Genomic DNA, 139,643 nt, shown 5'->3' with positions numbered 1-139,643 from the left:
AGACCCCGAGCACAAGACCCGGCGCCCAGCCGCACGTGCCGGAGCCCGGATTTTCCTGTGGCACTTCCCAGTTTCCTCCCGCTTCAGATCTGGATTCCCACGGGGCGGTAAGCAATCAACCCCGGGAAGCTCTGGATCCCACTGACCTGCTCCGGGACCTCGTTTGGCACCGGCCCTACTCCATCCTCCGTCCCCAGAGGTGCTCCAGAGCCCGATCTCATGGCCCCACCAGCCCCTGAGTGGGACAGAGCCCGGATTTTGGCACAGCACAGGCTGAAAAAAAACCCAATCTGAATGGGTTTGGCAGGCAGAGCCGCGGGTCTGCCCACGGGGAGGGTGCCTTGCCTCAGAGGAGGAGGAGAAAGAGGGGAAGAAGGAAGGTGCTGCAGGATTTCACGAGAATCCTATAAGACGTGCAACCAATTAATCCATAAGTTGATGTTTTCAGCAAATTTTTCTTTACCTCATCGGCTGAGGAACCGCACGAGCCGCCCGTGTGCATCTCTGGGGGGTGCATATCCTGGAAAAAGCAGCGACTCCCCCTTAATAGCCGAGACAAAAGCTTGGCCGCGGTAAGAGAGAATAAAAGACTGTATTATTCTAACGGGAAAAAAAATAATAATAATAAAAAAAGGCTTGAATAGGCTGGGAGCTTTGTATTTGGGCTCCGTCATTAATCAAGCTAATTCACAGGAGTGAGCCACTGGAGTGATATTAAGCACAGCGAGAACGGCCCGGGCGAAATAATCGAGGAGTTAGAAGAATGAAGGAGTCGCTTGAAAATACAAACCAGATTTCTGTGCGCACCCGTACGGAGCCACAAAAAGAAAGGGGCCGCGGGGCTGGGAAGCCCAGGACGTGTTTTTGGGTTGGAACGTGGAGAATTTGGTGGCCAAAGCGGGCGAGGAAGACCCCTCAGTGCCCGGAACTGGGGGAGGTTTGGCACGGTGGTGCGTGCCCTGTCCTGCAGGGGGATGCCGCCTCCGTTTTAAGGTTAACTCAAAGGGAAAAGGGGAAAAAAAATAGGATATTTGTAATTAGGTTGGTTTGCGGTGATGTTCTGCTGCTCCTGCGTGCAGGGTGAGGTCAGCGCACCGGGCTGAAAAACATGAGGAATGGGCCAAAGGGAAAATTTGGGCTTCCTCATCCAGAAGCGACTCCCCCGCAGCACTTTTGCAATGCGAAGAAGCCCAGCGAAGCTTTTGTCTTGTGCCCAAACCACAGCAGAAAAGCTGAGCATCAAAAAGGGAGCTGAGCGAAGCCTTCAAAAAAACCTCGAGCTGCTCCGAAAATCGGCTCGGCGGGCGCAGCAGCTTTGTGCGCCCCAGCACCTCCACCCTTTGTGCTTCCAATTTGCAAACCCAAGGGTGTTTTGCTGTGTTTTTTTTGACACTCGGAGCTGAAAAGCCCTGTTAGGGGCTGGAAAAGCATGGGGCTTTCCGGCTTTCCCTTCCGACTGCTGCTGCAGCTGCCTGGAGCTCTCTAGCAAGCAGGCTGCGTTGCGCAGAGCACCTCTCCTCTGCTCTCCATTTTCCAGGGGAGCGAGGTTAATAAATAACACGGACAGAGGGCCGAAAAACACCAGACGGAGCAAATCTGAAGTGCAGGGAATGATTTGGGGGTGGGAAGCTCCAAGGACCTCGGAGAAAGCGGGCCCGTTTTCTCCTTCACGGGGCTTTAAAGGACCAACGAAATCGCTGCCGCTCTGCCTAATTACCCACCTCATTACCGGCCGGGGGGAGAGACACCGAGCAGCCTCCAGGAATTTCCCAATTCCCCAGTTGCCGGAGAGGGGAAGAACGGAGACGGGGAGCCCCAACCCCACGAGAAGCCACTGCGGCGACTCGTCCCATTGCAGCACTTCCACCGGTGGGGCCCTGGGACCATCCCCAGTGGACGGCGACCCCGAGCATCCTCCTTCCATGAGCAACTGAGCAAAGCAAACACTGCTGCAAAGGAGAAAGGCAAAAATAACCGTATTTCCAGCTTGCAAATAAGCACGTTATTTAATTAAAAAGCCCTTATTAAGATGGCTGTGATTTCCCAGCAGGCTAAAAATACCGAAGTCACTCCAGCGGCTGATGGTGGCTGCAGCTAGAAAACTCTACGTCTCATTCTGATTTGAGCTGGACGTGATACTACACAACGTGAGAGCTTTAGAAGAAATCCACTCGTTTTTATACCTGGTTATCCCGTTTTATGTGCTGGTTAAATTTCCCCTCTGCACGCAGCTGTTACAAGCTGTCGAGGACGGGTGGGTGGCGAAGCAGAGAGTTTTCAACCAGCTGCCAACACGTGGAAATGGCAGAAATCTGCGTTTAGAAACCTAATTTGGAGGAAAAAAACCCCCTCTGGGCCTCTCCTCCTTCCCTACCTGCCCTGATGCACACGGGCCACGCGCGCCGAGATGCCACGCGTCAGGGTTTGCCTGAAAACCCGTGATAAATTGTAGCTGGGGAGGCGATGAGGGCCTTCACCACCTTGGCCGCAAGAGCTCCGAGAGCTCGGCTCCAAGAGCTTGGCCGCAAACACCGAGACCTCGGGCACCCGCAACTCCCTACCTCTGCTCAGAGCTGAAACGTCGGTTCCGGAGAACCCCAAGGGCTGTCATCAGAGGACGCGGATCTTGGGGAAAAAAAAATACTATTTAGAAATTTAAATCTCACGTGGAAGCGGCAGAGAACTCGGGAACGAAGGGTCCCGTCAGTATCGTCGCTGAATTCGTCGCCTTACCTTTGAGACGGTGCAGGACGAGGCCACCGGAGCCTCCCTCGAGGCTGCCAAGACTGCTGCCGTAACCACGCCGTTTCCAGATGGAACCAGATAAGAGACGAGCGATAAAAGCACCCTTAATTAAACATTTGTCTCGCAATTACATACTTCTGAGTAATTATCGCCATCAAGACAAACACCAACTGGATTACACAGAAAAGAGACAGACGGTAAAGGTTAATGGGGCTGCTTCTGCAGCTATTCCCAAGCTCTTGCTGCAGGAAGGGCGGGATGCCCAGAGCTCTGGATGGACACGGCCGACTTGTGGAAGGGCTGAGCTGGCAGATTTTTGAAGTTACAGGACTGAAAAGACAATCTCAGCGGCGCCGTCTCCCCTCGAATCCTCATTTGTTTTACATTCAGTAACCCCAATTCCTTTCTTTTCCCTTGCAAACCTTTCTGGCTGTCCTCGCCCTTCTGGTTTCTCTTCGCTTTGGCCTGGCTTAGATGTAGCCAGGACCCCAAAAAGGGTCTGAGCCCGATCCCCAGCTGTAGTTCGTGCCTGACTGACTGCTTTCCAGGGGTAGCAGAGTTCCCATTTGGTAAACCCAGACTTTTTTAATATATATATGTACTTTATTGGCTTCCTTTTAATAGCCCCATGTGACCGATTCCCATTTTAAGCCGTGCTCCTCTCACCACCGGCTCACTCCCGCCACATCTCCGTGGACCAGCTCATCCCCAGCCTGCCTCGGATTTCTCCTCCCTGCAGATATCACGAAAAAAAAAAAAAATAAAAATAATAGACTGCTAAAACAACGAGGAAAACAGGGACTAGTAGAAACACATTTGAATAGTTTGCCGCCCTTGCTCACGGCTGTTTCCCCCAAACAAACCGCCTCGGAAGAAGCACGGCCTGCGAGCTGCTGCGAACGAATGAATCATCCCTCTGCTTTGAAAACGAAGGCCGCACAGAAGAGGAACCTCGGCGCGTTCCCAAAGGTTAAGCTGATTTTGCCGAGCCACAGCTGAATTATTGATGATCAGCGCTGCGGGTTTCTCTTCAGGAGCTAGCAGCCAGGTAGCAGAGCCATTTACGCCAGCACATCTTTTAAGCCCCCGTCTGCGAAGCTCGTCCGACTCCTGGCCTGCTCGGGCCACGGGGAAATTTAATTATTTAGGCTTCTCAGCAGAGCAAACGTAAAATATTAGCTCATAATCGAGACGCTGCTGCTTGGCGCACAGCCAGAAAAGCTGCATCAGCAGCCGGGAGCGAGGTGCCGCTGGCCACACAGATGCGTGGGGATGGGGCTGAGCTCCTCTCGGGAGCGAATTCCCCGATAAATCGAAAAATAAAATGAAAAAAAAAAAAAAGGCAAACTTCAGCATGGATCAGCCTCTTCTGCGGGTCTTTCTCCATTCCTGTTTCCACTCTTCGTCTGGTTTATTTGCATTCAGCAAACCCGTAAAGATCCCTGAAGAATCGGGGAAATGGGACAACCAATTTTCAACCAAATCCGAGGGAATTCTCCCTGCGAGGAAGCAGAGGCTACGCCCTAATACATCAAAGTAGAAACAGGCTTAATTGGTTCTGATCACGGTTTCTCCGACCTCTTGGTTTTTATTCAGCCTTTGTTCGGCTTTGAAAGCAGCGTGCGTAGTAATAAACTTGTTCCGTGCTCCTGCCTAGCCATAAAAATCAGCGCGTTTAAAGCGGTTCCATTTTACAAAGCCTTTCTCCGTTTTAATTGCATCCCAATTCCCAGGAAAATGCGAGATGACAAGTTAGAGACTTTTTTTATTAAAAAAAAAGTCAGCTGCTTAATAAGAAAGCCTCGTTTAGTTTTTGTGCTTTACTGTGGAAAACGGTAAGCCTCATTACCAGGGTATTAAGCTCCGTAGCCGCTTATATATTCTCCTGGTTATCGCGCACAAGCCCCAAATTTAGCACAGCTCTTGTTTTTGGTTGCAGCTAACGCCCCTTAACGGGTCCGCTCTGGTAAGAATCAAGTGCTCAAGGAAAACTCCTATAAAAGCAAAACCGGATTACGAATGATCGTGTAAATACGGCAGGGACCAAAATGAAGTCCCAGCGCTGAGCTCCCACCGAAATCGTACAAGATAGGAGGAACATAGATGAGAAGGTTTTAATTTTAATTACTAAAATAAGCTTTTTTTTGTTTGTTTGCTTGTTTTTCAGGGCTCACAGCTCCACCAGTTGTTCTCCCGGGATGCCTAACGCCGGTTTTATTTCGTGGTGCGGATATTTGGGTGCCGGGAAACAATCACCACCCAGGTGACATCCGCATTACCAGCGCTGGTCTCAGAAGGACGTGGACCAAGCGGCTGAAGCCAGGTGAGCACCCTGGCACTATCAGCGCGCCCCTTAAAGCTGCAAGAAACCCTTCTGAGAGTCACTTGAAGGTGCGCGCGCACACAGGAGACCTTTCCTAACTCAGAAAGCGAAAGCTGTTCTCTCCAAGTCCTTCCTATCGACGACGTTATTTTCACAGTCTTCCTTTACACCGTTACCGGCGGGTTTTGCTCCACGTTAACTCGCTGTAAGCCGAGCTCCAGCGTGAGTGACGTGAAGTGCTTGTTTTCTGTTCCTCCTCAGGGGCAGCGCGAAGGGGAACATGTGCTTTCACAGATGGAAGTTGCTGCCTCCTGAAGTAACAAGTAGCACCACACAAACTACGGCTGAGAGCTTTGAGCATTTTATTTCCACTGGTAATTATTTCCACCGGTGCCTCTTCAGAAGACGAGTTAAGGAGAACAAAAAGCTTTTGCTGTTGTTGTTTTTAGAAGAACAAAACAGCGAAACAACAGGAATAGAGAGCGTTTTAAAAACCAGCTTGGGTTTGTCTCAGCTTTTTAGGTGCAGGCTTTGGTCCTGCACACTCATCATCCGCTCCCCCTGCTCCTTACAGGGTGTGAGGGAAGGAACTGAGTCATGCCCCGCAGAGAGCAGGATTAAGGCTGCGAGGAGAACACACGATTCCTTTCTCGCCCATCAGGTAATTAAATTCGCGGCGCCTCAGCTTTATTTCCTTGTTTGCAGGAGATGAAGCATCGGAGAAAAAGCTGGCATTCGGAGGAGTGCAAGTTCGCACTGGAAAGCTGCGCGGTCGCTAAATTCTGGAGGAGTATTATTACGCGAAGCTACCTGGCAGGATCGTCGCGATACGTAACGCCAGCGCCGGTTGTGTGCTGATGAAAGATTAAGGGGAACTGCAGCCAAAGAGAAATAAGTGAGCGTACACCGGCGGGAGCCGGATAGCCACGTTTTGAGGTGACTCACGGAGACGAACGCTTTGTCTCGAAAACATTTTGGAAACACCAACGCGCCATCCGAGGAAGGAGACGGGAGCTTGTCGAGCACCTGAGACGCCACGGCTTTGCTCTTTTCCAGCTCACAAGTCTTTAACTTTTGGAGGAAGAGAAGCAGAAGGGTATAACAAGCGTCTGCGATCCCAACTGCTCAGCTTCCTCGTGAGAAGCAAAAGAAAGAACGAAAACACGACGTTAAGGATACGGGCTTAAAATATAACGAGCCCGTTTGCGAGAACCCGCCCGAGGGAAAATAGCTTAGAAAATTAAAAATTCCGTAGTAACAGACTGAAAGCTGTTAACCGACATCTAATTAATCACAAACTGCAAATCCCCACAACAAAACATTAAAAGTAATTACAAAGGCAGAGGAAAAAAAAAATAATAATCTGGTAGCAACTAAGCTTACCCAGACCAAAACAAGTACAAAAAACCCCAGCGATGGTGCCCAAGCAGAAAAAAAGCTGACAAAACCATCGGGACTTGACCTTGCTTTTGGTTGTTCATGGTGATGCTGTGTAACGTCAGTTTTTTGGGTTTTAATATTTAGCAGGAAGCGATTTGTAAGACCACAGCCTCAGCCTAAGAATCAAACAAACCCGTTGACAACAAGCAGCCGCGGAGGAGCGGCGAACGCAATCCAACTGCGAGCTGGCACGAGCAACACCCATTACCAAAAAGTTCTTCCGGGGCTACCTGGGGCTCTTTTTACTTCTTCCCCACACTTTTAAAGTTAAAGCCACGCAATCACAGCATAAATCACCCAGGAAGGCAGGTCAACACGCTGTAAATTACCGCAATAGTCCCACGTCCACCAGACCAACGTCCCTCTGGTGGCACCTGTGCCACAGGACCTCCCGGAGAGCTGAGGAGTCAGATGGGAGCAGAAGAAAACCAGAATTTAGGCCGTTCGGTAGTCTGGGGCAAGTCGCCTGGAGATTTCAAAAACCAAACACGAAATAAAGGCAAGGAAGCACAACTTTTAAATGAAGAAATTTATTTTTTTATTAAGAAAAAGGTTACAAGTCCGGAATTTTGAAAGACTGTTAAGAGTACCTAAAGCTGAGAGCAGGGAGGGAAGGGACCCCGGTGATCCACGGACCCAAATCTCTCTTAGTGTAAACTAAGCTTTGTAAAAACGGATCTAACAGACCCAACTGACAGCTGTGGAAACACAAATGACAGAAATTCTCATTTTGCACGTCTTCCCATACCGAAGATGAAATCCATTCCAACACTACGTGGAGACATCAGCTCGGAGCTTGACATCCCAGAGGAAAAGGCTCAGCAGAAAAGGTTATTTAGGACTCGCCAGGATCTTTTTACTGAGAAGGTTCCAAGTTCATTCAGGGGCTTTTGCTCATTAAATTGTCATCTGACAGGGTAAAACAGGAGGTATTTTCAAATAGTTGTTGGGATAACAGCAGATACAGGCTTATGGAGGAAAAAAGACTACAAGTCTTCTTATCAAAGCAATTTTTATCACTCACAGAGCTGAGATCTATCACAATTCTACTCCGGAATTTACTACACTAACAGATCCTTTGAAAGCAATCTTCTATAATAAAAACAATGCAGAGTTTGACCAGTATTTTTAACGAGTAACTCAACATTTTCACTACAACAGAAAAAAAATTATCCCTGCTCTGCTCTTTCGACCTACTGTGTCGGTCTGAGCAAAAAAAAAAAAATCTGGCTGCGTGATGAAGTATGAAAACCACACGGCCAGCAGAACTGGAAATGTTGAAAGCACCTCAGATCTTCCCGTTAAAACGACGCAAGGAACTCCAAAACGCACAATTAGGATACGAAGGAAGAAAAAAAGATGAAGAAAATGAAGTGGAAATTGGTTGGCGGCACTAAAAAAAGAATCCAATGCTTCCTTTGGGTAGCTACGGGGTAGTAACTACAGTCTCCACCTCGTAAACACGAGAGGAACATTAATTTCACTGTTGAGTGCTGACCTAAAAACGTGATTAGAGCTTCCTACGACCACAGTGTGCCAACTTCACCTGGTTTGCGTTTGCATCTGTACCTGGTTTGCGTTTGTAATTTACCAAAAGGCATCAGCCCCTCCCAAGTTCTCAGAAATAAAGCTCAAATACTTCAAGGCCCTTTGATATTGCTACTCCAAAGGTAGAATAGATGCTTGGAAAAACACTCTTTGGTCCTCGCTACTGCCTTTTAGAAATTAAGAGAGCCTAACAGGAATGCCCACACGCAGAATCTCCCTGCGGACGACAAAACCTCTTCACGTCTCTGCCCTCCACGCATCTTGGGCAAGCGGAATCCAGGAGGCTCCTTAGCAGATGACGTAGCGGACGAGGCGCGAGCCGCGGACTTCTCTCACTCGCTGGCAGTGGCGCAGGATGTTGAGGATCCTGTGGAAGCGCTTATCCGCTTTCAGCTGGGTGAACTCTTTGATGTCGGCCTCCACGACAAAAAACTCTCCTGGAAAACAAGGAAAAGCCATCGGAAACCAGGAGCATGCTAATTCAAGGGAAAAAAAAAAACACCCAGTTGTCTTTCAGACAACTAAGTAGGGGGAAATAATGTGTTGTTCCATAGCGTCACACTTCCAAGTCTTACGAGCAAGAGGTCTGCACGGCTACAGGTGATCTAGGTCGGAAAAAAAAGGAGGAGAGCATTCTCCCTCCGTTTACCCTTAGAGTAAGGCAGCAGCATCTTAAATAAATAGAGGGCAGAGATGCCTCACCTAAGTTAGGAGAGACCATTTTCAGTTTAACCAAGGAGGAAGAAGCCGCTGATGCTGGGAAAAGTTTTATTAAACAAGTGCAAGGTAGTTTTACACAAGAAAATCCGTGTTTTTATGAAAACATCTCTAAATCTGTCTTACGAGCGATTGAGCAGGACGCGACTCCACTCTGAAGAAGCGTCCAAGGGTGATGTGCTGGCCTTTGGGACCGAGGTCCTAGAGTGCCACTTAAAATTTCCATTTTCTGTTCCATCTCGGGGAGCGTAACGATATCCTGAGCCTGGGCAGAACACAAATTCTTCCTTTATTCGCCCAGAATTCAGGGCAGCAGCCTTCAGCACAGCAGGAGCTTATTTACCAAGAAACCAGAGCTGGCTGAAGGCTGGCGGCGGCGGTTTGGTCAGAAACAGGAGCCCCGTGCACTCAATAACGAACCTGAATCGCCCCGCTGGGTGGGAAGGCGCCCTGACAAACCAGGCGGCATCTTTGGTCGTCTCGAAACCAGCTGGCAAGCAGCCCAGGCTGGGGAACTGCGGGAATCCCAAGCACGGGCGCGCTCACGGCAGAAATTTAAGGGAACGAATCAACGAACGTGCAACCTCACGCTGAAAAATGCACCGGATGAAGCCGTTGAATCATTTTGGGGCTGGTCAGATAAGCACCGGCTGTCAGACCTTTCTTAGACTTCCTAGACGATCACAAAACAAACCACTCAACGCACCCTCTCGGACGCTGCACGTCCTAGTTCTGTAAGTGAGCTTTCCGAAAACAAACAGGAAAATGCAGACCGGCCCCAAGGTACTCGAAGAAATTAAAAGCCTCGAGTTTGCACGATTAGGAAAAACCTTGGCATTGCAGCTTCTGCTCTTACGTTCACACGAGATTTCAACACTCGCTTCCATAGAGGAATCCCTTCTGTGGCTTCAGCCCATTTTTTCCTTCTCTGTGGACCTGAATTTAATGCCATTACTGAACCCAAACTTCAAGAACCTTTGAAGATGAGCAAGTGTTTCAAGAAATCCCAGATTCACAGTGTACGAGCTGTTGCTAGACTGAAGCAGAGCTTATCTGCACAAAAATCTACCCAAGCCCAAATCAGAGGCGAGTCATAAGACCGTTCCCATGTTATATCACTACCTGCCCGAGCAAAAACCTGCTCCCCATCTTTTTTTATAAGCCCCCTTTAATCCTGAAAGGCTGCGGTGAGGTCTCCCCAGAGCCTTCTCGTCTTCAGGCTGAACACCCCCAGCTCTCTCAACCATTTTTCGGAGCGCACAGCGAACATTTAAGGGGAGAGTGTTCTTGCATTCTGCCGAGGGCAAGAATCGAGAGGGAGACACCGTGGCGTTGTTCTCAACAGGAAAGGAACGTCAAGAAGTAGATTTTAAGATGAGAGATCTACTGTGCCACGTATATTTGGAAAAACTAGCTTGTAAGCTGCACGGCAAAGACATTTCAGGGCATTTTTGCTCATCTGTGCTTTAAAGACGAGAAGAATTCCTAAGGTTATCAGACAGCCCTGTCTCTTCCACAAAGCCACCGCAACGTGACTGATTACCTCGATTTCCCTGCCTCGCAACAAATTTTTAGTAGGTCGTGTCCGTTCTAGCTTAAGAAGCTGAACCCACGGTGCATGCGGTTTGGTTCTCGAGTCTATTCGGAGCGACTCCGAATTAAATCGTTTTGCTCTCTGAGTTTTTGGGACAACGTGCCGAGAAAATCACGTGCATTGAGCGAAAACACACAAAATAAAACCAAAGATAGTTATGGGGAAACTACTCAGTCGAAAGACAAATCCTTTTTTGCTAAACTGCAGCTGAGGAGGAGCGGTCAACGGATTTTATACGGACTGTTCTCTGATCTCCTCCCCTTACAGCAAGGGAGGACCAGAACCTCCACGGCAAGGTGTTGTCGGTGCCGCCATAGGGGAGAGGGATTCTAAATATCTGATTCAGACTGTCACAACACGCTGGGGATGGAGGGAAAACCCCGCTAAGTCTACAGTTGTTGGGTTTTGCTCCGTTTTACCTTCTTTTTTTTGTTGTTTTGTTTTGAGAAGAAGTCATAGCAGGTGTTCTAAAGCTTTTCTAAATGATGTTTTTAAACACTCCCTTACTATAGGTCACTCCACCAACTACCAGAGTGCCTGGACAGACTATTTCCTGAAAATGAGATGCTACAGCACGAAAACCATCTGCTGTCACAAGCCATTTAACCTCTGGTCCGGTTATTTTATACTTACCTACACCGCCAGATCCACCTGCTATGGATTTGGCACTAATAAACGCAAAAAAAAAAAAAATACCTTTTGTATCCTTAGTTTCCTCTTCCAGGAATCGGTGGTAGAGACTCCTGACCGATGCATTCATGGATTTCAAAGGCTGATGCAGGATCTTGTACTTGCTCACCACGGCCTTGTTGATATCTTGAACGACGGCGTTGATTTGATCGTACGTCAAGCGACCTTTCATATACCTGCAAATAAAAAAAAAAAAAATCAAAGTCAGTAGCCAGAGAGTCACGAACGTGAAGTTCTCTGTTTATTTTCCTCTTTATTCAGCCTGAACGTGCTGCTCCTAGTTAGAGGCGGTTTCTTCTGCTTCGTGTTAATGAATAAACCTGATAGTTCATTAGATCGCTTAATAACGCTGCAGGAAAAAAAAAGCCATAATAAATCTTAAAGCAGAAAGAAGGACATTAGAAAGCCGAATCAAGAGGTAAAAAAAAATATCCTGCCCTTAAACTTCCAGGAGCATTTCAAAAATGGAATGAAGGTTGCATTTATAGCCTAACACTTAAACTACAAACAGAAAAAAAAAATCAACCTGCTTGGCAGAAAACATGGCAAAGGCCAAAAGTAAAATTAAATGTTTCTGCCTAGGAGCGAAATTTGGTTCATATTAAAGAGAAAAGATAATGTAGGATTATAATCTTGTAGGCATTCCTTTGTTTTTTTAAGAAATATCGGTTTTGTTTTCTGTATTTCCTCGTGTAGCCTACTGGACTACACGCAGCACCAGCATCCTTTTTTTGAGCTTTCAGAGCATTTCGTAAAGCTAGTACCAAAATAATAAAGGCTGCTGATGACAGCCCAGAGCTACAGGAAGCACAGCAGATAAAAAAAAAAAGCGACGTGGAAATATCAAAACATTGGAATATTTGCGAGTAAGGCTATGCAGCGTTTAGAGACGTAGAGGCCTGCGTTCAAGGAAAAGGAAAATGGAAATCAGCCGCAGAGCTGCAAACTGAGAAGCCATTAAATGGAAATGAAATCTGAAATTCGTGTGACAAGCAGCGAACTGAACACAAGACCAAGCCCCAGGAAGCACTGCAACAAAAGCCGGGGCAACCTTGCAACTTGACTTCGCCTTCGATCGCCCTTCAGTCACGGCAACAAACCAGATTTGGCCGTCTCCGTTTGGTCCCGTATCAGCAGGCGGTCGTGTGGAATTAAAATACCTCGAGGAAAGCGTTACAATTCATTTTAAGAACGAACGGGGTTCTTCAGGCCGGTACGTCATCTGACTGAAAGCTGTAGGACGTTGGAAGAGATAGATGAAGGAAGAAATCCTCTCCTCGTTTCATTTCATCTGAACGGCAAACCTCAGTCTTCGGCAAACATACGAAGAATTTAAAGCAGTTAATCAATTACAAACTCAATAGTCCAGGAATCACCTCCAGTTTCAAACTGAATCGCCACGAAGTTATTTGTCGCCGGTTTTCAGCTTCACGGATCGTTGGATTAACCCAAAGTTGGAGATGCAACCGTTTGGATAAAAATACTCCACTCTGCACGCATCTTCTTGAGTAAAAGCAGCCCTACTGCCTCTGAAACGCGTGTAATTGGAGTAATACAGCCTGCCAGCACAGAACTGCTTGGCCTATAGACATTAATTGCTATTTATTGCTCTTTGTGCACCCCTCAGCCTTTTTACATAGTCACAGGGGTATTTGTAGGCTACGAAGACCAAGGTATTAAGTCTAAAACACCTACAGTCGAGGTCCTACGCTCCCACAATCAATAAAATACCCTTAAAAAGGCCAGCAGACCTCAGCTCACCCTGAAGCAGAGCCAGGAAGGCGCGGTTTGTTTCCCTAAACCTATTTCTCCCTTGAATCCATAGGTACAAAACCCAAAGCACAGGGCTGCGTTCTTCAAAGAACAGCCTAACAGCGGTCTGCCACGTAGATACAGCTGGAAAAGAGATGAAGCTCCTAACGGCCAGCTCCCTAAAAAAATATTTAGGCTAAAAGAAACGTATATTCCCCCAAGTTACTGTCGGAGAATTATAATGAAAGCGCGCGTTCTAAAAATACCTTAAGTGGTGAGAATTTTGAGAAAGAATAAAGCCAACATTTTCCTTTGCCTCGAACTGAACGCTGAGACATCCACTGCGCGGATTCTTTTTTGTTCTTCAAAAAAAAAAGAGGCGTCTTTTCTGGAACAGATTTGAAGGCTGAGATAATTTGCAGGTTTCCTACTGCGCGAGACTATTGTTTGATCAAGATCCTCCGTAGCTGTGCCTAAACACAGCACGTACCTTTGTTAAATACCTGCTGCAGAGCTCAAAAAAAAACCACGAAGCCACCGAAGACTGCACATTTGGCGCCCTAATAACGTCAGGGTAAGGTTCTCCTTCGCGTTCAGCACCAAGAGGGTGAAAAGAACTCGATTTTTTCGGTTAAATCCTCACGCGGCTGCAGGAGGAGGGAGAGGAACTTGGTTTGCAGAACTGCAAACCTTCCGCTTTGGAAGGATAACGAAACACTTCGAGAGCTGATTAGGGATGATAACAGCTTTTACTGGGGGTTAAAGCAACGTCTGGCTGCGCCTACTTCTCTTGCCTTAGGTGAAGGCCAAAAATTGTCGCCTTCCAGCTCTGCTTTTCCCAAATTCTACCAGAGATGCACCTAATGAACAAATCCACCAAACGTTAGAGATGACCCACAGAATAGAAACGCCCTTTTAAGAACCAACCCCCACCCCAAATCCCTTCTTATTCACTCAGAGTTCAGGCTCCTTCGTTTCCGGATTCGGTTGGAGAAAATTTGGTAGACGTGGTTTACCTGAAAGTTCTGAAAGCTACAGCAAAGATGATATGAAAGCCCCAAATAAAACAGACTCACAAACAAAAATCATTAAAAAAAATCAGAAAAGCCATTAAAACATTTCTTATTGAAGCAACTCTTGTCAGGGAACACATCGAACCCGGAGTCTCGATAACAAATTAAACTTGGGCATCGACAGAATCTTGATTTGTTGCTTTTTTTTTTCCCCCCCCAGAAATATTTGCAATTGTTCCCCAAAATCCTATTTAAGAAAAGGTCTCACGGTCTTTGAACAAGGATATTTCTTAATCAGGTGCAGGTGGTAGGGAAAAGAACAAGTTTCTATTCCAGAAACTCAGGAGATTTCAGTGGGAGGTGGCTTTTGCTTTAAAAAGTTCAATTTCTTCACCCCCTCTCATAACAGACCGGTAAGTCAAACAAAAATCACTATTTTCAGAAACCAGTCGTCACGGTCCGTTAAAAACCGCGTTTCTCATCATTTTTGCTTTTTGCATAGCCGCACCTTTCATCTGAGGAGCTGACATCTCGTCTTAAACGCCGGTTCTCAGAACAAGCAGAGAACCCACTGGTGAGCCACTACGTTCCTGCTCATCCAATTAAAGTGATCTTTGAGGTAAATGGCTCGGGCTTTCCCAGATTACTTCCAGTCTTCCCAACAAATGCGTGAAAAAGAACCTGGTTAGCTCTGTTCATTTCATTTTGAGGTTTGCATAGAATCGTGTCTGGAGCTACTGCTACGTTGCTTCACTCTGGAACATTTCCAATTTCAAAACAGCTGTCAGCTGGAGCCCTGCAAGAGCTCACTTTCCCCAAAACCTCGGTTTCCTGGCCAAATTGGCGTGCGAGGGTTTAAGAAGAAACCACGCTTACTTACGCGGGAACGCTTTCGAATTCTTCCGCCGTTATTAAGGACGCTTCCTTAATAAATCGCGGCTCCTTGGCAGGTTTCTTCGCGTGTTCAGGTTCCGCAGCTTTCGTTTGCTCCTCGCTTTTCGCAGCCGGCCCAGCGACGCTGGAAAATGAACGGATATCACGCGTATAAATAGCGGCTAAGCAGTAAGGGGGACACCGTTACGTTTTCAAGGCTGCTTATTCACAGCCTTACGTTCCAACCCGTCTGAGAGGCCGGGTGAATACAAATCCCGGTCTCTCCCGCAAGAGAAAGAAAGAAATAAAGCACACGCTCCCTTTTCAAAGAGCGTGCTTCGGCTGACTTCGTTACAGCTCCTCGTCTCGCTGCCGGGGAAGCCGCCAGCAGGTGAATTGGAAGCAGCCCCAAGGCGGCGCAGAGCAGTTAAGAATTCAACGTCCCGTTACGTTTCGCGGAACGGGAGGCCTCGGTTTTTAAACGGAGGAACCGGAGCACCGAGCTCCGGTCTACCAGGCAGCTTTAAAACACTTCACAGCTCTTCGAGACGAGGTCAGATCTTGGGAAGCCTGACTCAGCCGTTAACTTTTTGAAGCAAAGAAATTCGACGGTATCCATCACCTTGTGATTTTTTTTTTTTTAGGCAAGACAAGGACGTGACCGGGCTGCGAAGCACAAGAGCAATAATTACAGCGTGGCAGAGCCGACTCGTGACAAATAACTGATTCTCTGCTTTGGCTGAACCTTCCTGCAAGACGAAATCTGTTTGACAAGGGGCCGACAGCCGGCGAGCAGCACGGCAGCGTGCCATCTGCTCTTCCCAGGGCCCGGGCCTGATGTGGCACTTGGTGTGACAGCCCCCAGCCCCGTGCCCTATTTATTTCCCCCCCCCAAACAGCTCTGCAGTGTCGAGGGTGGTGAGTGCCACCTGCTGGACTCCCAAAATGTCTGGTACACGAAATTGTGACAACTGAAGCTCTGCTCTGTGCCACGCCACAGCGCGAATCCGTTCTGAAATCCAGGAGCTAATTCAGGCGTCAGCGTCTGAAAAGGAAGGCGAGGCCCTGCACGAGGCTAATCCTCGGAGCTAGCCGCGAGGAATGTGTGCAAGGAAAAGGGAAGCGTGGGGATTTTGGTGGCGGTGGGTTTGGAAGAGAAGGATAAACGCAAGGACCAAGGAAGGTGAGAGTTCACAAACTGTGCTCCTTCTGTGCTTTCCAGCCTCCTGCCATCCTCTTCACTGAAGCAAACGCCTGATCTTTTCCAGAAGGTTTGGGGGAAGAGGACCGAAGACCACTTTTACACCAGCACAGATGGATTCTGACCAGTTACATCCTGTCTTGCACTTACCTGATCCTCCACAGTAAGCACTAAGAAGCGGTAACATGGGGACGAAGGAGAAAGGGTGCTTAGACAACTGACATTTCAGTACGGGGAAGAGTTGTGTCAACCTCATCCTAGCGCCCCAGCATTTGGATCGCCAACTCACCCTTCAGTCCTGAAAGTCCTGGTACGGCGCTAGCACAAGCCCAGTAACATAAGAAAAATAAAAAAAAAAAAAATCGGGAGCAAACTCCAGAATCAATACATGTAAGAACCTCGGGTCCCAAAAGTTCACAGTTAGCTCCTGGTGAAAGGATGGGAGCCATAGGATGCAACACTTCCACGCTCACACACCACGTACCAGCTCTGAGTCGGTTTAGGCAGGTGGAGGGGAATGTTTTCGCGGAGGTGCTGTGCTTCGCTTTGATCTCTCTCAGCGGACTTCTGGAGCTCCTGAAATTAACGTTGGAAACCATCAGAAATCTGTAACATCAATAATGTCGTGCAATTAGAATTAGCTTACTGTTAGGATGATGTTAAAGTAATTCTTAAGGGGTGTTTTTGGGTCTCTTCCCATTGTTTTATATCTTTACTGCCTCATTTCCCAAGAGCAGCAAATAAAGCTCAGCAAAACAAAGCTAAAGAAAACGTGAATCTTCCTGTCCTTGCCCTCAAAGTGTCAGAGAAATTTGAGTGGGAAGGAGTAATATTTAACAACGTACCGTGGCAGGTTTGGGTAGGGGAAAGGTGGTGGTGACTATAGGAAGCGACACTACAAGAAAGTCATCTATATTCCTCAAAGAAGACCTTCCGAAAAAAACACACAGCAAACGAAGGCACTGAAAATGCACACTAAAACGACAGATAAATATCTTCTAATCAATTCATTTGGGTATCTGTTGCATGGATGTAAAAACAAAACTACCCTTTCAACCACTCAAACCACCCTTGCAATGCACAAAGCTTGAAAAATAGCGTTTTTAATGTTCTGTGACATAATAAACCAGCAGGAAATCTGCTTCAACTGCTGGTTTTATAAAAGATTCTTACTTATAAATTTGATGGAAAATTACGACTTCTTTTTGCCTTTAATCCTCTAACACCAGCTACATTGATATCAACGGGTTCTACAGGAGTATTGTGCAAAGAATCCCATTCTCATCTGGGAAAAAGATTTTGATCAAGAAGAAAAAGCAATGGCTTGACGATGCATTTTCTGATTCTCTCAAGCCTTCTGAATTAATCATAAGGAACAGAAACAACAGAAGAAATGTTTCTCTAAGCAAAGAAAAGAGAAAGGTATTACAAAGGAAGATGTCCAAACTACGTACATGCACAAATTAGATGTCTGATCGATTCTGTTCGTGGCACAAGAATTCATTCTTCTTGAGGATTCCACTAAGCACTCCCTCTGCAACACCCACAACAGCCTGTAAGGCATTAACCCCCACTCAACCCCAACAGGAGACAGGGAAGAGTTTCGAGAACAGTAGCTAACACTTCGCATTGCTTCACAAGTTTTTAAAAGTATTTGATTGTTGCTGCCCAGTTAAATAAAAAAGCATTTACATACTTCGCCTTACCAAACAGATGAGCAAGCTCTCAATTACCTATTCCCTACCAAGCTCCCCAATCTTTTGCAATTGCTTTAAGAGCTGTACGCAAGATAAATACAGTTTGATACCAGTGACTTAAATTTCCACAAAGCATGACACCATCAAGACTCAGTTTTCCATGGCACACCTCAATCTTGGATCATGACATCACTGCTGCAAACAAGACGCCCCTTCATTTAGAAGTAGCCTCATGCATCTAAAAATATCACTGAGGATCTAGAAAGTAACAACTAGGCACAAAGATTCCTCTGAATCTTTCAGTATTTTACAAACGGAAAAATGATTACTTTGAGCAAATTCTTCAGTTTTTCTTGCTGCTGAACTTCCATTTCCATTTTATTCAGGAGATCATGCAAGAGGACCATCTCATGTCCTATTTTACAGAGCATAGATTTGAAGGACGGTTCTTGACCTGTCCAAGAGAGAATGTGAGAACGTTACGCCAGGAAACCAAAACATCTCCGACACAAAAACAAAATTCCATTTCCCTCCCCTCCGCAAGCAGTGATTATCTTCTATGCTCCCCAGCCAGCATCTCCTCCCCAGAGAAGCAGCAACATTAACTCCTTCGCAATCTCCCTCTGCTCTTCAAACACAAAGTTAGCCCAGATGACCCCTCCAAACACCATTTCTACGATTCTTTGTAACATCTGTGTCTAAGAAAGGATAAGAGATGAGCCTAAAACATTTATACCAGCTTCACCATGGCAGATTAAATAAGCTTATTACCCACAGCATGTTTACACCACAGAGAGGCACTCCTGGAACGCTCGGACAGGACACCTGTATTAGCCTCCAGCTATTCCTTTGCACATTTTTGTAATTAGGCTTCACTTCTTTTGTAATTAGGCCTAACTTGACAAGGTATTTTTTCCTTCTCCCATCTGGGGGATTTCCCACCAGGTGTACAGAATATACGGTGCATTAACCACCAGCCTACAAGTCTCTCAGAGGAGCATCCTCCCGCTTGCTGGTACCCAGCTCGCTGATTTTCTGCAAGGAGATATGAACCAAAACCGAGACAAAACCCAGCCTTAATTTTTTCTTACCTATGCTTCTTAATTGCAGAGTCTTTTTAATAGTTGAAATCTTCATGTTGATGTGAAAGCACAAGTCTTCCAGATCTGAAGAAGCCATTTTCCTCCGCCGTCACACTGAGGGAGAAAAGGAAAAAAAAGCATTAAAAAAAAAAGACTAAGCAAACTTTAAGCGCACAAACCGAATTTTGAAAAGGATGTTAATCTGTCAGAGAAGCAAAAGGAACTTAAACAAGGCAGTAAGCGTAGCAACCGCTTCTTATTCCACCAAATGGAGAACGGGGCAGGAAGCACGAAGTAAATGACACTAAACAGGGCAATCTCCTGACCTTTAAAAATAAAAGCAGAGCAATATTAGTGCAGCGATTCCTCGGGAAATTGGGTTACTTACACAGCGGAGCAGGGACCGGCGCGGTGGGAGCACCCTGACGAGACGGAGCCGCCGCCGCCGCCCCTCAGCCCCGTTCAAACCCGCCGCGCCCGCCCACGGCGCATGCGCGGCAGCCATTTTGTAACGCCCCTCAGCCCCGTTGCCACCAGGGAAAAATGAAGTTAAACAATAGAAATTGGGACAAATTGGGACAAATAAAGGGTTCATAAACACAGGAGGGGGCGTGGTGGAAGGGATCTTAAAGCCCACCTAGCCCTAAAGCCCTTCCACCGACCAGGTTCCCCTCACAGGGATGGGGCAGCCGTAGTTTCTCCAGGCAACCTGTCCTGGTGCTTCACTGCCTTCATAGTGCAGGATTTCTTTCTAATATCTAAATCTGCCCTTTTTTAGCTTAAAGCTGTTATCCCTTAGTATATACGCGTCTGCTCGCTGCCTGCCTCTTATGTTTTTTTCAGGATTTCAGCCCAACCACCTCCCTTGGTGACACAAAGCCCCGCTCTGCATCTGGCCTCGCAGCCAGCCTTCCCTCACGGCGCTTCCTTTCCTCCCTTGCGGGTTGGCCCGAATTATTCCGGTGTTGCCTCCTTTTGCTGTTTGTTTCTTAGACCGTGAAGCTGGAGGTGAAGCCTCCAAGTGTGCCAGGCGGAGCACGATGTTCCTGGTGCCTTCTGCCTTGCTCAATACACCCAAGGTGGGCAATAACCCCGCAGCGAGGGCACGCTGCTTCTCCTGCCAAGCTGCTGTGGTTATGTCTTGTATGTCACATGCAACAACTGGGATTCCACCAAAAAAATAAATAAATAAAAACCCAGCACTAATTAATTACTTAAAGAAATTTGATTTATTTTGGCATTAAACAGAAGACAAAGCCCTCATAAACATTAAATCACCTTCAACATATACATTCTTAGGCTGGTACATCTACACAACATCAATTTCTTTCAGGAAAAAAAAAAAAGATAAATAAACAGCTTACACTTACCCCAAACTCCTTCTTTTTTCTAAATAGCTACAGATACAAAGGTTTGCTGCTCAGAATAGACTGCTTATCTCTCCCAAGAGAAAATATGCTAATATGCTGTTCCTTTTCTGCAATTCTCTAACCAAGAATAGCTGAGTTTTCTCCCTCCCCACATCACAGCTCTAAGACCCCTAAAGCACCGAGACAAGGATTAGCACACAGACATGTTATAGAAGGACCATTTCTGAAGAAGTGGTGCAATCCAAGAAATGACCATATTCACCAGACATTTAAAGAGAAAGAAACCTATCAGTCACAAGACATTGACAAAAAACAGGTTAACAACATTGCTTGGCCAACTAACAGGGTACAAGAAAGTATTATATTAACATTTTTAGCTGTGAAAAGCAGCCAGATGTGTTCAGTGACACAGAGAACTCTGCACTAGCCCTTCCAGTCGTCCTTCCTGCATAACCACGCTGAGCCAACGTTTCCTCCAACTCCTGTATTCATCTGCATCACTCTCGCAAACAGACACAGTCTGTCTTTGGGTAGACAAAGCGTAAATGCATCAGCAAAAGCACAAAAGAAAACAAAAACTGCTTCATAAGCAAATTTTAATGTCAAATTAAAAACAAAAAGACAAAATGAACCAAAAGAAGACATGCATGTCCCAAACACACATCCCCTCCTGGCCTGGGGTTGTTCACATTTGCTAGCTGCTTCAACAGACAACTCAGATTTCTCTTCCAGACTTCACAGGGTTTGTCTTATCTAACGACCCCTGCAGTAAACTGAATTTCGACATATGACCATGACAAGGAGAAAAAATTGAACCACCGTCAGATACAGAGAAAACATATTCCATCCCCCCATGCTTACGAAGAATATTTGAACCTTGCATTCAGGAGTTTCTTACGCCGTTTAAGCACATCGTGGGAACGATCTGATGTTTGTGCAGGCAACTGAATCCGCTCCTGCAGCCTCAGTCAGTTTAGGGATTAAAAATAACGTTTCTCCTGCTTGTTTTGAGGGTACAGGAAAGAACTGCAGAAGTAGGCTTCTTTCTGGAGCCTATTACGCCATCTGTTGCTACCTAGAAAAAGTCACAAATCCAAATCCACAATAACCTTACAGAAAGCCGTGGTACGTACGACCAGGGTTAAGTTACTGCAGGGTAACGAATATCGGAATTGCCATTTCAAGTCCACCCACAAGAAAACTTTTCCTAATCAGTACGAAGCGTTCTTTCCGTTTCACGTAAATAAAGTAAAACGTTTAACAAGGTCATGAATTGTCCGTTAGCGTTCATCTTTACAAATCTATTTTACCATCAGGAAGCAAAAGAAGAGTGATCTGTGCATTTTATTAAGCGAACACCCCTGAGTAAAGAGGCTGGTATCCGCTGTCTTCTCGCTTGCAAGTAAGCACGCAGACACTCAGCATGGCAAAGAACTGAAAAAGAGAGAGAACAAGAGATTGAGTTTTGCTGTATTTTGTTTCAGTCTTTGGATCCAGCATTTATGTTAATTTTTCATCACAGCAAGGTCATTCCTTTCATATTAAAAAACAATTTGAAAACAAATCTGTGGAAAACGATTTTTTGCCTATCACTTTTCAATAATAGTTTCAGTTCAACTTTTTCCTCCGTTTTCTTTTCCCCATTAATTTATACGTCCACATTAATTCTTAGTTATGTTAATCCAGGAAAAAATTCAGTGAAAACAGGAGATTTTTCTGGACTTAGAAGTTCTATAAATTTTTTAAGCATATGATATACGGAAATAAAAGATTCATCACAGATAAATTAAAATGGGACCTGTAATAGAGTGCACAGCTGATCATTGAGGAGGGGGAAACGATGGCAAATTCCTTCCTGAGCAATTTAAGGATGTTGTAAGGAGTTTTATATCAGTGCTTTTCAAATCTAGTTTTCACCCACTACATGATCTGGTTTCACATTTAATTTAATTCGATGTTATTATTCCATCAGTAGCCTAGCTGGTTTCGTTCCTTGTCATGTTTCTAGCCCCTTTTGATGCCAGGCCTCCTAGCCTAGGACTATTCATTGACTTGTACCTAAAACAAACTTCAGTGAGCGATTCACAAAGCCCGGTTAGATACAGAAAAGCTATTTTTTCATAGCAAATTCCAGATCGAGGCCTTTTAGCGCACCTAATTTTTGGTACTTGCTACTAAAGGACCACGACAGATTATTCATTTACTTGCCATTTCAACCCCTCTGCTACTTTTTGGATCTCTCCCCTTTTTGTCACGCGAATGAAATGCAGAAGAGTTGGCAGAAAACCAGCGAGGAACATAAAACTGGGTCTCTTTTAGGAAGACACACTGTGGAAGAAAAAGCTCTGGGATCAAAGAGGAAATTATTATTTTCCACGGGGAAAGAGATAGAAACGTTTACCTTTACGATGGCAAAGCCCAGGATTACCAGCATAGCATAGCTGATGACGCTCTGCAGCCCAGACTCCAGCTCCCCTGAACAGCCCTGGCATGAAAGGGAAAAACGAAAACAAATCAAAGGCAATTCAGCTGGACGGGGTTTTTCTCCCTGACCCTTAAAAGGCAGCAGGACGTTGGATGACCTGCTTAAGCAACCGCCGTTGCTTAAACACAGGGAAGGTTTGGGTGCCAGTGGGACATGGAAATGAGCGACTACGCCCTTCATCCTCACCTGCGTGTTGAGTTCCTGCGGCTGATCCAGGCTCCCCGTGCAGTTCTTCAGATTTTGCTTGCAGCAGCTCAGGGGGACGCTGTTATTCCCAGTGGAATTAAACCACCGCGTGCTTGTCCAGTCGCTGTAGTTCTTCACCCCACAGCAATGGAGCTGCCAAACGCAAGACAGGTAAAGGGGGTGTGATCGCACCCCTTAGATCTAACGCTTGGAGATCTGATCTGATGAGTTCCTCGATATCATGGCCCTTGCCCTCTTCCCCAGCCCCAATTCCTCTCTTAGCGCCAAATCGTTCTTTTCTAAATAGCTCTCGGGAGAATTTAAAGGCTTCCTTACGTTCTCTTGCAGGTAATCCACCACAGCAGACTGTGAGTTTCTCCCGTCATACTTCTCAAAGACTGAACGCATTGTGCCTTGGACGTCAGTTTTTACCTATTTAGAAAAGGAAAAAAAACAGATTTAACATGAGAACTTGGAATTGTATCGAGTGGAAACTGCAGAAGATCTGTCTCCCTCAAAGTCAGAAAAAAAAGTAAAAAATAAAAAGTCAAGCGAGAAAACCGGATATACCGGAAGAGCTGCAAGTTCTTTGCTTACCTTTTCCCTGTAAACAAATGCCAGGACAAAAGCGGACACTTCTGCGATGAAGATGATGAGGATAATGGCCAAGAACTGAAATTAAAAGAGAGACTGGAATAAGGAAGAGGTCCACAGCGTCTGAATTCGTTTGCACGTTACCCACCACGTTGCTTTAGAGCGTGAAGATACCCTTGCCTGCCAGAAAATAATTGGGAATGGGAGATTATTGCGTACGGACAGGGTGATGGCTGCAGTTCCACAAGGTCTCGAAGACTCGTGAGAAGAGTCACAGGACGCCTGGCTCGCCGCACGGGGCTTCAGCAGGCGGCAGCCCGCTGTTCTTAACTGCTGAGAAAGGGGTGGCGCGAGCCAGGGGGGGGTCCAAATTTACTCAGCTCGAACCTTTCTGGCTTTTTTGACCCCCGGGAGGACGCTCCCGCGACACTCACCAGCCCCAGGCCAACCCGAGACTCCCGGAAGGTGGCGCAGCAGCCGAGCAGCCCGATGATGAACATCACCGCAGCGACGCAAAGGATGATCACGGCTGGCAGCAGGGCGTGCTTGTCCTGCACGAAGTTGTCGTAGCTCCTGTAGGTGTTCATGACGTAGCCCCCGACGTAGCTGAGGCCAGCCGCCGCCGCCTGGAAGGCAACCCGAGAGATTATTAGGGGCCATTTGCCACGCTCTCAGCTTCGGAAGCTGAAGCGACTGCTGCAGAACCTTATCGCCCCAGGGCTGCTTCGTTTGGTTTGAGGCTTTTAGCCGCGGAACTGGGCACAGGCGTGGGCGCGGCACCGAAAGGCTCAGCGACACCCCGCCGGATGCCTCGACGCTGGCCTAAAAAAAATTCCCTCGGGGGTTTACAAGCGTCCTCCTTCAGCCCTTTGCAATCCTGCTCCCGAGCCTACGCCTGCTGCAAGCGAAGCCCTGCCGGTACTCACGTCCTGCAAACCCGAGGGAAACCAGCCTGTTTGGAGGAGGCTGCAGCCAGATTTCATCACGCGGCTGACGAGCAGTTCATTTATTGCACATTTTAATTAAATCGAGACTCCTCTGCTCCTGGAGGAAAACCCTTTTTCCCAGTTCCCTGCCTGCAGACGTACAGTGACCAGGCCTTCTCCCTTTTAGGGCCACAGGGACGAGACCCCTGTGGCTCGTGGGGCGCCATTTTCTCCTCCTTCACCGCCACGAGCGACTTCACCTCTTCGTCCTGCAGCACATCGTGGCTCCCGGCCACCAGGCTTCCAACCCCGGTCACCTCGTCCTCGCTCTGCCAGCACCCCAAACCTTAACGCAGAGCGGAGTTAGGGCTTCGCAAATCCCATCAGCACGGGCTGGGACGTCCCTACAGACCCCCCCCGGTGGGTTTTACAGCAGCTCTCAGGATCGCGCAGGTTCTGGTCGGAGATGAAACGCGGCCGGCCAGCGGCGCGGTATAACTGGCGACCTTGCGCTTCCGAGTGGGGAAAAAAAGGAAGTGAAATGAGGCAAAACCAAAAGATTTGGGGTAAAGATCGGTCTTAAAGGAAGCTCAGGCTCGCGCACGCCCCACGCCGAGACAAAGCCAGGACATCATCCGGGGTTTAGAAACCAACGCTGGGAGTTCTGTGGGTGTTTTTGGAGGCTCCTCCCAGCATCCTTCGGCTCGGCAACCTCGACCCACCTCGCGCGGACTCTTGCCCTGCCGTGCTTTTCACACTCCGCCAGCTGGGAGACACACTTACAGTATCCATTTTCCTGACCAACGGATCGGTCGCTGCCACACCTGAGGGACTCAGCGCCTCCCGGGACGGCCGGTGGCCCTGCCAACGTGCCCACCGAGCGGCCACGCGGGCGACGAGCGCTCCGGGGGGGGACGCTGGAACAGGCTGGACCCCACGGAACAGGCTGGCGTAGCATGAGGTCATAGAAGCACGCCACGCTGGGGCCGGCGCGCTGCTAAGCAGTCACAGCGCATCGGGAGGACGTTTTTATCTTTGGAAAAGGAAAATCCCAGGGTTTCGGTTGCTTCTCCCCTCATTTCAGGGCAGCTGGAGGTGAGATCAGTGCTCCTATTTCCCCGTCCGAGGGGCTGGCGGCAGCAGCAGCCTCACGGCTGAGGACAACGGGACCGCCGCCGGGAGGAAGCACCACCACCTTTGCTGCTCTTATCCCCAGCATTTTTCTTCTCGTGCAGGAAAAAAAACACAGGGTGAAGGGCGAGAGCTTGCTGCAAGTGTAATTTAGCCGAGCACGGATGGATCAGCAGCCACTGCCAAGGCGGTTTTGTCAGGAGCGGCTGATTTAGGTACAGAACACCCTCTAGTTCAATATTTGCCTGCAGAACCGCCCTGTTTTCCTCACGAAGCCGCTCCTGGCTCCTGCTGCTTTCACCTCCCGAGCTGCAAACCGAGTGGCAAAGAATTGGCGCGGCGAAGCTAATCCCGAAGCCTGGGGAAACCTCTTGTAACAGGGCAGATCCCGCTGATCTGTGCCGAAAACGCAGCTTTAATTAACGCCGGAGCCGCGGACGCGGAGCCGCCGCCTGGCTGAGACCCAGCTGCGTTTCGGAGCTGCTCCATAACCCCGCCGTGGGGATCCGTCGCAGGCTCGGGGACCGTCGGACCGAGGCCGTTCCCCAAAAGCACGCAGGATCCCGAGGGTGAAGGAGGGGGGGTCACACCACGCGTACGTAAGCATCCGAACACTTCTCCCTTCCCCACAGCATTCGGTCTGCGTGGGTCCCACGCACGCAGAGCGAAGTGCGTTTTCCTGGAAGTCCCTTCAACTCCGCTTCCTGATTTTGAGCACGGGAACTTAAAATAAGCTCACTTACACCAGGAGTTCGTGGCACGCCCAGGTGCCTCACCACAAAGAATCCAAGCCTGGCATTAGGTCCCCCAGTGACCCCGATGCCCCGAGCGCCCCCCAGGAGGGGAGGAACGACCACAGCCTGCGCGCTGGACGTGTAAAACAAAAGCCAGGCTCCCAGCCGAGCGGCTTTTTCCGCCAGTAATGCTGCTGAGTCAGAGCCCGGCAGCCGAAAGACCAAAAACCGCCCCGCGTTTATCAGCGACGACCTTCAGCCCTGGCGGTGTCGGGGCCACCGCTACCCGCACGGGAAATCTGGCCTCTGGGAGCACGAACGCTGCGTTGTTTTCCTACGACAAGCCTCGTGGGACGGAACCTGAAATTATCCCAACCTCACCTCCTGCTCCGGAGGGACGTTAGCGGGGGAAAAGGGGGGCTTTAGTGGGGGAAATGGGGCCTCGGGGCTCACAGGGGGTGCGAGCCCCACCTGGGGATGGTGCTGCTGCTTCTCCTCCTTGGGCAGTCGCAGCGCTGCCAGTGGATCGAGCTCTGCTCTCTCAAATCCACCGGTCCTGCTAAAACCGCCCGGCAATAACTTATCTGCGTCCTCCTCTCTGCTGCTGGCAGAACTGGAGCGGAGCGGATCTCAGGCAGCTCGACGCACCGCACTTGGTAACCGTTTCGTTAAAACAGCCTCGATCCGTAGCCTGATTTTGGAGGTTAAACATCCACAGCCCACCGACCTCACCCTCTTCGGGACTACTAACCAAATTTTAGGCCATTTCTAAGCAACGACTTTTGGCAAAGCACCACAGCCGCACCGACTGCTGAATACGCAGAAGGCGAACCATTTTCCATCATCATCTCCAAGGTGGACAAGATTTGCAGCCTGCAATGCCCGAGCATGAAAGAGAAGAACTCGAAATGCTCTTTGCAGCTCTTGTGTTTTGATAAGGATCCGGAGCCTCGTAGAGACCCAGCTGTTCCAAATAAATACATTCGGAAAGGGCACCGAAGTCGGTTCCTCCTTCTTCCCCACCCTCTTAAAAACCTGAACTCCAGGTTCTGCAATTCTGCCGCAGGAATGTAATTACCACGCGTAATGGTTGCTGCAGTGTCTAAACGCCACGGGCTTTGGGGCTGCATTGCTCTTCCTAGGAAAAAAAACAAAAAACAAACAAAAGGCTGGCCAGGGTCACCCCAAATTCAGAGGCTGTGGACATGCACGAGGCAGAAGAGTAATTACGGATGGTCTGCGGAGCCAAATGACCTAATGGCTTCAATCGTGATCAAAGGGTTCCCCTAGAGCGGAAGGAAAGGTAGAGAGACACTTGGAGAAGGACAAAAGGCTGTTGTTTGGTGAGAAAACACCGAGTCCGAGCAATGAGGTAAACCCGAGGTGTACGTGAGCCACACGAGCTGAAGCCTGGGGAATTTCCACGTCCACACAGCGAGGTGTCCCCGTGTTTCTCTGCGGGTATTTCAGAAAACCACCACCCGACGAACATGCGCCGTGACACCACAGCAGTAAACACGGCTCAGCGCGGCGGTGGGAGGTATTTACAAACCGGGGTGAGAACTCGGGGGTTTAACTCAGTGTTTCCATTTCCCCTTTTTTTTTTTTTTTTTTAACCTCTGCCACACAGCATCTCTCTTTGTGAGACTTCTTGATCTTCTCTGTAATTCCTCCTTGCTGCCCGAGCCTGAAAACCCCTGGCTGGTGACCGGGTGTCACGGGCAGATGCCTGACGTGTCCCGGGACCCACGGGGCCAGGGAGCGTGTTCCCCTGTGGGCTGGTGGGGCTGTCCTACAGGAGGTGACTGGAAAGGGGTGACTGTAACCAGGTTCCCAGCTGGGATTTTCTATAATAACCCCCGGCGAAGCCATTTAGCTCCCCGAAGGAAAGCTTTCCTCACCAGACACTTGGCAGCAGCCCCCGGATGATCCCCCACAAACACCTCCACGTCTGCAATCACTAAATTAACTTAAAGCGTGCTTTTTTTTTAAAAAAAAAAAATAACGTGCGGTTGAGAACGCCGCTCCCCCTGAAGAAGACACACGACTCCAACGCCGCTTTTTTTTCCCCCCTCATAAACTTAAAACTCCCGGGGGCAGCTAACCAGAACCGCCAGGCGTGAGCGCTGAGGGCTCCGGCCCCGTCCCGCCGCCCCCAACCCGGGTCGCCCCCCACAAGCTTGGGGTCGGAGCCCTCCCGCTTCCCCCCTTCTCACCCAGAAGGCGAGGCTGAGCAGCAGCAACACGGTCTTGGAGGTGATCACGCCGCAGTCCATGCCTCCGGCCGGTCGGGGAGTCTCTGGGACCGGGCAGCACCGAGCCTCTGGGGCCGGGCCCGCCCCGAGCCCGCCCCGAGCCCGCCCCGGGCTCGCTGAGGCGGCGGAGCCCGGCCGTGAGGGGCCGGGCGGGGTGGGCCCGGGGCCGGGCTTTTCCTCCTGTCACGCACCCCAAAAAGTTTGGACGCGGCCGCGGCGTGGGCTTTGGACAGCCACCAGCGTCCGAAATGCCAGGCTGGGCAGGCAAACGGGGGCGAGTTTGAGTTTGGTGGCCGCAGAGGGCTGAGAACTTTCTGCTTCCGTCATCCGAGCCTCGTGGTTTCGAAAAGGAAAGTTTAAGGTGTAGGCTGGGGAGGCAGGAGTTTGTTTTGGAGAGGACGTGTGGCAGCCTGAAGCTGACCCACTGCTTGACTGCGGCACACAGTGGTGGCAAACTCCTTGGCCTTGGCAAAACAGTCATTCTTCTTTCCCTCAAAACAGTCATTAACCACTTTCCTTCACGAATACCGATTTTATAGGGGTTGTGCCGGACTGGTTATTGAGCAGGGCATCACAGTCTGCTCTCGGCCCACAAGTTTACACAGACAAACCATCGGCGGAAGGACCCGTGCCTGCCTCGCACGGCTCTGTGGTGGCACTGACAGACCCCAGGGGTGCCGCCGCACCCATCGCTGCCACACGGAGAGCGGGCACGGCTTCCGGCTTAGCCCTGGCTTCCAAATCCATTTTTAAGCTGTTACTTGGGAGAGGAGTTGGCCTGCAGCGAGGGCTGGTGTTATTGCTGTGACACGTGCCTTTGAGACTGTCGAGAGGTTGCTGGGCGCGCGAGCAGATCTCCATCCGGCCCTGCACGAGCTGATCCCCTTGCTGTGCCGTGCCTTGCCTCAAGATCTGCGGAAGAGACAACGGCTCCAAAAAAGTGAGGCAAAACCAATCTGCAAAACACAGCTCCTTTCCGAGCGGAGATCCGAGCAGAGACAAAAGTCAGACCCCGATTCAGGAAGCCTCAGACTCTGTCTCCGCTCTGATAATTTCCATTAGAATTTCTGTTAGAGCACGAAGTATTAACAGAGTCTGTAACTGTGGATTATTTCTTCCTCAAAAACAAACTAACAAAAAAATCATCCGCCTCTCTCGTCCTTGTAGTGCGGCCAGCTGAGGTCTTAATAAAGAAAAGAAATCGCCCGGAAAACATTTAGCTTGCTAATGATCTGTGGTAATGACCGGTAATCTGGGGAAAATATTTCAAATTAGAACAAAAGGGCAAATTTTGAGGGAAAAGGGCAAAATTCATTTGAACTTAAATGTAGAGGAATAAAGAAACTACCAAAGAAACAACCCCGCCAGCCAGCCAAAACCTTTGTTTAATATCAAAACACCGTTTCCTTTTTTTGTTGCTTGTTAAGTCTTCTATTTTATTAAAAAAATAAAAAATTAAACTAAAGCTAATTTGACAATGAGAAATTAAATAGCGTTAATCAAAATGTTATGGCACGTATGCTGTTTCTTTCGGAGCAAAATGTTATTAAAATCAAACACAGCTGATTTTCTATTAAAGGTGGCCTGGAAAGTAATTTGTCGTAACAAGGATGTGCCTTCTCAGATAACCATCTCGGACAGATTCCGGACCATTCTCCACCAAATTAGTCCGAAAATCACCAGATTACTTTTGAATGTTGGATTTTAAAAGATCACTAAGCTGGAAATTCCGCAGCCAACTCCAGAAATGACAGAAACAAAAGCAAATTAAAGATAATTAACACTACGAAGATAGCTTATAAGGCCGAGTCTTAAACCAGAGCAGAAGAGATGGAAACGTGCATACGAAGGCCCCGTAGTCAGGCAGAGCATCTTTGTGCAGAGTGAATCAGCGCCCGGCATTCGGTCTGTATCTGTACTCAGCCAAATCCTGGCTCTTCAGCTCCGAGGATTTCAAGATCTGGTGATATCCTTCGGGCTGCTACCTTACAGCTGATGTAAATGGTAGCTGAGATGTCGTAAGCATTGCTGTTGCGAACGGCTTTTGTGGAGCTGCTCGCAGTTCCTCAAATACCAGCATTCAGTCGGGGTTAAGTCCAAAATTGGTTTAGGAAACGTGTTGGGAAACCAAGATTATATTATTGAATGAAGGAGAAATAAGCTTTACTAAAATGTCTGACAGTTAAAAATTGAAAACAGGCTAAAATATGTAACTGTTAAACGATGCGCTTGCTACCCTCACAAAGCTCGCTGGCTGCCCATCAGCGTTTCGATGCCTAGAAACTTTTCCTTAATTTGAATTTTCCTTACACACCTCGCTGCTTTTTGCTCTGTCTACCAGCTGTCAAGGATGTGAAGGCAAAAATTCTCTTCTGCCCACCAGACCACGTGCCTGCAAACAGCTCCTCTGGGTTATCTTCCCACTAGAGCAAGCAACTTGATAGCTCAGGTATTTCCCAGATCTGGTTCTCTCCCACTGAGCCCCTTTTTTTGACGGGGTCGCAGGGGGAAGGCGCCTTTCAGCCACCTCCTGGCGCGGCGTTGGCTTCTCCTGCAGCGCTGCAGCGCCGTTGACTCACTTCCAGCTTGTGATCTTCTACCGCTCCAGCTCTATTTCTGCCAACCCACTTCCGAGCCAGCTGCTTCCCAGCCGCTAGGGCCGATTATTGCTGCTCCGGGACTGTGCCTTGTCCGTCTTGCACCACACCCCGGTTTTCAGACCTCCCCTCCGAATTGTCACGGTCATTTGGAAACTTCGCTGCCCCAGTCCTAGCCCTCGCCACCTTTCCAGATTTAATACTAACATCCGTTTTGTTACAGAAGTGGCTGAAACCAGCCCACGGGAGGTTGGTGCCAAAGCCCAGGTGACAGCCCCAGGGGCCAGGGATCACCCGCAGCGGGCGGTGGGGATGAAGCTCCCTGCCACAGGTACCTGCAGCTGGCCTCGTCTCCCAGCAAACCTCTGAGACTGTCACACGAGACAGCGTTAAAAGCTTTACCCGACGATATTTATTGCTTCTTTCCTCACAGGGCCTGTTCCCCATCGCAGAAGGAAATTAGATTAGAGTGAAACCGTTTGTCCTTGACAAAGCTACGTTGCCTGTTACTCCTCTCCCTATTTCCTTCTAGATGCTTACAAATGATTTTCCCATTACTTATTCCGTGGCCTCTTTGATGTTGTTTTTCAGGAGCTGAAGGTAACTGACATGTAACTTCCAAGCCCTTACCCTTTTCTCTTCTTTTCTCTTTTCTTTTTTCTTCTCTTCTCTTTTTCTTTTCCTTTTTTCTTCTCTTTTTTCTTTTTTTTCCTTTTTTCTTTTCTCTTTTTTTCTCTTTTCCTTTTCTCTTTTCTTTTCTTCTTTTCCTTTTATTCTCTTTTCTTTTTTCCTTTTTCCTTTTTTCTCTTTTCCTTTTTTTCTCTTTCTTCTTTTCCTTTTCTTTCTTTTTTCCTTTTTTCTTCTCTTCTCTTTTCTTTTCCTTTTTCTTCTCTTCTTTTTCTCTTTTTTTTCTTTTTTCTTTTCCTTTTTTCTTCTCTTTTCTTTTCTTTTCCTTTTTTCTTCTTTTTTCTTTTTCCTTTTTTCTTCTCTTCTTTTTTCTTCTCTTTCTTTTCTTCTTTTTCTCTTCTTTTCCTTTTCTTCTTTCTTTTCTTTTCTTCTCTTCTCTTCTCTTTTCTTCTCTTTTCCTTCTTTTCTTCTTTTCCTTTTTTTTCTTTTCCTTTTTTCTTCTCTTGTTTATCTCTTTTTTCTCTTTTCTTTTCTCTTTTCTCTTTTTTTTTCTCCTTTCCTTTTTTTTCTTTTCTTCAAACGGATCCTGTCTGCCCCTTTTCAGCCCAATCTCCCTCCCGAAAGCCCTCAACAAACAGCCCTGCCACCACTGGCAACAGTTTTGAAGTGATCTAGGATAAAGCCCATCAAACTTCACAGGAAAATCATGAGCTTAAATAATCTCTGTGGAACCCGCCCTTTCCTCGGTCTCCACTCGGATCTAACCTTTCACCAGCGCTTCTCGTGCCAGCCACCAGATTACGACCGACATTTTGGTGACCGGCGGTGCAAAAGTCACGCTGCCCGTCGCGACGTGGGCGGCTGGGGGCAGTTTCCTGCGACTGGCATGTGAGGATGACGCAAAAAGCACCTCTAGCGCCGTGCGATCTTATTTCTCAAAACCGTTTAAAAAACTCAAATCTCTGGAAAATGTAGAAATATCGAGAAGGAAAATGTAGAGAGAGCTTTTTAGCTACAGCGAAGTAACCTCCGAATGATCAATGAATTAGCAAAAAGTCTCAAAACTCAAATTTATTTTCAGTTCCTCTTTAAATATTCCGGCTGGGTTAAAGGCTCAAGTCTTGTCCCAGTAGTAAAAAAAAAAAAGAATAGTATTTTTTTCAGCAACAAAAATTCACATTTTCTTCTTTTTACAGTAGAGAAATTGTTCCGACGTGGAGTTTTTCAGAGCTGGCTGCAGCTTTGTGGCCAGATCCACTGAAATTTGTAAATGAGCTCCTGGGGCAGCCCTAAAATAAACCCTACATGTCTGTGATAATCATTTCGTGCTGGGATCATTCACCCCTCTTTTGTGCTGTGCTCCCTTTCTGCGGTTACTCTTTGCTCTTTAAAGCCTGAGAGACAGAAAGGAGAGGAACAGAGCAGCTGACCTCTGCCACAACCTTCTGATGTGGGGGGTCAGGGGTGAAGAATTTTGTCTCATGGCGCCAGTCTCAGAAGTGTTGGAACCTAGACCTGTCCTAGCTTCCATCCTCCTTCCCCGCGATTCCAGGGGGAGGCACATCTGTGAAAGAAACAAGCGTTTTAGTGAAGATATCCCTGAAGAACGATGAGAGCCAACACTACTTACAGCTGCACGATTGAACTCTTAGGCTGCAGGACTTATTACCGTAAAAACTTCAAAGTTTGGTAGTTTGGGAGTGAAGGAAAGGCTTGATTTTGAGCTCATGCCTGAAAACACATGCTAGTAAAAGTTCTGATCTCCGCTGCTCGTGCTCAGCGTGGCTGTGTCTCCTGTCTCTGACTCAGACGATCATGTGAATGCGAGCGATCAGCAAATCCCTCCAGAAAAAATGAATAAAGGTACCCGACGGACCTTAAAAAAAATAAAAAAAGCCGGGAGTTAGGATTTTCTTAAGCGTGTATTTTGAAGATTGCCTGGAAGCTCTGGCAGGAGGGATTAAAAGGAAGCACGACCGGAGGAACTGGAGACGGTCTGGAGTGTGATCAGTGAGGAAACCCCGGGGGAATTCAGAACCGGGGAGGAATTGTGGGCTTCTTGAGTCCCTGCCTGGGAAACCCAAAGCATCTGCAGGGCTTTTGATCGTGTAAAAGGAAGGGAACTGGTGTGCTCAAGTGCTGGCCCACGCGGCTGCCACAGTACCACACAAAAGGAATAAGAAACCACTGCAAGAAAGGTTTCATCTTTTATGAGGGGCGGGGATGGCTTTGGTTGACTTAAAAATCATTAATTTTTTCTCTTGGAGAAAGAAGTGAAAGGTTTCTTTTGTACGACGAGGCAATTATTCATCAGCCGATATCAATCAACCTCTTGTACTTCCTCTAAGAGCAAAAAAAAAAAAAAAAAAAAAGGCGCCCTACTGTCCTCGCCTGGGTTTTCCCTCCTGGCACAAAAAGGCGCCGCTTAAAACCCCCCCCGGAATCCACGCGAGAAAATCCCGTTCGCCGAGTTTGCCACGTGGTGCTGCCCTACCCGCCCCTCGCTGAGCATAAAATGTGTTTTGCTTTTTTTTTTCTTGTAAAGTTCTCAGGCTGCTCCTTAGCGAGAGGTTTCAGAAAGGAGAATTACTCTTCAGCGCCTTTGACGGAGTTCGTGCTTTCCTACAGGCTCTGGATTAAAAGCTGGCAGGGGATAGAAAGGACCAGAATGTCTCCCGGGATCTACTCTTTACAGAACTTACAACATTTTTTTGGCTGCGTTGCTGCCCAATGGGAACTTGGCCGCCCAAAAAGTCCCCACAACATCCCCTGTTGCTTCAGGGCTTGTACAGATAGTTACAAGGGATTTTTACCGTTTTGTTAGGACAAATCTATTAAAGTGACTGCCCTGACCCGATAAAGGCACTGACAATGCCAGTCACATTACAAAAGGGGGTGGCTCCTGCTAGAACAGAGAAAACCCCCCAAACTGTTTACATGACCTAGGAGCAGGCAGTTACAACACTCCCTCAGGGATCCAAGCCAGCAAATAAAGGACAGAATATATGCCATATATATCCTATATACGTTCCCCCCACGGGGAAACCCTGGAGAATGCAGTGACCAGGACCCCCTTTGGCACGGCAGCTAAGGACAATCTGATTTCTCATCAAATGTTAATGTAAAATAAGAATAAAATCACAATCTATCCGTGCCTTAACGCTAAAATTAGGAATAAATCTTTTTTCACAAGCGGTGGAGGGACTTAAAGAAAGAATTAATAGTGGGATTGGCGGATCCACAGCTCCATTGTTTAATTCATATTTTAAACATGTGAAATACTGCACATTTCTTTACTGTATTATACATAAAATTGGCTCATGTTGTGGTGTAAATGACGACTAAGGCAACATCTCCCATTAACTTTTCCCACAGATATTAATCAAAACTACAGCCTGCCAAGAAACTCAGCCCTCTCAGCACGTAAATAGGGGTTTTCACCTCAGGGAAAAAAAAAATACCACTGTTCACTGAAGTTGTTTCTCTTTCCCAAACACCTCCAGGAGTCAGTCAGAATAGGATGACAGAGTAAATCTCTACTAAAACAAACTCTGAAGATTCCAGTTGTTTGAGCACTGCAGCAGTGGTATGACATATACTGGAGTGTGCGAGTGCTCCCTATCATACAGCTGTGTTTGACAGTGCAGAATTAACATCACTAAGACCTGAAATGCGCACAGCACACATATTTCAGTAGGATAAAAACACGCTTTAAACCCTTCTGCCTTCGGATCACGTTTTCCAACTCGTTATCAGCCCAGTCCTGATTATCCGAAGGGAAACGAAGCTCTTGGCGCTGTCTCTGCCCCGCGGCTTCCAAGCGAACTCACTGTGGGCAACGAACCTGAAGCGACCGCAGCTCCTGAGGCGCTGCTGGGAGCCGCGCACCAGCCCCAACCCCTCTCAGGAGCCGCGGGAGGGCACGGGGAGCCGCATTCCCGCGCAGCAGCCCCAACCCGCGACGCGTTATGGCGATATCTCGACGTGACGACAGGACAACGCCCCCACCCCCGGCCGCCATTTTGTGCCCCCTCAGGCGGCGCGAAGCATTGCGCATGCGCGGCCCCCTCCCCCCGGCCGGGCTCCCGCCCTCTCTGAGCGTCCCTTGCGTCGTGAGGTCACTTCCGCTTCGCCATGGCAACGGCAGAGGCTGCGGCCGCCATGACGGCGCGGAGGGGCCCGGGGTGGCGGCGGGAGGTGCTGGGGCCCGGCCCGCACTCCGTGGCGCTGGTGAGCGGCCGGGAGCCGCCACCGGGGGCTGGAGACCCCAAGGGGGCCCCTCTTGGCGTGGGGCTGGCCGCGGGGCCAGCAGGCGGCGAGGCCAAGCCCGGGCTGAGGGCGTGTGGCCGGGTCGGGGCTGGGGGTAAGGCCGTCAGGGTGGTCCCGCTGAGGTGGACAGGTTGAGATTTAAGGTATGAGGTGGATAAACAGGCAAGTTGTAGCTCCTCCAGGCCTTTCGTGCTGCTCTTGTGGCGGTTTTCAGCTGAATGTGAGCCAGCAGTGTGCTCAGGTGGCCTAGAAGGCCAACAGCATCCTGGCTTGTATCAGAAACAGTGCGGCCAGCAGGTCTAGGGGAGTGATTGTCCCCCTGTACTCGGCTCTGGTGAGGCCGCACCTCGAGTACTGTGTTCAGTTTTGGGCCCCTCGCTACAAGAAGGACATGGAGGTGCTTGAGAGAGTCCAGAGAAGGGCGACAAAGCTGGTGAGGGGTCTGGAGAACAAGTCTTAAGAGGAGCGGCTGAGGGAGCTGGGATTGTTCAGCCTGGAGAAGAGGAGGCTCAGGGGCGACCTTATCGCTCTCCATAGGTACCTTAAAGGAGGCTGTAGCGAGGTAGGGGTTGGTCTATTCTCCCACGTGCCTGGTGACAGGACGAGGGGGAATGGGCTAAAGCTGCACCAGGGGAGGTTTAGGTTGGATGTTAGGAAGAACTTCTTTACCGAAAGGGTTGTTAGGCGTTGGAATGGGCTGCCCAGGGAAGTGGTTGAGTCACCATCCCTGGAGGTCTTTAAGAGATGTTTAGATGTTGATATGGTTTAGTGGAGGACTTGTTAGTGTTAGGTCAGAGGTTGGACTGGGTGATCTTGGAGGTCTCTTCCAACCTAGACAATTCTGTGATTCTGTGTTTTGGGCTCTGTGTTACCCCTGGTTACCATAAACCCTTATGGACTCGGTCCCCAACTCGATTAAAAAAAAGAATAATTGTAATTTCGGTCCCCAACTCGATTAAAAAAAAGAATAATTGTAATTTCATCAGACGTTCTTTCTGTTGCAGAGAGCCAAGCCCCCTAAAGAACGAAGACGTGAAAATTTTGCCTTGGCCCGCAGAGAGAAAGAACAGGAGCTCCTGGAATACGCCGCTCTCCTAAAGCTCTACAGGCAGTGTCGCAGCATCCATGAGTGGCAGCAACGCAACGAGCAGAAATGGCTGCACGGAGCTGTGCGGAGAAAGGTTGAGGCGGCGATGCAGGAGTATCAGGCAGGGACTGATGACAGAAGAGAGAGGTAGCAAGCAAGGAGCTAAAATCAATGTCTGCCCTGCTATTTTCCACTTCACCGCGTGCTTAGAGGAGCGATTGTGGGGGAAAAACACTCAGTAGAGCTCGGCTCTGTGCCTCCCCCCCGGCATTACGGCATGGCCTTCGTTATTCCTTGGACTGGAAAGCGTGGGCGTGCTTATTTGTCAGGCAGGCAGCAACGCAGAGCAAAGAGGAGCTTTTGGGCCCTTGTTACCAGTACAATTCACAACAACAAAAAGCTAAAAACCGGAACCACAACAGAATCGGGCTGTGCTGACCTTAGAAAAAAAAAAAAAACAAACGTTTTCTCAGTTGTTCTTTTTATAGTAAGCGGCTTTGCGGCTGTGAACTGGAAGGAACTCGCTGAGATCTTGTGGCCCTGCTCAGCAGGGCCACCTAGCGCAGGCTGCTCAGCGCCGCGTCCTGTCGGGTTTTGGGTATCTCCAGACACGGAGCGTCCACAGAATTTCTGGGCAGCCTGGTCTGCGTGTGGCCACCCTCACGAGAAAAACCTGTTCCTTTGTGGACAGGTGGAATTTCACGTTTTGTTTTCTCTTGTCCTGCCACTGGGCACTCCGAAGAGCCTCCCTCTTTTTTGTGGGAGACTCGTACGCACTTGATGAGCTCCCCCTGGGGCCTTCTCCTCTCCGGGCTGAATGCTCCCAGCTCCCTCAGCCTCCCCTCAAACAAAAACCCCTCCGTTCCCTTCATCATCTCTGTGTTCGCTGGCTTCTGTTCAGCTCGTTCATCGCCCCCAGTCAGCCCCAGCGTGCCCTCAGGTGCAGGACTTTGCCTTCCCAGTGTTAAATTTCACCAGGCTTGGTGCCGAGCTGCCAAAGATCCCCCTGCCACCTTTACAGGGACGCATAAATTGTGAGGGGAAGAGTGCAGTCCGTTACTTAATCATTCAACAGATAAGTCGTTCTGGTTTTTATTGAAGCGTTTCCTTCGTTTCAGGCTTCGCGAGCTTCTGGAGGCAGAGGAAAATAAGTACTTCGCTGAGATGGAATCGTCTGAAGAAACTCTGCTGGAGAAGCAAGCGAAAATGAGGGAGCGAGCAAAATTATTGAGAGAGGAGAGGGAGAAAGAAAGGCAGCAGCTGGTGGCTGAAAAACGGGAGCAGCAGTTCAGGTAGGTCCGGAACAATATAAAATAGAGTTTGGGGGAGGAAATACTAAACAGCAACGTAACAAGAAGGTGACGAAGTGCAGAAATCCTTGTCCTGTGTGGGCATCCCCACGCTCCCGCCCCCCGCCAAATCATGGAGGGTTTATTTGGCCTAAATCACGCTTATTAAGCTCACGTATGGAAAGTCCTTGAGCAGATGGGATTGCCCAAGGTGGCTGTTTTTATTTATTGCCCCCTTCTCAAGGACACCGGCAAGCTGAAGTTGTAGCGCAACCTGAAATCCCCTGCCCAGCCTTCCTGGATGCCAAGTTTGGCAGCGACCTTGGAAGCCGTTAAGGTTTGCAGGTGCTCCTCAGGTCCCGAGGCCTTGGCATCACACCTGGCTCGTTCAGCTCTTGGCAATCTGGTTCCCTGAGGAAGGGATGAAAATGATGTTAATGCAATCCTGCCCTTTCCCTCTGCGAAACCGAACGTTGAACCCGGTGGGAAAGGCTTGGAGTGTTTCACCGGGGGCTTGAGCAGTCTTTTGTCTGCCACTCATCGGTGTCTTTAAGAAAAAAACAACCTGCAACGTCTTAAAACTGGCATAAAACCTCAATCGCCTCCTTTTTCTTGCGGTAACATCAGGAGTGTTCGCGCAGAGGACGTTGCTATCGCAGCGACTGGACGCGGCGGCCGTAAAACGAAGAAATAGCCGGGAGGGGCGGGGAATAAACGCGCTTTCCGTCTTTGGGAAGCGGCTCCGCGCAGGCACAATTTGAACGTTAAGAAGCTTAGGGTAGCAAAGCGAGGAAGAAAAGCAGCCATCTGGGAGAGCAGATGTTTATACGTCGCTCGAAAAGCCGCTCAGAAGGAATTTATTTTGATGAAATCAAGCAAAAATGAATTTATATTAAAATTCGAACCGTGCCAAGCTTTTATTGAACTTCTCCTCTTCTCCGAGAACTCAGTTAAATTCAGATTAGTTCATAAACGTGGAGAAGAAGAAGTAATAAACATGGAGAAAAAGAAGTAATTCTTTATTCTTTCACTGCTGGGAGAACTTTGAAGCCGTTGCGTTAAGGTAACACAGGTCTTTCAAACGGCGTAAGATTCCCAATCTTAATTACGGTACGTTTTTCTCAGAACATTTGAGAAACGTGTTTTTCGTGAGTACCGATTAGTCCAGTAGTCCGTAATCACCATTAACGTCTACCTGGGAGTCGGAAGAACGATCCCAGGGTTAAAAACGTAAGAAAAATGCTGACTGTGGGAGGTTTCATTTTAGAGATTAGACGCTGGTGAAGGGGGACTTGACAGATTACAGCCGTCTCTTCTAGGTCAAGGTTAAAAGGTCAGAAATGCCTCCTGAATATCAAGCCAAGTGAGAATTTTGCAGTTTATAAGCCACAAGTAATTGTTATCGGGCTGGCTTACCACGGAGCGTTATTGGCAAAGCTTTTGGAAGATCTTGGTAGCCACCGTGTAATTATTACACCTTGGTGGTTGCCTCAAGCACGTGTCCGTGAGCCTAGGAGCCGTGCTCGTTAGCACGAGGTGAGTGGGAGGTGGTGGAGGAGCTGTGTCGAGTAAAGAAGAAATTATTCCTTTCCAATTTCCCTGTCGAAATAATCCCGCTGAGGCCGGGGAATATAAAGCAAACGAGCAAAGGTCGGATTTAGAAATAAAGAAGACGTAACAGCTGACCTCAGGGGAGGTCAGATTTGTTTCTGTAGCCTCCGTGTAGGTGCGAACCCCCGGTATTTGGCCCCCTCCCGGTGCAGTCACAGATTTCTTGCGATGTCTGCTGTGAATTTGGAAAATAGCGTTGCGGTGATCTGCAGAAGGTGGTTTCATTCAGCAGGAAATCGTGAGCTATCCTCCAGCTTTACAGCACGGCCGCATGTCTGTCACACACCCTTAGGGCTCAGAGACCTTTACTGCTTGTAGACCTCTACCATTTTCAGCTCGTTTCACATTCTGAGCGTGTGAAAGTCCACGTCCTGGTTTTAAAACAGGTTTAAAATGTTTGTTCGGGTTCAATTTTGTTTGGTTGTTTAGAAATTTTAAAAGAAATTTTAAAAGAAATTTTGAAAGAAATTTTGAAAGAAATTTTGAAAGAAATTTTGAAAGAAATTTTGAAAGAAATTTTGAAAGAAATTTTGAAAGAAATTTTGAAAGAAATTTTGAAAGAAATTTTGAAAGAAATTTTGAAAGAAATTTTGAAAGAAATTTTGAAAGAAATTTTGAAAGAAATTTTGAAAGAAATTTTGAAAGAAATTTTGAAAGAAATTTTGAAAGAAATTTTGAAAGAAATTTTGAAAGAAATTTTGAAAGAAATTTTGAAAGAAATTTTGAAAGAAATTTTGAAAGAAATTTTGAAAGAAATTTTGAAAGAAATTTTGAAAGAAATTTTGAAAGAAATTTTGAAAGAAATTTTGAAAGAAATTTTGAAAGAAATTTTGAAAGAAATTTTGAAAGAAATTTTGAAAGAAATTTTGAAAGAAATTTTGAAAGAAATTTTGAAAGAAATTTTGAAAGAAATTTTGAAAGAAATTTTGAAAGAAATTTTGAAAGAAATTTTGAAAGAAATTTTGAAAGAAATTTTGAAAGAAATTTTGAAAGAAATTTTGAAAGAAATTTTGAAAGAAGGAAAACAAAGAAATATCAAAAAGAAAACATAAAAGAACATCAAAGAAATCTTGCAACTTCTATGAAATATGCCACAAAACTTCAAATCTCATAAAATTCTAGTGGTTCTTGTTTAGCAGTGTAACCTAAATTTCTGCTGTTAAATGGTTTTCAGATTGGGACTTGAGCTTTTAAGCGACTAGTAAACCTAGTCTAGGTCTTCATTTGCATGACGAGCAACCTGAGTGTTTGAACAAGGGTGTTTTATAGGTTAAAAATATGCGTGTGTATATAAAAAAAATCCCACATAATTCATGTTCTGACTGTATACGCACATGCATCGTATATATAAAGGAATAGACGGTGAGTATATGCATATATATTGTGCGTGTGTGGGTTTTTTTAGACAAATGCCAATACAGGACCTGCTTTTCAAGTCATTAACGTCAAAATCTCCATGAAATCAGGTTTTCAGTCGTTCCTTATGACTCAGAAGGAATCGGTGCCAGACCAGGTGCAGGAATCAGCATCCTGAGCTGCAGTCTTCCATGTAGTCATGAGCCGGAGCCCTCCATCCGTCATGGATCGCCAAATTTGCTTGTTAATTTGATCCCCCCGACCCACCTTTTCCTTTTTTAACCTTTATTTTGCCGTTCAGAGAACAATGCGATGAGCTCCGCGTGCGGTGGCTGAAGGAGCATCAGAAGGAATTGTGTGCGGACCGGCTGGCCCAGCTAACTCTGAAGGAGGAACTGAAAAAACAGCAGGAGGAGGAGGAGCAGATGTTTGCGGAGCTTTGGAAGGAGGACAGGCTGGCTAAGGAAAGGCGAGAGGCGGCGGATATGCAGAAATTGTCCGAACGGAATCGGGAAATCCTGGACGTCCTCGGCGCCCAGGTAGCAGTGCTCAGTGCTCACAAAGAGGAGGCGAAGCGGCTGAAGGAAGAAGAGGCTCGACTGCTGGTAATTTCCGCATCATCCTCAATTATGTTCTTTGAAAGTCCCTTCTAATGTTAGGCTTACTAGACGCGTGGATGAATCCGTACCTCATTTGTATCTTTGCTGATTCCGTTAGGATCCGAGACTCTCCTATTATGCTAAGCCTCTTTTCCAGAGCCGTGGCAAACGGGTTCCTGTTTACAGAGGGAAAAACGTCCTTTGAAACTTAGCACGTAATGGATTTTAGCATTCAAAGCTTCCAAAAGCCTTTGTGGGAAACGGAAACGGTGGTAAGCTTTTTTTTTTTTGCCAGACGCATTCCGAATCCTGGTTTCCTGGGGGATGGATTCTGGCATCCCAGCTGTAACGCACGGTACGGGAGCCCGGTGCCTGAACACGGGGAGCGGAGCAGGCCGGCTGCCAGTTTGCAGGGTCGTCCAACAGCCCAAATTGCAGATCGGGCACCGGGAGTGAGCGCGAAGCCTACCTGCAGCTCCCGGGTGACTGTTCTCAGCCCCTTCTCTCACTGCTCCTCCCCAGCGCTCTGATCCGACAGAGCTGTGAGCGCTGCGAGCCAAACCCCTGCGGGGGGGAGGTTGCAGAGCCTGGTGGTGCGCTCGGGGCCCTGACACGTACACGAGGAGACGTGCGTATGAAACACCCCTGCCGCTTGCTCCCCAGCCGACTCGATTTTGGAATCTACGTCCTGTCTTTCCACCCTTCCATCTTTTTTTTTTAATTTTATTTTGAAAGTCCACTCTTTAACAGATAGAACTCGGCAAGCGGCGTCTAAAAGCTGTCTCCTATTTAGGGGTGCCACATCGTGGGAGGAATTTGGCTCACTCGGTCCAACTGTTCTGGTGTTTTGTCCTCTTTTGTCCTTGTCTCTTCCCGTTCTGGACCTGATATAGTTGAGCTGACTTCAGTGGAGCATTATTCAGCGTTGGTTTTGTGATTTGGTTCAAACTTCGTCTTCATTTTGCAGCTCTGTATGTGTAGCAATTGGATGGTCGTGCAGGGCACTGAAAGCTGATACGGGCAAGATAAATATTCCACTGCTTTTTAAAATATAATGACAAGATTTTTTAAAAATAATTACAATAATGAATCCGAAGCTCTAAAAATCCTGGCTGTAAGCCGAGTCTTATTCCAAGTCGAGTTCTTATTCCAAGCTAGACTGCAATGTTGCACTCGTTTAAAACGATGCAGAAGAAAAATTCTTTTCCTGTAACGATTTTTAAGGCGCTGCCAGCCCTCCCAAAATAAAAAACACTTCTACTTAACTGGCCTTTTCAGAAAAAAAAATAATAAAAATAGAGGAAATAGAAATAGGAAAAGAAATTCGAATAGGAGGCTTCGTAGCTTCCCCTGAAGACAGCTGTTCTGAGCTCCATCAAGAACAGAAATTTGTGGTGAAGCGGTTTAATTTCTGGAAAAAAAACCAAAAAGGGTCAAAAAGGACCCTTCAGAGGGTCTCACCCTTAGCTACTTTCCTACAGCTTCCCCGTTGGGTTCCTTATTCAGTGCCTCAGATAATATATACTGAGTTTCAAAGCTGTTTTTCCGGCTTCTGAAAGTAAATTGGGCTGGTCGGGCAGATAGCAGCGTAGCTTTGGCTTCGAAACGCTTCGAGAGTCAGAGCGGGTGCTTTGTGATAACATAAACAGATAACACACGCAGAAACGGGGAGGAACACGCGGTTCTGTTACTGGTTAGTGGCTGTGGCTGTGTTTAAAGAGTTGGATGGAGATCATACGTGCTGCAAAGACACCGGTTTCTCTGAAGAGGTGTCTGTCTGTCTGCCTGAAGTATTTGGAGTCTGGATGTCAGGCATTCCTGTGATAATTAAAGAGAAAATCCTGAATTCTAAGGAAGGGTATGGTAAAACGTTTGTACTTGAACGACTTTAATGGATAACACTCACTCCAAAATTCTCTATTTTTAGAAACAATAACGTTTTTTAATATTTATCTTTGCTCTTCGGTGGTCCAAATAAACTAATCCTAGCCGTCGCTTTGTTTGAAGTTACGGAACGATTTTGCAAGCGGGCTGTTTTTCCTTTCGTAGGAAGAGCAACAGCAGCTGCTTAAACTAGAAAACGAAAAACTTCAAATGGAGAAATTACAGAAGCAGAAGGAATGCAGGGATATGTTGCTCGGCGCAGCAGAGGACAAGAGGAAGCGGCTTAATGAAGAAAAAGAAGGCGAGCTTGCCCTTGAGATGAAAACCTTAGAAAAATCTCCTTGGAAACCTGAGGAAGACCCTGGGGAGAAAATGAAAAGAAAAGTAAGGGCTGCAGGTTTTAATTCGGAAGTTTTGGGACAACACCTCACCTGGACTAATTCTGTTGCTCTTTGTGGAGCTGCACAGTATAAATGAGATCAGACGCGAGACCTTTTTCTGTGATCAAGTCGATTCTTTTGTCGCGTAGCCTGGTGCCTCTCTTCCTGCCAGCACTCTGCTTCTCTAAAGAAACCCATTATCTGTTAAAATCGCAGCAGGGACTTTGAATCCTGTCTTGCGATCAGCAAAGCTACCAGTCTAGATGAAAACTGGGGGTTTATAGAAAACCCTGGATTCCCGCCCCTCCAAGCTGATTTCTTTCGGTATAAACCACGTGAGGTTTTTAGTCCTTACACTGCATGGACGCAGTGGAGATTAGGGAAGCTTTTTTGTTTGTCTGTCTCACGGACCTGATTTATTAAATATTTGTAATTGCAGAGGAGAGTAAATATTTGACGTGTTCTGGTTTATTAGACTACTAAGAAACAGTTTTAAATGTTTTATTACTAGCTAGATGTGTAGGTGCAATGTTTCCCGTGGAATATCTCGGAGAGGCTATGAAACCGTGGATGTATCTGTCAGTTTTTGAATTTAGAACAAGTCAATTGTCCAACTTCAAGGCGAAAACGGATCCCAAGGTAGCTTGATAACAGAGCAGGGAGCTGTGTTCTTCACTCTGCTCAAGGTGTTTGGAAGACAGTGTGGGTTGGGAAAGTTTTATAAACATTCTCTGTAATCTTCAGCCAGTTAGACCTTGGCACAAAGTTAGAAGAGACGGTGTTTATTTGTTACTGCGTTTACGTGGCTCCTAATGGCGGTGAGTGTCAGCCGTGGAAAATATTTGCGAAATTTCTGTGGTGCGGGCAGCTGAGCTGTTAAGAGGGATCGCTCTGTTTTTCTTCTTCCCTTACGCTCTTGTCCAGGCTTTGTCGATTGCCTGGGAAACGCGTTCTGCGCAGCTCGTCTGGTGACAGGGCTTGGAACGCAGCTCGAGGCTCCTGCTTGCCACACTGGCCACAAACCCCCACTTCTCTTCGCCTTTTTTGAAACACATCTTTGAACCCTTTTACTCAAACCTGCAAATGTTTGTGTGCTTGCAGCAGGAGCTGTTCAAGGAGCAACAGGCTTACCGGGCACACCTGGCTCAACAGCTGGAGGAGGAAAAACAGCGAGAAAAAGAAGCGGACAAGTTCCTCGAGGAAGAGAGGGCGAAGGTTTGGGCCAAGAAGGCCGAGCAAATGCGGTTAGAAAAGGAGGCCAGAGAGCAGCTGCTGAAAGAGGTCTTGCATACGAGACAGCTACAGATTGAGGAGAAGAGTAAGTAATAATAGCTGTCTGTGCACCAAACCTACTGCGGGAACGTGAGGCTTGGCAAAGGCACGCTGCTTTTGGGAAGACCGTCTAGCCCGGTATGCACGGGCTGCATGGATGAGTGGACAACAGCGCTGCTGTCCCTGAATCTCCTTCTGAAACTTTCCTCCTCCAGGCAGTCCTTACGCTCGTTTCCCATTGCTGTCACCAGAACGAAGCAAGGATTGCGTGAGGAAGCAGTTCTTATTACTATTATTATCTCGAAGTTGTGTTAAATCTTTGCTATCAAGACGGGACAAAAGCAAATAAGCTGAGAATACGCTTCCCGTTGTTTGGGTGCCTCCTCAGAAACAACAAAGCTCAGGCTTGCTATTTAGGCTGCTTGGCTCGCATGCAGTCTCCTTTTCCCCTCGAGCTCAGCAGTGCCTTTATCTTCTAAAAGTATTTGTGTGTTTTTCCAGTGCAGAGGAACGCAAAGGAGCAGGAAGAACTTGCTCAAGAGAAGAAGTTACTAGCCGAAGCCATCGCAGAACTCAAACGCGTAGAGGAAGAAAAATGGGCAAGGTATTTTTCTTTATGCCGTTGGTTCGTTGCATTGCAGATCAACCTTTTTAAGTCTGTGAGCTGGAGAATTCTCGTTTTTAAGTAGCCGTGTAGGAGCACCGGGTAGGCTTTTTTCCCTTCACAGAGGCTCTGCCGTGGTGCAGCCCGTCGGTTCCAAACTGCGTTGTTAATTGTGTTTATCAAACGCCTCCCCTCGTATTCCGAGCTGTCGTTAGGAGTGGCTGAGGTGCGGGGAGGAAGGCTTAATGAAAGGTTAGGTCGTTACTTACCGAGGAGAACGAGTGTCTTCAAGTTATTGCTAAACCCCACCCACGCACCTCCCTTGAACAGTCGCGGCGTCAGCCACCGAAACACCGGACCCCGTAACCCAGCTGCACGGGGTTCCCCTTACCTTGCAGTTCCTCGGGGTGAGAGAATATTTTTTAATCGCAGTAGCCGAAACGCTCCTCTGGGTGTCGTGCGAAACCTGGGACAAAGGGCCTTATTTCTCTCACCCCGTTTCCCTTTTGTGCTTCTGCCCTTTCTCCACACCCGTTCGTGGGACGTGACTGAGTAACTCCTTCCGGAGCTAGCGTCGCTTGCGTTCCCTGATAAATTTATTGATAACCGTCTCCTGGATGTGGCAGATATCTCGCCCTCTGCGAGCAAACGTTCGGGTCTTCGCTTTGAATCTGCTTCGCTTAGCAAAGAGGGCACTGAGTGGTTCCGCTGTGTCGCACGTACTTTGATTAAACTATCGGGTTTTCAAGAGTCCGGGCGAGTCTTTTTGACTCCCGAGCAGGTAGGTGGGCTTCCAGTGCTGCTCCGGAGGACGGTGAAAGTGACATGTGAATCTCAAGGTAGGGTGGAACAACGATTTCTTGGATTCAACGATTTTTAGGACGGCCGTTTCCTACAGCGTTAGCACAACGCCGGACAAGAGCCTGCGCCCTGCCTCGCCCGCTGGCAGGAACCCGTTGTTACCTGCGCAACGAGGGAGTGGAAACTGGGCGTGAGGCCGCTTCAGCGGTGAGCCCGAGCTAGGGGAGGACTGAAACCCGACGCGTTCTCCGGCCTCTTGCTGCCGCTGCGAGGGGCAGGGGAGGCGTGCTGATGGCAAGGGGGGGTTCTCGCTCTTGTGGTTTTTTTTGGTAAGCACTAATTTTGTGGTCTGCTCTGTAATACGCAACAGAATTCGTGCTCTGAACAACGTATGGTTTGCTCGTAGTAGCACAAGTCACTCTCGACTCCTAAGAAGGATTTTGAACCTTCCTTTGGTCTGAGGTTGAATGATAACAGATTTAAAAAGTTACGCTTTTATTTTTTTTTTTTAACCCACGCTTCGTAAACAAGCTATTTACGTGTCGTTTCCAGAAAAGCGAAGGAAGCAAAAGAATACCAAGGGCAACTCAGGGCTCAAATTGCCTATCAGCAACAGGCCCGTGATGCTGAGGAGGAAGAGAAAAAGCAAGAATACGAATTGGGTCTAGCAGAAGAGCGAGCCTACCGAGAAAGGATACGGGACGTTCTGTCAAGGCCTTACGAGAAACTAGCAAAAATTCACCCTTTGAGAAGAAAACTGATGTCTAACTCCCAAGAAGATCGCTTAACTATGCCATTTTAGCTCACTCTCGGTTGCCTTTAAAAGCCTTTTCCAGGCGTGTTTGTAACTGATTCGAGTTTGACCCTTTCTCCCCTGTGACGCTCAAAATATTTAACTGAATGCAAGAAATATATTTTTTAATTTCTTTTCCCCGCTCTGCTTTCTTTGACAAGATCTGAATCAGAGCGTTTGACGCTTTAATACAAAAACACTCTATGCTCTCTGCAGCGTAATTATTATGACGACGTGAACGACGTGCAGGCGTTATTTAAAATCAAAAAAAAAAAAAAAGAAAACTTTGTAGAAGAGTTTCGGCAAACTTTTATTAAAACACCTTTCAAGCTGCAAATATTTGCGAAACCTTTTTTTTGTGTGTGTTTAGACAAAAGGCGCTCGGTGACTTACCTTCCTTTTCCCTCTTAAATCCATGAATCTGTTTTACTCTGGCTGGAGAGCGAAGAGTTCATAGTGCCTCGTGTGTATTCTGACAGCTGTTGGATGACTTGCGGAACACCGGAGTCCCAAAGCTAGTCCGCGAGACCTCTTCTTGCACAGATTTAATTGTGCACGTCTGAAGTCATCCTTTTCTTGGGAAAAAAAATGTAATTATTTATCCTTTTGGTGGCAACTCTGCCTCTTCGGGCTGTCTTGGGTTGCCTCCGGTGCCGTAGTGTGAACGTACGGAGTGGGGGACCAGAGCACCAGTAATATTTTCAGACAAAGCGGCCCCCAGATTAACGGCCAGGTTGTTTTTTGTGCAGGAGGAGCAGCGGGTGATGCAAGGAGGCCAGGTGGGAGTAAGCCAGCCCTGTGACATTCCTCTCGGCCAGCTTCTCCGGTCTGCGTTTCGTTATTTTCTCCTCTTTGCTTTTAAGAGGAGGGAAGAATCCGTTTATGTCCTCGTGCCCTTTCTTGCTCGTGGGCTTTGTGATTCAGAAATGTTTTTATCTTTCACATTTTTCTGGTTGAGCCTTTGTTGCTGCTTATCTGCGGATGTTTCTCCTCCCTTTCGCCTCCTGCTATCTCTCCTCCGGCTCCTGTCTTTTTCACCCCTTTCTTCAACTTCCATCCCTCCCTAAGTGTTTCTTCCACCTTCTATTTCCTCCTCACCTTCTCTTTTCAGTATTTAGCTCCTGTTTGGTCCAGTACCAGGACTTCTGGGTGCTCGTTTTGTGGGAATGTGAATGGAGGAGCTGATAATTTGCTGGGATTAGAGCACAGGTACCCCAGCTCCCCCGCCGAGGTAGTTTCATCGGTCCAGAGAGCCCAGGCAGCCACAGGTCTCTGCTCTCACCGCTAGATAAAATTGGCAGGATGATTAAGAGATTAATTTCCTGGACTGCCGCAGACTCCTGGTACGGCCCTGCATAAGCGATGTGGATTTTATTTACTACCATGACCCGTGTTTGGGGGGAAAAAAAAAAAAGAAAAGGCACATAATAGCGCATTTGCGATTCCAGGATTAATTAAAGTACGTTATTAAAGGCCGTCATGGGGTACACGCAGCGCGTGAGAGACACAGAATACCGCACTCGTGAGCGTGCCGAATTGGAGCCATCCAGAACGCTAAGAAATCTTTTTTTTTTTTCGTAAAATAAGAGCTCCGAAGAGGTGGTCGGAGCTATCGAGCATTTATTCATCGAGCATTGCTTCAAAGCAGCCTCTCGATGCCCGAAACGCTCAGGTGAGCGGCGCAGCGAGAACGATTTTGCGCCTCGGGACCGAAGCGTTTCCTTAATTCTACCGCCAAGCGTCCTGCTCCGCTCCCTTCGATGTCCTTGTAGTGGGCTGGGCTGCCAAACCTGCCCCCAAATTGGGGCTCGCGGGGCCCGAGGGCCTCCCGAGCGTCAGCTGCTACTCATGTGCGTGGTATTTCCCCCCCGAGCGGCCGGGGAAGCCGTCGATTAACCGCGGGGGACGCCGCGGATCGGCGAAGCCACCCGGCACGTGCCAGGTGACCTCTCCCCGCTCCAGGGCTGCCAGTGATGCGCAGGCGCTGTATTTAAAAACCACGGGGGTCCTATTTTACCTCGCTGCGTGCTCTCCTGCTGCCAAACACCCCAAATTTTTGGGGGGGGGGTTTGGTTTTGGGGCCGAATAGCCCCAGCAGGTGCCTTCGGAAAGGCGTCGTGCACGCGTAGGGGCGACGAGGTGAAAAGGAAATGATTTTTCTTCTCGCTTCCTCTAGTTTTCCCAGGCTGCCCAGGATTTCAAAGGGTAGGTCTTGAGTTAGGGCTCCCGTTTTGCAGGTGCGCCACCGGCAGAAATTCGTCTCGAAAGCGTGCGACGAGGGCAAGAGCCTTCCCACGCCTCCCAGGGATACAGGGGCGTAATATGAACGGGAAATCTCGCCCGTTCACCCCCAGCTCTTCCTTTAACGTCCCCTGATAACGGCGAAGAAACGGATTCTGGCTCTGGGGTGAGGGAGGAGGAGCTGCTCTCCGCCATCGCGGGGAGGACGCACAGCTCCCAACACCTGCCCGTGCTTCCGAGGAAGCTGCTGGCTCTGTTTTGAGGGGAAAAATAAGAATATCTGGCTCGTTTTCACCTCCGGGCACCTTTGATGTGAATGGGAGAGGTGGTACCACCAAATGCAATTTTAGGGTCGCTTCTCCTTAAGTATTAGGATCAGCGCAAGGCGTTTCTGTCCCCCGAGGAGATAACCTCCGGCAGCTCAGCACCTCGGGGGTTTCGGAGCTGTTTCGGTGTCCTTATTTTCTCTCTTTAATCGAAGTTTGAAGTTTCCGAGGAAACGGAGCCAAGGGCGGGTGGCTTCTTCCCCAAGGGGCCAGCCCCCGAAACCACCGCGGGAGGGATCCCCGTGGTTGCTTACGGTCGCTCGCCCCAGGCACCCCGATAAAGCCACCCCAAAATCCGTGGGGTGCCCAGCAGCGACGGGGAGCCTGGGGACCCGCCTGGGCACCGCTCTGCTCCCGTGGGAAGGGCTTTTGGGGCAGAAATTGGGGGGGGGGGGGGGGGGAAGAGGCACAGCCCCTTTCGCATGGAGGGCGAGCTTGGGGGAAAAAAGCTTGGGAAGGGGAAAAGGGGGACGGGAGTAAAAGGGGGTGGGAGTAAAAGGGGGGTGGGAGTAAAAGGGGGGGAGTAAAAGGGGGGGAAGTAAAAGGGGGGGGAGTAAAAGGGGGGTGGGGGTAAAAGGGGGTGGGAGTAAAAGGGGGGGAGTAAAAGGGGGGGGAAGTAAAAGGGGGGGGGAGTAAAAGGGGGGTGGGGGTAAAAGGGGGTGGGGGTAAAAGGGGGTGGGGGTAAAAGGGGGTGGGGGTAAAAGGGGGTGGGGGTAAAAGGGGGGTGGGAGTAAAAGGGGGGGAAGTAAAAGGGGGTGGGAGTAAAAGGGGGATGGGAGTAAAAGGGGGACGATGGTAAAAGGGGGTGGGAGTAAAAGGGGGGTGGGAGTAAAAGGGGGGGAAGTAAAAGGGGGGTGGGAGTAAAAGGGGGTGGGAGTAAAAGGGGGTGGGAGTAAAAGGGGGTGGAAGTAAAAGGGGGCTGGAAGTAAAAGGGGGCTGATAATAAAGCGGGGATGATAGTGAAAGGGGGATGATGGTAAAAGGGGGACGATGGTAAAAAGGTGGTAATAATAAATGAACAAATAAGCAACGAAACCAATAAGCAGTGAAACAAATAAGGGTAACGAACGAAGAAAAATCAGCAAATGGTGTCAAACAATACGGAGCGAGGGGGGAGGACCCGGCGCCCGGCGGGTCCCGCGGGGCGGCCGAGCCGTGCCACCCCCTTACCTGAGCGGGGCGCGGCGGAGGCGGCGCTGCCTTCGCCTCCTCCTCCTCTTCCTCCTCCTCCTCCTCCTCCTCCTCCACCCGCTCCGGCGGCGGGTGTAAAGGTCGCCCTCTCTGTCGCCTTGTCGCCCTGTCGGGCCGGCGCCCCCCCCCCCCCACCCCATCCCCGTAACCTGCCGGCCCCATGCCCCTCGCCTAGCGCTGCCCATGCCCGGCCATGTCCGCAGCCCAGCTCTACACCAAGGTGAGCCGAGGGGGGGGGTTTGGGGGGAAGATTTATGGGGTTTGGGGTCGTTTCGTTCTGGGAAAAGCGGGGCAGCAACTTGCCTGCCCCCAGGACACCCCCCCCACCCCCCCTTACCTTGCCCCTCTCCATCCCTCCCCTGCGCCGCATCCGCGCCCCGACGCGCGGCTCCCCAACCACCCCCCCCCCCCTCCCCGCGGGGGTTTTGGGGCAAAAAAAGCCGAATTTCGCCCGGTGAACCTCATGAGGGGCTCGAAAGGTGCGGCTCCGAGCCGCTCCTCTTCCCGGACGGGAACTTTTTGACGAATTATTCCCCGTGGTCCCGAAACACCGGGCTGGAGAGGGAAGGAGAAAAACCTGCCGGGAGCGGAGCGCTCCCGGGCGCCTTGGTGGATTTCCCTCTTGGTTTTGCAAATCCCAAATCGTTTATTTTTATTTGTTTGTTATTTTATTTATTTTTTTTCTCAGCAGCAGGCGAGGCCAAGCCGCTCCCTCCTGGCAGCAGGGAGGGGAACATGGCCGATGGGCGAGAGAGGAGCCCAGATTTGTTCCCCAGCGAGCCGCGCTTGTGCCAACGGGGGGGCTGCCAGCCAGCCCGGGGGCTGCCTTTTAGGGCTGGGAGAGGTGGCATTTGATTATTTTCTTTTTTTTCCCCTTGCTCTCCTGCTCTTTTTCTTCTCCTTTTCTCGGTTCTTTTCGTTCCGCTCCGTGCGGCTGCTTCCCAGCGGATCAGTTCCCGCTCTGCCCAGCCGGCCGGCCCCGGATAAGCAAATGGCATTTGCATGCCAGGGTGGAGGTGAGGTGCAGGGGAAAAAAAAGAAAAAAAGAAAATAAAAAAAAGGGGAAAGCGCCCTTGGGCAGGACCCTTCGACCTGCAAAGGGTTTGGGATGACGCCCGGTACCGTGGAGCCACCGCTGTGGGGTCCCCAGCCGAGGTGGGGACGTGCGAGGCAGAGGCTCAGCGAGAAAAGTTCTCGGCTTTGAAACCTTTTTCTGCTGGCAGACCGAGAGACGCCGGCGTCGCCTGCCGTAATAACGAGGATTTTCGGGTTTTAATGAGGCTTTTTGAGGGTTTTCTCCCTGCGAGCGTGGTCAGGGTGGACGGGGGGGACCGATGCTGGGCTGGCACCAGCCCTTTCAAGGAATGGCTTTCTGTCTCCGTGCCAGTCTCCCAGCTCCAACTTCGCTGCGGATTCCTGCTTCTGTACCCAGCTCAGGCGGCCCTTATGTAATAGTGGCGGGGGGGGGGGGCCCGTCGCTTATTTTCGGGGCTGTCCGTATCGCACGGGCGCGGGATGAGTCGCGAATTTGGCAGCTCGTCCTTCGAACCTCTGCGAACGTGAGAATCCCTGCTGGACGCGGCAGGTCTGCCCGTGATTTGGCTGATCTCCTCCTTTTTTTGGGGGGGGGAGCCCTTGTGAACCAAAACCGCGGGTTTTCCACGGCAAAAATCTCCGCGGGAGCCCAGGCGGAGACGCGGTTGGATGCAGACCTCAGCATCTCCGTCGGCCGAGCGCAGGGACGCCACGGCAAGTGGCCCCGGGCAGGAGGCTCGCCGCGAGCGCCGCGCTGTCCCTATCTGTGGGCTGGTTGTAACGGTGGGGTTAGCTGATTCTTAACTTGATGATCGGGTTAATTAGCCCGGGTTGCGCGTTTTTATGCTAGCTTGATTAGGTTTGCGCTCCCGTCCGTCTGCCGAACGGGCGTAAGATGCCTGCGGGTTATCCCGTGGCACCTGGGACGCCACGGGGATGCAGTAGCCGTCCGCGTGCCCTGTTTTCGATTTGTTTTTCATAATGATGAGATTCCTGATGAGCGCCGGTGCTTCAGCGCCGATCCTGCTGCTGGCACCCACCTGCCTCAAGGGGACATTTTGGGGATGCAGCGAAAGCGGGCAAGGTTTGGCCGTGCCGCCGCCCATCACCGGGGCAGGTTGGAGCCGTGCGTGGTTCGCAGATGTCCCCGGGCTGTCCTCTCCAGGCTGCTTTGGGAAAATACCAGGATGGATCACGGTGCTCACCCGTGCATCACCCTTTGCGCGTCCAGCCCCGTGGCCTGAAGCTCCGTTGAGCACCTACGGCTCATCCAGCCCCCAAAAATACCGGGGGGAGAAGACACCCGCTGCCTGCCCTGGGTTTTGTGGCACCCTCTTGCGTTTTCTGGCCCCCTGCACAACCTTACGCACGGAATTGAGGCAAGGAAAAGATGCCGGATGCAGGAGCGCTTCCGTGATGGATTAGGAGAGGACTTTTGGAGCGCAGGATGGCGGCGCCTCCTGGATCACCTTGCCGGCAGGACGGGAACGACGCTTTTTGAGCGAAGATGCGGACGAAGATGCGGATAACCCGGCTGCCTGGAGTCGATACTCCCAGCTAAGTGCCCATCGATCCGCTGCGGGGTGTTGCATTAACCCAGCCACAACATTATCCCCCTCTGAGCCCTTCCTCTGGCTGTGTAAACCAGAAGGAAAGGAACTGCTGAAGGGCCTTTTGTGTCCTCCTGCCGGCTGCAGGAGCTGCGACATGGTTCAGAGACCTCTAACCTCCACTTGCAGCGGGTCTCCTGGGCCCTCAAGGGACACGCAGCACTTTCTTAGCACTTATTTAGTGCTCTTTAGGCCACGCTGATAAACATATTACTCTGAGGAGCTTATCAGGCAGGAGAGGAACCTGCCCTGGAAACATCAGCAGCTGCGAACTCCCGGGGAAGGCCCTTTTTTGCATCACGGCTCACCTGTGACCCTTCAGAAGGCATGACTGGTGTTTAATAGCCCCCCCCCCGTCAAGCGAGATAATTAGCAGCCGTGCCTAATTAGGAGCAGGTGAGTGGCTCCCGAGCAGCTGGTGTGCATCAAGCTTCAGGCACGTGGGACTCTGCGTGGGTAAATAGTTCTGGGGAGACCCCGAGCACGGTTTTCTTGCTCCCCGGTCCTGTGCCCAACAGGAATTCAGTGCCCCTGGGTCCTAGGGGAAGAGGAAGGTGAGTAGAGGAGGCGTGGTGCTATTGAGGGATCCTGTTTGCATAAAAACACTAAAATCGGAAATAGAATAAAGCCCGTTTCAGATGGAGAATGGCTGGAGCTTTGTGGGACCCCGTGCAAAGGTTTTGCTGGGGCTGCTCGCGCGCTCCCGCCACGTCCCCAGGTTCCTCTTGCCCTGTCGCTGACGCTGCTAAAATGCAGCCGAGGCAACCGCAGCTCAATCCCTCTAAGCCCGGGCAGATGCCGGCGTTGTCCCGTAATGGGATAAGAGGGGAAGCTCCCCCGCCACGCGTCCCTCCCTCTGCGAGCTTTGCCTCCGGAGACGCTTGGATTTGCAGCGTGGGGCTCGCTTACGCGCCTGGCCTTCCTCCTTGGCACTCTTCGTGTTGCTAAATCGAACACAAGGACTTTTGCTTCTGGATATCCTGCTCTTAAAGGTGCCTCCTGACCCGTGCTAATTAGAAGTTTAAAGTTTAGCCTCGAAACCTCACGCCCAGCAGCGCTCTGCCTGCCCCGAGCATCGGCTCTGCCTTCTCCTCCAGGGCTGGCGTGCAGCTCGGGAGATGCTCTTCCGAAGTTTTGCAAGCCTTAACGAGTTAGAAACCAGGCTATTGATTTATTTATTTTTTTTCCCCTCCCGTTGTGCAAAGTGACTCTTACTTGCCAAGGATTATTATTATTTTTTTTAATAGGCACCAGACCTTAACGCATGGAAAAAAAAAAATCCTTTCCTAACGTCTAAACTCTGACTTTCGTTTAAAGTTGCCTCGCGAAGTGCTGTAGCGGGAATGGATCGACGGTTTCTGACGCTGGGGAGAAACTTTTCAAAAGCCCAGCTGCCCGGCGTGATCCCCCGCTGGTTGAATGAACCGCTCGGCGTAAACCCTCTGATTTCTGAACGCCTTTCTGGAAACGTTTTGTCCTTCAAGGCTTCCTTAGCGAGTGCCTGTGTGTTGGTTTGAGGCTGAGGAGCAGCTGGGAAGGAGCAGAGAGGATTTTCTGCGTGTTACGCTGGAAAAAAATATTGGGAATAAGTGTGCCAAGAGCTGCCTGGCACCCTGGGGCGGCGTGGAGAGGAGTTAGTCCCATGCAAAGCCTCGGAGCAGGCAGAGCTGCTTTCTTTGCAGCTTTTCTGCCCTTCACGTGACAAATACGTCTTGGAAGCTGGTCTCGGTGACCGTAGTGCTGAGCACGTCAAAGCTTTTAGGACTTTTAATTTCCGTGTGGATGAGTTTGTAGCTTTGTCCTAAAAAAAGAGCGGAGAGCTGGGCTTGGCCTGGGGTGGTTGTGGGAAGCACGGCCCTACAACAGCCCAGTTTCAGCTCAGGGGTGGACTTTGGACCCTCCGAGTTACCGGCGGCGCAATAAACGGCCGATAGCGTGGGTTATCCTCTGCTCTTCGACCTCTTCTGCAAACAGCAGCGTTTCGGGGCGGTTAAAGGGATATCAGCACGAAGCACAGCTGGGATCAGGAAAAGGACTGCAGCGAAACTCAGAGCCCTGGCAGGCGCCCGAAATGTCTGCTCTTCTCCGAGGACAAGTCTTCTTGCTTCGGGTTGCCCAGCTTTGTCTTCTCGTGACCGTTTCCCATCCTGCCAATCCCCAACCGGCCCCTGCGGGGATGGGCACGTCTTCCACCCAGGCGTGGAGCCAGAGAGCCCCGTGTCCTCGCCCTGCCCTGTGACACCCTTACGGAGGTGTGGATACCCTTACGGAGGGGTGACGTGCTCCTGGGATGTGTTAAACACCATTTAGAGGGTTGTCTCGTGGCTGAATCACGGCCATTATTTATCAGAATGACATGTTGCATCCCAGGAATGCGCCCTAGCGGGTTGCGCCTCTTCAAAGCCCAAAGACCCGTAATATATTTTAAGGTCCCTCTTATAAATCTCGAAGGACGGCTCTGGGAAGGTCCAGCTTCGTGCAGAAACCCCACGAGGATGACTTCTTGTGGCCGAGGCGAACCTCCAGGTGCTCTTTTGTCACCCGCTGTACCACATCCCCGGGCGCGTGAGCGGGCAGCTGGAGCGCCGACGTGCTCCTGGGCAAATCGGTGTCAAAAAAAAAAAAAAAAGGGTGAAAAATAAATAAATAAATGCGTGGGATGGCACTTGGGGCGTACAGGCAGGCACAAGGCGAGGTTGCTTTGCCTTTTCTTTACTGCTTAACCTGGGGATGTGGTTTGGACGTGGGGGTGGGTTTGCCCACCTGCTGAACTCTGCAGTTGATGTCCACGGCGAGTGAAAGGTACCGCAAGGCAGCGAGGGGATGCTGAGATACCGAGCTGATAGGAGCGGTTACTTTCAATCTAATTAGGCTGAGTACCTCCCTGGTGGATTTCTGCTTCTTAATTAAACCCCGAGCTCTGATAACGCGGGCGCTGCGCTGGTTTTGGGGTAGGGAGCGTGATGCCCACCCGGGCGGAGGAGCGGTACCCACCGAGAGCTCTCCTGCGGTGTTTTTATGGCCCTTGGCATTATAAACGCCCTGGCCAGAGGGATAGGAAGGCTGAAATACCAGGTTTGAAATGTGCTCGTTTTCTTTTTCCTTTTTAAGCCTTTTGTCATTTGGACCCACCCCAGGTGGGGTGACGACTTGTTCCTCCCTGTGCAGTGGTGAGACGAGCGCTTACATTTCCCCTGCTCTGCTTTATTTTAAAAAAAAGGAAATAAATAAATAAAAAAAAAGGGTGTTTTAAGCATGTAAATCCAAGTTCTAGAAAATATCGACGTGTTTAAAGTGAAATTAAAGCTCTGATGCTTTCCAGAGCTCAACAGCAGCCACCCTCCAGCCCCTCTGTGCTCGGATATTTTAGGGAAATCCTTGCCCGTTGTGGGCATGGTCCCTCGATGCTGGGTGGAGGCGAGTGGAACCTTTGCTCAGGGGAGATCCATTTGCTGAGGGGAAATCCGTTTGATTTTCGAGGTTCTCCACGCTTTCACGGTTGTATTTTTATTTCTTAATCGAAAAAAAGTGCTGTCTGCTCGCAGCCCGGTACAAAGTTTCGGGTCACGTGGAGCGAATTAGCAGAATGCAAGCTCTGCTGGTGTTGGCTAAACTTTGCCCGGGTCTCATCTAATCGCTCGGTCAGGCTGTAACTAATCGCCAGGGTGACCCATTTTTTGCTCTCCCTGTGCTAGGAAAAGACTGGATGTTGTAGCTGACGGAGGAAAGATAGAAAATCCCCGAGACTTCAGTGTGCAAGCGGGGTTTTAACTATTGAATCTTTCCATTCATAAGTTGGTGAGGTTTCAGCCTCTGGAGGTGGTTTCTCATCATTATGCGTTCACAGAATAAAGTTTGAACATTTTTAAAGGAGAAACCTCCTAAAACAGTAAAAAAAAAAAAAAAAAAAAGATTTCATTTTCTCCAGTAATATTTTGGGGGCAATCCGTTGGCAACTCTTTTATCCAGCCTGTCATCTCTCGCCTTATAAACCTCTTTGATGTGGCTCATTCAGGGGAAAAATGGCATTACACGCTGCCTCAATCACTCAGATGTCAGCGAGGATATTGCCTTTGACTAATCAGGGGAAATTTGGGAAGGTTTAGTGATGCCAGGAGACATGACCCACTTTCGGATAAACGCTTTTTCAGACAACGGAGGTTGTGCTACGCAACGGGGGAGGGAGAAGCATTCGCGGGGTAGGAATGAGTATTTACGTCTCTTAATTGTGCTGGCCCTTTTCCAGATTTAGGATGGGTTTCACAAAGCCCGCTCTTTCGACGGCCACATTAAAAGCTTCGAGCATTTTTACCAAGCAGACCAGCGCTTTCCCCAGGTTCAAGTCTTGCTTCTTCTGCCTTTTAAGCCTTGAAGCCAGAAGGCTGTTGGTTCTCTGGGTCCGACCGTGTCGGTGTACACCATTAAATTCTCTGTGAAGGTGCTGTTTTAGCAGGACCTGGCTCCACTCCTCCTGCAGGCACACCGCCTGTGTAATGGAGCAGTAAGGGCAGAGCAAAATCCAGCGGTCGAGGCCGAAAAGAGCCAGCGCGCCCGCTGGGCGTGCTGGAGATAAGAGCAAATCTCAATCACGGTTCATAATTTTAAGCCTTGAATAGCTTTGGAGCTGCCCCAAGTGTTGGAAGAGCGCTGAATTGTATTTGCCTTACGTACTTGAGCCCGAGAAGCAGTCCTGACCCTCGTCTCTTGTGGGTTTTGTACCTAATTTATAACTGCTTTCAACGTTGGCTGCTACAGCGACCCGGTGGGGCAGTCTCGTGGAAGCTGCGGGGCCTACTCGTGCGATTCACCTTAGATGGCTGAATTAGTGTTGTATTGAGGGTGTTTATGGTGTTTTATAGGAGCAAGCTGGTTAAAAGCGGAGGCTTGTTGTTTTCAGGCAGAGCTTGAGAAAGGCCGACGCCACCAGAGGAGCACCTGCAGGTCTTGTGCTCCGGTAAGCAGGCTGCAGCGAGGAGGGGCTGGGGTCTCCCACGGGGCCTCCTCCGTCCCAGAAACGTTTGATTGATCCCACTGAATGTGGGCAGCTGTGGTGGTTTTACTCGGGTGGGCAGCCGAGCTCCACCACGGCCGCTCTCTCACTCCTCCTCCTCAAAGGAAAAGGGGGAGAAAATACGATGCCAAGGGCTCAAGGGTCGAGATAAGGACGGGGAGGTCGCTCAACAATTGTCGTGACGGGCAAAACAGACTCGGAGGAGGGAGACAGTAAGATTTATTGCCTATTACTAACAAGCTAGAGGGGTGAGAAACAAAGGAAAGAAACCAAAAACGCCTTCCTCCCATCTGCCCTCTTCCCCTGCGCTGTGGGGTCCCTCCCACGGGATGCCGTCCTTCCCGAACTGCTCCTGTGTGGGTTTCCCACAGGCAGCAGCTCTCCAAGAACTGCTCCCACACGGCTCCGTACCGCGGGGTCCATCCATCCCCCAGGAGCAAACTGCTCCAGCACGGGTCCCCCACGGGCGGCAGCTCCCCCCAGCCCCCCTGCTCCTGCGTGGGCTCCTCTCCGCGGGCTGCAGCTCCGGCCCGGGGCCTGCTCCTGCGGGGGCTCTCCATGGGCCGCAGCCTCCATCAGTGCAGGTCCCCCTGCCCCACCGGGGGCTCCTCCCCGGGCTGCAGCGTGGAGATCTGCTCCGTGTGGGACCCATGGGTGGCAGGGGGCCAGCCTGCTCCACCATGGTCCTCACCGCAGGCCGCAGGGGACTTCTGCTCCGGCGTCTGGAGCACCTCCTCCCCCTCCTTCTTCGCTGACCTTGGCACCTGCAAGGCCATTTCTCACTCCCAGCTGCTGTTCCCCAGCAGTTTGTTTTTTTTCCCCCCTTTCTTAAATCTGCTCTCACAGAGGCGCAAACAACATCGCTTATTGGCTCGGCTCTGCTCAGCAGCGGGGCCCTTATCTAACATGGGGCAGCTTCTAGATCCTTCTCACAGAAGCCACCCCTATGGCCCCCTGCCACCAAAACCTTGCCCCGTAAACCCACTACAGCAGCCGAGGCAGGTACAAAAATGTGTTTGTGGCAATGAAATCGAAGTGCAGCACTCCGTCTAGCCGAAGGAGCGGCCCGTATCCTCTTGTGTGCCTGGTGGCAGGGAGGGATTTACAGCTCGGTGTCCCCGGTGGTGGTGCGCAACGAAAACCTCCGAGAACGGGCTGAAGCGTCCTGCGAACAGGTTAAGCTGCTTCCCTAAGAAAAAGAGCCCTTGTGAAAAGCCGTACCTTGGGGATTCTCCCCGGGACGGCAGCGCTGGCAGTCGAAAAGTGTTTTGGCAGGCTGTTGTGTGATGGAGGTGAAAAGGCTGGGCACGGGCTTAAATTTGGAGAGCCCCGAGGCGCTGCTCGTCTCAATATCCCGTGAGGAAAAGAGGCAAGGGTACGCATTATTCATCAAAACTGAATCTCAGTGGCTATTCCGATTATTGAGTCGTTGGTTTGAGGTTATTTTATTCTTCAAACAGCCCGCGCTTTAGTTTGCTACGCGTTGCTTTCGTTGATTACATTCTAATAACGATGGGTTGCATCTGATATTCTGAAATTGCTGGGAAAAACGGCTATTGGTGTAGTTTCTGTGGGATATAGAGAGTCAACCCAAGCAGGGAAGTTTGGGATGTGATGGAAAGCCCTTCCACCTGCTAGGCTGAGCTTTGGGTAACTGCAGCTGTCCTGGGTCCCTGGTGCTGCCTTAGGGAAGTCACCGTCCCCCGGGAGCGTCCCCGAGCTTGTCCCCAGCCCAGTGGGGGCTTCAGAAACCTGAAGCACGGCTCTTCTTACTTTGTAAGCCGATAGAAAGTGCATTCCACGTCCTGATTCCTCCCCTTGCAGCTTAATATTACATATATTTTATATATATATATGTATATGAAGTGTATATATATGTGGTAGGCTTTTCTCTGAATTTCTGCAGAAGGACTGCCCCGAGTTTCTCTCTCATCCTACGAGGAACACCTATTGCTTGAGTAAAGTCATGTAATTGTCCCCAAAGCCCAATAATGGCTGGGTTATCCCTGATGTCACCTAGAAAAGCACAACTTCCGTGTGATGTAAGCCCTAGAAAAGAATTGACTCTTGTCTCGCCCGCCCCACCCAGCCGGGTGGGGAAAAAAAAAAAACCCTCCTCCCCTCTTACAGGTGGTTTTGGCTGGTGTGGCGAATGACTGCAGTCCACGTCGGGAATTTGACTTTAATCCCATCGTTGTTCTTGGTGCTTGTTCGTGATGCTGCCCTATAACGTTCAGAAGGCTGCCCCAGGTGGAGGGGCTGCAGCGCGATGCTGGGTTTGGGTGCTATGGGTGCCGCCCCGTGCTGGTGCTCAGCCAGCTCTCACCCTTCAATTCACGGCAACGGGTAAAACGGATTTCATTTGGGGCAGCGAGTTGGAAACACCTTCACCTAAGCTGAAGGTTAAAATTCCTCTAAGCCGTGCAGTCTCCGCGTGAAGCGGAGTTAAAGCTGCTCTGGGTGTTTCCACTCTGCATTTCTGGGGATTCAGCTCTGTGGGTCGTGTTTGGCTTCACACACTGGGGAAAGAAGCATGATATGGAGTCGAGTGCCCCGAACAGCGCTCGTAGGGTGGTTTTTTTTGGTATTCATCTGTTGGTTTGTTGGTCCTCCTGCTGGCTTTCGCTTCCATCCTCCCGTCGGACACGAAGGTGCCGGTGGGTGCCCTCCCGGCTGTGTCTTAGCAAGAAAATCCCGTGATTGCCAGGGTATAAAGGTGGCTCCTGCACGTGTAACGCTGCTGTAGAGGAGGAGGTGGACGAGCGTGCTCATCTTTTCTTGCAGCCTGGTGAGATGACTCTGGCTTGGCTTGCGGCAGCCTGTTTTCCCACTCGCTGCTGGGAGGGAGCTGGCAGGGAGGCGGCGTGCTGTGAAAAGCAATCGCGGTTCGGAGACTAATTGCTGTGGAACTCGAAGCACGGCTTATTGAGCGGCTATTGTCAAGGAGGGTGACGCAATCTTGACGCTGAAGGCTCGGGAAGCGGTTCCTGAAACACAAATTCAGGCTTGTTGCATGCCAGCTACGAGGCGGACAAGTCTCTGCAGATCCGCACGCGAGGCTTGGGGCAGGCTCCGGGCCGGGCAGACGCGTGCCTTGTCCCAAGAAAACACCCAGAAATATTTTTCTGAAAGCTCCCAGCCCGTGGCAGGACGCTTGCCATCGTGGGGAGGATGAGAAAGGTGGGTGGCCGGATGAAAGCGCACTGATGAAGGGACGGCGCTTCAAGGGAGAGCTCTTGGAGGCACCTTACGTGAATTTAAGTTAAAAATAGTTTTAATGTGATTTTTCGTTGTTTTAATTTCATTTTTAAGGCTCGTGCTTTCTTCTCCCCTACGTTCAGCAGAGGAAGCCACCTGTGGGATTAAGGGGATTGCGAGGGGATGGAAACCAAACCCCGTCCTTCCCTCCCGCAGAGCCCTTCTCTGCCCCCCAAGCAAGGGAAGCATTTGAATGATTTTTCTACCCCTTCAGCTATTTTAACTGAAATTATTTATCCTGGTTTTGCTGCCTCTTGACCACTGGTGCCGTTCCCCAGGTATTAAAGGTCTCCCTGCCAGCAAACCTTATTGCTGGAATTTTTTAATTATCGCTACTCAAACGCCGCTTGCTTGAATCCTCAGCGATCAATGCGTTTTCCATCAGTTGTTTAGCAACGAAAAAGCCTCAGAGGTGGCCGCTGGGCCTTTCCAGCCCTGGTTAGCCAGGGCTGAAGAAAAGCTTCATAAATTCATTTACTTTTCAAACCTCCTTTGGGCTAAGCACGTGCAAAGTGATGCTCCGAGAGGGTTTGAAAAGCGTCAGTGCCGGCGAGGCGAGGCGTAAGCGTGCGGGTTTAATTCATCCTATTGGTGCTTTCTAATGAAAGTTGTCGGGTGGAAAGATTGCTCCATCCTGTGAAAATTAAACCTGGATTTTGGTAATGCTGCTTGGCAGGAGCGTGCCGGGCAGGGAGGGCGTTTGCACGGGACGATGCTGTGCTGCTTGCACCTGCACCAGCAACGGGAGGGCACAAGATGCTCGTGGTGTTACTGCAATTAAATGCTGCATCTCCTCCATTTAAAAACAGTATTTTATAATGATACCTTTATTAAAAATCAGGTGCACGCGGTGTATATTGAGCGTTTTTTGGATCCGGGCTACGTCCGTCAAGGAGGTTACGTGGAATTCAGATGGGGAATGGCACCGCGAGGGCAGGATTATGGCACGGCACTGCTGCTCGAGGCTTTGATTAATCGAGAATTAAGGGAGAGCAGGGTAATTAGCGCCAGTCAACGGGGATTTGCAGAAAGCAGCCAGGAAGGATTTAACTTTTGCGATTTTGGGGGGAGTAAAAGCAGCGACGCTTTATGCAAATCGCCGTCCGTGTTAATTTGTGCGGGGTAATAAATTTCAGGGAGGAGGAAGAGAGCCGAGCTGGCGCTGGGGGGGGGACGTGGGGACATCCATCAGCCTGGCAGCCCCCCGGGGAAGGAAACAGCTCCGACCCCGTATGTGCTGTGCCCGTCCCAGTGCAGCAGCTCCGCATCAGGCCGCTGCCTTTCCCCCTTAGTTTAGTGCTTTGAGAAAGTTAACACTTCCATTTTATAGCTGTTTCTAGGGTTTTCGAGTAAGGAAAATGCCATTTATTTACTTTTCCTTTTTCCCCTGCCCTAAAGGAGTGCATGCCCCTCGCTGTGTGCCGAAGCACTGATTTGCACGACCTCTCCTTTCTGCCTTTTGGGGTTTTATGGTGAGCAAGAAGTCGGGGTCCAGGGGGTCCCCGCTGCAGGCGGGTGCCCTACGGCCAGCCTGGGGACACCGCGGTCTCCTGGGGTGGCACAGGCAGGTGGTGGCCATGACCTCAGCTGGCCCCGTGGGGCAGAAACCACCCCCAGGGTGAAAATCTCCTTCTGAGAGGCTGCCACTGTTGGAAGTAAAAATAATAATTAAAAGGCAATGATCCACAGGTCGCCGAACAGATTTTCTTTTGGTGTGTCTTCTTCGAGACCGTTTGGAAATAGTGGACCATCCTATTTCTTCCATCCTATTTCTTCCTCGTGTAACGAGGCTGGCACTAAGCCCAGTGCAGAGAGGGGAAAAATAGAAGCGTGCTTTTCCTTTTCGAAGCAAAACGCCCAGATATTTGTCCCGGTGTCGTTGGCCAACGCTTGTGTCCAACGGCTTGAGCCTTTCTAGCTGCTCGGGAGGCTGCGTTAGTGCTCAGCAGCCGAACAAATCCCATCCCTTCCCGTGTAATCCTGCTCCTAATCTGCCTCCGCAGCGGCAGCCTGCTAAAATCTAAATCAAATCATGAGGCGGGGATTGAGTTTATTCACCAAAACCTCTGCTTAATTTGGGTCGAATAGCGCGAAAGGCTCCGAGGGCGCTGGGTTGTTCCAGTTGGGTGCGGGTTGGGTGTAAATGTTGATTTTCTCCCTTGAGTCTTGAGCCAGGATCTGGAGCCAGCCACCCAGCTGAGCACAGATAATGCAAAAAACACGTTTGAAAAGTGTCCCCGAGGGTGGGACAGTCGTGCCGGAGGTGAGGTTGTAGAAGTAGAGGCTCTCCAGCCTGGATGGGGACTTCCTTTTGGCTTGGTTTTGGTCACCCGGTGGCTTTGAGCTCATCCATCTTCCCCGAGGGCTCCTCGTCCTGGCCAGGGCTGGCTTAGAAAAGAGGTTTTTTGGGAAAAAAAATGGATGCTTGAGGAAATGCTTTCAGATCGGGTCATAACAGCCTCTTCTCCCAGGCAGCCTGCGGCTATCCGTTAGGGTGGGAAGGCCTCGGTTCGGGGGCGCAGGTGCCGGAGCAGCGATGGCTTTGGGGTTTCCCAGCTTGGGAACGAGCTTGCAAAGACGTCGCAAACGCGGCCATCTGATTGCTTTCCCCGCTGCACGATCCCTTGGACGTGTGTACGCACGAGGAAAATCACTTTTATTATTGAAACTCCGTAGTTTTGCAGCCGGGATGGACGAAGGGATACAAAACCCAGAAAGGTTTTGATTTTGTGGCTGCCTTGAGGCGGGTACGTCCTGATCCCCGACTATTTCGGGCATTTCTGGAACGCGTTTGATCTCCGGGCGCCGGGAGGAGAGATCAGCCCGGGGAAACTGGGGCGAGGAGCAGGGGGTGAGGAAAGGCTGTGCCCAGCTTGACCTGCTCCTTTCTCCATAGCAAGGTGAAAACCAGGGCTCCTGGCCATACCAGCCAGGGGTATTTGCTATATTTACGTATTATTTAGCCTTATAAGACAGGGACCAAACCCCTCTGTTTTGCAACACTGTCGGCATCGCCTGGATTTGCCCCAAACTCTCCTGTTCTGAGCAAATATTTGAGGTCTCAGCCCCCCACTGGTTATTTCTTTGGCACAGGGGGAATCTTTTAGGCTGCCAGGGCAGAGTATTTATTGAAGTTGGAATTGCAGTGTTTCATAAAAAGCTTCTAAAAGGTGCTTGGAAATTAAATTCCCTGCTTACCTTGAGTTTGTACCCTGCTTTGTTTGATTGGTAGCAAGCCAGTTGTATACCTTGCCCGGGAGAAACCTGATTGAAAGTCTGCTTGGAAATCAGACTGCTGGCTTATAATTTACCCCCAAACCTAAAATTAGGACTTTTATTTTCAGGCTGACACAACGTTTTAGCAGCTCTGACTTTACAATGAATGGTGGATTGTGTCCACGGGGAATTAATTTATTTCTGACTTAATTTCTTGATGTTTCGAGCTTTTATTACTATTTTTTTTCCCGTGTTTGAGCTTTTCTTTCTTTCTCCCCCTCTGCAGTACACCAGGGTTTGGATTCCTGACCCTGACGAAGTTTGGAAATCGGCCGAAATTATCAAGGATTACAAAGAGGGAGATAAAAGCCTCCAGCTGAAACTTGAAGATGAAACTGTAAGCTTTTGAACATTGTTATTCTTTTCGGTAATTTAAACCCTCAAATTAATGTGTGGGAAAAAAAAGGCCTGAGCCATCTCACATTTTTCAGAAAACATTTTTAAATGCCTCAGCTCTTGCAGCTTTCCCCTGCCTGCTCCCTCTCCGGGTGCTTGTGTTAGAGGAGGCTGCGAGAAAAGCCTTTGACCTCCCTCAACGCCTTTCATCCTCCGGCAAAGTTGCGATAGCAGAACAATTTTATTTTTATGTAGCAGCGGAGTGTTAGAAATATCAGACTATGGGTTTTTGCTGCTGAGCAAATTGGAAGGAGCATGGCTGGTAACATCTACTTGAGACTGGACACCGATGGAAAATCAAATAGGACATGATCCTATGGTAAAAGATACTTTTTTTTCTGGGCTATATTTATTCTTTGTGCATTAAAAAAAAAAAAAAAAAGCAGGATGGAGGCTGGGGTAGAGTGGCTACTCTCTGTCCTCAGCCCAGAGCTCGTGGTCTGGGACATCCTATAACTATAGGGGCTGCAAGTGGAGTTAACCATGGGGATTTGGGTGTTTTTTGGGAAGGGAGCAGCCGTGCCATGCACCTGCCACGAGGTGCATCCCACCTGCATGAAGAAGAATGTGGTTTTTTCAAGAAGAACTTCACCTAAACCAGCTTTCCTCGCTGAGCAAGCAGGGTTCCCGTGATCACGTAGCAGGTGATCTGCTCTGTAGCTAAAACATTTAAGAGAGGCCGCTTTCTCCAAATTGGAAATCCTCCGAGGATGGTGAGTAATTCACGTCCCTTGCCAGCCGCCCGTTTCCACGCGGGGAATACTTTTTACCGAATGACTTAATGGCAAGATGGAGAGGAGGAATGAGGCACGCTTGATTAGGCTGCTCTTCAAAACAATTTTGCTTTCAGAGCAGCAAATGCGGGCCAGTTGCAGGACGTCAGCGTGCTGGGCTTGAAAAGGAAGGGATTTGCGTTGAAATGTGTGCCTGGCGTGCTTTGGCTTGTGGAGCTTTTTCTTGCACCGGCTTTGTTGGGGTCAGTCCCTGCCGTGCTCGTTGTCCTCCCCATTTTCTCTTCCCTGGGGGAAATGCTGATGTTTTGCAGGGCTGCGTGACCTGTGCCAGCAGGAAGCACGCCGGTGGGTTGTCTGCAACCAAAAAGCAGCGTAAAAGCCCAGCATCCGCACGTGCCAGTTCAGCCCCCTGTCCCCATCAGCTCTTTTAGAGTTGAAGTTGAGTTTAGATTGTTAAATTGAAGTCTTTCCTCCAAGTTATTTGCGCCTTTTACTGTAATACATAGGGGGTTTTTTGTTTTAAACCTTGTAACTGTCATTCAGCGTTGTGTTGTACCTTGAGTCAGAGCAGGTTTTTTTGTTGGATCCCACCTGTTTCTGTCAAACACGACACAAAGGGATACAGAAGTTTTTTCCTTTAATAATTCTTGCAAAACCTTTTTAATGCTCTTCCCCACAAAGCCCTGCCTGGACCCCACGTCATGTTGGGCTGAAGAGCATCACCAAAGGGGAACCGTGCAGGTGTGCATCAGATAAAAAAAAAAATCAGAGTATAAATAACTTCAGGGGAGTCAAAGCTGTTGAAAGCAAGCCTTTAGTTCCTGACAGCCAACATGCATTACCCAACGGGTTAATGCTTCCCTTTTGTCCTTGCACTTTAAGTGAATTTTCACGCGTTTTGTGGTTGCTGGCTGCATACAGCGTGCTCCTTCCCAACGATGAGCTAAGTTTTAAATATCACGGGGGATCCCTGGTGTGCTTGCCATTAAGATGTGAGGCTGAGTGCAAACTCTTGAAAATTGGCATCGGCTACGTGGGATTAGAGTATAAAACCAGCCTGAGATCTCCAAACGCGTCGTGTGAGCCTGTCCTTGTGCACATGGGTTGATCCTTGTGCAGTTCACGTAGGCAGTGATCCGGCGGTGGCTTCCTTCTGCTTGCAAACTGGATTCCTCCCTTTGGCTGGGAGCTGAGCGTTGGGGCCCCTTCCTGAGACACTTATTTATTTACTCCACTGCAAAGGGAGAAAAAAAAAAAAACGCTTTTTCTTTAGTTGGTGGCTCTGCTGCTCGTCTGGGGATGAGCCAGGAGCACTTGGCGTATGGGCAGCCGTATGCTTCAATGTTATAACCTGGCTCTTCAGAGATTGAAGCAGCAGGGACTCTGCTTCTCCGTGTCCTTCTCTGCCTGAAGGGGTGTAAGGATTTGAGTATTAAAGTAGCCTGAATTAAAGATGTTCTGAAAAGTCATTCTGCTGGGAAGAATGTGGTTTATTCTGAAATGAGGCTGTCCTTCAAAGAGCGTCAAGATGCTTAGATCAGCTGAAGCTGGGGTTTTCTGTAGGCTACCTCTTACTGCCCAGAGCTGGCCAAAGGCTTTTTGCCCCAAGGCTGGCCTGAAAACAACTCAGGTGTGCTCACGTTGGAGTTTCTGGACCATCCCTGTCCCCTAGGACCATCTGTTGGCCATGGCCATCTCCAAGCTCTTTAGCAAGGGGGTTTCCTGTCTGGATCATCCAAGTCCCTGTAGTATTTAGCATCAAAAGTATGTAATTACAGTTAAAGCAGAAGGTACAGGTATTGCATTGTATCAAGCTGGAGTTATTCTTGAGTAAGTTACAAGATATTAAAGGAGCCGTTGGTTTTTGTGTTCTTACATTCCTCGTGTGTGTCTCTTCAGCTCTACGAGTTTGACCTCCAAGGCAATGAGCTGCCCTTCCTCCGCAACCCAGATATCCTGGTGGGAGAGAATGACCTGACGGCCCTGAGCTACCTGCACGAGCCTGCAGTCCTCCACAACCTCAAAGTCAGGTTCCTCGAGTCCAACCACATCTACACGTACTGTGGTGAGTGTCGCGGTGGGGCCGTGTCCAGGTCTTGTGGGCTAAAGGCTCCTTTCTAAACTCTTCTTCCTCGGATCAGTTGGTCATATACTATCTGACCCTATGCTGGGGTGAAGACTACTCTCTGAAAATTTATGTTTGAGTATGTCCAAGTGTCCAGACCATGTATTTATCTCCTGGAGAGCGTCAGGTCAGAGCACATCTACGCAGAAACTTCTTACCACCACGAGCAAGAGGCTGTGCCATGAGTAAGGTCCAGGACTGTGAATTTGGGGTGGGTGGGAAGCACGTGTGTGGCCAACAAGTTTTGGGTTATATATATCTGGGGGCAGGGGACATAGTACACGATTCTTGGTGGAAAAGCCTTATCAGATGACTTTGAGGCCAACTTGGTGGTCTGTGGAGAAAAAGTAGGACCTAGGAAACCACGGGAGAACAGCAGCATGCCAGGAAGATGTCATCCAACTCCGTGTCCATGGTGTGTTTTCCTCCCAAAAGAGAGTTTCCTGCTGTCACGGGTTTATAACGGGGACCAGATCTATGGGATTTGATGTCCCAGAAAATTGCACAATTTATCCAGTCACGAGAAGAATTACAGAACATAATTCTGTAATTACGCTACGGAAGAGTAGACAATAATGATGTTCGGTTAGCATTGTTGCCAAGCATTATTTTTTTTTTTTTTTAATTTTCTGCAAGAGAAGCTCCTTTCTGGAGACGTTTCCATCCAGCATTTGTGATGTCCAAAGAAAATGAGTGTTGATGGCAGAGGTTAGCAGTGTGTGGGTGGAAAAGACTGCGAAACAAACCTCGCTGCCCTGCCTTTTCTTGATGATTTTTGGGGTCATCGGGCTCTTAAATTCAAAGCTCAAGAAGGCTAGCTGTGAACTTGGGTTTGTCATCCCCGGAGAGAGGGGCCTGCCAAAATCATTCAAGGCAGCAGTTACCTGTGGGTGGATGGCAACAGATCGCAACCTTTATAATAAAAATAAAATTAGAAAAAAAGCTGACTCAGCCAGTTTTCTGCAGTTAAGCGGGAGAATATTGAATATTGAACCCTCTTGCTGGCACTCGAGGTGATCTTGCTAGCAGAGTAAAACCCAAGGAGGTTTTACTCAGAAGTTTAAGCCAGGGGAAAGTCCGCCTTTGCACAACGGAGATTATTTTCTATTCGTTTTTCTCACCAGTTTCATGTGCCTCCTCTGTAGCTATCCTGCAGCTTATTCCCTTGCTATCAAAGCACAGCACTTTGAAGGAGATGCCGAGATAAGAACTAGGAGTCTTTCCCATTCCTTTTTCATTTCTTTTCCCCAAGCTTTGTATTTAAAAAAAATCAATTCAGGCAAGCCCTGTAAAGCCTGAAGCCTTAACTCCAGGCTTGCTTTGTAATGTATCTGTGTATTTATCTCTTCTAAGGCATTGTCCTTGTGGCCATCAATCCCTACGAGCAGCTGCCGATCTACGAACAAGATGTCATCTACGCGTACAGCGGCCAGAACATGGGGGACATGGATCCCCACATCTTTGCGGTGGCGGAGGAAGCCTATAAGCAGATGGCCAGGTGAGTACTGCTCAGTTGCATCAAATTGTCGGATCAAAAGCAGGAAAATAGGGAATTAAACGTGGCAAATGCACGCTTTTGAGTTAGGAGGCACCTCTGGTGGGTACCTGGAGATATTTACGGGTCTGCAGAAGCAGCGTCTTCCCCAGATGAATGCAGTGTGTTTTACTTTATTTCTGTATTTATCGTGGTGCTGCGGACAGATGTGGGATTTTGCTCTTATCAGATAAGCCACGGTCTAAAAGAGGATATAAGAGGAAGCCAGAAGTTGTAGTGCCGGGGATCATTTTGCTGTAGCTGGACTCGCACCGTACATTTAGATTTCTTGTGATTTGGCTATGATTTTTTAAAAATTATTCTGAATTACTGACCGTGCAGGATGCTTTGTATCCCCAGCTCTGCTTTCGGCAGCTGGGGTGCACGTGAGCATGGCGGGACCTGGGCAGGACTGAGGCTTCTGAGTGTGTTAAATTGGCGTGAAACCATCACTTCTTTGGGTTAATTTTCACATGATTACATTATGTCCACCAGCCGATGGGGCCAGAAACACAATTTTTGGAATAAAATAAGTGCAATGAGCTGATTTTACAGAGAAAAAGGTCTCGGGTAATAAAGGACTTGCAGGAGCCTCTGAAGAAGTGTGTAGACTGGTGGCAGGAGAAGTGCCGGGCTCCTTATTTGCGTGCGCATGCATCAGCTGATGGGGTAAGGGATGCACAAACATACCGTGATCTGATCCAGGTGTAAATCTGCCAAAATGGGACTGCAAAACATTGAATGTTCTCCTGCCAAAAGCCTGCCAGGGCTTGGCAGACCTTAGCTGAGCCTTGCGATGTCGGGGGGCAAACAATTGTGCAGGTAGCGCCTTGGTTAAGCGGGAATTTTCTTCTCTCCCAGCATTAGGATCTCTGAGCAGTGCTGTTTACATTTGCTGGAGAAGAAATAAAGTAAGAAATGCAAGAATGAAGGTGGGGATGAGCTCAGATTTTACAAATCTGGGCCATAGAATAATAGCATGGAATTTAGGAAACGGAGAAGCCAAGGGGGATGTATGCTGTTTGGGGTTAGAGATGGGATGGGGAGGAGAGGGTGAGGCTTTGGGAGTTATCCCACAAGCACAGCAGTTGTGTAGGACCGCAGGATTTGCAGAAAAAGCTGGACGTTCTCCAGGGAGGGTATAAGGAAGGAAACAGGAGAGACTGCAGGTAACGCTTCCTAGGGGCTAAAGGAGAGATCCGCTGGTCTCACTTGCCCTGCTGTGGCAGGGAACAGAGATGCCACACTGCTGGGATGGCACTGGGCGAGCCTGGGCAGCGGAAAACCCCAGGAAATCCTTCCTGGGAGGCTGCAGAACAAAGCCTCCTCCTGAGCCAGCTCCGCAGGGGCCAGCTGCTGGCTTGGGCTGCAGCCAGCGATGCTCCGCGTCGCGATCCCAACGCAGAAAAAGAGCATCTGGGTGTCAGGTAGCTGATAAAAGTGGCCAGGTGAGTGTTTGGCAACTCTCTCGAGACTGCACACTGAGGAACCCCTGACCTTGTTCGCTGTGGACGAAGAAGAGCTGTGTTCTTCACCCCAACACCTTTTGCAAAGCATAAATCCCAGGAGGAGGTCATCTTCCTTGTGTGCCCCCAGGAATTCATGGAAAGAGTGGAGACAGGTCAGCGTTTTGCAGCAAATTCCTATGCGTCAAGCTGGAGTAAGCAGGATTTTCCTTGCTGCGTTTCCAGCTGCCTGGGGAGAAGGTGCTGAAACGAGCCACGAGGGACTTCGGAGCCTGTGTGGGTGTAGGTTGTCGGTGGAAGAAATTCTTTTTTCTCCCCCATCTGCAAAAAAGCACTGTATAAAAGGGTTCTCTACCCCTCAAAAAATAAAAAAATAAAAAATTGTGTAGGTAACCCATACTATTTATCGAAGATACAGCATAAAAAAAGACCCAGGTGAATACATAGCATTTGAAAAAAACATCCTCATGTTGATGCTGGCTTTTCCAGCTGCAGCATAAAATGAAATTAGAGATGAGAACGATCTGGGTCTCTGGGGGCTGTTTATCTCAAAAATGTGCACTTCTGTCCCTTTGTTTGAAGGTAGGGTTGACGATCTCAGTTTATTTCATTGCTGTTATTTGGGGGAGTGCAATGCAATTGTATTAAATCCTTACATATTTATATACTGCTACCAATGCAATGTAACACCGACACGTACTTTTAGTCCCCACTTTGGGACTTTAAGGGTGTTCTTGTTACGGTCAGGCTCAATTTGAACTACGGTGCTTAAAACATTTTTAATCTTCCTGCTGCTTTATGGCCACTAATCCTCAGAGCATCCAGCAAGACGGAGGTTAAACATCACTTCCACGGCGGAGATGCGGCGAGTCATTGACTCATGCCTCAACACGGAGAATTAGTGTCGGGCAGGGATTAGAGCTGGAGTGACCCCTGATAATTGCTCCTGGGATCTGGCTCTGCCCTCATTTGCTTCGGATATTCTTTTTTTTTTCCCCTCTTTAAGGTTTTTAGTGTGAGTGCCTTTGCTCTCTCTGCTGAGATCGAGATGAAGTTGTTCAGCAGTTTGCTTAAAGCTCTAGCGATGGCTTCCGAAAAAGAAAACAATGAAAACAACAATGAAAGAGTTGTTATATGACTTAAGTCTGGAGAATACTCAGGGTATATTTGTTTTCAGATACTCCAGCTTTCCAGAACTATTTCCAAAGGCTTAAGTTCTTGGCTGCATCCATGTGCACCAAGATATCCTCCATCTCTTCTCGCCAGTCAAAGGGCAGTCAGGAGCTGCTGGTGGTGGAAACCGTCGCTGTCCTGGGGCTCAAACCCTTGTACAATGCCCCGGCCGTGGTTTTTATCACCAGGTTTGGTGTCTTTTGGGGAATGATGGTGTTTTGACAAAGGCAAGCCAGGGGGAGGAAGGAACCACTCAGCTGAATGAGCTCCCCAGGTGGAAATGATCTTTGCCTCCCTCAACCAGTTGCACTCTTGTATCTGAAAAGGCATGGAAAAATGTCAAAATTGGTAACAAAAGGTCTTAATTATGAATCCCAGATTAAAAAAAAAGCCCAGCTTACACAATGTTACCTGGTGGCAGTGCTGATTGGATATTAAATAATGCATAATTCCGCTCTTTTGAGCTTTATTGGCTTCATTCAACTGAAGAGACACCCTGCCTGGTGTGGTTTTCATCTTCTGGCTTAAAGGAAAAAGCCTGGGGCTAAGTTCCCCAAAATGTGGGAACTTGGGCAGCATCCGTCCTGCTGAGATGTAAGGGTAAGAAGCAATAATTACCAAGTGACTTCTAGGCAAGAAGTCCAGCACTGGAAGAGTCCAGACTTGACTGTTTATTTAATTGCACGGGGGATCAAACGACTTTTGCTATTTCCTAATTTTAGGGCGCAGCAGCGCTTCGTGCAGGATTTCGTCTCGTGGTGTCTCTGCAAACGCTTGGTGATGTTCTGGAGATGTTCAGGGTGCCCTTTACGCTTTAGCAGAGAGGCATCACAATTTTCTGTTATTTACCATTACTCTTGTAGAGTGCAGAATAAATTCAGGATTCGTAATGTAGGTGGTAACAAGCCAAGGGAGGTGGAGACACAAGGAGATGGAGGATGATGGCGTGATGCGAATGTGTTATCAACAAGAGGACAGGTTGATTTATGAAAGTTTTTCTTGTCTGCTGTCACAGGGATGAGAAGAACCAGTCCATCATCGTGAGCGGCGAGTCGGGTGCTGGAAAGACAGTCTCTGCCAAATATGCCATGCGCTTCTTTGCCACCGTCGGTGGCTCTGCCAGCGAGACCAATATCGAAGCCAAAGTCCTCGCGTCGAGCCCGATTATGGAGGTAAAAACTGAAATTTCCTTCTGTCCTGCTCGCAGCGATCTCCGTTTCTCTCCAGATGTCCCTAAAACAGCGAGAGCTGTGCAGAGAGGCCGTGGGAGCTGTGCTTTTGTCTGGCGCTGGGTTTTGCTGGGGAGGAGCCCAGCCTGTGGCTGCAGAGCATCTCCAGAGGGCTTGGATAAAGCTGGTGGTGAAGGAGGGTGTGGGTGTCCTGTAAGGCAAAATAGAAGCGCGGTGGCTCTTTGGATGTTGGTGGTGGAATCACTGAAAACGTGGTATTGCCAGAATTTTTATGGAATTAAAACACACAGTGACAGAAAGGAGCATTTGTACAGCAAGCGAGGTCTTCCCCTAAGCCACACCGCTCCTTCGTCAGCTCCCGGCGCTCTCCCTTCTGCTGCTGGCAGGGGGATTTCCTCGAATCCTCCCATGACTATTTATGTAAAGCTGATTACAAATTTAATGTCTAATTTCCTTTCACGCAGGCAATTGGAAATGCGAAAACAACAAGGAACGACAACAGCAGTCGCTTTGGGAAGTACATTCAGATCGGCTTTGATAAAAGATACCACATCATTGGTGCCAACATGAGGACGTATCTGTTGGAAAAATCAAGAGTTGTGTTCCAGGTGAGGAGACCTTTCTTTCGGGGGCTGTACTCAGGGAATTCAATAGTCTGGGTCTTTTCTTTGCATTAAACAAGTCACCTCGCTGAAGGGACATTTGATTGCATGTTGGTTTGGGAGTCTAAATTAAACCGTGAGGTATCAGCAAAATGTCCCAAGACTATTCTTTTTTTTTTTTGTTTAACTTTTCCTGAAATAATCAGTGTTTCATACAATCAGTATTTCATACCATTCCTTCTTTCAAATGCAGAAGTTATTTGAGCTCCACAGTTGTGCAGATAGCCCCATTCGTCAGTGCAAGCAATCCCAGAAGCCAGTCTATTTTTTTTCTTTCTCTTTTCCTCCAATCTTTCATCTCCACGCCTTCCCAGAGGCCGCTATACGGCTTCGTTACATAGGATTAATGCAAGACATCACTCCCAGGTTTGCATTACTGCAGGCAGATATAGAATATAATGCTCATAAACATGTCAGTCAGCGGATAATGCCCCGCTCCTTCGTCCTGAAGGTTGGGAAAAAAAAATGATGCAGGCCAGTCTCTCTCCTGGCAGAGCAGTTAACGTTGGAAAATAAATCTACAGGTTGGTAACAAACGTGCTCCGTGTCACATAAACGGACCAACATGTAGATATGCAAATTGCCACGTATTAATTAGACCATGCAGACTAGGCAGGGCATGGAAATGAAATCAGAATCTTCATTTCTGAAGATCGCTGGATGCCCTGAAGCACATTGTGGCCTTCCTGGTGGGTCAGGCTCAGCCTTTTGCAGTTTTTCTAGATGGTGGGAGAGCTGCTGGCAACCTCTTCTCCCCCCCATTAACTCGGTGTTTTCCCCCGCAGGCGGAGGACGAGCGCAACTACCACATCTTCTATCAGCTTTGTGCCTCGGCGAGCCTCCCAGAATTCAAAGACCTTGGTCTCAGTGAGTATTTCCACCTCCCCGTGCTGTCTGAGGGCAACAGGAAAGCGCGGTGGGGTTAGAGATGCCTGTCGCTGCGGGAGAAGGGGAGAAGCCTGCCTGTAGCCCCTAGAAACTGCACACAAAGCTGCTGTGGAAGATGCTTGCTGAAGCAGGGAGATCGTGTGTTAATGTTGTACGAAACTTTTGTAAAGATCTGTGTTTTAAATGAAGCCTGGGTTGATCCGGCCAGTTTCTTGGCAGGAGCACTTTTGTCCTTTGAGTCTATTCGCCTTCCAGGTCCGCTGTTAATGGTTAACCCCTGGGATGCATCCCGAGTTGTTGTGCTTTTTTTCTTTGTTTTTGTCCCGTTTCCCCCTGTGATTTCACAACCACAAGCTGCCAGCGGAAATCCAAGTCTTTTTCAACGTGGCTCTTTAAAAGCCCGGTCTGCGTTTGCCGTGACTGGGACACCGAAGGCTGAGAGCTCCCTGGTGCATCACCCAGGGCGTCCTGATGCTGCTGTGCAGCTTTCAACTTCACTTCTCGAGGGAGAATGCGAAACGGCAACAGCTGGCACCGCAGGAGGCGGTGGGTGCGGGGCTGCTGTCCCACGGGGCACTTCTCTGGAGGAGAAGCCTTTTTGCATCATTTCTACTCAAAATTTGATGATGTCGGTGTGTGTAGTCTCCAGCTGTGCTTTCCCACGCTGCTTGTGCGTTTGCTTAAAATGCAAAAAAGAAACGATTCTCTGCAAAAACGTGAAGCTCTGTCTTCGGTGTTTTCTCCCCTTTTTACTAAACTGAGCAAGATGTTTGTTTTCCCATATCAAAAGTAGGAGCTGTTGCTTCTCCTTGGAGTCTCACACACACAAAGAACTGTTGTTGCCCCGTTTTATATTGCAAAATGCTGGAAAAGAGTCTCTAAACTTTCTTGAGCCCAGCAAAGCGATCCAGTAAGCTGGTTCTTCAGGTAGGGCAATGCACGAGATGTGCCGAAAAGTTGAATTTTAAACTGGCAAGTAAATGTGTGACTTAACACGTGGGAGCTGGCGTGCATCACAGCGCCCTTTCTAAGCCTGGTGTTGCCCTGAAATAACTTCGCAGAGCGCGGATGCTTGGATGGGGTCACGAATGCTGACTCTGCTGGCGTCTCTCCATGCCCTTTGCCCCCCTGTGTTCGAGGCATTATGCTGAGAAGGTGCTAAAATACTTGAAGCTGTCACGAGTAGGTAAAAATATTTAAAAATATATTAAAAAAAATCAAAAGTAGGAGATAAAGGTAGGCAGATCCTAAGTCAGATGAAAGCTTTGATCCAGCAGGCTGGGGATGAGGCGAAGCGGCTGTGGTGGGCGAGTGCTGCTCGCTGAGGCTTTTTTGTTTCTTCTTTTCTAGCCTGTGCTGAAGACTTTTTCTACACTTCTCAGGGAGGCGGCACGTCTATCGACGGCGTGGACGATGCTGATGACTTTGAGAAAACCAGGCACGCCTTCACCCTGCTCGGTAAGGGGCTGCTGGGCTCGGAGGCTTCCCGGCAGCAATCTCAGTATTTTGCCTGAAAAAAATCCATCTCCTCCATCTTTCTTTTGATCTACCCCTAAAGGTGTTGCCAAGCTCGTGGATTTGGGGTCTTGTCTCTGGCCCAGCCTGGCTCACCTCTTGTTAATTAATGCCAAGCAGCATCCTTGGCTTTGCGCACGTTCACAGCAGTGGTCAAATTGCTTTGATACGACCATTTCTGTAAAGACATAACAGCACGTGAGGGGCTCCTCTGGCATCTGAGCTGTTGTTTCGGAACCATGGGGTGAGGATGGGTTTGTTGGGATACTTCTGATAAGTCCCAAAAGTCACAAAATCAGCAGCCCAGGCGGGGAATCGAGCACCACGAGCGCTTCAAAATGAACTGAAAATTGCAGTTTGTGTCGTTTTGTCGTGAAAACCAGCTGTCGATTGCTCCCCTAGGAGTGAAGGAGTCTCACCAGATGGCCATTTTTAGGATAATCGCTGCCATTCTGCACCTGGGAAATTTGGAAATTCAGTCGGAGCGGGACGGCGATGCCTGTAGCGTGTCGGTAGGTCACCAGTGGGAGTGGGGAGCTTTGTGTGCTCGTCCATCAGCCCGTGCTGAGTGTGCTGTGCTTTAAGCAGTGCCCTTTTGTCTCCAGTCCTTTTCCTCCTGGCATTATTTCCTGGCTGATCCATTTTTCTTGGGAAATGGTGCCTCATTTCTCTTCTTTAGCCTTCCCATAAGCAAGATGATGGAAAGGTTGTTTGCCTCTGTATGTCAGCTTTTCTGCTTTCTTAAAAGTCTTGGTTCATGCCCTACTGGGGGGGCAAAATCAATTTCCTACAAGCACTTTGCTGCTGGCAAAGCCACCAGGATCCAAGACTCAAAGGAGGGTGGCACAAGCTGCTACGTATTGCAGTTAATTAGCAAGAATAAATAAGTTTAAAGATGCCTTAGCTGGGATTTTTCCCTTTCTTTCTGTTGGTTCAGGGTTAAAAATAACTAAATAAATAGATGATATGGAGAGCACTGTCCTATCAATTATCATTGCATCCCAGACTGGGTCGTTTGTTCCTAATTAAAGTATTTAAATGGGCTCTGCACACGTTTTAGCGTTACCCTTGAGATAATGCGGTGTGCAATTAGTGGGATGCTGGGGGTAATTTGCTTGATATTTAGTCGTATGGATATGTAAAACTGGCCTGCTCCAACAATGTTGAGTTCTGTAATGGAGTTCATGGTGTTTAATTGCCTTCAGATGGAACTGTGTGGTATTAAATGAACCCCGTTATGACTTTGAATCTGTGGTCCAAAATATGTTGCAGCAAAAAAGCACCCCGGAGGTCTTTTAAAATGCATTTTTCTCCCCGTTCTCAAGCCCATTCCCTCTTCTGTACAAACAAGCATCTAATGGGAAATAATTGCCTTCCTTTTGATACATATTATTACGCCGAGTTAAAGGGAAATTGATTTCTCCTTGTCCAAAAGAAAGTGCCGCCTTAGCATAACAAAGCCTCCCCACTGCCATGGTTTATTGGGGGGAAAAAAATAGAACGCACTAGGGAAAATTGTTTGCTTTTCATTTCATCGATCGTGTAAAACGGTGCCTTCTGGTAATGCCTATTTTACAAGTTTGTTATTCAAAATTGAGTTAGTTTGTAAGAGGTGTTATGTGCCTAAGGTCTACCTGGGGGCTTGCTGAAGGATGGTTTTTGGGGTTGGGAGGCGCGGGTGGGTTGCACGGTGGGAAGAGGGTGCCCTCTCCTCTCCAAATCTCGGGTTGGAAGAGTCAGCACCCGCTCATCTTGCCTTCTGCTTGCCCGTAGAGCGAAGACGAGCACTTGAACCACTTCTGCAGCTTGCTGGGCGTGGAGCAGGGCCAGATGCAGCACTGGCTTTGCCACCGCAAGCTCGTCACCACCGCCGAGACCTACGTGAAGAGCATGTCGGTGCAGCAGGTGGTCAACGCCAGGAACGCACTGGCCAAGCACATCTACGCCCAGCTCTTCGGCTGGATCGTGCAGCACATCAACAAGGCCCTGCACACCACCGTCAAGCAGCACTCCTTCATCGGCGTGCTCGACATCTACGGGTAGGCGTGCTTTCCGCTTCCGAGGCCCCGAAACTAGCACCCCTTGATGCGTTTCGCCCTTCTGGCAGAGCATCCTTGACCTTGGCTTGCAGCAGGGGATGGGAATCATAGAAAGGGGTGGAAAAAAGCGCGGTCGTGGAGTGCAGTTGGCAGTTTCACCCGATCCTGCTTTAGATTGTGCAACCCTGACCCCGAAACTGGGCGTGCAGACCTGCCAGAGCGCTGGCTTTCAGGATTTATCTCCCGCACCATTCGATGCTGTTCAAGTTTAAAGATGAGCTGGGCTGAAGGTGCAGATGTGGAGACGAAGACAGGCTCCTGTGCTGGGCTCTGCCTGGGGTTGCTGTGGGGAGATGGGGGCTTTCCAGCTGTTGGGGTGCACAAGGAAAGAGGCTCCCTGGGTTTATTCCCTCTTCCCCTTCAACCTTGTCCCCTTTCTGTCCCTTTGGGGAGCAAGGAAAAGGGAGCGGTGGGGCAGTAGTGACCCGCTGTGCTCCCTTAATATACCGAGATGCTTGATTACTCTAAGTTTGGAGGTGGGGTGGGATGGACGAGCTGTAGCCACTCCAGGAACTGGTCCCTGACCCATTGCTGTGCTTTCTCAACCCCACATCACCTAATTGCAGACTCCTTGTACGGTCTGTCAAATCCAGGTAAACCTGAAATTCCGAATGAAATCCTGCCTAAGGGGTTCTGGGCCAGCTACAGAAAGCTTCTGTGGCTGTAATACCAGTTGAGTTACTGGAATTCCTCTTTATGAAACATCACGTGGGGTTCCTATGGCTGCTGGCTTTTGGGATGGGGATTTTAAGGTCCCGTTGGACAGCCTGACGGAAGTCAGTGCTGGAGCGTCGGCATGGCCCATCTCCATCAGCATCTGCTGCCACACGGCCAGGTTTATGGGAAAATTGTACCAAGTAGGGTAAGAGTGCAATCCTCTTGGGCCTGGGATGTCAGTGGGAAGGTTTGGGGTGGCGAGGTTGCTGTCAGAGGTTTGTAAGAGTCTGGGCTCTCCCAGGTGAAGAGCACAGGACCTTAAATGTCTACTCCAGTTTGGAGGGGTGAATATATTCATTTTTTTTGCACTGAGCTATAGCGCATTGAAATGAACAGATGCAAAGTTTGCTTTTCCCTTTGGGGTGCAGATTGAGAGCAGGTTGGGGTTTCCTGCGGGGCTGTTGGGCTGGGAAAAGCAAAAACCCTGCTCCTTTCTCCCTATTTTGCACTTCCTTTCCCCATGGGCTGACGCATTTTATGGGCATTACACCTGGCAATGACCGGGTGCTAATTACGTCGTGGGGATAGCAGGTCTTGGTCCTGGAAGGTATTAACCACTGTTTATGTTTTGAGGAAAAAAGGGCTTCATTCAGTGCTTTTAAGACTGTTCTGCTGGCTCCTACAGCACCTATTACCTGAGCAATTACTTCGCTGCGCATTAATCACTGCAGCGGCTTATTCATTTAGCACGGGGAGCTTTGCCACTTCTTCCCTTACTTTAATCCTTACAGGCATTTTTCAAAGACCTTCCCCCTCTCTCCTCCCTACTGTGCCTTAGAAATAACATAATTCCCCGTGGTAGCTGAAAAATGCCCTTTTATAAGAGCAAGCCCAGCTCCCCCAAGCTGCCCCTGTGAGGAACGTGTTGGATTTGGAGCTGGAAGCTCCAGTTCTGCCTTCGAGGGGTCTCTTGCTCACACGTACCCAGCGTTTGTGCCACCAGGGCTGCAACGCAGAGGCTATAATTATGAATTTAATATCTCATGTGCTCTGTCGAATTACACGGAAAATAACGTCGTGGGTCTCTTAAAATAGCAGCTACTCTTTCTCCGTCGCTTTTGCAGGAAATATATTTGGACTTAATAATATTCTTCCCAATCGATGCTGTTAGATTTCTTATCTCCTTCAGTACTACCGCCTGATGGGCAGGAAGCTACAGTTGTACCAAATATCTGATACACGCTTAGACCTCTTGAATCCCTTGAGTTGTGGCCATGTTTTGGGGAACGAGGGCTAAAATGTAGATCTGGGATGCGAGCAACGCGAAGAGACGGGTGGATAACTGGCCTTCCCTGTCACACAGATGATGCTCTTGCAGAGTAAAGTAGATTTTCAGATGAAGCAACGCTTACTGCTGATTTATTCGTTGCTTTGCAGGTTTGAAACTTTTGAAGTGAATAGCTTCGAACAGTTCTGTATCAACTACGCCAACGAGAAGCTCCAGCAGCAGTTCAACTCGGTAAGGCCGGCTTGGAAACCTTCCACAGAACTTAGCAGAAAATTTATCAAGGCACGGCTGGCTTCCGCTTAATGGCACTTATCTGCAGCCTGACCAGAACCCGTGGCCAGCATGCATGTGGTCCCTGCGGTACCATCTCCTGGGCAATGATTATGCTGAGTAATTGCACTACATATTCAGATCAAGTTGAAAATGATGCTTGGTTGAATTATAGGATGGATACTGGTAGCAGGCTTTTGCAGAGCCCCATTGATGTTTCTGAATAGGTAGAAAGTTTGTGCTTTCCCCCCTTATTTTACTTTTTTTTTGCACAGTTTCAGTCCTCACCCGTGCTAAACTTTTTTGGTCTTGTGCTGAGTCTGGATTTCCAGTGGAAACCTTCCTATGAAGTGTCTTTTAAACGGCTGCAACTAAAACTCTGTGTTAAATGGCAGGACTGGACACACTTCCCATTTTTCATGTGACAAAAAAAAAAAAAGAGAGATTCTTCTGTTTTATTAGATACAAGCACCTACCTGCACTGAAAATGAATCCATTAATGGGTCATCTTCTGCTTTTGCTGTAAGCAGGGAAAAAAATTACTGCTATTTTCAGGATATGAGGCAAAACTTGTTAAGTTTGAGCAGCTGTGGGGGTTAGTTTGGCACTTTGGACCCGTATCATATGCACAGACACGAACATTTTTGAGATATCTAATGCCTCAGATCACTGCTTCTAAAAATGAGAAGTAAATTATGGATTGTGTTTGCACTATTCATATCTTTCTTAGTATGTCCAGCTATCACTTCTGAAGCTTATAAATTCAAACTCGGAGATGATATGTTTGAAGAGATTTTACAAAGCTATCTTTGAAGAAAAAAAATGCGTTTGAAAAATCTTTTTTTTTTTTTTTTTTAATGTCCTTAGAGTATCTCAGAAATAGCCAAAGACAAATTATCTGCTTGGGCAGAGGTCTGAGATATATAAGCCATGCAAAGATTTGATTTTTTTTTTTTAAATAATCTGCAGTGGAAATGTTCCTGAGTCGGTCAGATACCGATGCTGATATCTTCCCTAGGACGATGGGTACATTTTGGGAAACTCTGCTCACACATCAGGGCACAAGTGCTCAGCCCTGGCTTGGTCCTAGCTTGTGAATCTGCTGCAGGTCACTGGTTTCATCAGTGGAGCACCAGGAGAGAGGGATTTTTTGAAGCCCAGCAGCTATATTTCACTGCCATTCCAGTATGTGGCTTTCACCTGATGGCTTCAGTAATTTTCAAGTGAAAAACTGCTTTTTTCTTCCTGCCTCATGATTTCCTAGCGTAATACTTGTGTTTTCCTTGCAAGTGGCAAAGCCTGTATGAAGGTGTATGTTAAGGAACCTGAAGTTTCTATGACTTAAAGCACCGAAGGAAAGCTCTACTCGGGTGGGGACAAATGAGGAAAGGGGGAAGGGGCTGGCACTGGAAGGGGCTGGCGTCGCGGTCACTAACTGTGTGGTTTGTCCAACCCCAGCACGTGTTCAAGCTGGAACAGGAGGAGTACATGAAGGAGGGAATCCCTTGGACTCTCATCGACTTCTACGATAACCAGCCTTGCATAGACCTTATAGAGGCAAAGCTTGGGATCTTGGACCTACTGGATGAAGAGTGCAAGGTAGAGAGGACGAATCCCCTTTGTTTTTATAAGATGTTATTAAAGAAGGGCTTTACCTGTGGTATCTTACAATGTGTGAACATCTTCAAGCACTCATGGCTTAGGCAGGCTGTTGGCATTTGCTTTGCTTTAGCGCAATTTGGATCCTCCTTGGCAGAAGCTTGCAATTAACCTGGGTGCCTGATCTCACCGTGTGATGCCAGGGTTCGTGCTCCTGGCCCAGGGACAGCCCTTGCTTGCAACTCTTTATTCCCTCAGTGTTGTTCAGGAGCTGGAGTTCCTCCCTGCCTCAACATTTGTCTTGTCCCAAGGGAAAATCGAGTTTTCTTGCGATAGCTATTTGGGTAAAGGCAATTGTATTTAGACTTCAGACTCTGGAATTTGTGTTCCTGTGGCACTTGGTGTATGGGCAAAGTGCACCTGGGAGGGTCTCCTCTTTGGTTAACCATGTGGCATCGAGGGACATCGGCCACATACCAGGGACTTGCTGAAGGTGATGCCAAGCTCCGTCTGACTTCAGACAAGCCTGAGTTTTGTGTCTCTTTTGTAGAAGACTGAAATTGCATGTCCTCTGTGCTCCTTTGAGGTAGAGAAACAGGAGCTGGGATGACCTGTAGGAGTCCTACGGCATAGGCTTCTTGTTTAGCTCTTTCTTCACCAATTTTCGGTTGGTACTTGTGTAGTCTGTCTGCCTTTGTGAGTTTCAGAGAGGGGTTCAGACAATTTGGCACAAGACAAAGCGGCGTGCAATAGCTAGAGGTTAAGTTAGATTCAGCTGTGCAATAAGCCTTCTGAATGCCGAGGATAGCTTGGTGGGAAAGGGATGATGACTGCCTTTGTGCAGGTGAAACCCTTAAAAGAGCCTCCTAGCCAGTGCTGGCTAAGAAGGAGGTCAGATATACTTGATACTCAGTGGCATTTCATTTTGTGTTATTAAGCCTGTTAAATGATTCAGGCTCTAGCAGCTCTTGGGCATTTTGAGGACCGTAAGGAAAGTTTTCCTCGCGCCATATGGGTTGATAATGCCCTTTGCTCCTCTCCGAAGCACTGGTTGCTTGTGATGTTGCAGCAATTTCTATGCAACGGCAGTAACACGGGCAACTTCGCTGTAAAATCTGCCTAGCGCTTTTTTCACATGTGCCTTTTTGACCAAAAAAAATGTGAAACACATCATCTACACTCCCCCTTCCTCGCCGTCAACATCAAATTCCAATTATCTTGGTATTTACCTGTCACTGGGTTATGCTGCGATTAGTCACAGGCACTTATTACGGGCCCTCTAATCGGCTCTTTTATAATAACCCTCAAACCTTCTCCAGCTTTATAAAAATTTCAACAAGCTGTCAACTGAAAGCACGGGTTTATGGATGGAAACCTTCACCCCTGCGGTACCGCTTCACCTTTCCGTGGGCTCGCCGTGCCGTCGCGAAGGAGCCCGGCAGATTCTGCCACAGCCCCGCGGAGAGACCGGGGCAGCGCTACAATTAGGGTAATTGCAAGTCACCTCATTAAGCATGTACTGCAGCCTGTAAATGTACTCCGGGACCGAAATGGCATCGAGGGGGTCCTGCTAACATAATGAAGCATTAGCGCAAAAGGCGGAGGGTTTGTCGATAGAGTCCTCGCTTCGCAGTATGGATTTTTTAAAATTTATTTTTAATGTGAGGTTGGGGGGGGGGGGGGGGGTGGCTGGCTATGTGCTGAAGTAGTTCAGCTAACGAAGGTCGTAGACCCTTGGTGTGTAATGAGAGTCTTGTCACCATCTAGAGAAGAAGGGACCCAGGCAGGATAGAAATGGCAATCAGCAATGAAAGAGAGGGCTCTCGAGTCACAATTGGAGCTGTAAGGACTCAACCTATCGCATGAAAGGAAACGATAAAACCCTCTGGCTCTGTAAAAACAGAGGGCTTTAAGATATGTAGGGTTTACTTTTTTTTTTTTTTTAAACAACTTTGTGGTCTTATGAGTTGGAAGCTGCTGTAGAGTTACTGATTTTGGAGGTGGCATCTGGAGATCATTTGGTCCAACCTCTAGTTATCACAGAATCGTCTAGGTTGGAAGAGACCTCCAAGGTCACCGAGTCCAACCTCTGACCTAACACTAACAAGTCCTCCGCTAAACCATCTCACTAAGCTCAACATCTAAACGTCTTTTAAAGACCTCCAGGGATGGTGACTCAACCACTTCCCTGGGCAGCCCATTCCAATGCCTAACAACCCTTTCGGGAAAGAAGTTCTTCCTAATATCCAACCTAAACCTCCCCGGGCGGTTATGTCCATGGTCTGCCCAGGAAGCCTTATTTCTCCATGGAACTGGGACATTTTATCCTCTGTTAAGTGACTTTGGAGTCCTCAAAGAGTCTTTTGCCATCTTCCTGCACTGGAGAGTCACCTTGCCTGGATCTGGTGCTTTTAGGACCTCTTGGTTTTACTTCGGCATGAAATGGTGCCAGAGGAGCAGCGAGAGTCACGTCCCATGAACAGAAACACAACAACACAATGGGAACAACAGTGGGGTTACACAAACTGGTGGGCTGTGAGAGCAAGGAGACCGACATAGAGCCCATCAGAAGAAATGGTAATTAAGGAAGGGTTAAGAAAGGGAGACTGTCTTCTGAAAATCCAGTCCTGGGGAGCTGGGAAGGCATGCAGAAGACTTGCTGTGGATATCTGGGACAGCTTTAGTGTCTGGTTGTCCTCACTGTGCTGACTTTGGAGAGGACGGCGGACTCCCCAGGAAGACTTTGAAGGCTTTGAGGTTGGAGGGATCATGTGAAGAGTGACTTCAGAGCGCTGGAGAGGAGGAGCCGGTCCGGGCTGATTTTCAAGAGACTTAACTTATCCTCGGAGGAAATAGAAAATTCACTAAGAAATGCAGCAGGGTCTCTGCATCAAAGCTGGATGAGGTTTCTTGCTTTTCAAGCTAAGAAACCCCTTGCTGTGAGTGCTATGCATCTTCCATACGCTTCCCAAGAGTCATCCAAGTGCTGTTTGGAGTTGCTGTGGGTAGCCAGGTTTCTCTGGAAGGTGCCCTGCTGCCTCCCTACTTTCTTGCTTTTATTTATCCTGTTGGGATGGGAGTGGGAGTGGAAAAAAATGCGGATAAAAATTCTGTTAGCAGGACATGCATTTAAAGGGGTTTAATCAACAACAACAGGCTGGTGGGGAAGGTTGACGTGTCAATCCTGACGTCTGCATCCAAGTATTTATTATGAATCTCGGTGAAATTCTTTCTGCTGAGCTGCGGTGTGAGCCTGAGGCTGCTAGAGGAGGACGTGTCTAACCAAAGCCACGAGCTCCCGTGTGTTCTCAAACTCTCTTGTGGCTCCCTTTTTGTGTTTTGTGGCACGTTGCCATCGCATTGCGCTGTTGATGTGCCAAATGCGTCTTCTAATGCCGTTCAAAAGATGATCTTTAACCTTCCCCGTGTCCTTCTGTCAAGTGGTAGAAGCACTGAAGGCTGCTTCCAACGGACCAGCTTTCAACCCTGCTTGCCTCTCCGCGCTGCTGTGAACTCGGGGATCTGAGCAAATGCGTTTTCCTTGTCTTGCCTCGTTAGGTTCTTGAACATCAGAAACCAGCACGTCGCCTTCCCCTACCGGTCGGTTTCATCTGAGGGGATTTCTGCTCCACGAGCAGATATACGTGACTCCGGAGCACAGAGGAAGGCTCTTTCCAGGATTTAACATATGTAGAAGCGATAAAGAGAAAAACCAAAATTTAAATAGCTCCTACTCTGTTTTAAGAGTGTGACTTAAATATTGTTTTAATGGACCTCCATTGCTTATCTGGTCCTCCTGCTGGAGGTGGTAGCAGGGGGAATTTCACCCTGCAGTCTATGTAGCTCCAAACACATCCTCAGCAGCCTCGTGGTCAGGGTAGGTTCTTAACCATAGGATGCCTCTGAAACTAAGGGGTCAGGCTCGAGCCTAGGCACTGCCCCTGGCTTCAGTGACTAGGTTTGAGGTGGGTTGCAACAGCTCCTGGCAGCTCGGAGGATGGTGTATGAGGACGGGAGGTGATGCTGGCCAGGATTCGGCCCCTATCAGGTGCTTCTCAGGCAGCTAAAAATACCCAGGCTGCACAACGGTGCGCAGGGAGCGGCGTGGATGCAGTGAAACCCTCTTTCCAGGAGGCAGGAGCGAAGCTTTTGAAGTTTGGCTCTGAGATAAGCAGGTTTCTCAGCAAAGTGGCTGGCCTGGAAGAGAGCCGGGGCAAGGTAAATCTGCTTTCCACAGAGCCAGGCAGCTCAGGTGTCTGCAATATTCCTGCGCTCCACCCATGGCTTGGTCCCAGAGAGCCTAATAAATACTCCAGAGAGGGTGTTCGCATCAGTTATAATGCATATAAATATGTTAAAGATAAATAAATAAAAAATCTGCATTTATATAGCTCCGTAGTTTAAATATGCACATCAATCTTGCATCAATAAAACGTGCGTAATTGCATAAATAAGTACTTTTTAATATTTATGTGTAATCTCTACATTACTGTGTCTTCAGAATTGGCTACGCTTAAAACTGTAAAACATGAAAATAGTTCTGGGATCCCATTTCTCGCCGATGGAGTAGGCAGGAGCAGCTTGTCCCTGTGTCCCCTTCTGGCAGATTTGGGGTTGTTGCTGTAAGAGGCTGCTCCGGAGAAGCATAAGGAAATATTCATCATCTGCCTCGAGTTGTCCTTCTTCTTGCTTGCTGCCCCTATTTCCTTTGTCGCTTTTCCTACAAAGGTCCCCGCAAAGATCTGATGGATGATCAGAGCTTTTCCTGACTCTGCACGATTGTTCTGGGTTTTATCAGCTTTGTCCTATCCCATTTTAAATATTGCCTAACTCTTCTCTTCCGACAGCTTTTTCTAACATGAATAATGTGGTCAGACTTTTTTTTATTAAAAATGGTATGTGTGAGTGCTCCTCTTGCAGTGATGCGGGGGGACGCCAGCCCCTTCCAGGTGGGCAGGAGGGATGGGATGAAGCCCCCCGTAACTTTTGGCTTTGTGTCAAGGATCTTGGTCCTTCTATCCCCGTTCAGGTTCCCAAAGGCACCGACCAGAACTGGGCGCAGAAGCTCTACGACCGGCACGGGGGCAGCCAGCACTTCCAGAAGCCCCGCATGTCCAACATCTCCTTCATCGTCCTGCACTTCGCGGATAAGGTAACCACGTGTGCTGGGGTGCAGAATATGAAATGCACGCCTGGAAAGAAGACAATTATAGAACCAGCGAGATGCTTTTTGGTGATAGGGATGCCCAGTTGCTGGTAACCTTGCTTCTGATCCGGATCAGCTCGGAGGACTTCAGCCTCTGAACTCTCTCACTAAGCTTTTAACAGCCGCGCTTTCTCGAGGAGAGGAAAATTCCCTTTCTCGGAGCTGCAGTGAAATGAGTTTCTGTTAGGGCAGCTTCACTGCAAATATATTGGCAGAGGGAGTTATTTTTGAAGAGCAGGAGCTTTGAGCAGAGGCGAAGGGTGGTGGGGAGGAGCGCAAGAGCTGACCGTGTGGCAGGTCCCACTGTCTGGAGGAGAAGATGCTCCTTGTGCATCTCCAGATCCCGGGGGCTGAAGCTTTAGGGTCTCATCCATGGGCTCCAGTTATATTGAAAACCTGACGTGGCGAGCCACTCAAATAAGACTCCTGGAAGCTTGTAGTTATCCAAACACACCTCTGTTTGCAAGGGAAATGAAGGAGCAGCCTGGGGATGTGCCAGAGGAGCCACGCGATGTGCAGGTGCTGCAATCCCTTGCAGGAGCTTCTCTGTAACCTGGCATGCCTGGGATGCAAGAGGCACTTTTCATGGTGAAGGCTGATATTTTCCTTTCCTTAGACATATGATTTTGCACACATACACTTCAAAACCAATATTTCTTTGCAGGTGTTGCCTGTCAGCTTTGTGATAAGTTACTTCAGCTGACTTAAAATGTTTAAAAAGAAAAAAGAAACAAAAGTTTCCCTCTTTCTTCTCTTTTGTGTTCCCCAATCCTCCGCAATCTGAAAACCAAGAGACCTACAGGAGACACAGCTAGGAGATCTTTTCAGGTTCATTGATTGACTTGCAAGGAGCCTTTTAAACGAAACGTCCTGTTGAGGGACAGATAATCCTTGCATTTCTACCGCTGGCTTGAGTGGAAGCGCAGCTGCACCCAGAGCAATTTAATGACTTAAAGCAGTCTGTGTTTGCGCAGAGGATTTTGCTTTCATTCAGATTCACTTTCTTTAATAAAAAGCAACCTTCGGGTTCTGTCTGTTCCCTTGCCCTCGGGTTTTTCAGGTGGGCCGCGGGCAGAGCGCCTTGTAGCTGCGCTGTCGGCTTTTGGGTGGGCAGAATGCGACCTCTGGGCTTTTCCCTTTGTCCCGTGCTAGGTGGAGTACCAGTGCGAGGGATTTCTGGAGAAAAACAGGGACACGGTGTACGAGGAGCAGATCAACATCCTGAAAGCCAGCAAGGTAAGCGCAGCCCGTCGGGGCAGCGGTCGCGGCTGAAGCTGTTGGCACTGCTGCTTTTCCCAGGGAGAGCTTGGGATTTGCATTCATCTGCTGCGCAGCAGCGTGCTGAGTATGTGAAAGTGCCTGGGGACAGCTGAAAGACCAGCAGCAAAAAAAGCAGACCAATGGGGGAGGGAAAAAGGGGATGCTGGGGCTATATTTGTAGCCCCGTGAGGATGTGCGTGGTCCTCTGCTCTCCTCCACCCTAGTGTCAGTGCCCCGTTGGTGCATCAGAAAAAAATCCTTTCTGAACTTACTGAACACCAAGGGCAAAAATCAGCAATAAGCAGTTCAGGGGCAGCGTAAATCCCATTGAACTCTCGCTCAGAGCTTTTTGGTGCTGGATGGATGGGGCTTGCTGACCCCACCGCCTCCTGCCCGCACACGGCTGCCACCCATTATATTTCGCCCTGTAACTTCTGATGACTTTAACCCCCTTTTTTGCATATTCATTGTTCATGTAAGAAGCTTGAAATCTAAAGCCAGCTCTGAGGCAGTCCAGCTGCTGACAGAGCTATTTTACACTGCTGCCAATATGTAATATTAACAACTTTACACGTCTCGATGATCACGCTCGCTGCCGCTCCTGTACTACAAGAGTTTGTGCCGCGTAGTTTTCATCTCCTGAGGACTGTGGGCTACTCAACATCTCATTGCATCTCTGCCAACAGAGACGTATCGACTGACCCCGAACACCCAATTTCCTGCTCCAGTGCTTTTTGGCACCTGGGGTTTGGTGTGAGCAGCGACTGCAGTCCAGATGGCTCCTCTTTCCCAAAGCCCTGTTGGTGCTGGGAGCAGACCCTAAATAAAATGCAGGATGGGGGGGAAAGGGGACAGGTATTATTTTTAGGAGCATCTTAAGCAGGAGTTGGTTCCGGTCAGAATAAGAGAAATGGGAAATGAGAATTGGAAATTGAGTGTTGTCAGTGGCTTGCCTGGTGTCTCAGCGATGAATTCATATGAGGATGGCAAGATGTGCAATTTTCTCATCCACGGGGGCAGTTGCAAGTCTCCTAACGCTGAAACCGGGCTTTAACAATGCCCATATCAAAAGCTCTGTGTGCTCAGGAAGCTTACAGCTTTCCCAGGGTAAAAGCTGTGCAATATTAGGGCTTCTTGGAAACTCCAGGTAACCTGCAGCAATAATTGATGCCGCGTGACAAATCATTTAGCCAGTGCTGAGCCTGATGTGGTGCTGCAGGAATAGGGGTGGGTGACGGGGGTTTGTCTGATTTTTTTTTCCCCCTGTATTCCTCTTTGTATTCCCACTAAGGTGATGTGCAGGCAAGGGGGAGTACAGTCCGTTTCGCTTGTCAAGGGCTTCAACACCTCCCTGTCAGCAAGTGCATCGCTGATGAGGAGCTCCCACCAAGGTGGAATTGCATCCCGCTAATTAGGAATGCAATTAGCGCAGTCAACAAGATGGTAGAAAGGACTTTCTAAAGCAGCTAATTGGTTTTGCTGGCACTGGCCAGCCAGAACTGTTGAGAGGTGATGTCCTTTGCATTAAGGAAAATGATTTGAATGCTGATCGAAAGCATATGGGCGTGCTGTTAGGATATATTTCAGTCCTCTGCAATTATGAATAGGCGCCAGCAGTTTTGACTCTGCCAGTTGGGAAGGAAGGATCTGTCCCTTTCGCTTTGCATCAATGTCCTTTTCGCTAGGGATCAATGGGGCTCACAGCCGTGCACTGAGGAGATATTTTGAGTCTTGAAATTCAAGAATTGCTTTCAGTTTATTGCTTTTTCTTCCCTTTCTGCTTTAAGAAGGAAAAAACCCAAGCAAAGAACGCATCTTAGGTGGGTTCGTTCAGCAAAGAGCAGTGCCACGGGTGCTCAGTCCTTGTCTTGCCTTTCAGTATCAGATGGTAGCAGACTTGTTCCAAGACGAGAAGGATGCTGCGTCCGCCACCTCCTTGGGGAAGGGGACGTCCAAAATCAACGTCCGTTCGGCCAGGCCAGTGATCAAAGCTGCCAATAAGGAGCACAAGAAGACGGTGGGGCACCAGGTAACGTGAGCGGGCTGGTCGAGTGCTCTGCGATGCCTCTCAATACTGGTAAAAACAAAGAAAAATGGCATAAAGGTGACTGTGGCTGGTGGAACAGCCTTGTCATGAAAACCAGAAGCTCTCCCAAATCATCTGTGTGATTTAACCATACCCTCTTGAGGTTTGGGTTGCAAATTGTCTGATATCGGGCAAGCTTAAAAGGAGGAATAAAAGTAGTTAGAGAGGTTTTGGTTCACTGTGCAAGAAGCAAAGAGGTGGTTGCGTGGCTTAAAGGTTTTTATTGTACCCGCAGTGGAGTAACAGGTGAGTAGCTTCCAGTTACGGGGATCCAAAGTGACTGATGAAATGGAAACCAAGGGCAGGGGAACAGGGCAGCTGAACCCAGGTATTTTCTATGGTTAAGATCTCATTTCTTCAGTTTGAAGCAGAGATAAATAAGAAGCTGTTGTGGGGGAAAGTGAGGAGACTTTCCTGTGACCCATATTGTAGGATGGATCCATTTGGCTGCTGTATTTTGTATACCTTCCAGCAGTGTCTCTGGTAAAGCAGATTTGAATTGTCTTGAATATAAGGAGCTGAGACATTGCTTAAGGAGGAGGCTGCTCTGGGATTCACTGGACTTGTATCCCAAGGTATCACAGTGCTCATAAATTAAGAATAGGGAGGTTCTGGTTTGAGAAAAAGCTTTTGCAGCGCCTTCATCCCTCCTAAAAGTGCGTGGTTTTGTTTTTCAGTTCCGCAACTCGCTGCACTTGCTCATGGAGACTCTGAACGCCACCACCCCGCACTACGTGCGCTGCATCAAGCCGAACGACGAGAAGCTCCCGTTCAAGTGAGTGGGCTTTCGGATGGGCAAACGTGCTCAGCTGTGTAGCACCGAGAGTGCTTTGGGCTCTCTTTTCCTAAAGAGATTGCCCCCCGTAATTTGGTTCCATAACCGGAAGGTCCCAGCGGTTTGCTGGAATCTCTCCTCTTGGATTTCATCAAGCATTGTGTGTTCCTCCTGCCCCTGTAATGGAGGCTAAAACAGATCCTAGCAATTCATTGCCTCGGAGTGCAGACACGGCTCCCACAGCATCCTGCAAAGGAGGACGAAGCACCTGTGAGCACGCTCACCCTTGGTCATGATACTGCTTGGCCCCAGGAAGCTTCCCCAGCTTGGCTCCTCACCCCCTGCAAACAGCAAAAGCAGCAGGATTAATGGTTAGAAGACGTTCAGGAACTGGCTCGCATTTAACAGACTCATTAGATGATTAGTTAACGGGTCTGGAGAGCACTGTGTTAGCTGTCAGGGATTCCAGTTTTACTCCAGTTACTTTCTTTAGACGAGGTAAGGAAATATTTTCCAACTTTGTGCAGTAGAAGCTTGGTAGAGGCTCTGCGCAAGGAGAACTGGCTTAATCTTTCCAGGAGGTGCTTCAGAGACTCCATTTCCCTACTGAGCTGAACGTTCAGCCCATCCTTCTTCAGTTTTTTGCCTTTAACTTCACTTTTCATTTTTTTCACACGATGCTCAAGATAATATCGTTAGTATCCCTTTGTAAATGTACAAGCTCCTGGTGGTCAAGGTGCAATAAATTGTCTGAATGGACTCAGTTGTGCTTCTAACACATTCAGGTTAGCAAGTACCAGGAGGATAACGCTGTTTGTGGCCGAGTGGTGACCCGGTCCGATGCAACGCTTCCCATCTGACTGATGTCAGGGTTGTCCAAGCTCAGGATTTTGGGAACAAAGGGCAAGCCAAAATACAGACAGGAGTTTTTCAGGAGGAGCAGCGTGCAGGGGACTGTCTGCAGCCAGTGTCATTGCAGAAGCCAAGATGTGCTGGAAATGATGGAGGATGTTCTGGGTCATTGCTTCCCCATTTATGAGCCAGAACATAGTGCTGCAGGTATCTTATCCTCGGGGATTTTCTCCCTCCTCACCCATCATGGATTGTTTTATTGATGTTGTGATCTGGGGATGATTGCTCTTGGTGCCACCAGCTCGAGGAATTTGCATCCTTAGCATGACTTGAATAAAACCGTCTGTTCGTACGTAAAACTCATGCCTGGAAAAATCTGCCAAATACTGGGATGGCTGTGAAGGACTCTGCATTTCATAGGCACTTGTGCTGAAAAATACACGGTGCCAGGAAGAATTAGTGAAATGAAGCATCAGCGTCGCTGCACTGAGCTAGCATTGCAGTGGTATCTTGTAGCATGCAGAGCACTTGGTGTTACATGTTCATTATTCAGTGAAAAAAGGTAGACCTTCTTATCTTGCTAAAACACAACATGTTTCAGCAATGGGAACGTTACATTTTATTTCTAAAATGAGATAATTGAGCCTGGAGAAGAGAATGAACGCACCTAACAGCAGCCTGCCAGTACCTACAGGAGGGTGCCAGGTTTGTGGTAGAAGGACAGGAGGGAATGGCCACAAATTGAAACAAGAGGTTGAGACTGGAGGTTTAGAAAAAAAATTCTTGCTCGTGCAACCTCTGTCCTTAGAAGTTTCCAGTCCTTGCCTGGATAAATCCCTAAGCAACCCCGTTTCTGATCCTCACCTTCCTTCTGGAAACCCAATGCAGCTCTGGGGATCTGCATCGTGTGAGTCTGAGCTTGTTCCAATGACCCCATCCAAGGTCCAATGTCTCGACGTGGAGATCTGGGGCCTCTTGCTGCATTTGGTGCCATGGGTGGAGGTAGGGAGAAGGGATGGGAGATGCTGACACCTGTGTGCAAAGATAAACAGCTCTGAAAGTGGGTTCGTGACAGGAACCAGAGTGCTGCCCAAGTATTTGTGAGCTCCATCAGCTGGAAGTGCAAAGTTCATCAGCACAAATTGCTGATGGAAGTGAGATCCAGCAGTGAGGGTTGGTGCCTGCTGAAGAGTGCAGACAGCTGAGAGCCAAAATATCTTGAATTTTCACATGACCCCTACCAAAGCTCCTAGTTTAGAACATCAAAATCACTCTTCTTGGAAAACTTAATGGTCTCCAAACCTGTGGGACCTGTTAACTACTTGGTTTTGGTATGGAATTTAATATATCAGATTTATTTTAGAGTTGAATTGGATTTCTTTCTGGAAATATCTCATTGTCCTTATAGCAAAAGCTATCCACAGATATATGGTTTTCTTCAGCCCCTACACCAAGGACGAGAGCAGAGCTTTCTTCCACAAATTGGAAACTAATTTATGTCCTCTAAAGAGTCGCTCTCAAGCTGATTGAGGCAATAGTAAGTTTTTTCTCACAGCATAATGCACCAGTGGGTTATAAAGGACTGAATTCCCTAACGCGCACCGTGTGTAACGGCGGGCTCAAAATTTGATACATTGCAAAGGATTTCACCATTTACGTTGTTGTGATTGATGACGTGGGTTGCCTTCTCACCGTGCTCCTCTCCGTCCTTCGTATCGTTGCAGGTTTGACGCAAAGAGAGCGGTGCAGCAGCTGAGAGCTTGCGGCGTGCTGGAGACCATCCGCATCAGCGCAGCTGGCTTCCCCTCCAGGTACTGTGCTGGGGTTTCGGCGTGGTGCTGAGCCGCTGGAGTGCTTTGCTCAGCAAGTTTGTTATCTGGGGGAAGGGAGCAGAAAACATCTGCAGGACAAATGGTTTAATTACAGCAAAGCAGCAGTAACGGCTCTACGTCTTCTGCATTTGGCTCACTGGGAAGCAAGTGTTGCCCTAAAGGACTCCCCCTGAAGCACCCTATACAAAAGCTCCTTGACCTCCAGGGCCTTTAGAGTTTGCTTCTTTATTATTTATTTTTTTTCTCTGGCTTCAGGTATTTGCTACAGTAGTCATTTCATCCAAAAAAAATAAAAAAAAATTGACTAGACTTGCAGAGAAGAAAAATAAGGGTTGTCAATTATTATTGCAGGGTTTCACAAAGCACGTCCAAAGGATATTGGGCTTTAAAGTCTTGCATCTTAAAAAAGAAAGGTTATGGGAAGTGTGGCTCTCGCTGGCTGTTATGCGAAATTCGAGAGAGGTTTTTAGGGCCTAATAAATCAGAAAACATAAACTGTAAATAATGTCTGAAAACGACAAGGGCAAATAATTCTAAAAACGCGTCAATAGCACTTTAGTGCCGAGCAGCTTTGTGTTAATGTCAGCATAGCCATCAGCCTTTTTTGTGTGGAACAAAGGAGTTATAAAATACGCCCGGCAAGGAGTCGGCTAGGCGTGATGGTGAGTGCCACCAGAAACTCCCCCCCCCAAGATTTGGGAAGGAGCATGACGACTGCCTCCCGTCTCCCGCAGTGTCACAGCCATGGGCATCATCTCTTGAGGATCATCTCTTGAGCCCTGAAATCCTCAAGGTGTTAGTGGAAGTTGCTGTTAATTTATGCGATCCTAAATTATGTGATCCCTGAGCCGCTGTTGGTTTTTTATTCCCTCCTTTGTTAAAGTAGCTGTGGGGCCAAATCTGGCTGTCTGTCCTCTTGTGGTGAAAGCCCCAAGACTGCTGTGGCTTATTTTAGAAGAGGCCACGAAGGCAGTTTTATGTCTTTAGGTTTAATTTTCCCGACGACTAATAGCATTTCTCCATCTCTGCCACGAAACTCCGTGTAGCTCAGACCCTATAGTGCTAAAATCCACGTGTGGTTAGTAATTGGAGAGGGCAAAAGGAGAAAACAGCAGCACCTGGAGACCAGCCAAGGTCTATTTACGACAAATACTTGACCAGTGTGAAGAAAAATTCAAAAGGGACCTTCAGTGTGAGCTGCTTGCGTGCTTTTGAGTCCGCTTGTATGATTTTGGCCATGGGGTGTTTTTTTTCCCAGGACACTAAGAGTACAAAACTCTTCCATCACTGCAACTTGTCAGTTGTTGTTCTGTCTCCAGGGGAAAAAAAAAAAAAAAAAAAGGTGCAAATAGCTATTTCAGCCTTTCGGAGTGACCTTCTCAAGATCAGTGTTTGGGTTGCCTCAAGGAAAGATTTTTCTTTGTTTCAGTGTTTCTGCAACATAATCGTACATGGAAACATCTCTACACTAAATAAGATACTCACTTTGGGTTCTAGTAATTGTTTGCTCATCAAATTCCAGCCTTGAAAAGCCAGAGCCAGGAGTTTGTACATTGAAAAGTTGGTCTGTGAAGGCTATAAATTTAGATCTCTTAAAATAATCCTGCCAAACTTGAAATCTTTGTGAGATTTTCTTTCACTTAAGTGTCAGTAATTTACTTTCAGAGCAAGAGAGGTTTTTTTTAATGAAGTTTTATTAGAGAAACGGGAGAAAATGTTAATTTTTTGTCGTGTAGTATTTACATCCAAGTGACAGGAGTGACTTCTGAGATCGATGTGGCTTTGGGTTGGAGATCTCTGGACAAAGCCACCTTCTGCAATTACTTCACACTTCTCCATCACTGTTATTTATGGGTTGAAGGACTGAATGTTCTGAGGCTTCAGTCATCTTTTACCCGGTCCCTTTGAGAAAAACAAAACCAAAAAATATTTTAATACGGTTTTTAGCGTTCTTCAACCCACATGAGATGTGACAGACTTCCACTGAAAAGCGGAGCCTCGTGCTCTCCACTTCGGGTACGCCTGGCTTTCTTTTCTCATTTCCACGGTGCGCTGCATTCGGCAGCTATCTCAAGTAAATTGAAAATGTATTATTTGGCTTGAAATGTTACGCAGCAGTTAAGAAACGCATTTGTTAGCATGTAGAGATACAACGCTGATGAATGGACTGTCTTAGATGCGTAGATAGTCTATCCATCATCATCTTCCAGGGGCAAAGCATGGAAGATGTCTCTAGTATAAGCCATTTGTCTTTTTTTTGTAGAAACTAGCTACATAAAGATTAGTTTATAGAAAATGAATTGGTGCAGATCTCCATTAATAGCAAAATACTCCTTTAAACGTGTTTTTCACTTGGATATTAGCAGAACTCCAAATCTTCCTGCTGGTTCCTCTGGTTTCTGGTCAGTGCTACAAAAAGAGCAGTCGCTTTGAATAACGTTATCATTGCAGCCTCTCGGAGATGCCGTTATCGGACTCGTTATGTAGGATATTTATTGCTCAAGGATTCCTGGTGCTTGGCTGCTTCCTTTGGTCGCTGGAGCTGCCTGTCAGATGCTGTGTCTTTGTAAGAGCTCGGTAGGAAATCACGGCTGCTAAACTCTGCAAACCAAACATTAAACATCCATAATTGGAATGTTTCATGGGCGTCCTTGTACACAAGATCATTTTTTTTTAAATAATGTGCCTTTAGCCACTTTACAGTCTTTTCAGGGAAACAAATCCCATAAATGACTTTGGCTCCCAGCAGTTCTGTTTGCCCACTCCCCCCACTCCCAACAAAGGTAATATCTATAGTGTTTTTCTTCCTTGTTCTGCTCTTTGAACATTTTCCAGATAATTTCAAACAATGCCAGCCTGCATGCTTTAGAGCTAATTGAAAGGCAAATCTATTCTGCTGCAGTAAACAAGGCAAGAGAAATTTTGTCCCTGCATCAGTTTCCAAAATAATTTCGTGTCCAGTCTTGACTCAAATATTCCACCCACGTGCCCCCAAACAGTCTTCAGTTCCTACAGAAAGTTAGATATCGGCCGCCTCCTGTGCTGCTTCCAATATTGACCCCTTCAGCACCTCTGCTCCCAGGAACAGCCCATTCACTTTGCACCCCCTTGAAATTCACTGTAAAGCTTCCAAGTCTCATTCTTCAAGCCATGGATACAGGAATTAATTTGGGGCTTGCATTCTGGCTTATTTCATCTGTTTAATTCCAAAACGTTGCTGGGCTTGTTGACCAAGGCTCCAGCTCCTGGCTAAGCCAAACAGCCTACTTGCTGCTCGAGCCCCAAAGAGGTTTTTTTTTTTTTTGCAGGCTTAAGTTATTTTCCTGTGTCCTTCCATTCCTTTTAATGCCTCTTCCTTTAGTGAGCCGTGCTAACATCAAAGCAAAATTCTGATATTTGAGGCTGGTTGTGCTTAATCTTAGCTCCAAGATCATCTCCTTGGGAAAATTTGTGTAGTGCCTGTTGAGTCCTTTGTGCCTCCTTCTCTCGCTTTCTCAGTTACGCAGGCGCAAAATTCCTCCTGGGTACAGCTCTTCACCCTCACCTCCTGTAACTTCATAGGTTTAAGGAATTATGTTTATTTAGTGCCTTAGTGATGTCCAGCTCCTAGCAGTGAGGTGTGCTAGGTGTGGGGCAGCATCCTGGAAACCCAAGGGGTGGTTTTAATTTAACCTGATAATAAATTGAACTGAGATATCTTCCTATAATCTCCCTGACCTGTTAAACCGTGGGGTAGCAGGGCACATCATTTGTCTGGTGCTGGTAAGCACTTTGTGGTCTATCAGGAGGAAAACGTTTCCCTTTTTTTTTCCTTTTTTTCCTAATGAAGGTGTATATCATAGATATACCATGTATGATATACCATGCGTCATGAGGTTCATCATCCACCTGTGATGTATATCATAGGTATATGGTGAACCTTTAAAGAAGAGGAGGGAAAAAAACAATCAACATGTAAAAATATGTGCAGAAGACCATGGAAAAAGTCCTCGTCAGCCAAAGCAGCAAGTTTCAGTATTTCTGCACAAGAGGAACCTCTCATGTAGGATTGGGGGATCATGTTCGTTTTTCTTGAAGCACGTAGTTGTAAGGTAATTTTATGCCGCTTTGAAGCAGAAGTGGTTTAACCAGCCATGTTGCATTGAACCCAAGTGCTTTAATTGTTCCTTTCCATGGGGAGAGCCTGAACCAGCACCTGTGAACCTCTGCAGATTTTCTCTGCTTGTTAACTGGGACTGCAGATACCGTGGTGCAGCTCCTGATGGACCGCCTGAGCCCAGCATGACGGCTTTTCCCTTGCTATTCGGTGGACAATAATAAAAATGATGTGGACTCAGGACTGTCGCCTCCTGTTAAATCGGCTGGGATGGCAGGAGCAGCCTCGCTGCAGCAAGAGAGAAGCAGTGTTACACCACGGAGGCACGACGTGTGGCAGCAAACCCCTGGGACGTGTGGCTGGGGTGAGGTGGAGCACCGCAGGATGCTACCAGCCAATCTTAAAAAGTGAGGCATGGTACCTATGCTGCAGATGGACTTGGATGGAAAGGAGTGGAAAATCGGTTTTTACCACCACGTGAAGTGAGAGTGACAAGCTCTGAAGACAGATCCTCTCTACAGCGAGTTATGAACTGGCTTTAAGGAATTTCTGCAGGTTATCTGAGTTTGGGTTGAAAGCAGCTGTGGGATCTCGGTCTCAGTAGGGGAAGATGATGGATTTTGCTGCTTTCTGCCCGGCTTGGACCCATGCCCTCAGCTACGTGTGTGGCCTCTTCTCCATCTGCTCTTTGCTGCAGGAGCCCGGGTGGCACCCACCAGACGACTTCTTCCTCCAAATCTTCCTTCAAATAGCAGCAATAATTAATATTATTTACAGCAGCCCCTAAACGGACCCTGGCAGGTTATTGGGAATAATCCATCCCCTCTTCTCCCACCGAGCTGCCCCACCTGCGGGACATCTCCAGCGCCACATTTATGGTATTTGCGTGAAGCAAAAGGATTAAGGTGCAGGTATGAGATGGGAAACATCATTATAAAAGAAAGACTTCCAGAAAGCAAAGAAAAAACAAATTTAAGCTTGAACCCTACATAACACAAACCTATAGACTTTGTCTTCAGTTGTGTTTCACCTCGCCCTATACCAGAAGTCTTATTTGTGGGTTACGGTTCTCTGTACCCAGTACTCGCCCTCATTTGGGGGCTGGCCCATGCAGAATAGGGTGAAACCTCCAAATCTGGCTATGCCAGAGCTCCCCAGAGCACTCTGAGCCTGGGAAGTCCTCCTTTTTCTGACACTCGTCACAACTCCCCTCTTACTCCTGTCTCTTACCTTGTGCTTTAGGTACGATACGAAGGACTCTAGTTTCTTGCTGTTCCCATGTTCTTCGCAAATGGCTTTTTTTGCAGTGTCTCCGTGCAGGAAATTCATTGTTTTTATCAGTCTGGCTTTCCTTCCCTGCTAAATTTTCTGGACAGATGTGAAACTACTGGTCCTGTGTTTTGAAATATGTGTTGTATTCCCCCCTCTCTCAATCCCTAGAATATTTTATTTTGGTGAAATGGGAAAAAAAAAAAAGTAAATTAGGTGTAATAACCCCCAAACAAATGCATAGACAGGGCTGCTGGGCTGAGGAGGAGATGTTTCTGTGTATTCTTCTCATTTTGGTACTGCTGTTCGTGGCCATGAGGGTGAGGTTCAGGCACACGAGTGGTTTCGTTGAGTGAGGGCACAAATCAAGATCTCTGCAGTTCTCTCCCATCTTCTTTCAACGTTCATTTGCATATTATTTTTTTGGAAATAACCATGGCTGTACTTGGCAGGGCTGGCAACACCTAGCGTTTTAATTAAAAACTCGGGTTTTGAGGGGTCCATAACTCACTGCGTTCATTTGGAGGAGGCTGAAACTTGGCAGACGCTGAGCCAATTTCAGGATCCAGTCTGCAGGCTCTAAATCTAACGGTGATGGCAGGAGATGATAGCTCCTCGCAGTAAGGTACAGTGCTCTAATTCCTTCGATTAGTGTTGGGTGCTTGGAGACTTTCCGGTGACAGCAAAGCATCTTCAAAGTATCTGCTTTGTGTCTTCAGAGTCCAAAGATTTCACGTTTGTTTTAACGTGGCGTTCCTGCTCCAGGCTGGAAGGGCGCCGATAAGGGTGCTTGGGGAGAGCCAACACTGGGGTCAGGTTTTGGGGTGATGGGGACAGATCCCTCAGTACCCAGGGCGCGTTTTAACCACGTTTAAACTGATCTGATGTTGGGACAAAGTGAGGGAAAAGCTCGTAATTTTGACTGTGGCAGAGGGTTGTTTCAGATGTTTGCATGGAGCCTCTTTTCTTTTTCCAGTGCTAATTCCTTGGGGTTGTATATGAGTTTCAACTCCAAATGCTTTATTTTTTAGGAAACAATGCCTGTCACACAGACTGATCCTGTCTATCTTTTGCTTTCAGGTGGACCTATCACGACTTTTTCAATAGGTATCGTGTTCTTATGAAGAAGAGAGACCTCTCAAAGAATGACAAGAAGCAGATCTGTCAGACCCTGCTGGAAGACCTCATTAAGGTGAGCTGGGACCGAGTCTTTAGCAGCAATTTTTACAGCACAGAAGCTCGTGGCTTTGGTATTTCTGGGCTAGTGGAGTCCAGAGTCTGCCATGACGGCCAGTTGTTCATGTACAATCTCCAGAAATCTCATCCCCCAACCTCTCCTCCCGTATGTGGCTAGCCACGCAATAACTTCTTTGTCTTGATGTATGGGAGACTCCTAATAACCACTTAGATGTTGAAAAAAAAAAAATAATTATGAATTGGAACCTTTTCACTTTACATATTTAAGCAAATAAGTTTCCGTCACGTCTCCCCAGCACCTTACTACTCAGACTCATGTGCATTATTTTAAATTGCAAATGTGCAGACTGCTGAGGAGCCCAAAATGTGCGCAGAATCTTTGGCGGGTTGTAATTTTTCACCCCTGCTCTCCTCATAGGATTTTGAGGAATTTACTCACTTGGGTTCCTCTCTGCAGAGGTTGTTCGCCTTACGCACCGGGTGTTTGGCTTCTCAGCTGTGGAGTCATTTGCAGTGTGTGCAGAATTTTGCAGATTTAAGGCCTAATCTTTTCTGTAAAATAAACCTTTTCTTGAAGTCTCCTGGACTTGCCTTGCTGTGTAAATAAATGCATTCAAAATTCGTGGAACTCAAGGCTGAATCCTAGTGTTTCATTCCCCAGTGGGTTTGTGGAAGTTGAAGTCATTTGGAGTCTAATATTATGTTTGTTACCCAACTTAGAAGAGACGTTAGCTGATAAATTTGACTCAAAATTTTGTAATCTGTATCTAATGAGCAAGATAGACTAAAAAAGAAGAAGAAAAAAAACAAGAATAATGTTTGCCTTAATTAAATTTAGTTTCCTTTATGCTTTTGAAAAGGATCCAGACAAGTTCCAGTTTGGACGTACCAAGATCTTTTTCCGTGCAGGCCAGGTGGCATATCTGGAGAAACTGCGAGCGGATAAGTTCAGAGCTGCCACCATCATGATTCAGAAGACGGTGCGGGGCTGGCTGCAGAGGATCAAGTACCAAAGGCTGAGACGGGCTGCAATAGTGATCCAGCGCTACACGCGTGGGCACCTGGCGCGGAGGTGGGTCCGAGGAAGCCCTCCAGGGAAGGGCTGGCTGGGAGGTCATCTTAAAACATTTCTGGGCACTCGTGTTCTCAGTACGTTCTGTCTTGCAGCCCTTAAAAATTGGAGGTTTTGGATGAGAAACACGCAAATGCTCTGCGTGGGGGGCTTCCTTTCAGCCCTTGTAGTAAGAAGCGTTTTGTTCACGGAGGTACCACTGTGGTGAAAGCTGCCGTGCTGAATTCACGCTCCTGGCCTCCCTCTCCAGCCTTATTAGAGGCCAGTGATCAAAGTTCCCTGCCTCCAACTGTATTAATTTGATTTCTGGGTGCTGGGCCAGGTTAATAGCGTAGGCAGCTGGGTTATAATTGGATGACTAAAGCACTCTGAGATATTTAGGTGCGAGTGCTTCACAGAACTAATATTTTTCTGGAACTACCGCTGGCAAACGGCGTTTGGACCGGGTAGCGAGCACTTCACTAATTGGTATGCGCTCGTCTTCTGCAGGGACCGGGTTTGTGCCTCCTTGGTATCCAAGGGGAGTTCTCAGAATTGATTTACTGTATTCTTCGTAATGAGAAAAATCACTCCAAATCACTGGCAATGGGGCTATTTACAGTACGGAATGATAGAGCTGAAAGTTTAACTCCCTGCGTGCAGGAATCCCAGGCGTCCTAGTGCTGGCAGCTCGCTGGGTTTCTGTAAATAACGCTGCGTTGGAGAGTACGGCTGATTGTGAATGTGGGGTGGGTGTGAGGAGGCGGTAAAGCCCTTTGATAGCATCCCAACACATGGGTCACTGTGCATCCGTGCCCCTCGTTCACATCAAGCACTGCTCTTCTCCCACATCCAGACCAGCACTTTGCAGATAGGAACAAGGAGATTCGATTCAGGGAATGGGTTGGGTTGGAAGGGACCTTAAAGGTCATCTAATTCCTGTTCCTGCAGTGGGCAGGGACACCTCCCATGTGCTCAGATTTGGGTCCTTGGAGCTTCATTTCCATTCTTGATTGTTTTCTGTTAAGAGAAATCAGTTAACAGAAGAGCTTACGTGTTCCTTCCAAGGGTTTCCTATAAGTCACTCTGTATTTTGGAAGAACATCAGAGATGCCATTTAAATTTGTTCTATTATTTGTGCTTGTGAAAAGGGATTGGAGAATCCGGGGATGAGAAGGTCTCAAACGAGCAAAGCTGGGCAGTTTTGGTGACCTTTATTTAGAGCTGAGCAGAGATGTTTCTTGTCCCTAAAAGTCCGTGTGCTTGTCCAGGCTGCAGGACCCTCTTGTGCATCTGACAGCTCACTTGAAGTTAAAGCAAATGAGTCCTGAGCAGTAAGAGAAAGGTTGACAAAAAGGGGAGTTGGTGAGGAACTGTAGCCTCTCTGGTGGGCTCTACATGCACATATGGGGTGTTACAGACTTGAACTCCATATTTGCCTTGGCATCAGCCAGCCATCCCTCTTGGCAAGGGAGGGAGGAATCCCTGGTGAGGTGCCTCCCGGTGAGAAGGGTGCAAAATCCCTTCGAATGTGGGGTGGCAAGAGTGCCAACAAGAGCCCCCACTCATGGTTTGAACCATCTGCAGGTGTACAGAGGAAATAAGTCCAGAATTGGTTCTTTTAGCATTCATGACTTTGGATGCAGCCTGCTGTTCCCCACTAATATTTTCCTGGACTTTTTCTGCTGCGTTGTTTCTCCAACATGGCTAATCAGTTTGTTTCATAGAGAAGAATGCCATTGGGATAACTTCTTTCTCCTCTGCTTGGAAGCAGACCATTCCGCCTCCACATCAGCAAGCTCTGGTTCAGTGGGTCCTAATGAGAAACCATCTCGAAGAAGGATATATGGCCGATCTGATACGGCTCTTTTAGGTTTGCAAGGCATTTTACAAAATGCAAAAGTGGCTCAAATACCTATAAAATCCTTCATGCTGAGAGCAATAAATGAATCATAAATTCGGCAAAACAAGCTAATTATCAGATTAAATGGAGGTTTTATGGGCGTTTATTAACCTGTGTAACAGCGAATTGAACACGAATTCAGTCGGAGAATGGGAGCAGCACGTCGCGGAGCTGACCACATCCCTCATTATTTACTCTGTATGAATTGCTTGGGGTTCTGCTCATGAATGTTGCCAAACCAGTGCACACCGGTTTAAATGTCAGATCAATTTGCTGCAGTTTTCCTGGAGCTGGTAGATACCCAGCGCAACACTCGTGTTTTATGGTTCCGGAAGTGGTGGAGGCAACCTGGGCGTCGATTGGCTTGAGTATTTCATGCAGAGAGTTCAAACCTAAGGGAAAAGCTGGAAAATGTTTGTTTTTAATGCTGTTGAGGAATAACGAGGTGTGTGATTTCTGGTTCGAGTGCTCCCAGGAGCCGTGAACGTTGTCTGATTGCATACGAGTTCCCGTTATCCTAACGGAGACATGCTATCAGCTTCTCTTTTCTTAGCCTTACTGCTGGGATGGTCTCTCTCCAAGCTACTTTGGGACAAAAGGTCTTTCTCACCATAAGGTTTAATACTTTTGTGACAACAATATGGGGAGTTTTAGTCTTATTCCTAACCTTTTCCCCATGCTTTGCAGACTTGCGGAGCACCTGAGGAGGACGAGAGCTGCTATCACCTTGCAGAAGCAATACCGAATGCTGCGCATCCACCGAGCTTTCCAGAGGGTCCGCAAGGCGACCATCACCATCCAGGCTTTCGCTCGGGGCATGTTTGTCAGGAGGATTTATCGCCAGGTAGGACTCCGCAGACTGGCTTTGCATTAGAAACGAGTAGGAAAATCCTTTGTATTTGCCTCCACGGCATAGCACAGCGATTCATTTACAGGGGACGTTTTGATGTTTTAATAAGCCGACCGCCTCAGGTGTTTCTGGAGCGCACACATTGATGGCAAGCACTGCCATTTAAAGCTGCGCAAGCAAAAAATGATTTTGGCAGCGGCACCTCCGAGGAGAAGCTAAATGAAGTTAGTCACACAAATGCCAGAAGGCATTGTGGAAATCTGGAAATGTCATTTGATCCAACCCGTGCTCGGCAAAAACTTCCCTGTCAAGCAGAAGTTGTGTCGGAGCCATGCTGCAGGTGCCTTTTCCAGTACGGCAGGAAGACTGGTGGGGTCTGTCATTGAAAGTGACAAGTCGTTTATCGACAGAAATCTCTTTAATCGTTTCTCTTCATTAGCTTCCCGCATTTAGCCAGGAGCTGGAAGCACAGCAGTAGAGGTTTGATGACAGTCGGTGTTACCGTGACAGACCATCGCTGTGCAGAAACTGAGAACGGCTTTGGGAAATCCTCTGCCCACTCTTCAGATCCAGCTTTACGTTGGTAGTCACCGAGTCTTGTTATGCCTCATTGGGTGGTCACGGGGATGCTTGAAATCAGAGGCCAGGAGGGGAGAGCCTGCTCCTGGAGATGATGGGGTTACCTGGACACCTGGTGACCCACATCAGGGATGTCCTCCAAAACAGAGCAGTTGGGGTGCTGGCGATCAGAAATTTGTGCTGCCGTTGCTTTTTCAGCATCTCTTTTTCAAATCAGAAGCCTCTGCAGGGGAGGCAGCTGTTCCAGCTCTTAAAAAATTGTCTGGGATTCAAGACAACCCAAAATTTTAACATGGTGTAGAAGCTGGCTGATGGTCAGGCGTCTCAAACCTGAGCATCCTTCACCTCCGGAGCACCTGGATAGAGGTGCTGGTTCAGGTGGGTGCCTGGCAGCAGATGCAGAGCTGCAGGTGTTGCTCCCTGGAGTCAGGACAAGCCCAGTGCCTACAAAATCTTTGCCGTCAGGCTGGCGGAGGTCCCCAGGTAAATGCACTTGGGTGTTTTCTGCCTTTTGGGCCACCCCCAGGTAGCTCCATCTGTAAGAGCGCCAAGTTTGGAGACATAAAATCTCATTTCAGAGCAACTCCTGCTGCATCCTAAATTCGCACAATCCCTTTATTCTAATTTAAAATTTTCTAACGCAGACAAAGTCTTAAGGTGAAACAAAAGATTTGTAAGAAGAAGCTGATGTGGTACCTTTTATGATGCAACTTATCCCAAACTACTAACAGCAAGGTGTCTCATAATCTCGAAATTCTCCTGATATTTCTTTCCTCGTAATACTGCAGTATAAATCAACAGGAGAAAGTTATTAACGTGCTGTTGTCTCTCTAAAATATTAGCCTTCCGTTTGAGGGAGGAGAGTTGAACAGCCACCTACTGAAAAAGCTGCTGTAAAATTTTGCAGAGAAATACAATGCACAAGTGCCAGAAATCTCACAAAACCCGGTGCAAGTTTCTAGAAATCAAATCATGCAAGAACGCTGGCTGCAGACCAAAATGAAAGGTCCCCGGGGTTTTGCTTGAAGGTTATCCGCGTGATGAGAAAACCACCAGGGCAGCATTTATCTGCAGCAGAAATTATTTTAATGCAGAGATGGAACTCATAAAATATCACAACCTGTTCTGGTGTGAGTTATAGCTGATGATGAAGGTATGGTATGCTTATTGCTACATTGGTGCCTAGTAATGGCTAGGTGATTTGCTAGCTATGGGTCCTGTGGATCTGTGCACTATTTCTAGGTGGTCCGTGAAGTATGTGAGCACAGATGTCCCCTAGTCACCAACCAGGATCCTATATACCCTCTTGTTTCAAGGCCAAGTGGGTCTTGACTCATTCAAGCAGGGTGGCTTCTAAGAGAGGACTCGGTGTCTGTGGAAATCCTGTAGGACAGGGAATTGAAGTATTCCTTCCTGGTATAAAGGAGAATGCAAAATAAAAGCCACTGTCTCCAGCCATCACCTTCAGCACCTACCGGGATGCTCCTACTTGGAGGGAAAATCCTTTTGAAGGAATTTGGGAAGTGTTGGGTGCCACGCCGCAGCCAGACAAGGACCGCTGCGACCTTGTGGGTGCCTTTTCTCCCCTGATTTCTCGTTGCCTGTGTTTTCAAGGTCCTCGCGGAGCACAAAGCCACCATCCTCCAGAAGTACGCCCGCGGCTGGCTGGCCCGCACCCGCTTCCGACGGATCAGAGGTGCCACCATCGTCCTGCAGTGCTACTACCGGCGCAGGAAGGCCAGGCAGCAGCTGAAGGCGCTGAAGATCGAGGCCCGCTCGGCGCAGCACCTGAAGAAGCTCAACATTGGCATGGAGAACAAAGTGGTCCAGCTTCAGAGGAAGATTGACGAGCAGGTACGTCCCGAGCCGCGCTGGGGCAGGTGCGGGCCTGCTTCCTCTTTGCGCCTCCGTTGTCCGTTTCTGGGATGGATTTTGTCTTCCCGCAAGGTCTGGGGAGGACAACGTGCCGGTAGCAGCCTTCTCCTGCTGCTGGCCAGATATTTGTAGGGGTGGGGTGCCACCATGGATGCCACTTGGCTCTTGGGTCTCCATTTCACGTCTGATGAGCACGCTCAGTAAGCTGCACAAGTTGTGTGATAAGGGTTGTGCGAGCTGCCCAGAAGGAAGATAAAATCAGGAAACTTGGAAAACTGTTGCTTGAAACTCCAAGCCAGCAGCTTGGAAACACGCTGGACAATTAGGATGTGTCAGGAACCCACACACATCACGCTCAGTTTCCTTGCAGCCTTAAATCTCTCCCATCCCCGTATGAAGGAGAGGTCCTGCGATGAAGAAGATGAAAAATGACTGTGCGTTGGCTGGGATACTGCAGAGTCAGGCCACTTGGGGATTCGCATTGCTGCTGGCCGCTTTCCTTGCTTGTATTAATTGGCCACAACGTGTGCACCGCAGTAGTCTGACATTTAAACTGCGGTGTTTAAGTTTAAAATGCCTGCTCGCTTGCTTAGGCACTTGCAGAACTGTAGCTAAGAAGAGGAAAAACTTGGGCATAGGGTTTTCTGTACACCTGTGTACCAGAAATCTCTTTGATACGACTGTGCTTCGTTTAAAGGTGGAATTAATTACGACTTAATCTTTGGTTAAGGTTGGCTTTCCCGGGGAGGGCTGTGAAAGCAGCAGAAAGGGAAGGAGACACGGGGGGATTTTAAGGAGGCAGAAATAACGGGCCGGGGCTCGTCGCCGTCTCCCTCAATCTCTGCAGACGGTTTTGAAGGAGGTACTTCGATGCTTTCTGTGTAGCTTCTGCAGGAAAGCATTACCGCTCAGTATTATTACTCCTGACGGCCTGTCCAGTGAGCTAATTTTAACCCTCGTTTCAGGGCTGACAGGTTTCCCTGCGATGCTTTGGAGGTGCTAATGAGCATCGCTGCAGTAGAATTTAATTTCAGCGCGTTGGATTTTGTTTCCTGGCAGCAGGGAGTTTGTTGTAGCATATTTTCCCTGAAGTTACCCCTATTTCAGTCTTTGCTAATCTATAAACACGACCTTTTCAAATACCCATTAAGTTTTAAGAAAATACATTGCAGGTAACCCGCAGAGCTGCAGTTGTACCCTTATCTGACTAGCCGTGGAAGAAAACGTTTCTATTTCTGCCTCTTTAGCTCATGCATGGATAGAGATACACCGTGCTCGGTGTGCCCCTGAAGCAGAAAAGATCTTTCTCCGAAAATATTAAAACCTATTATCCTATATCAGCCACTGCTCATACGCTGGGCCTGCTTAATTCAGTTTCTAAATCATGTGAGGGACTATTGCACACACAAGGAAGGATTAAATCTGTTTTCCTAGAGAATATCCCAGCGAGAAGGGGGTATATTGGGATATATCCCAGGGGCCAAGGGGCTTTTGCTCCAGCACCTTTGCTCAAGGGGTGGGACGGGGACTGAAGCACGTACGGATGATCAGAAGAACCTGTGTAGACCTGGAAGATAAAACTCTCTACTTTCATGTTTGCTTTTCTTAACCAGGCTGCACGGTTCTTTGAAAGCTCTGTTGTGCTGGGACTAACGGGAGCCTTTGGCTCTGTTGCAGAGTACTTTTTGCACTTGAGTTTTTGTTCTTACTTGACTCCAGTGAATATTTGGAAAGAGGAAGAAGAGGTAGCTTAAGATCTGTGTCTTTGCTGCTTGTCCTGGCCAGTTAAAAATCGTGTGCCAGGAATTCTGTAGTCTATTGAGTTTTATTAATTTATTTTTTGTAAGGAAAAGGAAAAAAAATGCCAAAAATGTGTAATTTTTAACTATTTTGTCTTCTGACTTCTTCACCTCCACTTTTCCTAAGCCTCCACGTGGCACGAGCCTTCCATACAGTGGCACGAGCCCGGTCCTTTAAAACTACTGAAACCTTTCAAAAAGAAAACTTTAAAAGACAGATTGTATTTTTTGGCTGGATCTTGCTGATGGTATTGCTTTCTCCTTTTTGGGACGCCGGCCGCAGAACAAGGAATACAAACTTCTGAACGAGCAGCTCTCTACGCTCACGTCTGCCCACTCCTCCGAGGTGGAGAAGCTGAAGAAGGAGCTGGAGCAGTATCAGCAGAGCCAGCAGGGTGACGGCAACCAGCTCGTCAGCTTGCGGGAAGAGATGGAGCACCTCCGGCTGGAGCTGGAAAAAGCCCACGGCGAGAGGAAGGTGGTGGAAGACAGCTACGTGAAGGAGAAAGATCTACTCAGAAAGGTGCGTGTGTTTGTCATGTCCTGTCTTGTGCAGGTCTCTTGCAGGTGGTCACGCAGGTGAAAGCTTTGCAGATCTGAAGGGGAGAGACTTAGTTTCCTATCCTTCAAACAGGAGAGAAATCCTTCAACTGGGAGAAAGAGAATTCAGCGTGGAAGGTTTGTTTTTTTTTCAAGCAAAAAGCCCAAATGCACATTTTACCCTGAATTACTTCGCTGGCCAGGTTCATTCTGAAAAACCTTCACAGCCATGCTTGTCACCTGAGGTGTGGCTTTAGTTTCCTGCTGCAAATATTTGTGACTGCTCGAGTTAAATGAACGATCCTTCTGCAATTGTTATTCCACAACATGGCTTTTCTCGTGACAACCTCAAGGTGAGTTGCTTTGAGGTGGGGAAAAAGATCTTGGATTAGGGACCACCTCCCTTTGAGGGCCCTTTTCGCATGTGTGCTTGTGCATTGCCCCCACGTTGGGAGGTGTGGACTCAGTGATTTTCTCCTCTCCGACACCAAGCAAAAGGATCCTTTTTTGTCCCGGGGCTCGGTTTGTTGGCTGGCTGCAGCCCAGGCTTTTAGAGCCTGAAAGGATGTTTTATTTTGAAGGTGATGCAGCTGGGGAAAACCGGCTTCTCTTTGTTCTCAATAGCAAATCCCCCTCCAGCACTGGGGAGAAAGGCTGTTTTAACAACTGAGGAGATGCTTTCAAAAAGCACAAAAACAAAGCAAAAGCTTGCCCTTCTTGCAGAAGTGCCCATGGCTGAGTAAATACTATGTAGTTTGCCACGTCAACAAATGGTTTAATTATAAACCATAGCAGTTGTTTCCATTTCTACTGAGGAGTGCAGGCTCCCAGCTTTGACATGAGCTTCCAATTGCTCCCTTCAGCAGTGGGAAGACCTCAGAAACTGCCAGGGAAACGCTGCGGCGACTGCTTTGCTCTAAGAAATGCTTTTCGTGCCAGAGGTGCCCTGGAAATGGCTGGCAGTGGGAGGCAGGGGGCGAGCGGGTTTGTGGTCCTGCGCCGGAATGGTTGCAAAGGTGATGCTCAAAGGCTGGATCTCAGAGCTGGAGGTCCAGACCCTGGAGGAGAGATGGTTTAAAACCTGCTCAGGAATTTTATTAGGAAAGTCCTAAATACCTCATCTCGTGAGGAGAGGATGACGGTATCAGAGCCAAACAGGTGCTTCCAGCATAGGCATTTAAATAAAAGCTGAAGCCATCATTAGTGCTGAACATCTTCCACAGGAGTTCTTCAAAGCAGCCACCTCTTTACGGATCCCGTTGGATCTGAAGCACCTTCAATGATCGGTTTAACACAGAAAGATGAGCAGGAAGTGCAGAAGGCACCGGTGTCGCAGCAGGGCTCTGGGGAAAAGCTGTGCAGCTCTGCCAGCACAGTCAAAAAGAGTCCAACTTTTTGTCCAGTTTTGTCTTCTGATCATCATAACTTTGTCTTCTGGATAAGAGAGTTCATTATCAGCACCTACTAAAGAACACTTGTAGAATAATCCCATCATCCCTTAGCTTTTCCCTGCTGGGATAAATGAATCGAGTTCTTTGCTGTCCTATTGCAGCATCGGTTTTCCTTTCCTTCTCTGTGTTATGATTGTTTTCGATTTTTTTCTTTCTTTTAAGAATTCTTCTGCACTTGAAGACATCAAAGCTGACCTAACAGCTGCTAGGGTATTTATTCGAAGTGGTACACGAATGAGGGGATATCGTTAAGTTGTTGGTGCAAAAATCATGATGAAAATCATGGCTCGGTTCAGACCATTTAAAAAAACAGGATTTTTGCATACCTTAAAATGTTTTCACTTTCTCGTTGCGTTTTCAGTCTCCAGCTTTCCTACTGCACATAGAGATGCATGAAATCGTAGTCACAGAACAAATGAATGGATCAGAGAGAAAGAGGCAGTGGGATCTTCCAATTTCTTTGCATGGATATGACTGCCTCAGGCACGATTTACACCAAAATAGTTTGTGTTTTTACCTTCGCCATTACGACGTATCTGACATATAAACGTTTGATAAAATACCTTGATCTGAGCATGCTTGTGTAGAAGACTGAAGTCTGCGCTAGGGATGCGTGCCAGCTAGGCTGCCTATGTAATTTATCTACTGGTGACAGCAAAATTATTACTTGTGGGCAGTGAAAACTTTTATTATGGTGTGTACAGCGTTGTTTATCGCCGGCATCTCGAGATTCCTCTGCCTTGTGTAGCTGTGGCTGTGTGATGTGATGGAGCAGGCGTGGGGATGGCGTTACAATGGGGTGTGAGCTTGTTCTCGTTCCTGACAGCACCAGAATCATCCTGCTTAACTGCAGCAGCGTGTCCCACTCGGTAATGCTTTTGTGTCTCAAGATGACGCTAGTGAATGCATCAAAATTTGTGAGGATGAACAAAATTACAGCATAGGTTGCTGTCAGCCTCAGCCCAGTGTTGCTGTTAGGTGACAAGTGGCATCGTTTCCCTTCATTTTAAATAAAGAAGCAGTAAAAAAAGGAAAAAAAAAAAAACAAACACACAAACAAACTGTTTAGCAGGATTCAGTTCCAGTTTTCATTACTTTTTGCTAGGCAATTGGTGGTGTTAATAGTTGAAGTGCAAAGCACACACCATGCCTCACTGACCTGGAGCTTCTGCAGTGGTGTAAAGTGACTTTAATCTTGTAATACGGATGCAAGCTGGCCCGTGTGCAAGCAGTAATTTTTGCCTTGTTCCGCAGCGTATCTCCGACCTGGAAGAAGAAAACGCCCTCCTGAAGCAGGAGAAAGAGGAGCTGAACAGCAGAATCCTGTGCCAGTCTGAAGGTAAGAAAAAAGGTTTATGGCTTGGTGGTTTCTGTGCCTGTTTCTCTGGATGTAGAAGGCACCGTTCAGAGTAAGGCAGTGGCCGTCTGAAGCTTTCCAGTACGTTTTTGACAAGCGTGGGCACAGACGAACCTCATCACCCCCAATACCCGGGGTTTCCATCGGGTGCGTGAAATAAAGTGCTCCCAGGGAGAAGCCTGCCCTTTCTGCTGTGTGGAGGTTGGGTATTTTGAAGTGGATAACGAACGTTGAAAATGATTAGGGACCTCAACTTGATCCCAGCAGAGCAGGAAAGGGAGCATTCATGCTTCTGGCTTAGACTTACTTTGGGCTCCTATGTGTTCAATAAAAACGGTGCCATCTGTTAGATGCTGGTGTCTCTCTTCTTACTGTTTTTCATGGACTTACACTTGCCTGTTTTCTCAAAAAGGGGAAAGGAGTAGATTTGCTTCCAAAGGGGAGTTTTTCAACAAAGAAATGAATTTTAATATAAAATAGTCTTAAGCCCGCAGCCTTGCCATGGTAAGTGGTTGATGATTACACGAGAAAAAAGATGCTGCTGTTGATTTCTTCCTATGCCAAATCTGGTGGTGGGAAAAAGCAGGCAGAGAAGTCTTTAAATGCAGCGAGCACCAAAGGCACTTCTTAAACATCAATATATTTCTGTACTGTGCTAGTCTGTTTGCAAGTGGGTTTATGACCAGCCTGTGGGAGCTGGAGGTGGCATGGCTGAGCCTTGCAGAAGAGCCGGAGCTGTTCCAAATAGCAAGGAACAGGATTTAAATGATAAGTCTTTAACTACTAACAAATGCTCGTATGTATTTTAAAGCTTCTTGGCAGAGAGCGTTTTGTTAATTAGTCAACGTTATTGCACATGTTTACAAGAAGTTCCTTTCAGAGATGAAGAGCACGATTCACTGTTGTTGTTTCTTATTTTGAAGACGAATTTGCACGAAGCACAGCTGAGGAAAATATCCAGATGAAGAAAGAGCTGGAGGAGGAGAGGTCGCGTTACCAGAACCTGATAAAAGAGTATTCGAGGCTGGAGCAGAGATACGACAACTTGCGGGACGAAATGACCATTATAAAGGTAATGAAGCTGAAATTATTCTCTTCTGTCCTGGCCATCGTGTTGGTGCTTGGATAACGTGGCTCACTCATCCCCAAAACACGTGGCAGAGCTGACATTGTCGTATAGTTTGGGCTTGAGGTTTCTAAGACCAAATGTCCACGCTGAAGCCAAACCATGCATGTGTCTTGCAATAGGATGTTGATCTTTTTACACTTTCTGTTAACAATTTGGAGAAACCAGTGAATCACAGCAAAAGCTGGCACCTGCATCTTGTTTTGCGTTTCGTTTCGGTGATGTTCACGTGCCAAGTGGGCGTTGAATTTGAAAAAAAACAAAAGCAAGGCATGAGAATTTCAAAAGGCAGCATTTTTAGATTCAGCTTTGCTGAAGTTTTAGGAGAACTGCTGAAAATGGGCTGATGGTTAGAGTGCTGCTGGGTTAGGCGGAAGGCTGAGCATGTAAAGGGAACCCCACAGGGTACTGTGAACAGAATAATCTTGAGCTCAGCTTTGCATGTTCTCACTTAACAGGCATCTGGTGTCATGAGCAGCCTGTAATTCATGCAGGATTTTTAAAGTGAGCTTCTGTATCCCTTTATATTTTATTTTAACATTTGCCTGCGTGTTAATATGAGCGTTGTGGTAGGACACAGGAACCAGAAATTAGAAAATAGAGACAGTTGAGCCTGTTTTGAAGGTAACCTTACTGTACACAAATATTTGCTCTAAGAAACAGTGCTTTGTGAGGAATCCTTCCTTAAACACTGAAGGCGTTGTGTATCCGTATCGCTCCTTGACAGCAAGCACCGGGGCACAGGAGAAACCCATCCAACCAGAGCAGCTTGGAGTCTGACTCTAATTATCCATCGATCTCCACCTCTGAGATAGGAGACACCGAGGATGTAATGCAGCAGGTGGAGGTACGGCAAACGGGGCAAAAGGGTGGGAGGAGGCGAGTCCTGAGTCCTGAAATAAATTGTTAGCTGTGAGGGAGATGCCTGGGTTGCAGTGCTAGAGAAAATGCTTGCTCGTTTGTGAGGTCAGACCTAAGTAGGGCTCTAAAAATAATGAAGTACCTTATTTTGCCCATACCAGCGTAAAGCCGGACAAAAATTCATCGAAGCAGTAAGCTCTACGTGTGGTTAACACTAGCATTGATGGAAACATCTCTACGGTGATCCTTCTTCACGAAGCTACTGAAATTGATTGCCCCTTTGCCCTGAGCATTTTCATTCCGATGCATCTTTATGGATGCTTTGCTGGCCAGCACGGTTTCTGTAAGCAGCAATCTCTTAATGCAGAAAAAGAGCAGCATAAATTATTCCCTGGCCGTCAAGAATCAGGTGGAAAAAGGAAAAATGCTTAGCTTACGTTTGCTAGAATAAGCTGATTTTAAAATCCACTTTCATGACTCGAGAACATTTATGGAAAAGGGACACATGGAATAAGGGTGATATTCTGTGTCCCATGTACCACACCTGCAAACATCCCTGCTCCTTTTGCTGGCCGCTCTTCTGTTACTTTTGTGTTTCTGAGGAGCTCTGAGAGCATTTGGTGAAGTCAACCTTATCTTATAAACCGTGGCTTTAGGTTTTGGCATGATACCCGAGCAAGCACTATTGGCCATGCTCTAATATTAAATGTTCTTGGTGAAGCCAATTAAAACCAACCAAACAAAAAAAGCCCGCTAATTAAAAATGCCTGAGCCCCTTCTAGACAAGTATTTATCTTTTTAACTATGGCCTCAAGCAACCAGCTTATCTAATGGACATTCAATAATCAATAATTTATTAAAATGGGTCAACTGGGACATTAAAAATAGTCGTTTAAAGAGGGTTTCTTCTTCAGGAGGCTGGGATGGATAAAGCAGCCATGGACATGAGCCTCTTCCTAAAGCTACAGAAGCGAGTGAGGGAGCTCGAGCAGGAGAGGAAGAAGCTGCAAACCCAGCTGGAGAAGAAGGAGCAAGAAAGCAAGAAAGCCCAGGTAAGAGATGCCTTTTAATTGGTAGGAATAGTTCAGGTTTGTAACTGGCTCTCCTTGGTTGCCTGAGGACACGTGATGTAGGAGCTGAGTTTTGGGAGCACCAAGGTCACGGAAAGAGGCAGAGAATCCACCGGGGAAATGGAGAGGAACTTTTTTTTTGGCAGCTGATGACAATTAGATGGGAGAAGAGCTTTTTTTTCTGACAAAATGCTTATAACACATTTAGGACAGTATCTCAAGTGAGCCTAAAGATAGAACAGAAAGCGTTCCAAAGGGTTCTTCGGGAGGCAGTGGAAATCCAAAACACGTTTCAAATCCCACTTCCAGTGGCTTTTGTGACCACATCTGGCAGGGATTCGTCGCAGGCTAAAATAGTACAATAAGTCAGAAATAGCAAGATAGCTGCTAGCAGAGTGTATTTTTCCCTTCCTCTGTATTGCAGGACAGGGGGCTGCCTTTGATATGTTCTTTCTCCCCTATGGAAACAAAGCTCCTTCTATATTTTGGGTAGTTTGCCTGGAAGCCATTTAAACCAAACAAAATTGCTATTACTGATGCTACTAATTGCTATTAGCCTGATGGTAACTGAGAGGCAGGTCTCGGTCCTGACTTGTCACTGAAATCTGAAAATTCATCTCTCTAGAAAATTAGCGAGCTAATTTATGGCACGGAGGGAGCTTTTAATGGCAGTTTGTGTGTAGGTTTTCCCCTGCCATCTGTAACCAGAGCTCTGTGCTTCGTTATAGGGCAATGTGTGGGGAGATGATGGCTGTGCCTGTGGGGTCCTGAAGCAATAAATAGCTGTTATATGAAACACCACGCAAGTGCCATCACTCTTAGTTGCATAATTGAAGTATCCAGGGCTTCTGGTGCTTTGTTTGGCAATTATTTTATTTATCTTCAGTGTGAGATCTATTGCATTTGTCAACAGATACACAGGAGACTCAACAAAATCCTCGGTGGCAATTATTCACTTGGATCACCAGATATTCCCGCTGATCCTCTCCAGCAGCTTGCAGGGAATGTGTGAAATGGGAAACTTCCCCAGCCTCTCGTTCTTGCTGCAGAGACAGATTAAAAACCTGTCTTTCAGCTGCTTTGGTGACGACCGATCCCCCCAGCGACTGTCATTCTTTGAAAGCTGCAATAAGCCACAGTTATCAAGATATTAACAAGAGATGAAACCATTTTCTCCCCAAGCAGCCCCAGCCCCTGCTACGTGGAGCTGGGACTCCATCTAATGCCAATTAATAACATTATTCTTGCTGAGCTGGCTGGTTCAGCCAGTTCAGTTCCTCCGGCTGCTCTTTAATACCAATTTCTCTCTTTAACCCCTGCAGGTAATCAAGACGGAGACCAAAATGGCTTCGGACCATGAAGATTTTGCATACAACAGTCTGAAGGTGAGCAAGGAGCTCGTACTTAGTGCTGGCTGGCCGTAGGCAGCTTGTGTCCTCCAAGCTCTTGCCCTGCTCTGCAATCCGTGTCCTTCCCAGGCTCTAAATCCTTACGTGTCTGCCTCCTTCCTTTTCTCCCTGTGACATACAGAGCGACCCAAACCTGCTAGGCTCCTCTCAAAACATCTCTGTGTCGTGTCCTCCTGCTCTATCTGTACCCAAATTGTGGCTTGGCTGTTAGATTAATTCTTGTGTCCTGCTGATCCTTGGAAAACCAGCTTCTGAGATAGGTTTGTAAGGGATTTTTTTCTTTTGTAGTGCAAACATGCATTTCAGATCCTTCTTCTCTCCCTGTCCCCGTAACAAATGTTGCAATACAAGGAACATACGTCACCCAGGATAACATCATACTAAACCATCTGACAGCAATAACACCCCCTTTTTGCTGTCTGCATCTCCTTAAAAGAACTGGGGAGAAAAATAAAGCAACCAAAAGAAATTAGAGATGGAAAGGACATACATTCAACCCTCGCCAAGAGCATACCTCTAGCAGTAGCTTTTTCTGGCACTTAGTCCATCCAGTTTTTAGGCTCGAAACGTGCTGTTTTTGTTGCACTTGCCAGACATGCTGTTTGTGGCTGAGGGAAGCCCTGCTGAGTTTCCTTAGTACCTCTGCGCGGCCCGCTGGAGCAGAAGCATGGCAGGAGCTTTAGGATCATTGCCCAAGTGTCTCCCTGTTGGTTAAACGTGGCCGTGAAGGTTTTAAGTCTGATCTTTGACTCGACCTTGTAAAGCAAAGTGAAGTTGCAGGTTGGAAGGGGAAAACCCTGATGTTGCACTGCAAGAGCTCTTTAGGGATCTCCGGCACGGTGTTTTTTAAGGATCTCCAGCGCGATGTTCTCACTGTGGCTGTAGGAGAATGAGCTGCAGGTTGCAAAAATGAACAACCAGCTCTAAAAGCTTGCTTTAAATCCGTACAGTGCTCTGCGAGAGAAAGACGGACTCTGGTGGACCTGCTCACTCTTTTCTGGCAATTCCTCTTTTTATTCTGTGTGCTGGGAAGGATGAGCTGGCACTTGACCACAACTCCTTGCTGGGTTGTATCTTGAGGCCAGCAGTTGCACAGACCAGGAGTAGCACGTGGGGTTTGGGGTATAACACACTGGGTGAATTCTGGTCTAGGAGGAACTGTAGAAAAGCCAGGAGCAGTTCCTTCAAACAACATCGTGGCAGGAAACGTATTCCTAAAGGAGAGGATTTTGCATTCCCTATAGATGGGTTGATCTTAGAGAAACCACTAAAAAATAAAGGCAAATACAGCTCACCGGCCCTTTTTCCACTTCTGAATATAGGATGCTGCATAAAGTCCCCATCTGCAGTGAAAAAATAACTTAGAGCTAATTGTGAGTGCTCCTCAAAACTCCCTCCTCCCTCCACGACACGTGCTTCTGTGACTATAGCAAAGCTCTTCCACTCTTCTTGCATCCATTTCTCCTGCTAATTTGCATCTCAGAAATACACGGCTCCTTCGAGAGTCACGTGTAATCAAATTTATTTTTCCCCTGTTGCCAGCTTAAAAAGTTTTTATGTGGAGGAGCTGGGCTGAGGTGTGTAAAAGCTGCACGTGGTGAATTCCTCCTGTGGATGGATATTTAATGGTCTCCTTGCAGGAGAAAACAAGGTGCTGCTGCTCGCGGATGGCTGCATGGGCTTGGGTTTTGCAGCCTGAGCTGCTTCAGACATGTTCTTGGTCCAGATTTTGGTGGAGGGGAAGGAGTGGGGCACAGTTTTTGCTTAGAGAGGCTCATTTGTGTAAGGATTGGGGTGTATTTTTTTTTAATAGTGCTGCTAAGGAATGTAAAAAACTTGGGTTAACACCGGTATGTTCACAGCAGACATTAATTATGTGTCTAATGGATAAATAGAGTTTTTAGTTGCTGCTGTCCCAAAATGTGCCCAGCCAGGCGTTTGATTAGCCATAAAGTAGGGCTGGAGGATGGGAAACTCCTTGTTTATTCTCCTGGGGAGATCCTGATGGCAGGTGTGACCGAGAGTTATGCACGTGCAACACAAAGTTCAGTGAAAAATGTATTTTCTGGATTGCTTTTTCTGGCTGGGGGAGCGGGAACCAACGCACCGAGAAGTCCTTGCACTGACTTTGTGCTCCTATAAGGAGCAGAAAACATAGTTTGATTTCTCACTCCTCACATAGCTGGGATGTTCTTGAATTTGTAAGCTCATCGCTAAATAAGCATCTATAAAGGGTGTTTTTTTTTTTTACTGTCAAGGTCCAGAAATAGAAGAGGGGATAAATTGCTGTCACAGCAGCACTAACCTCAGATTTATGTAGGTTCACCCTTCCAGTGCTGCTATCTAGGCATCTTGTAGATGCCTACAACCAGCCTGTAGAGTTACGAGTGTGGCTGACCTGCAAGAAAAAAAAAGCAAGCGAGGCTTCTCCAGCAAATAACAAAAACCATTTGGGTAGGAAATCAGTTAATGCCTTGCTTCTCCCCCTTCATCTGTCTGAGATTGACCAGAAAAGAGTTCAAAGGGAGTCAACGCTTGAGGAACCCAGCAAGAGTTAAACCCTTCTTGGTGAAGGTTTCCCATCGTGTACACGCTCTCCAAACTTCTTTTAGAAACCCTTGCTGAAAAGCTTGAGCCGTGGTTAATGTGGACGTGGAGGAATTGCTGGATCAGATGGATTTCTTACAATTTTTTTTTAATGACAGATGGCATTAAGTACCTTAATATGCTCTGTTAATGATGGTGTTTGCTCAGCCAGGAGCGGGCTGGCTGTCCAGATGCCAGATCAGCTATTCTGTTCACACCTCTGCTGCTATTTATAATTTGTAAGGATTTATAATTGTAACACCCGTTTCCTATGGAAATAAGGTTTGCACAGCTGTGCTAGCTACACTCTGTATAAATTGTATAAACTGCCCCCATCCCCCCCCCAGTCGCTTTCAGATTCATTAGCCAAAGCTGCTAATGAGGTAGATATCCCGTAGTTAACAAGAAAGCTGCGGGATGGGCCAGAAGGCAGTGGGGAGAGAGAAGCACCTGAATCTCCTGGGGGAGAGGTTGTGCTGTTGTAGACGCTGGAGAATCCACACGGAGCTCGGTCCCTGGGGAAGGGGAATCCACGTCAGTCAGAAGCCAGACACCGAGCTAGAGGCTGTCTAGCTGCCCGAATTTGTTATTCCTCTCTCTTCTACTGTCGTGAAAAAGCAAACGAGCCCTTCAGTTGTCTCAGCGAAACATCAACGCTCACGCGTCTTTATTCGGGGGGAGCAGTCGGCGTAAAACCTGGACGGCGTCGACCCCGTCTGTCAAATGCCAGCAGCTGACAAGATGCTGGGGAGGGAAAATCCTCCGACTGCAAACGTGATGGGGAGAATTACGGGTTGGGTGACAAAGGAAGATGCAATGGGAATTCAAACCCAAGGGGATGTTGGCAATGGGAAGGGCCGTGTAAGACTGCACCTTGCGGCTTATCTAAGGAATGCCAGAAATGGATTAAGCATCGTGGGGTTTGGTGGTGATTTCTTGATCAAGAAGGAAAAGGGGCAGAGAGGAAAAAATGCGTTTGGGTTCTCTACTGGGTTGATTTTGTGTTTTAAAATGGTGTCAATGAATAATGCCAATTCTCCTCTGTGTCACCACGTAACATTAAATAGCACCAGGCTATTGATTGCAGCAAAAATCTTTTCTGAAGGCTGATTTGGGCAGGAATTGATGGTTCAGCTGGGATCATCAGCACGAGAGGCATCTTAGAAGCAGATGAGGCAGTCAACGCGTTGCTCGGCACTTTAGCTAAATCTTGTAATGGCTTGGTGTTTTCCAGAGACAAGAGCTGGAGTCGGAGAACAAGAAGCTGAAAAACGAACTTAATGAGCTGAGGAAAGCTATCGCAGAGCGAGCAACCCAGAACAACTCTTCCCACGACGTTCAGGACAGTTACAATCTCTTACTGAATCAGCTGAAGTCGGCCAACGAGGAGCTGGAAGTGCGGAAGGAAGAAGTGCTCATCCTGAGGTCGCAGATAATGAAGGCAGCCCAGCAGAAAGAGCCGGGCAAAAATATGGTAAATGAGAGGATAATGGGATTTCTTCTGCTTTTTCCCATTCCGTCAAAACGGTGACGTTTTGTGACAACCGGCCTATTCAGGAAGGAAACGGGATGGTGGAAAATTGTTTCTGGACCAAATTCTGATCGTGTGATGCTGGTGCAGTTGTAGTGTCTCTACTGGCATACAGGCAAGGGAAGAGCTTGACCCATCTCATGAAGGCTTTTTTATTTAGAGCCTGTTATGACCGAAGGGTATGTTTTCTGATACTCTCGCTTGGGTTTTTTAATTCACCACTTTATCATCCCCTGAGGTTTTAGTATGTTTTTGTGTTTCGGGCCACACACAGGCACTCCTGATCTCCCTCCCGAGTTCTCTTCATCCTCCTTCCATCTGCTGATCCCTGCTGTTGCCCGCTTGCGTGTATGAATTTGTAGGAACCCTCTAGTCCGAGGGAGCTCTGTTACATGTGGGACTTGTTCAATTTTGGGAACCTTGAAAGACTGAGGGATGTTCAGGAGGTCACGCTGCTGTGTTTTTTGTGTCGAATTTAGGAGACCCCCACCAGCCCTGCCAGCTGGCCCAACAGTGACAAGCACATCGATCAGGAGGACGTGCTCGAGGCCTACCAGGGGATATGCGAGACGAACCGGTAAGCGTGGCCCAAACCCTTCCAGCAGTTTGAAGGACTGAGAAAAGCGTGAGAGACGGGATCCGGTCCTAAATTACCAAAACGTTTTGGAGAATTAGAAGCTTCTGGGTTCTGCTCTGGGGCTGGGGACAAGGACAGGCCATAAAGATGGGACTGAAGATGCCGGTCTCCTCGTGGGTGAGGTGCCCTTGTCTTTGGGCCAGTGCCTCCCCAAGGGAAGGCAGATGTGGGATGGGTGGAAAAGCCAACGTGGAAGTGAGCAAAACTGGATTCGGGCTTGTATTGAGGGAGAGCAAAGGCAGGGATTGTGCTGGTAAGTTAGGGGTCTGTTTGAAGAGCTCCTGAGTGAGTGGTTTAGGGGAAAGCTTCCCTCTCTCCCAGCCTCTTTCCTCTCCCTCTGGCTCAGCCCTGATTTGGGGAGGGCTGAGCTTTCCCATTCTTTTGCTTCTGTGGCTGAAAAACTCACGGAAGCAACAGCTGAAAACCAAAACTCCTCTTCCAGTGCATAAACAGTAGCAAGAAGGAGGATTTGGAAAAATTGAGTTACTCATTTCGAGCAACTCCTCATGCTGTGCTGGGAAGGAATTTGTCACCATCTGTCTGTATGGTACCGTAGGGTTTATACTGTGAGGCGTTAAATCAATCCTTGCCACTATCCAGGAGGATATAAAGTAAAAAGATAGTGTCCTGCAAGAAGACAAAATTACATAGATTAAACCGCAAAGTCGTATGTAAAGTAAATGTTTATTTTCCCGCATGGGAATTGAATCTTTATCTCCTTTTCTCTACCTGTTTGTTTGACAAATACAGATATTTCCTACACAGTTTGCATTCAACGAGGTATTTGGAGGACGTAACCGTTGTGGATTAATGGCTTTTAACAAACACAGGGTGCTTTGCCACTTTGTAAACTGGCTGCAGTAGGTTGCTAGCACACCAGGCTGGGAAAGGCCGTGACTTAATTAGGATAAAAAAAGTGTGATGGGGAATCGTTTGTGTTTTTTTTTTTTTTCACTTTGTTGTTACTGAATATTTGCGTTCCAAAAGTGAACTTGCTGAGCAAACTTTTAGCCCTCCTGCGGAGTAGGGATGAGGAGATTGATTGAAATAGTTTGCAGACCTAACTGCTGCAGTGAGGATTGAATCAAGCTCAGAAATCACCAGAAATGCTCAAACCATCCGATTTTCCACGATACTATGAATCTCTTTCCATGCAAGTGCACGAGTGAGCTGCAATTTAAAAATTCATGCGATGACCTCGGCAGTTTTTCGTCTCTTGAGGTTTGGGAGGGGAAATCTGCAGGCTCCAGGCTCCGTTTCCTATTACCCTCGTTTGCCTTTAATGTGAAGCTGGGCTGGAGAAACAGCTCCTGTAACGTGGTAGCAGCAGCTTGAGGTATGATCGTCCAGGTTTTTGGTGGTGATTTATCCAGCAGCTTGTAAATCATCACCAGCTTCCCCGTGCTATGGTTCCCTGTGCATTCATTTGGATATCGGGTAGGTTTATAAGCTGTAGGCTGGAGCTGATGGCAGTAAAACACGAAAACAAATGCTCAGGGAGCACGGGCTGTTGTTTTGGGGGATATAAATTAACATTCCCTCCCCCCAGCACCAATCTGAAAAAAAAAAAACCAAAAACCAACACAACTGCTTTCTCTTTAATCTTCATCAATAAATAAATATTTCAACGAGAAGCTTTTCTGGTGGGATTGCAATTCTGAAGTGGGATTGCAATTCGGAAGTAGGATTGATGAGCACGAGCCACTTTTTCAGTGAGTATTTCCATTTCTCTTTACCGTGATACCTCTCACTCTCACCCCTAACCAAAGGGGATGCTCTGACCGCTGGGGCAAACCTGCGGGTCACTCCTAGCTTGGAGTCATCGTATCTCAGCTGTTTAGGCTGGGACAAGCGTGGCTTTATTTTGGTGAGCATGCCAAATTTCACTGATTAATCTGGGAATTTAAATACAGCAGGAGGAAACCGGGAAAAGCTGCCAGGTGCTGCTAACCCAGCCCATGGAGCGGTTCTGTTTCTCCCTGCTGCTCTTGAGGGAAACCCTTTGATGCCAGGTCAAGGGGAAGCTTGAATTAAAAGCAGCCCCTTGTAAATGCAGTGAACTCAGCTTTTTTTTTCCCTCTTTTTTTTTTTTTGACTTTCAGCAGCTAAAGAACAAAGCATCAAGTGAGTTTCCAGCTAATTTTCTGCTTCAACAACAGAGCGTAAACCTCAGTAGTCTCTTTGTTCCCCATTTTAGTTCTTGGGATCTTTCTTTCAAGGCTGTTTGATCTTGCTGGGAACACAGAGCCTACGAAAGACCAGGTGATGATGTTAGAGATAAGCGCAGCGTGCATGTTTAATCCAAAACAAATCTGCATTTTCAAGCGAAATGCCCCTTACTCTTAAGATGATAATGATCTGAAGACGATAAAAATGAACATCCCTGGGGTTTGGTATGCTCGCATCTCCTTTAAACTACTTGCATCAGGCTACATGGAGGGAAGGGAGGCACCTGGGGCAGGAATTCCTCTCCCTTGCAAGAACCCAGCTTGCCAAATTCAGGTTGCCTGCTGCTTTTCTAGGTGTGTATCTCCAGTCCATAAAGGAGAAACAAGACTTTGTGAATTGCATCCTTTCAATTCATTTCAGGCTTGTTTGAGTGAAGCATCTAGCATTTTAGGAAATGATTACGGCACACGCGCTAATTAATCTAGTTAGCAAGAAAGGACCCCTATTGACTTTTCATGCCCTGGTCAATATGAACGTCTGGGTGAAGGGAATCTCAATGATTTGTAAGTCGGTGCCACGTTGATGAATACAAACCAAATGCTTATTTCCCAGGGCAGTTTCATCTTGGTATAATTGCACTCCCTTGAATTCCCAGGCTATTGACTTGTAACGCAATCTGAGGACCTTTCCTGGGTTTTTGCTTGTTTTCAATGTCTAAATACATGTTCTGTTAGGGTCATCTGGACAACAAAAGACCTGACTAATAGACTAATGCAAACCAGACCAATAAAACTTCCCCCCGTATCTGTTGGACCACAGATCCTTTTGGAAACCTGCGATGCATGGGTAAAAATCGGGTTTTAATCAAAATTCATACATGTGGCTTTACCAGATGGATTGGCCAGAAGAGTTGGCTGGTGTTGAACTGCCACTCCAGGACAGCAGCAGCGAGACGCTTCCTGGGTCCTTCTGTGGCAGTGCCACAACGCCCCCAAACCTCTCTAATTCCCCATATAGGGCTGATTAATGTCCATTATTGGGGTTTGCATCAGCAAGGGTGGATTCAAAGGCTTATCAGTCCAGGCTACAAGGGAACAGGTGACTTCAGTTGGCCTCCACTAGCAGTGCTGCATCCAGTGGTCCCACAGCGGTGCTCGAAGCGTGAAAATTGGATCTCATATGGATGCAAGAGAAGCTGGGGAAACAAATATCCAAGGGGGGTTTGGACCCAAGGCTGCACTAAAAAAAAAGGCTGATGTGTTTGGCTTGATGACTGAGGAAACCCTTGACTGAAATATATTCGGTTTTAGACCAGTGATATTTTCTGTAGAAGGAAGGAAATAGATGTCTTTTGCTTGATCAGAAAAATGTATTATTAGTGAAATGTGCCAGGGTACAGAAGGTCTGGAAGAGAAAGGGGTGAAATCCCCACTTATGAGTGAGATGTTTCAAGCAGGGCTGGATGAAATACCCAAAAATATATTAGGAGGTACGTGAGCAAATAGCCCTTCCCTTTAGTCCTCGGCTTCGCTTTGCCAGACCCGTAGAGAGGTCTGCAAGAACTGAAGTGGTATAGAAGTACCAGCCACCCTTATTTTGGGGCGATCTTGAACCTGGTTCCTTGTTTTGTAACCTGAACGAAGGGAGAAATCCCATCTGTGGGGTGTTCCGTGTACAGATCGAAATATGTTTTGTAGGGTGGTGGGAAAAGAGCTCAAGCCGTATAGATTTGCAGACAGAATGGGTAAGGGATGAGGAGGAAGAAAATAGGTCCAGCTGCTGTAAATATGGTTTAATTTAGGACGCCTCCAGCCCATCCAGGGGAAATGGGATAGCCAAAACCCCGTGGGCTGCTTTGAAAATGGGGAGTTTGCTGTTGGTGTGCAATAAAAATTGGGAAAATGGGTCTGTTTGCACTGAAATTTTAACGTGGATTTGAACTAGCTGCCGTGGCTCGGGCTTCCCAGCTTTTTCTTGCAATCACGCGGGAAACGATTTGGAAATGAAACTCAGGCTTTCACATCCAGAGATTGGACAAAAGACAACGTAACGCAAGTGTGCTTAAAAAAAAATGAAAAAATAAGGGTTCTGCTCTTCTTCCCCTTCTGTTTCAACTGACCTTTTGTCTCTCTCTGTCCTCTTGTTTCCTTTTTTCTGTCCTTTATTTCTAGTAAGACTGAGGACTGGGGTTATCTCAACGAAGATGGAGAGCTCGGCTTGGCTTATCAAGGTTTAAAGCAAGTTGCCAGGTCAACCGCTTTCTTTTTTTCCCCTCTTCTTCCTCTCCCCCTTTCACTTTCCGTTTCATTTCTTTCTTTTCCTCTGCCTGTTGCCCTCCGTGGGAGGAGCTGGAGGGGGGATATCTGAAGAGGGGGGATCTGAGACCCTCCTCTGATCTTTAAGATTTTAAATTTTTTCATAAAAAATGTTAAATGAGCTGATTGAAAACATTATTTAGAAGAAAAGTCATCATAACCTTTTGTATATCATCTAAAGCAGTCACACCTAGAGGGGTCGGGGTAAAACCAGGCAATAACGGGAAAAATAAATGGTGATTCCTTTACTTTTCAAAGGAGGAGCCCAAGTTCGTAGAAGGAACACGTTCTTGAGGGTAGCTCATAGTTAATCCGAACGCACACGAAGAAATAAAATGAAAATTAGGCACTTAATACTTATTTCATGGCGGGCCTGTATTTTCCGAGCCTATTAAGGATATAAATTCCTGACAACATGATTACAAGGCTGGGTGCATTATTGTCTGTGTTTATATAGTTGGAAAAGATCCTTTTGTATCTCTGGCTGGAAAATGGAGGTTGCGAATGGGTTGTACAGATCTTTAAAAATAAAACGACCGCAACAAAACCCTACAAAGAAACATGTTTAATAAGGAAGTTCTTGGATTTTTTTTCCCCTTTCTCATCTTCTTTCAAAATTGTTTCATCTCCAGTAGAGTAAATGAGAGATTAATGTGAGTTATAGCCACACTACCCCCTTTGTTTCATTTTTATAGGGAGGTTGACTGGAAATATCTCCCATGTTGGCTGATTTTGAAGGATCTTAATTCAAACAGCGGATACTGCCCTGATACGGAAATAAATTCCTGATGGCTTTGCTCCTTTTCTCAGGTTGCTGGAAGCACAGCTCCAGGATCAGAGAAGAGAGCACGAAGAGGAGGTGGAAGCTCTGCAAAACCAGGTGGATGCGATGAAAGAAGAGCTGGAAAAACAGCAGCAGGCTTTCCTGCAGACCCTGCAGCTGTCCCCAGAGGCTCAGGTGGAGTTTGGACTGCAGCAGGAAATTACACGGCTCACCAACGAAAACCTGGTAAGAGACTGCTGAGAAGGCACAGAAGAGACAGGGAACGTGAAGGGGAGGCACCTGGGGGTCTTCCAACCCTCCTAAAATCTCCGCAGGATCCTTCGGCATCTCCCCCTGGTGCTGCTGGTGTGCTTTGCAGCATCAATCCCCTTGAGGTGTTTGGTGCCAAAGGCTTTTGTCGCTCCTGTGTCCTTTATTCTTTTTTCTGAGCCTGCCTACGTGTGGCACTGCCTACCAGAAGAGATCAGCGAAGTTGCTGGTGGCCCTTCTGCTCTGTGATTAGGCACGAAGGCAATGTCAGCCTTTCCTTTTGCTTCTAGTAACACAATTTTCCTCTATCAAAACGCTCGTATCGCGTGTTACTGATACACAGACCAGGCTGTGAGCTCCTGGCTGCTAGTGACTCCGACCTCAAACTCACCCCAAATGAGTTGTGCTTGTTCTTTTTATTTTTAAACCCTCTGCATCTTCCGTTTTCCAGGATCTTAAAGAATTGCTAGAGAAGCTGGAAAAGAATGAAAAGAAGCTGAAGAAGCAGCTGAAGATTTACATGAAGAAGGTCCAAGATTTTGAAGGTGACTTGGCTGGTGGGGGGGGGAAACAGCGCTCTGTTTTGGCTGCTTGGGCCAGCCTTGGAGGCTGCAGGTTTCTTTTCCTTCCCCCCCTTTCTTTCCCCCCGTTCTCTGTTGATGCTGTGATTAATCACAGAACCCCATTCTCGTGAGCTGATCTGTGAAAACGAGGCATTAAGGGAAATTAAGCCGAATAACTGGCGAATTTCCACGGCTGGCACAGCTGCTCTTTGTCAGTGTGCTTTGCATGCAGCAGGCTGATGGTTCCCGCTATACACGCGTGCTGGTCTCTTCCATTTTATTAACATTTTATGGGTGCACAGTGCTTAATATTGTGCCTTTGTGGTACTTAGTTCGGCTTTACAGCCAGCCTGAAGCTGAGATGCTTGGGTATTTTTCATTGCCAGGCTTTTTTTTTCCTCCCCCCCCATGAAAATGATGTATTAAAAAGTTTCCCATGGGGTTACCGGTTACCACCTTTTAACTGCAGCCTGTAGTTCCTTGGAAAACAGCAAATGACTTCATCTTTTACTCTTTAGGTCTGACTTCTGGGCTCGCTCTTTCTTTCAGTAGACTGGTAATTCAAGATGTTGTAACTCAGGACCTGCTTCTCTGAATTTTTATAGGTCTGTCTAGGCTAAAGGTTTTATTGGAAACTTTCTATAAAAGACAGTGGCCTGCTGCCTGCTCTAAGGCCGATGAATTTTGGAAATCTGGGACAAGATGCTTTACAAATAGTCCTCGGTCACCAGATGCTAATTTTCACCCTCGTTTCACCCTCCCTTCTCCTTACAGCGTACCAAGCCATGGTCCCGGAGGAGAGGAGACATCACGAGCGTAACAGGCAGGTTGCTGTCCAGAGGAAGGAGAAAGATTTTCAGGGGATGCTGGAATATTACAAGGAAGATGAGCCGCTCCTCATCCGAAACCTCATCACAGGTGAGGAATTTGCTCTGCTCTTGTCCAGCTCCTCGTGCTCTCACCTGGGAGAATTTGTAAATTTGACATCTCAAAACAGGCACGGTTTTTCTCAAATGAATCCTTCCTAGGGCCGCGTGTTTATGGTGATGACAGTTTTGGCAGGCAAAGCTCTGTGTTGCCTTACCAAGCAGATAACTGGCATGGATATGATCCTTAGGGGTAGAAAAAAATGGAAAGTGCAAAAAAAGGAGGCTGTAGATCGCAGAGCAAGCAGCAACTGATGAGCCTGAGAGAGCAGCAGAGAGGGATAAAAGTTGCAGAGCCAAAATCTTAGCATCCTCAGGGGCGGGGGAAGAAGAGTTTGCCTGGGTACATCTGCTCAGGTGTTTCTGCTTCACCTGGCACCAGCAAATTTTAAGAGGATTTAAAAATAAATGTCAAACCTTCTAGATCTCAAGCCCCAGGCAGTGTCTGCTACCGTTCCCTGCCTTCCTGCCTACATCCTCTACATGTGCATCAGGCACGCGGACTACATCAACGACGACCAGAAAGTGCACTCCTTGCTCACCTCCACCATCAATGGCATTAAGAAGGTGCTGAAGGTAGGCGTTGGCTTCCTCTGTCTTAAAATGGTTGTAAACCACGTCAAAATGTCTGATGTTCAGCTCCCGTTGTGGTTTTCAGACCCGGTCACGCTTGAAACGATAGCTTCAAGATCTAGGTGGCGAGACTCCAAGCCATTTTGTCTTGCTGTGCCAGCTGCCCCCGTCGAAGGAGGGCCTCACGTGTATTTCATTTTGCTCCTCCAGAGACACAACGACGACTTTGAGATGACATCCTTTTGGCTGGCGAATACGTGTCGCCTCCTGCACTGTTTGAAGCAGTACAGCGGAGATGCGGTAAGAAACTCGTAGCCGATCTGAAATGTTTTGGCATTCCTTCCGGGGGTGGTGTTCAGGTCCCCTGGGTCCTGGTGGCTTTGCTCTGGCAACGATTTGGGGTCATCTTTGACTTCCCTCCTTTCTTCTATTTGGATATAACGTGAGGCTGCTCCTAACAGAAGTCCGTGGGGCACTGCACACAGACAAGATGTTTGGAAGAAGAAACCAGCAACCTTGTAATGCACTTTTTCTGGATGATCCCCAGAAATTTTTGAGTTTCAAAGCCAGTTGTGCTATTTGATCTGTCAGAACAGGGGATTTCCTTCTGGTAGGCTGCTCTTGAAGGCCGTTTCCCTCAGTTTGGTAGGTCCCACAGCTTTTCTTTAACCAAGATTTTCAGACGAGGAAAAATGTTCCAAATCTTGCAATATTTTTGCGAGTGTTTCTATTGCTTTTTCCTGTTCAGCTAGTTCAAAATAACAACACTTACTCATACCATAATATTTCAGAAGGAAATCCTCTCGTTTCTTGCCACCTCAGTGTTTCATCTTTCAGTTCTTTCCTTTATTTATAGCCGTATCTGATCCCTTCTGACAAAATCAGATCATCACAATCCTCTTGGTACGTTACACACCGCCATCCTTATAGCCATACGCTGTTGGTATTAAAATTTGTAGCATCACCCAGTTATGTAGTTTGTCATTCAGTCGTGACTCGTGCTAGATGCATTGAGCAATCAAGCTTTAGGAATAAAGAAACATTGAGAATTTAAAGCAAAGTTTTCAAGCAACCAAATTTAAAAATTCGGATCATTCACATGACGATGACCTCTGAGTCCTCTGGACCTCTGAGTTTTAAATGAAAGAGTAAAATTATTTAGTTAATACTCAGTTTATGCTCTAGTTTGCCCTCTTCTGCCTAGATAACAACATTACATTTAAACAAAATCCTGCTCCAGAAAACAGCAGGGGGGAAAAAAAAAAACTTTAAATTTCACATTCTTTGCCATGATTTGCTGTGTTAGCTGAAGCAGCTGTTTACAAATCCTTTTAGTATTACCTGTAGTTTGAAATCCATCCGATTTTTTTTTAAATATGTTTGAAAGAAAAACCCAAGCTAAATTCAGCAGAGCACTCCTATTAGTCAGGAAAACTGATGTATCTTGAGTTGATTTCAGAATTTGCATATTGTATTTTTGCATTTTGCCAGTCGGCAAACAACGAAGCAGTCGCACACCTCTTGTTTTGACACAGAATTGATAAGAGCATATAAACAGGCAATTACAGTGGCTGTGTTAATTACATAATTGTGTCACGTTTGCCTCCGCCAGCAGAGTTGGCATTAATGTGTAAGCCCAGAACTCAAGGCTGCAGCATCCATTTGCGGCATCAGAAATCTGCTGTGTTTTCAGCAAGAGGCAGGGAAAAAATCAGCTACGAGGGAGATTTTGGAACTTCAGAACGGTTGAAAATGTTGTCAAAAAACATCAGCACGTGGTTATCTTTTTTTAAAAAAATTATTTTCTAAAATTTTAGCCTCAAAATAATCGGTCTCACAAATAATTGTGACTCCCAGGGATAAGCAAATGTTTCCCAAGGGACTGCGGAGTCACTTTTAATTTCATTTCTATATTGAAAATTAATACAGATGTGGTTTTTCTTGCTAAAGATAAAATGAAGAAGTATCATTTAATGATGCTTTTTTAGCCTTCCTAGTTATAATTTATGACTGAGATAATCACACGTGATTTATGACTCTTGATTTCTTTTCCTATAATAGAGTTTCAAAATGCCCCCTGGTAACATATCTGGACGTGTTATGCTCTAAGGTGTTTTGTATTTCTTAATTTTTAATACGTACGGTTATTTTACTGGACTGCAGAGGGTTGGAATAACAAAACCAGATGTCTTAATCTTCTTCCTCAGGGTTTTATGACGCAGAACACGCCGAAGCAGAACGAGCACTGTCTCAAAAACTTCGACCTGACCGAGTACCGCCAGGTGCTGAGCCATCTCTCCACCCAGATCTACCAGCAGCTCATCAAGGTAGCGGAGGGCATACTGCAGCCCATGATCGGTAAGTTCCCAAAACGTTAGCTTTTAGGAGTGTTTTGTTTGTTCGTTTGGGTGGTTTGCTGCAGTTACATACTCCACGAGTGTTCTTCAGTCCTTTGTGCGGTGCGAGCAAGACTTCTTCCCAAAGGAAAAGCCTGCAGAGGCACATGTTAGGGAAGAGAAACGAAAAGGTCCTCACGTCAGCAGTGTCCTGGAGTGGAGGAAGCAGACCTGAAAATAAGAATATGCGCTAGGGAGGAGTTTTTATCCCCAGCGATGGAAAATAGCTCCTTCCTTTCCGTTTGGGAGGTAGGGACAGAGGGGAGGTGGCGCTGGTGGTTCTCTACAAATGCTCTTCCCCTGCAGGTTTGCGGCTAAGCTTTTTATGGGCGGAGAAACTTATAAGGAGAGAGGAAAAGAAATGAAAGAGGACGATGAAGAACATCTGGTTTGCTTCGCAAGGGCGAATCAGTATGAGAAGGGTCATCTCCTCAGCTAAATCTGGCCTCCTCCTTGCTGAGCTCATGGCGGGGGCTGTTCTCAGCGCTTTCCATCTCACAGCTGGAGAGCTGCTGGTATTTTCCTCGAGCTCACAGCCTGGACCCCGCTAAAGCTGGGACTCTTTCCCTTCGCCCTCTGAGCGTCATTGCACACGCTCTGGCTGTATCTGACAGCGTTACCTCCTACCACGGCTGCATATGCCCTGCTCCTTGCAGAAAAAGTTGTCGTGTTCAAGTATCAGCGAGCCAGGCTGTAAGAATTTGTGACGTTTAATCTGTCTTCGTTTAATCTGTCCTCATTTCTCCGAGTTCTCTGCGCCAATTAAGGCTCTGTGGTAGGTGTAGAGGGAGAATTGATTACAGCTCGAAGAGTTCCTGCAGCGTGGTAACTTATTTCTGAGTAGTAAGGCCAAGGAAAAAAAAAAAAACATGATCTTGCGGGTATTCTGTATGCTTCAGCTGTGTCATCCTACCACAGATAACTAGCAGTGCATGGATCTGTTCTCCTTTCAAACCTCTAGTGATCATTAAATGGTCGTCTCCGCTAATTTTTTCCCCTTTGTCAGTGTCTGGTGTGTTGGAATATGAGAGCATCCAGGGGCTTTCGGGAGTGAAACCGATGGGCTACCGGAACCGCTCATCCAGCATGGAAGACGGCGACAACTCCTACAGCTTAGAGGCCATCGTTCGCCAGCTCAACACGTTCCACACCACCATGTGTGAGCACGGCCTGGACCCCGAGATCATCCAGCAGGTCTTCAAGCAGCTCTTCTACATGATCAACGCCGTTGCCTTGAACAACCTCCTGCTGCGGAAGGACGTCTGCTCCTGGAGCACGGGCATGCAGCTAAGGTGAGACGAGGGATCGGGCTGAGGATGGGCCCGCTTAAGTAAATTTTGTTAACTTCCTAAGTGGGAAATGACTTCTGAATTAAAATCATTTTGCAGAGGTTATCTCCGGGGTGTGCTTTCCCCACGCTTGCCTCACCCCGCCAGAGCAGAAAGGCTGCACATCCACCGGAGGGGATGCAGGATGGGTTGCTTAATGGGATGGAGGAGCCTCCTCGGTTCCCTCCCAGTGCCACGTCTTCTCTTTTTAATCCAACAAGCACTCAGAGGCTCCGATTCTGCAGGTGGATGCTAAAGGCAGGCCCCTGTTGCTGGGTGTGAAGGGCTACAGACCTCACGGGAGCTGTAGGCAAGCGGCAGAGTGGGGACGGGGCTGGGATCCGGGACCCGTGTGCCCCAATCCTGTCTCAACGCGGTGTTGAGATGAGGACTGAAATCCCAAAGGGACAGCTCGTGCAAGCCTGCCAGGAAAAGGTCATCAATATTTATTAGCCCTGGCATAAATGTATCAACTTCCTTCTCACTGTAAATGATTTAAACCTTCCCTTCGCCACCCCTTCCCCATCCCACAGGGGATTCTTTGCGTGCTGCTCTTCAGCCTGAGAGTGGGTGCAGACAGATATTGTCAAAGGTACTCGGGTACCTCGCAGGATTTTGTTAGTGCTTAGAAGCTCGTTAAGAGCTTATTTTTTTTTAGGGACTTATAAAATTTGAATGTATCTGAGTGCTGTAGGAAATGACATCCCTTGTGTTACGTGGCTCATCTATTTCTAAGGTACACAGAGCATAAATTTTGCTTTGAGCTGTAGAGTATTAAGCTTTGCTCTGGTTGTCTTATGCCATGTGAATCACAAATATGCCTCAAAAATCCCAATATACCAACGCTGCAAGATACCCTTAAGCCTCGTGAGTGATTTCTGAGATGCTACGTCTTACCTCCCAGCTCGTCTCTTCCCTTTGTTGCTCCCCCAGGTTTAACATAAGCCAGCTGGAGGAGTGGCTGCGTGGCAAGAACCTGCAGCAGAGCGGAGCCCCACAGACTTTGGAGCCCTTGATTCAGGCAGCCCAGCTCCTGCAGCTGAAAAAGAAAACCTCGGAAGACGCCGAGGCCATCTGCTCCCTGTGCACAGCGCTCACGACGCAGCAGGTGGGGAACAGGAGGGTGCGCGCCAGGAATCAGGGCAGGTGCCGCCCCAAACGAGCGTGTCTCCAGTTCGCTCCTCGCACCCTGCCTGTGAGCAGGATGGAGCCCTCGGTGTGGGAACGCTGCGAGGCAACTTCTGGCCGCCCTGCTGGGCGTTTGGTGCCCGCAGAGTCCGGCGTAACCAGGGCAAGGCCAGCGATCTGCTGCAGGAACCACGGGGATAATCCAGCAGCTTGGGGATTTAGCGGAAAAACACCTGGAGATTGTTCCTAGGCGCTAACAGTTCTGCTGAGCCGCCAGCGACTCTCCGGTGTGAAGTAGATAGGTTCAGAGGAAGCTTTCAAAAGCCAGCTCGTGGTACAAGCCAGACCTTTTAGGTTTTATGGCAGGCCATAAACCCACCTGTTGTCTTGCTGGGCTCTTAACCTGCGGGTTGCCCTGCACAGATTTGTGTTGGGGGACCGAGGAACCAGCGTGATAATCGTGCTGTCTCCTAGGCAAACAGGCATACTGTAAGCAATGCTTATAAATGTGCAGAGCACACCACATCTCTCCCTCTACGTGTAAATTTAGCTACTGTATTTCATCAGTTCTGTGCAGATTTCTCCCAGTTCTGCTCCTCAGTGAGGTCACGGGAGGTTTGCTACGGCCATGCCTTGGCAAAATGTTAGCGGTGCTCCGTGGTATGGAAAATTTTGGCTTCTTACGATTGCCTGTAATCCTATTTTGTTTCCAACAGATTGTAAAGATACTTAATCTCTACACTCCAGTGAATGAGTTTGAAGAACGGGTGACAGTAGCTTTCATACGAGACATACAGGTAAATCAGAAGGCTACGAAATGGAAGAGACAATAATGATTTAATATATAATATCTATGTTGTTACAAATAACTCAGGTGTTTTGTAACGGGTACTGCTGCTGCACGTTGTCCTGAACTTAGTGCTGTGTCGCAACACACAGCTTCGGGGTTATCCAGGCTGTTAATCACAACAGATTGAAGACCAAGATAAGCAGCGAAATTCCCAGCTCAGACAATTTTGTAGCGCGCTGGGATGCACGGTAACAAGCAGCACAAGCCCACGAGAAATTTTATTGTCAGAACAAGGTGCCAGTACGATTAGACCCCTTATTAAGAAATTTATTTATAATTTGAACGGGTTTACTCATTTGGACTTTAGATGCCAGATTTGACTTTGGGAGCAGAAAAGTTTCTTGGGGGGCATGATCATTAGCAGCAACACGACTCAGAAGTCAGGTTGCAGGAGCCAGCGAAGCGTCACTGAAATAGTTACCTCTGAGATACAGATCAGAAATGGGCAGCTAAAGGGAAAAAAACAAATAAATGAAAACCAAAGGGTAGGCAGACATCTGATGTTTGTAGGGAGGAAGGGTGCTGCAATAGAAAAGCAAAATAGTTCTCAGTGGTTTTTGCGGTATCTCTAAAACTGCTATCAATTCAGAAAATCCCTTTGTAAATATGTTCCATGCTGTCAGACCCAAATTCGTAGGAGAAAGTGAAATCTGTGTAATTTAACCAGTGCATTTAAACAGAGTCTTTATAGTTATTTAAGGCACGGGATGTTTCAGGTTATATTATCCAGCTCCTACTCATAAACCAAGCTTCCCCTTGGGCTGGAAACAGAATCCGTCTCTCTAGTATCCCTTTTGTAAACGTACACTCGCAAACCTTTGATTATATTAAACAGGGCAAACGCCAAGGAAAGGCAGTGACTGAAACTAAACGTATGTTTTCTTCTTACACCTCCTAGACGCATTTGCAAGAGCGAAACGACCCCCCGCAGCTGCTGCTAGACTTCAAGCACATGTTCCCCGTTTTGTTCCCCTTCAACCCTTCCTCCATAACGATGGACACTATTCATATTCCGGCTTCTCTCAACTTGGAGTTTCTCAATAAAGTCTGAAGAAAGCATCATTAAAGCCTTCGCTCGTACCTAGAGGCCTCCGGCAAAGAAAGAAAAACCGCAAAAGAAATGCGAGGAGCTCTTTAAATATGGACCAAACAGGTTTATGGAAGAGCCAATACACAGTAATAAATGGATGCTAAGCTGTACAGTAAAAAAAGAGACTGATCTGTATGATTTTTTTGGTAATTCACATCTCAGAATAAGGATACTTGAAATGTAGATTCATTTTTTACTGCTTAATTTTATGTTGACGTAGTTCAAAGCCCATAACAACCTCCAAAAGCCACTAACAAAAAGAACGGTGAGTGGGAGACAACTTATTTTGACCTTCATAGGTGTCTGTGAAGGAATGACAGTTCAAAACAAAATCTGAGACACGCTACCTTCAAGGACGTGTGGTTTGCCTAATAACTAGGTGGTGTGGATGTGCCAATAATGGAGATACACAATTCTGTCTCTTCTTCTTGCTCGGAGCTGTATTGTAAAAGTGATTTCAGAAGGTGCAAATACGTATTTATGACACCGGTTAAGGTCACACTTGTTTCCACTGATGCGTGATTTGAGAAATGCTGTTGTTCGAGCTTCATATTGTGCATCTCTTACTTACCTGCTTCAGAGGAATCAAAGAAATTGGCAGTTTGGCCTCTTTTGCACGGATAAGACACGCCAATGCAACCCAGTTAAATAATTAGGTCCTCAGTCCTAATCACGTTCAGTGGATTAGTCCTAGCCGTAGCAGTCAATGGAAAAATACTGTGCGATTCAAGCAATGTTTTAAGACAAAAAAAAAAAGTAAAATGTAGAAAAAATATAATTGTAAACCAGTATGTTAGTGATGTAAGCCAATTCTTTAAGAGTAAACAAGAAGATCTTGATCTACAGCCTTAAACTGATAAAAACAGCGATCAATCTGAATTCTAACCATCAGGATTTGTTTGTGTAGCTTATAAATTAAAACAGGCGAACCCTCTGACGTCCCCAGGTAGGCACTGAGAGGGGACAGCTACTCACAAAAGCAGCAACTGAATTGTCTCGGTACGTACTATAAGGTGTTTAAGAAAGCAGAAAGCCACCAGCCTTGCAGAAAAGAAGGTAAAAAGGAAAAAAGATTGGGTTCCTGGGGCTGCGTGATGCCATACAGTAATGCTGATTGCCTTCAGTCCATAAATTAGGACTACACTTCTGTGGGGTGATCCTTCTGCCACAGCTCAGCGTGCCAAAAGGCAGCCAGGAAATTTAGAAGCAGTGAAAGGAAGTTTAGGAGCAGTGAAATGCTCATCTTTGTGTTGCGAGCATTTTTGGCCTTTCCACTTCCGTAATGGTCGTACCTACGTAGATGTTAACTTACTTGCTTTTGGGGTTGCCGTTTCTGTAGTCTCAGCAATTCTGCCCCCGTTAAGAGCTTTCAGAAAACCTCTCTGCATCCGACTGCGTTCAGTTGGTCTAAATCATATCCAAACAGCGAATTTCTGATCGGGCATCCTGTCAGCTTGGAGTATTAAAAATAGAATGTAAGGTCTCTTAAAGATTGACGCCGCTGAAACCTGCCATGCCGCAGGCACCTTTTGAGATAAGGTGTGTGTTTTGATTTAAACACCGTGTATATAATCGATGTATATACAAATTGTAATAGACCTGTATGTACTATATGTGTATATTACTATCGAAAAGCACGTTTTTAAAGAAAAAAAAAAAAAAGTTGAGTGCTGTTAAGAAATACATTGGTCTATGCCTGTGTTGTTTCAGATGGATGATGATTTAGTACGCCTGTTACCAGACTTAAGGTCATTCTCTAGGGAGAAGTTATCTTTCCTTCTAACCATCACCCAGCTAATTACTGAAGAAAATTGATTGCTTGTATAGTACCAGCACTACCTCCAAACTATAGTCCTTGAGCATTTGCATCCGCTACGTATGTTCAGTAGTGCCTTCATCGCCCCTTCGAACACAGTAAGGATGACACCGCCATTTTGCTGTGTCCAGCAAGCCCATGCTCTTCTGCCACTTGCTCATCTGCAACATTTTTATTTATTGTACCTACCTCTTTTCACGTTTTGCAAATGAATGCGTTTTGTTTTTTTTTTTTCCAATGCTCTGAATTTAATTTTTGATGATGTTTTATTCCTTTTTCCATCCTGTAGTAGTCACAATACATTTAAAAAAAAAAATCAAAGCAGAATTTACTCTTTCCATAAGACAGTTATAACACAGTGCTATTTCTCAGAATTCACCTTAGGCCGGCAGTTTCCTCTCAGGCTCTTCTGGTCTCTACCTCTCTCTGCTGTAAATTATTCAGTGTACAATTCCCAGCAGGCTGATTAAACCAATGCTCATCATTCAGACTAAATGACAGGTTGCTGCAGCATCCTCTTCTGCAATGATTTTGGTACTGATCACAATCACAAACGTGGTTAATGCTCTTCTAGGGGATAACGGTCTTTCACTGGCTTTTTCAGGACCATAATTTATATGTACAACAAAGATTTTCTTAAAAAATAAACAAACCAACAACGACAACTCTTAGTATATACAGATAGAAACTGGGACTTGATGTCCTGGTCTGTAATAATGTAGCTTACCCATTAAAATCCATCTGGAAGAGGACTCTACTAAATATCTTTAATATATTTTCATCTTTTCAGTTTGCACTTTTTAAAACTTGTCTTTAAATATTAATTTTGTTAAATCATTACGTTCGAGCATGCCTTTCTTTCCTCAGATGGGCGCTTCTTTATTTAAAGTATACATTCAACACAAAGCATGGCTTTCAGAAAGCTGGCTGTTTTCCAGGTCCGCCTTTGTTTTTAAATATCGATTCTGAAGTCGAGCATTTTCCCTACTGTGTGCCTTTAGCTGTTACTAAGGGAACTGACTTCTCAACCACCGTTAAACTGTGGGAGGTTTTTTTTTATTATTATTCTGCCACGAACAGTTTTCTGTGGAGTTGTAAGTCCACTTATAAAATCTCTTATATAATCTTATATAATCTCTTATATATCCCACTTATAAAAAGTTCCTAGGAAAAGACAATATTGAACCAT

General features: G+C 47.7%; 4 protein-coding genes across 11 annotated transcripts; 2 read left to right on the top strand and 2 right to left on the bottom strand.

Moving 5' to 3' along the window:
- Positions 1 to 7,022: 7,022 nt before the first annotated feature.
- LOC310889342 (SKA complex subunit 1-like) lies at positions 7,023 to 19,219 on the bottom strand. Its single transcript, XM_083816661.1, has 7 exons — positions 19,064 to 19,219; positions 18,685 to 18,789; positions 17,923 to 18,047; positions 16,381 to 16,472; positions 14,703 to 14,840; positions 11,064 to 11,233; positions 7,023 to 8,493 (listed from the first exon to the last, which is right to left on the bottom strand). The coding sequence occupies exons 2-7, from the start codon at positions 18,770 to 18,772 to the stop codon at positions 8,345 to 8,347; spliced, it is 762 nt and encodes a 253-aa protein (XP_083672787.1). The 5' UTR covers positions 18,773 to 18,789; positions 19,064 to 19,219; the 3' UTR covers positions 7,023 to 8,344.
- Positions 19,220 to 19,885: 666 nt separating this feature from the next.
- LOC310889343 (tetraspanin-36-like) lies at positions 19,886 to 28,989 on the bottom strand. Its single transcript, XM_083816662.1, has 7 exons — positions 28,318 to 28,989; positions 23,745 to 23,936; positions 23,314 to 23,388; positions 23,053 to 23,148; positions 22,717 to 22,869; positions 22,447 to 22,530; positions 19,886 to 21,479 (listed from the first exon to the last, which is right to left on the bottom strand). Exons 1-7 carry the CDS (start codon positions 28,375 to 28,377, stop codon positions 21,393 to 21,395), a joined length of 747 nt encoding a protein of 248 aa, XP_083672788.1. The 5' UTR covers positions 28,378 to 28,989; the 3' UTR covers positions 19,886 to 21,392.
- A 6,697-nt stretch (positions 28,990 to 35,686) lies between these two features.
- On the top strand, positions 35,687 to 47,859 carry LOC310889341 (cilia- and flagella-associated protein 53-like). Of its 5 annotated transcripts, none has more exons than XM_083816657.1 (8): positions 35,687 to 35,810; positions 36,854 to 37,083; positions 38,055 to 38,228; positions 41,494 to 41,797; positions 43,841 to 44,059; positions 45,160 to 45,373; positions 45,829 to 45,931; positions 47,285 to 47,859. In XM_083816657.1, the coding sequence occupies exons 1-8, from the start codon at positions 35,715 to 35,717 to the stop codon at positions 47,532 to 47,534; spliced, it is 1,590 nt and encodes a 529-aa protein (XP_083672783.1). In that variant the 5' UTR covers positions 35,687 to 35,714; the 3' UTR covers positions 47,535 to 47,859. The 5 variants fall into 5 exon arrangements, with proteins under 5 accessions (XP_083672783.1, XP_083672782.1, XP_083672785.1 ...); XM_083816656.1 differs by having other exon boundaries at positions 45,157 to 45,373; XM_083816659.1 differs by having other exon boundaries at positions 35,756 to 35,895; positions 45,157 to 45,373.
- Positions 47,860 to 51,353: 3,494 nt separating this feature from the next.
- LOC310889063 (unconventional myosin-Vb-like) lies at positions 51,354 to 136,759 on the top strand. Of its 4 annotated transcripts, XM_083816063.1 has the most exons (40): positions 51,354 to 51,503; positions 65,700 to 65,810; positions 68,503 to 68,668; positions 70,082 to 70,226; positions 73,917 to 74,073; positions 74,556 to 74,699; positions 75,539 to 75,620; positions 76,992 to 77,099; positions 77,559 to 77,668; positions 78,930 to 79,195; positions 81,350 to 81,431; positions 82,929 to 83,069; positions 88,099 to 88,221; positions 89,428 to 89,511; positions 91,415 to 91,564; positions 92,299 to 92,396; positions 94,973 to 95,059; positions 101,526 to 101,637; positions 102,503 to 102,714; positions 105,284 to 105,440; positions 107,640 to 107,879; positions 109,983 to 110,222; positions 112,945 to 113,029; positions 113,971 to 114,119; positions 114,901 to 115,020; positions 115,949 to 116,086; positions 117,427 to 117,489; positions 121,334 to 121,573; positions 122,110 to 122,207; positions 126,608 to 126,685; positions 127,562 to 127,760; positions 128,236 to 128,329; positions 129,122 to 129,265; positions 129,698 to 129,849; positions 130,057 to 130,146; positions 132,054 to 132,204; positions 133,249 to 133,534; positions 134,504 to 134,678; positions 135,415 to 135,495; positions 136,447 to 136,759. In XM_083816063.1, exons 1-40 carry the CDS (start codon positions 51,477 to 51,479, stop codon positions 136,597 to 136,599), a joined length of 5,538 nt encoding a protein of 1,845 aa, XP_083672189.1. In that variant the 5' UTR covers positions 51,354 to 51,476; the 3' UTR covers positions 136,600 to 136,759. The 4 variants fall into 4 exon arrangements, with proteins under 4 accessions (XP_083672189.1, XP_083672186.1, XP_083672187.1 ...); XM_083816060.1 differs by lacking the exon at positions 126,608 to 126,685; XM_083816061.1 differs by lacking the exons at positions 51,354 to 51,503; positions 126,608 to 126,685 and adding an exon at positions 62,096 to 62,119.
- Positions 136,760 to 139,643: the final 2,884 nt, after the last annotated feature.

Source organism: Anser anser (genome assembly GCF_964211835.1).
Source record: "Anser anser genome assembly, chromosome: Z".
Classification (NCBI taxonomy): domain Eukaryota; kingdom Metazoa; phylum Chordata; class Aves; order Anseriformes; family Anatidae; genus Anser; species Anser anser.
Note: the sequence above shows the minus strand (reverse complement) of the source record. Positions and strands in the feature narration are given on the sequence as shown.

Bases quoted from the DNA above. Each gene is read 5' to 3' on its own strand.
- LOC310889341 (XM_083816656.1), top strand. From the start codon at position 35,715: ATGGCAACGGCAGAGGCTGCGGCCGCCATGACGGCGCGGAGGGGCCCG. The intron at 37,084-38,054 runs GTAGCAAGCAAG...CCTTCGTTTCAG, and splicing joins ACTGATGACAGAAGAGAGAG to GCTTCGCGAGCTTCTGGAGG. The intron at 45,374-45,828 runs GTAAGTAATAAT...GTGTTTTTCCAG, and splicing joins GCTACAGATTGAGGAGAAGA to TGCAGAGGAACGCAAAGGAG.
- LOC310889063 (XM_083816063.1), top strand. From the start codon at position 51,477: ATGTCCGCAGCCCAGCTCTACACCAAG. The intron at 92,397-94,972 runs GTGAGTGGGCTT...GTATCGTTGCAG, and splicing joins GACGAGAAGCTCCCGTTCAA to GTTTGACGCAAAGAGAGCGG. The intron at 114,120-114,900 runs GTAATGAAGCTG...GCTCCTTGACAG, and splicing joins ACGAAATGACCATTATAAAG to CAAGCACCGGGGCACAGGAG.
- LOC310889342 (XM_083816661.1), bottom strand. From the start codon at position 18,772: ATGGCTTCTTCAGATCTGGAAGACTTGTGCTTTCACATCAACATGAAG. The intron at 18,048-18,684 runs GTAAGAAAAAAT...TCTCTTGGACAG, and splicing joins TCTGCAATTAAGAAGCATAG to GTCAAGAACCGTCCTTCAAA. The intron at 8,494-11,063 runs GTATTTTTTTTT...CTTGTTTTCCAG, and splicing joins GGAAACTAAGGATACAAAAG to GAGAGTTTTTTGTCGTGGAG.
- LOC310889343 (XM_083816662.1), bottom strand. From the start codon at position 28,377: ATGGACTGCGGCGTGATCACCTCCAAGACCGTGTTGCTGCTGCTCAGC. The intron at 23,389-23,744 runs GTGAGTGTCGCG...TTTTAATTTCAG, and splicing joins CTCGGGTTGGCCTGGGGCTG to TTCTTGGCCATTATCCTCAT. The intron at 23,149-23,313 runs GTAAGCAAAGAA...TTTTCTAAATAG, and splicing joins CATTTGTTTACAGGGAAAAG to GTAAAAACTGACGTCCAAGG.